The sequence below is a fragment of the Camellia sinensis genome, chromosome 2 (genome assembly GCF_055761805.1).
Source record: "Camellia sinensis isolate YWXY chromosome 2, ASM5576180v1, whole genome shotgun sequence".
In the NCBI taxonomy this organism is placed as follows: domain Eukaryota; kingdom Viridiplantae; phylum Streptophyta; class Magnoliopsida; order Ericales; family Theaceae; genus Camellia; species Camellia sinensis.
Window position 1 is genome coordinate 228,559,510 of NC_138962.1, and position 144,179 is coordinate 228,703,688.

Below are 144,179 nucleotides of genomic sequence, written 5' to 3' on the forward strand. Positions count from 1 at the left end.
GCCCAGAAATCGGGAACATAACAGAAAATGAAACCAGAAAATTATCCTGTTGGACGCACGTGTGGTGATTTCAGAAGGCAATTTTGAGCAAATGAAGGTTGGCCGCTCGAGCGGTGGGCCAGGCCGCTCGAGCAGTCTGGGTACATCTTTAGTCCAAAAATCTGCTTTGAAAGGAAGCATATTCTTTTGCAAAATCAACTTCAAGTTCATGAAAATCAAGCCCCAAAACTCATGAAAACAACTTGAATTTAACATGTCTTCTTAAAATAACAAAAATCATAGCTTCTATCAAAACTCATTTTCCATGTAAAAGCTCAACTTAAGAATTGAAGAATAAACTTAAGACCTATGCATGTGATGAGTTCCAAATCAAAATCCATGGAGATTTCCTCTTCAAAGCCCAAAGCTCATGCAAGAAACAAGGGTGTGAACATGATGTGTGCCAAAATTATGAAGGAATTTCTTTAAGTCTTCCATTTCAAGCCATGTAATTTCTATTCTTGCATTACATCAATAAAACTCCTAATTAACCATGTATTCATCCTATTCAAACTTAAATCATAGAGGATGATAGTGTGTAATCTCCAATGTCAAGAAATTTAAGTGAGGAACTTACCTTGAGTTGGAGAGTTGGGAAAATCAAGCCAATCATCTATGTTTTCCCCAAGTTCTCTCATTTCCCTCTTGAAGCTCTCTCTCTCTCTCTCTCTCTCTCTCCAGATATTTTGTTAGGTCTTAGTTAATAAGAATGGGCTCATATGAGCTCATATCTCATATATACATATATAAGTGTATAAATGATGAGCCAAACACAACTTAGCGAATCAAACAAAATCAATTTTCAATTAACCTTCCCAAATGGCTCTAAAAATTCCCATGAGCATATCCATGTACCCAATTTCGGTTTTTGAACCCATTAAAGTGAGTTTAGCTTAAATAAACCTGATTAATTCATTACGAATCAAATTTTTACAAAACTGTATATTATATTCTAAAAATCATTCTAATCATAATTGTAAAGTCTATTTCAGTTTATCGCACCTCTAAGGCTTTCAATTTCCAGTCTAAAGGTTGTAATTCCAATAGATTTTCTCATAACCGACATATACAATTCCATAAGCATGTAATTCATGCATTTAAACTTGGAATTTCACATCAAACACATAATCACACATATAATGTGGGAATTAAAGTATATGGAGCATATGAGAGAGTCAGGTTATTACAAGAGGAAAGCTACCTTGTCCAAATCTGTTTTGAAAGGGCATTGAACGAGTACAAGATGCTTCTTGTTAATCACAAGCTACCCACATTTTCGACACTAATTGAATCATCTCGGAACATCAACATACCTCAGTCTCAGGAGATCAGGTTCAAGACTAGTTATAACACTAGTTTCAAGTCATCCCGAGGACCTTTTGTCATTGTGGCTTCCGCGTCTTCTACCCGAAAGTCACAGGAGGAGGAATTCAGAGGGCAGAAGAGGAAGAGCTGTGAGGATGACATTTCTTTTCCATGTAGTATTGAGGAGGTGCAAGCCTTAGTTAAAGAATAAGTGGCAGATGGGAAAGTGAAGTTGCCTCGTATCGAAGAGCTTTTGCCGAAGAAGGACCATGAGGGACATAATTATTGTGTTTTCCACCGATCACTAGGACATCCTACAGAAAAGTATCGGACATTTAAGAAGATCTTTAGAAAGAAAGTTGAAGTAGATGAGCTAGAGTTCAAAGAACATTGGCCCCAGGATATCTTAGAAGATATGGCTATGATAGTGTATGACAGCCACAACCCGAGCAACTGGTGAAAGTTTTCCGAATGACCTCGCAACTCTAGGGGCAAGGGTTGACATTCTGTAGAAGAAGTCTATCTATGACATTTATAATTTGTATTTACGGCATTGTCCAAGAAGTTCTATCTTTCTTATGTTATGAAGAAATTTATTTCCTCCATATTGTGTATCCCCATTAGAAGTTATTTTCTTTATATTGTGTATCTTCATCGTGCTTTGTTGCTTGAGACAGTTTTCAATTTTTGTTGCCCTTCGAAGAAGAAAGAGGAATAGTAGACTCGGTTACCAACCTGAATGGACCTTTCTTAATGCAGTAGAAGTGTACTCCCACTCGGACTTCTGAGGGACAGCCTTTGCTTTCATTAGTTGCCGAAGTAGAGTGTACTCTCACTCGGACTTCCGAGAGACAACCTCCATTAGTTGTTGAAATAGTGTGTGCTGCCACTCGGACCTTCAAAGTGCAGCCATTGCTTTTATCAATGCAAGCTTCGAGGGTCTTTCTTGCTGAAGTAGAGTGTGTGCTCCCACTCGGACTTTCGAAGAACAACCCTTACTTTTATCAGTGCAAGCTTCGAGGGTCTTTTTTGTTGAAGTAGAGTGTGTGTTCCCACTCGGACTTCCGAACAATAGCCCTTGCTTCCATTAGTGCGAGCTTCGAGGATCTTTTTTTGTCAAAGTAGAGTGTACTCCTACTCGAACTTTTAAGGGATAGACTTTACTTCTATTGATTGCCGAAGAAGAGAGTGTACATTGACTCGAACTTCCGAGGGGCAGCTTTGCCTCCATTTGGACTTCCGAGGGACAATCTTTACTTTTGTTAATATGAGCTTGGTAGACTCAATTGCCTGCCAGAAGGGATTTTTTTCTTGCCAAAGTAGGGTGTATGCTACTTTCGGACTCCTGAGGGACAGTTTTGCTTCCATTTAGACTTCCGAGGGACAACTCTTGCTCTCATTGGTACGGATTCTGAGGTCCCCGAGGTTGTGGACTTTTGCACAAAAAAATTTCACTTTCCTGAAATAGTAAAACCGACAAACCAGATAAATAATATCGAGTTCACATTATGATTCATGCATTATCAAAATGGGGCAACATCAACAAATAATAATGATATATTTAAGTTACAACAATTCTATTCCTCCGAGCAAGTTCACGAGAATGCAACAATCAAGGTTTTGTCTATTCGGGTCGATGCCTCTAAAGCCAACGCAAAGTAGCAATGTTCAAATAAAATTTCAGCATCAACTATATTTCCCGAGCATCCACAAGATCAACAAAACAACAATCAAGATTAACACTCAATTTATGGTAGATTTCTCAACACAGGGCCAAATTCCAAAACATGAATTTGAAGACTACATTTCTCTTACAAATCAAGATTCACCAAGAGCTTTATTTCCCTCAATAACAAAGCACTAGCTATTTCAGAAGTGAAGAACACAAATCCCAAATATATATATATTTGCAAGCCCAAGTTCATGAACAACAAAATATATATATATATATATATATATATATATATATATATATATAAATTCAAGAATGGGGTTTCGACGAGCACTTCCTCACAAATCTAAAGAAGTAAGAAAAGAAAATGGGTCAGTAATGAGCAAGACCGACTCTTGCAATAAGCGGTGAGTAGATGGTTAGATAGAGACAGCGCAGGTCAGACGCGAAAAAGCAGCAAGCGGCATGGGTTGTAGGTTGCGAAACATGAAGGCCGTGCAGACAAGATTGTCCATGCATGGCAAGACCGTGATTGGTTCTCTTGAAAGCCGACGGCACACTGAATGGCGCTGGGCAGGCCGGTGTTGAGATAAAGTAGCGGCGTCGGTCGGTGGTGGCAAAATAGACGTCACTGGAGGGTAGAGACGCAGTAGTGAGCAAACGGCAAAGCAGAGCTCCGTTGAAGATGGAATCTGAGTCTCTCTGTTAGAGAGAGTGGCCTGAGAAAAGTGTTTTGGCAATGAAAAAAAAGGGGATAAGGACTAGAATTTGTCCTTTGTATAAAGCAAAATGTGTGTGATACTGATGGTTCCCTCAAATAGCTAAAGATATATATATATATATATATATATATGTATAATGCGTCTCCAAGTTATTGTTTTCTTTTGATTGGGAGAGAAAAAGGTTTCTTTTCAAACATTAATGAAATGATTTGGCATTATCATATGATGGAGGATTTAAGCAACAAGGCTTTAAAAAAATTTGAAAAAAAAAAATTTGTGTGGGCCCAAGCAAGATACATTTTAGATCGGAAAAAAAAAATCAAGTTTTGATTTTCTTTAAAAATAAAAATAAAAATAAAAATCAAAGGGCACAAAGGTGTGTTAGCCAAACATGGCATGAAAAAAATAAAAATAAAAATTTCATTTTATCTTTATTAGTTGTCAATCTTATCCAAAAAATATGATGAGGCATCAATCTTATCCAAAAGTCACATGAGGACAAAATATTCCTGAGGGTGTGATGCGAAGCATGGCCAAAGAAGTGAAAATATGCATGTCTGAAAAATTCAAATTTCCCATACATGTAAGGGGCAAAATGTAAGAGGGGTTAACTTGAGCCCACTAAAATAATTGGGCCCAATCGAAAGCCAATCAGAAAGCCCACAAATTGATGAGCTTGGAGAAATTATTTCCAAATGGGTCCAAGTGAATTCTATTAAACGGGCCCATAAGAAAGCCAACAAATTGGGCCGAGGAAGACCCATCAAATAGAAATCTCTAAAGAGAGTCCAACAAGCCCATCCAAGGAGGCCCAGATCATACGGGCGTCCGAGGAGGTGAACCATTGCTTTCAAAAGAGATGAAAACCTTAGAAGAGATCCATTCTCCGAGGGATTGGCTTAGTCTTGAAAGGGTTCGGAACCACGAACCTAGAGACCTATTTGAGCTTGGAGTCGAAAGGGTTTGGGTCCACGAACCTAGAGATCCAAAAGTGTTTGGCATTGAATGGATTTGAATGCAATCTAGAAGTCGCTTCGTTAATGAGTCCCAGAACACTGGTGGGCTTGGAGCTTTCCGGGATCTACGCACCAGAACCACAGGCATGACGGAGTCCGAACAAAGGACCCGATCTCGAGACGGTGAGTGAAGATAAATTCATTCTTCGATTAAACTAACCTATACCCAAGTCGACGTGGCATGACCTAGGGGTTCCTTGAGACTCAGCAATATTTGTGGCAGGGCGTTCTCTTGAACTACCCCTGACCCTTCTGTGGTAGGGTGTCCTTTGGGACTACCCCTGACCCTTTGGGATGATTGGAGATCATTGGTTAGGTGTGGCTAAGAAGAAGGGTTTGCCGAGAGGTTGATCTCCTCTTCGGGGTTTTCCTCATCCTCGGAGAGGTCACCTCCTCGAACAAGGTGGTTAGAGAGAATATTTTCCATTTGCCTTGCACATGGGCTTCATCCTACATCATAAGGTGCATATAAATAGCACCCACCCATAGCATTACATGGGAGGGATTTTGGAGAGACCATTCTTGGGAAAGAACTAATTTCCCTTCTCCATTATCTACCTTGAGAGTGAAAGTGGGAGATCCATGGGAGAGTATTGCCATTATTCTCTCTCTAACTGCTTTGCCTTCTTCTTGATCCAATCACTTATCTCCATTATCTCCTTGCTATTGTGTTCCTAGTTGTGACTATTAAAGAATCTAAATTTCTCATCATTTTTAGAGAATTCGAGTTTTCTTCAAAGATTTTCGAAGATCTTCAAATTTTTCGACAACATTCTTGAACCCTCTCATACAAAATATTATTTTTCTTATGTTATGCCTAATCAATTTTACGTATTCTTTCTATTCAAATTTCTTCATCTTCTTTCCTAAGTTTCAATTATTTTTCTTTTCTACTTCTTCACTCGAAAACTCCAATCCACCGCACCAAAACTCACCATTATCATCAACATCATTGTTTTTATTATATTTATTACTTGCAAAAAGAATAAAGTTTGAACAAAATCAAACAATGAATGAGAGTAATAATCAAAATAGTTTTTTGAGACAATCTGTCAACGATGAGGTAAGTATTGACATAAATATCAAAATCCAATTATTGGTTGTGTTTTTTTTTTCCTTTACATAAAAACGAATATTCAGCTTGTTTTTTTTCATTATTATTCGAACTTTCAGAATCGAACAAAGTGAATTTCTTCAATTTTGGAAGTCCGAATGCGAAGTTCACCCTCTCCTTCTCACTCTCTGTCCGTCTTTGCCAGTGCCACTTTCACCGATGTCGGGTTCCCTAGTCGTACTCCCTGTATATACGTGAACAAAAGAAAAAAATTTCAAAGGGTTTTTCAAAAGTAATTTGAATTTTTTAATTTTTCTTACTTAAGTGTACCTCAAAAGGGTAATTTGGGAAAAAAAATAGGATGTACTTATAATAAATTATAATCCAAAATAATTTAATAAGGTATACTGAAAAATTAAGCTCACTTAAATATTTTTTAGGTGTAAATAGAATTCCCTCACTTCCTCCCATACCATGCTTAGACCAGGTCATTCGCTTAATTTCATTTATAATTTTTTATTAAGCGGTAGTGCAATCAATTAGTTTTCTTGAATTGTTGACCCTCAATATGTGCCTTACGTGTGGTTAGATCTTTTTTCTTCTTCAACATAAATTTTTTCTTTTCATAACTGGTCAAATGCATGTAAACATCTATCTATTGTCTGCTCTGATATCATATTAAATTGTTCATCACTAATTCATCTAAAAGATTAAACTCTTATATATGTTTTTTGTTTTATTTTGATTGTTGATATTTTACGTGGTTGAGTGCAAATTTGAACAAAAATATCCCTTCCATTATAAAATTTGGACAAAAATAACGTTGTGGACCATTTTAATACAAGTTGGATAAGTGTGAACCATTTTGACAATTGAAATATGAGATTAAGAAACTGAAATAAGGATTAAAACAAAACTATTTTACAAAGATTTATATAGAATTATAATCCTTAATATGAATGATTTCAAATAAGTATTTCATACATAATTGTGGTTTCAAATCTATGACAGTCCTTTCAAATTCAATCTTGATATTCATATGTAAATGAATATTATTTAAATTTGAATTTGAGTTAATCCTTGAATGAACATTATCAAATTCCCTAGCTTAACTTAGTACAAACTCTTGCGTCCTTGTAAACTCTTCCCGGTCGACAATAGTAGCCTTTACTTGGTGCACAATGAACATCTTGAGAGCATACACACAACCCTTCTAGAGCACAACCCTCCTGGACCATTGTCACTCCGTTTTGCAATCCAAGTAATCGATCTGTCCAGTCGCTAGAGAAAATCCCTAATGGATCATACCTCGCCTTCACCTTCAAGAACTCTCCAACATTCTTGTATTTTTTGATTGCACCATCAAATGCAACGTTTCGATTCTTGCCCCAATGGGGCAACCCTCCGTATTTGAACAAGCCAAGTTGCTCCACCTCCTCAAGTATGTCTTCATAAAGTCTAGGGGTCATTGGGTCTTTGCTCCGATAATAAGTGATATCAAAGTCTACACCATCTTCTTGTTTGCCCAAGAAAGCACTTGAGGACTTAACATACCTCATGAGGACTCCATTGTACAAGTCTAGGACACACAATGCTTTAGGCTCCAAATCAACTAGTTTTTGCACATCTTGAATGAAGCTCTTGACATTGGATAAGCTAATACTGAATGCGGTTTGGTGGAAGAAGAGTCCCTTAACCCTATGGTCCCACGGGCACATTGTGATCTTTCTATTCTCATGGCTATCAAGGCAAGTTCCTGAGGATTGGAGGTGGTTGTGATACCCAACCACTGGGTACCCCGTAAATATAATACCTGTTAAAAATATGAAGGGTTAATATTAATTTTTATGCCCTAAATTATTCACTCATTTTTCAAAAAAAAATTTATTTCTAAACTATTTTCAACTATTTAGCCCTTAATTTTTTTTATTTCAATTCATATGATCTAATTGGATATTGTCCGTTCAAATTAGTAATGATAAAACCTAATGTGCTGATAAAACCTAATGTGCTTTGATCCTATATTAAATTGTGACATTAATCCATGGCCTTGTTACCTAATAAAATGGAGGAAGCACTTGGGTGTTTGTTTGGAAGAGATTGCGAGTTCAATCCTACAAGAGCTAATATAACAAAATTGATTTTCATCGATAAAAAAAATATTTGTTGCATTTAAAAGTTTAAATTAATTAGAGATGAGATAGTTTTACTCATTCATATCCTCGACAAACAATAACAAAAGCAAATGACACAACATCTTAAAGTGAGGAAAAAAGAACCAAAAAAATAAAAAAAATAAATAAAAAGAGAAAAAAAAGGATAAATTATGCAATGGTTCATATAGTTTATACAATGTATTAATTTGGTCTATGTTGTTTTAATTTTCTCGATTTTACCTCTTAATTTAACGGATTGTGTCATATTAGTCTAATAAATAACGATTATTAGATTTGGTGGACTGAAAGTCAAACGATGTGTCAATTTGGTCCCTATTGTTTTAATTTGATCGATTTTGACAGGGACCAAATTGTCACATTGTGTAAATTATAGGGTCTAAATTAACACATCGTATGACTTTCCGTCCAGCAAATCTAATAGCTATTATTTATTAGACTAATATGACATAATTCGCTAAATTAAGGAACAAAATTGAGCAAATTGAAACTGTTAGGTCCCTTGTTCTTGTCAATCCCGCGAACAATTTTGTTAATTGAGTTGTAATATTTCCTTACTGTTTTGTCTTCCTCGCTCGAGCGAAGGAGTCCTCGCTCAAGCGAAGGACTGCGTCTAGCTTAAAACCTGAAAGAGATGAATGTGCGCTCGAGCGAAGACTTTGTGGCTTGAGCGAAGAACTGCGTCTGCATAAAACCTGAAAGAGTTGATTTCTCGCTCGAGCGAAGGTTTTGTGGCTCGAGCGAAGGCACTTATGGAAATCACGTGAGTTAAGGTTCTCGCCTCGAGCGAGCTTCTAAATCCAGGATTTCTATAAGTAATGGTTTTACTCCAAAACTAGGATTACTTTTCAGATCTACTTTGAGGTTTTCTAAGGTTTTCTTCTAGAGAGTTTTTGTGAGTTTTCCTTGATAAAATTGAATGAGTATTAAACTCATGAATTGAGAAGCACATATCAAGGAGGTTGATTGAATACATACAAGAGTGTTATTCTTCGGTGGATTCCGAAGATTCAAACGTAGAGTTTCTAAGGCATTTGATTTTGTACATAGTCATTGATTCGACAAGTGAAGTTGTGGATTCAACTTCAGATTAATCAGTTCCGAGACAAAGGCTTGGTGAAAGGGTTACAGAAGGTGTGAAGACAAATTGACTGAGTTGGGTAATTTGTATATTATCTTTGTAATCTTTCTTTCTTCAATAGTGGATTGTTTAGTGGCGTTTCGCCCGTGATTTTTGATTACAATTGAAGGTTCTTCAATTGTGATTTTTTTCACATAAAAATCGCTTGTGTCTATTTATTGTTTATTCAAAAAAACAACAATCTAAATCACTTTCGTAAGTGCTTGATGATTTAGATTGCGTGTTTTGAATAATTGGGTTTTGGAATATTTTTATCTTGATCTAATCACGAATCACTTAGGATTTTCAATTGGTATCAGAGCGGGTCACTCTTTGTTTTTATCAAAACTATAGGAGTGTGATTTTGTGTGACTAGCGATATGGATTCTATCCGTGAAGGTAACTCGACCCATACACCTCCTTTACTCGATGGTACAAACTATTCTTATTGGAAAGCTCGCATGAGAGCATTTTTAAAATCCATCGATGAGAAAGTTTGGCACTGCGTGATCTATGGGTGGAGTGAACCTATTGTCACCATTGATGGTGTTGATATTCCTAAACCCCTTGATAAATGGGACACAACTGATTACCAAAACTCGAGTTGGAATAGTAAGGCTCTTAATTCCATGTTTTGCTCCGTCACACCTGAAGAGTTTCGTCGTATCTGCACGTGTGAGGTAGCAAAAGAGACCTGGGACATTCTTGAAACGATTCATGGAGGTACTACTTCTGTCAAAAGGTCAAAACTTCAACGTCTCACCTCTGCTTTTGAAACCCTTTTTATGCACAAAGATGAGATGTTTGATGATTTCTATGCAAAACTTAGTGATATCGTGAATTCCTGTTTCATACTCGGTGAAAAAATCCCTGAAGCTAAAGTTGTTGGGAAACTTTTGAGGTCTTTACCCGAGAGGTTCCAATCAATAGTGACAGCCATTGAGGAGGCTCAGAATGTTGATACCCTCAAGCTTGATCAGTTGGTTGGAAATTTGCAGACTTATGAAGCCCACCAGATTTCAAAGAAAAAACAAAAAGATAGTGTGCCTTTCACTAGTGCTCATGAGACTGCAAAAACTACGGAGACTGAATTTGATTTAGAGTCTGAGATGACGGCTATGTTTACTAAACAGTTTAAAAAAAAATTGAAGAAAAAGAAGCCTAATTTTAGAGATCCTATTTCAAAAGACAAGAGTAATGAAAAACCCAAAACTTTTCCACCAAAACTTGCTCCAAAAACTGAAAAGAAGAATGTAAAGGGGCAAGGGGTCAAGCGCTATGAATGTCAAAGGTTTGGTCATATTGCCCTTGAATGCCCTTCAAAAAGGAATCGAAAGAAAGTCTACACTGTGACTTGGGATGATGAAAGTGGATCGGAGCAAGAACCCGAAGAACCTGAATCTAGAGAAGACGGGGATAGTGCTTTCATGGCATTTTGGTCCACTTTCACTCAACCTCTTCCAAAGAAAGCGGAATTAGCTCGTGGTCAGAACCTGCATCATGCTCCCACTTTTGATGGGAGTAACTACCTGTATTGGAAGATCAGAATGAGGGCTTTTTTGAGAGCTTTTGATCTAGAAGGCTGGCAGGCCATTGAAGAAGATACAGAAAGTGCTGACAATTCGAGCAATCAGAGAGCCCTGATTACTATTCGTGGAGCAATTTTTGATGAAGAACAGCAACGGGTTGCTCACTGCATAAAGGCTAAAGATGCATGGGAAATTCTGAGCCAATTTCATGAAAGTCGAGATTCACCTTCACCACCATCCAGCAACTTTCCTGCCTTAGTTGCTAGATTGGATGAGGTCAAGGAGAATGAAGAGCAAAAAGAGGATGATGAAACATCAGAAGACAATGATGAGATTAATGGTGATGAACTACAACAAGCTTACGAAAAGCTTTAGGAGGAATCTCTAAATTTGTCCAAAATCAATGACAAACTCTCTCTGAAACTCAAAGCATGTGAAAGTGAGAATGTCAAGCTGAAAGGAGAACTTGTAGCGGCAAAGCAGAATATCATCAAGATCTCAAGTGATAGGCAAGACTTATGTGGAAAACTTCTGTCTTATGAAACTAAAAGGAATGAACTTCTGAAGGTGTATTCCACATATGAAGAGAAGCTTGAAAGCCTTGAGATGTCACAAGCTACATTGGAAGAGATAGTCTGTCAGAAAGATGAAGAACTCCGTATTGCTAGAGCCATTATTGCCATGTGGAACAAAGGTTCCAAATCTTTAGAAGACATCCTCGAGTCTCAACAAATGGGGTGTGACAAAAGTGGGCTAGGCTATGGTGCGACAGCTCACAAGGGACAGGCCTCTACTTCACATGACCCAAAGACTCAAGCAAAGGGAAAGCTGAAGGTAGACCAGGGTGATCCCTCTCTTCATCTACCTAAAGGGGGTAAGATCAGCAAAAGGGAGGTAAAACTTGTTTTTATTTGTCATCACTGTGGTAGGTATGGCCACATTCGTCCTTATTGCTATAAATTGTTTGGTAAGGTGTCTCAAAAGGATAGAAATTCGAATACTATTTGGGTTAGGAGACAACCTTACATGTCTAGGCAGAATACCAAGATTCATGAGGGTGCTCACAACGCCAAGACATTTACCAAGACCAAAAAGATTTGGGTGAGAAAAGATGATTTGACTTGTTTAGTTGTTCACACTGCCCTAAAAGCACGTGACTCGCACATATGGTATCTTGATAGTGGGTGCTCTCGTCACATGTCCGGTAACAAATCCTACTTCACCTCCCTTGAAAAATATGGAGGAATTGTTACCTTTGGAGATGGCGGCACTTCTAGAGTCATTGGTAAGGGCTCTATAAGTGTTGCTGGTCTTCCCAAGCTCGAAAATGCTCTTCTTGTTGATGGTCATAAAGAAAATCTTTTGAGCATTAAATGTGATTCCCACCATGAAGTATTGTTTTCAAAAAATAAATGTGAAATTTTGGATAAAAAGGGAAATACTGTCTTGCATAGGGTTCGCACATCTGATAACTGCTATGGATTGTTACTACTAATGATCTCACTTGTCACTCTGCCATCATAAGTAACATTGACTTGTGGCATCAAAGATTAGGTCATATGAATTTTAAAGATCTAACTAAGATAGCCAACAAAGAGCTTGTGAGAGGAGTACCTAAACTGGGTAAGAATCTGAACCATGTGTGTGGACCATGTCAACTTGGAAACCAGACCCGTGCCCCTCATAAAAAGGTTAACAGCTTTACAACCAAACGTCCTCTTGAATTGGTTCACATGGATTTAATGGGTCCTACTTGCACTGAAAGCATTAGAGGTAAAAGATATATTTTTTTAACTGTTGATGATTTTACTCGATTTTCATGGGTAAATTTTTTAAGGGGAAAATTTGATACGTTTGATGCTTTCCAGGCCTTAGTCCTTAAAATTCAAAATGAACAGGGTGTTTCCATTGGGCGTATCATAAGAATCCGAACTGATTATAGTCATGAATTTGAAAATAGTTCGTTTTCGGATTTTTGTGATATGCATGGAATTAAGCATGAATTTTTTGCACCTATTACTCCACAACAAAATGAAGTGGTTGAGAGGAAAATAGAGTTGTTCAAGAAATGGCTAGGGTCATGCTCCTTAGTAAGAAACTTCCTTCAAAGGTTTGGGCTGAAGCCCTAAATACTGTTGTTTATGTCATAAATCGCGTGTATTTAAGGCCCGACACTTTACAAACTCCATATGAATTGTGGAAGGGATTGAAACCTAATGTAAAATACTTCAAAACTTTTGGGAGTAAGTGTTACATTTTCAAAGATAGAGAGCCTTTGGGCAAATTTGACTCCTAAAGTGATAAATGTATTTTTTAGGGTATTTAACCACTAGTAGGGCTTTTCGAGTCTATAACTTGCGAACTTCTTCTTTAATGGAATCTATCAATGTGGTTATAGATGATACAGGTTCCCCTACTCCAGCAACAAATGAGGACGACAATGGTGAGTCTCTAATCTTGGATACTGAACCACAAAGTCAAAGAGAAGCTGAGGTCCAAGCACAAGAAGTTAAGACGGCACCATCGGCTCAGGTAAGTCAAAGTCCAAAGAGTGCACAAAGAAATATCACTCTTGATGCTTCTGTCACCGCAAGTCCTAAGTTCAAACCATCAGCAAGGGTGAAATTGAATCATCCAGCTCAACAGGTGATTGGAAGTGTATCGGATCGAATGAAAACCCGAAAACAGATTCGGGATGAGGTATCACATATGTGTTGTGTTTCATTAATTGAAACTAAGAATTTCAAAGAGGCCTTGCTAAATGATAGTTGGGTCAATGCTATGCATGAAGAATTAGGTCAATTTGAATGTAACAATGTTTGGACTCTAGTTCCCAGACCTAGAGATATGAATGTGATAGGTACCAAGTGGATCTTTAAAAATAAATCTGATGAGAATGGTATTGTGGTTAGGAATAAAGCCAGGTTGGTTGCTCAAGGTTACACTCAAGTAGAAGGTGTTGACTATGATGAGACGTTTGTCCCAGTTGCACGTCTCGAATCTATTTGTATTTTACTTGGTGTTGCTTGTTATCTTGGTTTCAAATTGTTTCAAATGGATGTGAAAAGTGCCTTTCTGAATGGGTACTTGAAAGAAGAGGCATATGTTGAGCAACCAAAAGGCTTTGAGGACCCTAAATATCAAATCATGTCTACAAGTTAGACAAGGCTTTGTATGTGTTGAAACAAGCCCCTCGGGCTTGGTATGATAGACTTACTACCTTTCTTTTTGATAATGACTTTCAAAGGGGTAGTGTGGATAAGACTCTATTTATGAAACATACTAAGTCTCATATTCTTGTTGCTCAGATTTATGTTGATGATATTGTGTTTGGATCCACTGTTGATCATCTTGTGAAATATTTTTCGGATTGCATGACACATAAGTTTGAGATGAGCATGATGGGAGAGTTGTCTTATTTCTTGGATCTTCAAATTAAACAGTCTCCTTCGAGTATGTTTGTTTCTCAGACTAAGTATGCTAAAAATCTTGTGTCAAAGTTTGGTCTTGAATCTACCAAACATGCACGCACTCCCATGAGCACCAGTCTTCACCTCTCCAAAGACTCTTCTGGTATCGATGTAGATCCTACCCTTTATAGGAGTATGATAGGGAGTCTTCTGTATTTCACAGCCAGTCGTCCTGATATTTCCTTTAGTGTCGGTGTTTGTCCTCGTTACCAAGCTAGTCCTAAAGAGTCTCACCTTCTTGTGGTCAAACGCATCATCAAATATGTTAATGGGACATTGGGGTATGGGGTTTGGTTTTCTACTGATTCTACAGCTAAAATTACTGATTTTTTTGATGCCGACTGGGCAGGGTGTGCTGATGATAGGAAGAGTACATCCGGGGGTTGTTTTTACCTTGGGAATAATTTGGCCTCCTGGCATAGTAAAAACCAAAATGCCATCTCTCTTTCAACTGTTGAGGCTGAGTACATTGCTGCAGGGAGTTGTTGTGCACAAATGTTGTGGATGAAGCAAATGCTTCATGACTATGGGATAGAACAGAACACTCTCACACTTTTCTGTGATAACACAAGTGCCATAAACATTTCAAAAAATCATGTCTAACACTCTCACACCAAACATATTGACATTTGTCATTATTTTATTCGAGAGTTAGTGGAAGAGGGCCTTGTTGTTCTTGAACATGTACCCACTGAGCATCAAAAAGCTGATATTTTTACAAAACCCCTTGATCTTCTTCGGTTTGAGTTCCTTAGAAAGACCTTGGGTGTCATGCTCGATCACTAGAGTGTTACTTGTTCCTTGAGTGGGTGTGAGTATTTGGCTTTATGTGTGCTTGGATGCTATAATCTGAGTGTCATTGATTTCTGTTTTACTTGCATACATCTTTATATGCACACTACTCATGCTGCTTACAAGATCTCATTGCTCTTTGTTCATAGCTCATTTTGAATGCCCATGCTCATTAACCTCATGATCTCATTCTGTACACATCCTTGAGATAAATTGTTGCAGGGGTTTCCGCACAAGTGATCAAAGTTCTCTATGGACCACTAACAGTGTTTCTTGTACTTTTACAGTGGAATTGACCGATACTAGTATATCATGGGTGATGTTGAGTCTCTTAACCATCTACCATCATTTTTCACTTCCACAGTTTCTCCCTCAGTTTCTTGAAGTCCGGGCATTAGGAAAAGGCTATCTCAGAGGCACCAACCAGGCCATCCTTTTTGATTTCATTCTTCTCTAGTTTGGTTTCCATACTCTTAAGTGTGAATGCCACCAGTGAGTGCCCACAAGAAAGAAAAGAAAAAAAAAATGGACTCGTTGATTGAGGGGGAGCCTCTGTTTTTACTCAACAAATACCCCGTGATTCCTAGTGGTTTGACTTTTCTCTGTGATGTTCAGTTACTCTTGGTGGAGGTCCAGCCATCCGATCATTACGAGGATTAACTCTAGCTCAGTGGCCTCTCAAGGATTGCACACACACACCTTCATTTTGTGAGCTCTCATGTTGATTTTTGAGCTGTACATTCTCATGTAACTTATGATCACTGATTATATTTTATCTACTTTGCTCATGATGTCAAGTGTCATTTTTTTTTAAATTGCAAGTTTACAGGTTTCATGATGTGCGGATTATTTCATCTTAGTATCAATTTTGGCTACACGTGATCATCTACTTGTGTTCCAGGTCTCACTTCATGATATTGAGTATCTTGTTTTTTTTTTTTTGTTTTTTTTTTTAAAAAAAAAATTGGTTTTATTTTTTTCCTTCTTGGCTCGAGCGACGGAGTCCTCACTCGAGCGTGCTTCTGCTCCTGCATTAGACCTGAGAGTGTGTGTTTTTGGCTCGAGCGACAAGTTCTTGGCTCGAGCGAACTCTTGCGCATTTTTGACCTCGCTCGAGCGAGAAAGTCTTCGCTCGAGCGAACTGTCAAGGTTCAAATTCTGCAACTGTGTCTCTTCAGTTCATTTTTTTTCCCACCTCTTTGTGTTTCCTCTCTCTCTCCCCTAGGGTTTTCGTGATCTCCATTGCTGGCCTCTTCTGTGGTTTCTCTCTGTTGTTTGTGGGCTTCATTCGTTCCTTCATCCTTATTCTCAGTTCTTTTGGTAAGTTGTTTTTTACTTTTTAGTTTCTTTTCATTTTTTTTTTTTGTATTTATGCATATGCTCTGTGTTACTGCTAGGGTTCTTCTTTATTGTTTTTTTTTTGGTTTTTCGTCTTGGATTAGTGTCTCTCTGGTGCATCTAGGGTTCCTGGTTAGCCACATTTTTCAATGCTTCTTTGCTAGGGTTTAATTCGGGATTTTGTTAAGGGTTTCAAATTGGGGATTTTTTTATTCAATTGCCATATGCCACTGTGATCTGTTTTCCCTTGATTTGCTACTTGAGTCTCTTCCTCTACTGCTCATAGCTTTCATATCTTGCTCCATACATTGATATTTTCATACATTACTGGATTTCTTACATTACTAATTTATGTTTTTGTTGGACCAATGGACTAATGGGTTTATGTTGGCTTCTTCTATTTTCTATGGTTGTCTTGCTCTGTTTGGGTTGTTTTAGACATGGCTGAATCATCCAAGCGCCGTAAAACTACTATTTCCCGTCTTTCTTTCAACACTGACAAATTCGAGTCTAATGAAAAGTCTAGGTTGTTTAGGGAGTCTTTTGCCACTTGGAAAGTCCATTTAGAAAGAATTGTACTTCCTAGTGCGTTTGAGGTTCTTACCATTCGGTCCTTATTTGATTCATTGGGCGATGATCAAGTGTTGTATTTTTCGGGGCCACAAAATTTGAGTCTTATCCGGGAATTTTATTGCAACATCTATTCCATTCAAAAAGCAATTCCAGCCTCCTTTACCACTTGGGTTTGGAAGAAATCTCTAGTTATCGCTGGTAATGTTTTTCAGGTTTTTCTTGATCTTCCTAAAGTTGGTGATTTTCATTTTTCATTTCTTACTCGGTCAGGTGTTGATTTTGATCGTGTTGCCTCTGAGTTATGTGGTATTGACCGGACTTGGCTCGCTGGGGCACTCATTCAGCAAAATGAGTTTCTTCCTAGATTCCATCTCATGAATATCATTGTGTGTGCGAATCTGCATGTCACTACCCATTCCTCGCACATTACCCAGGACTAGGGATATGTGTTGTATTGTATTCATCATAGACTTTCCATTGATCTTTTAGAGATGATTGTTTCCAAAATGATTGGGGTCTTTTAGGGTAGAAAGTCTTTGGGGCTTCCTTATGGGTGTTTGCTTACTTGTTTTCTCACTTCTCTTGATATTCCTGTTTATGATGATGATGAGTTTGCACATCCTATAAAACCCATCACAAAGCTCATTGTTTCTCTGGGTCAAGCCCATGTGAGGGGGAGTGTGTCGGGGGTTGGGAGTTCTGGTGTAGGTGATGATGATCCCCTTACAAAGGAGGAGGAGTTTGAGGCAGCCACTGCCGGTGTACCTGATCTACCTGAGATGCGGCCTCCCTCATTTCGTGGCCAGCTGCAGATGTTTGAGCAGCCTGTCACTCGTCACCTTGATCAGTTGGATGATAGGCTGGATTCCTTTGACGCCGCCTTGATGAGCAGAGTTCTATGCTTGAGCAAATTCTCTCCTTACTCCAGATACAACAGCCACCCCTACCAGAGTCTTAGTTCTTGACAGTTTTTTGTTCTTCTCTTGGACAGTTTCGGTTTATTTTCTTGGATAGTCTTGGTTTCTGTACTTGGATAGTCTTTCTGCAGGTGTATATGACTGTTTTTGGGTCACTCCCGGACAAAAAGGGGGAGTATTATGATTTTTGGGGGGTATATTGTGGTACTCATATGTTATATTGTGGTGCTCATATGTTTTTCCAGGCAGGTTTTATTTTTTTTTGGTGCTGTATATGCTGTATATGGGATACTCATTCTCATGATGTTTACATGTTTTTGGGATATATGTTTTTTCCTACTCATGAGTTGTCTTTGGAGATAGCACTGGCTTAGTTTTTTTTTATGGACTATATGATGATGTCTTGATGGTTTATTATGTTGCATAACAAATTCTCTCCAAGTTTATGTTGTGTAGATTGGTTATTTTGTGCAGATTGGTTGTTCCTCAAGATTGGTTTGCTAGTTTTTTTTTTTTTTTTTTGGTTTTAGTTAGTTTGTTTAGCTTGGTTGTTTGGTTAGGAAATTATGTTAGAAAGTTTTGTCCGGGTATTGACAAAGGGGGAGATTGTTAGGTTCCTTATTCTTGTCAATCTCGCGAACAACTTTGTTAATTGAGTTGTAATATTTCCTTACTGTTTTGTCTTCCTTGCTCGAGCGAAGGACTGCGTCTGGCTTAAAACCTGAAAGAGATGAATGTGCGCTCGAGCGAAGACTTTGTGGCTCGAGCGAAGAACTGCGTCTGCATAAAACCTGAAAGAGTTGATTTCTCGCTCGAGCGAAGGTTTCGTGGCACGAGCGAAGGCACTTATGGAAATCACGCAAGTTAAGGTTCTCGCTCGAGCGAGAGAAGCTTTGCTCGAGCGAGCTTCAAAATCCAGGATTTCTATAAGTAGTGGTTTTACTCCAAAACTAGGATTACTTTTTAGATCTACTTTGAGGTTTTCTAAGGTTTTCTTTTGGAGAGTTTTTGTGAGTTTTCCTTGATAAAATTGAATGAGTATTAAACTCATGAATTGAGAAGCACATATCAAGGAGGTTGATTGAATACATACAAGAGTGTTATTCTTCGGTGGATTCCGAAGATTCAAACATAGAGTTTCAAAGGCGTTTGATTCTGTACGTAGTCGTTGATTCAACAAGTGAAGTTGTGGATTTAACTTCAGATTAATCAGTTCCGAGACAAAGGCTTGGTGAAGAAGTTACAAAAGGTGTGAAGACAAATTGACTGAGTTGGGTAATTTGTGTATTATCTTTGTAATCTTTCTTTCTTCAGTAGTGGATTGTTTAGTGGCGTTTCGCCCGTGGTTTTTTATTACAATTGAAGGTTCTTCAATTGTTGTTTTTTCCACGTAAAAATTGTTTGTGTCGATTTATTATTTATTCAGAAAACAACAATCTAAATCACTTTCGCAAGTGCTCGATGATTTAGATTGTGTGTTTTGAATAATTAGGTTTTGGAATATTTTTATCTTGATCTAATCACGAATCACTTAGAATTTTCATAAACAATAGGGACCAAATTGACACATCGTGTAAACTATAAAAATCATTTGTATAATTTACCCAAAAGAGAAAAAAGAAAAGAAAAGAAAAGAAATGTTCAACTAATATATTTAGTGGTCTTTTGCCAAGTTGGGTTAAAAGTTGAGTTTGCAGCTTGGGGGCTAAAAAAGCTAGATGGTTTTTTTAGTTATGGAGTCATTTGGCAAGTCTAAAAACGCTACATATAAAATTACAATTATACCCATTATATTATTTAGGATTATATATGGGTGAAAATGTAAACTTTCTAAATTAGGTGGGTAGTTTGGTCATTTTATTGTGATGTGACATCATAAATAAATATTAACCAAAAAAAGTCAAAAACAGCTTTTAACCATCTTCCCAAATCATTTTCTAAAAAAGCTAAAAAGCTTAGTAAAAAGTCAAAAACTAACTTTTTATCATCTTTCCAAAACACCCCTTAATTCCAAACATATTTGTGAAATCTTATCAATCAGGAGGTTTGTCATGAGTTCGAGCTCTTTTTTGGGCCAGGAGTAGGAGATTTTGACACAATGTTACAGAATTATTGTTTATAAAATTAACACGAAACAGAAAATAAAACCTAAATTTATTAAATTATGAAGAAAAAAATGATTTATGGATGAATTTATTTTCATGTCACCAAGTTTTAGTATGATAAAGGAAATCTAAATAGATTTTATAAAGTCAAGTTGTTTAATATCTATATAACAAAACAACTCAGATTTTTCCTGATGGGACTTTTGTTCCTTTGTCAAAATTTGGACCATTAGATTGGTTCAATCCAAAGGCTAAAAATGTCTCACTCTCTATTTGGTCACACTCCTCTCATCTCTTTCAAATTTTGAACATACACCCACTCTCTCTCTCTCTATCTCTCTCTCTCTCTAAAGGCTAAAATTTTATTTTGAAGATATTGTTTTATTTTATTTTATTTTTTGTGGCTTTTTAATTATTTACGAAAAGACTTGTATAAAATAAATAGAGAGAATGCGTTGATTTTTTGTGTTACTTTTTCACTTTTTAGCTAATTTTCCTATTCACAAACAAATTTTTTGTGTTACTTTTTCGCTTTTTAGCTAATTTTCCTATTCACAAACAAATTTAACCAAAATAGATAGGAGTTAAATTAATATAAATTTAACAAATTTATTTTATGTTCATGGACTCACAATTCTATGTTTGATTGCAAATTTTATTAACAAATAAAATAAAATAAAATAAAATGGTTATGAATACATAATGGTTGGGGATCATAAATGGTTATGTCATGAATACATAATAAATGGTTATGTCACAAAATTTTCACTAATTCATGGGATTATTAATCATTTTATTATTAATCCTGTTAATCAAACAAGGCCTTATTACGTTATTAAAACTAGATTTTGGTAAGATTTATTAGTTTATATAGCATTTTTAACATTCGAATTTGATTTATAAATAGCCTCTACGATTTTTCGTATTTTGAAAATAATGCATGATAATTTCCTTTGGAATGCTATTAAATGTCATTCTCAATATACACAACCAACCAATCATTAATTACTATTTTACTCCACAAAGGAAGAATCTGGTAGAAATACTATTTAGGTGAGCAAACAATGGGGAAAATGGAAACCTGGGCTTTGATTTTTGTATCTTTGGATATCTTTTGTTTCAATAATGTTTCAATAATCCTTACTCTAATTTTTTGATGTCTTTTGTTTCAATAATCTTTAATTTCCAACATGTTTCAATAATTTTTAATTTCAATAATCTTTAATAATCTTTTGTTTCAGTAATATTGACAACATGTTTGCCCAATTTAATTGCTTTGTTGATGTTACAGTTTGTGATTGAAACATTGTGTCTGAAGCATTGTGGACTTCCTTAAGACCTTTCATATTGAAATAAGGTAGGAAATTTATAAGTCTAGTTTTTTTTTTTTTTAATTTTTTCTTACAATTATCATTATTTGGGTTTATTAAAATCAAATTGGGGTGGGTGGGGTAGGGGAGCAAGAAATCAAGTATATTATATGATTTTTTTTTTTTTTAAACATTTTGTCTTAGTTAAATTTAAACCACATTTCATTTTTCTATTTCAACGAATAGGCCCTTAACAGAACTATAGAATTCATGAGTTAATTTTTTAAATTAATTGATTTTTAAATTCATATTGTTTGATTTCTTAAATTCATACTTTGGTTTGAATTTGTGGTTCAATATACTGTTCAAGCTTTAATTAATCTCAAAGGAAAACGTCTTTGTATTTTCATTGTTCTCTGATTGGTTGTTGAGAGTTTCATTAGCAAAAGTCTTTGTGGAATTATAGAATTCTCTGATTGGTTGTTCAAAGTTTCATTTGTTTGTGTCAAAATGTGGATCATCAGATTGATTCAATCTAAGGGCTAAAAATATCTTACTCTCATTTGTTCTATTTGGACATTTCAATGGTTTAGATCAGTTTTACTAAAGTTTAAAAGGTCCAGATTTAGCTTGTGGTTCCTACCCTCATAGATTTCTTCTCACGCCTCACATCTCTTACAGACATTTTCTTTCTCTTTCTCTCTGATTTTGATTTCAAAATTTGAAACTCCATTCTCTCTCACACCTCTTCCTCTTCCTCTTCCCACCACACATCTTCTTCTTTCCACAAAGCTTTCTCTCTCTAGAAGTTTAAGTAATCTCCGGTGACGATTTTCTCTGACGTAATGTAGCCCCGTTGATAGGGGTGATTTGTACCATCTGGCTTAATGTTTGCCTCCTCTCTCTCTACACAACTCCAAGGTAGAAAGCTAAATCCTCACCTTTGTTTTACTCTCCCTTTTGTTATTGTTCCATTGGGTTTGTTATTGTTCAATCTTTGTCTCCTCTCTCTGTAATCTCGACAGCACTCTGTTGGTTTTTTTTTTTTTTAGAAGAGGGTGTGTGAATCTAGGGTTTTTATTTGGGTTTTAGATTTTGAATTTTGATATGATAATCAATCTTTGCCTCTTCTCTCTCCCTCTCACTTTTTTTCCTCTTTTATTTGGGTTTATTTTTCTTTTTTCTTTTTGTGTTACTAGCACAAAAACTAATCTTTTTATTAGATGTAGTTTCTACAAAAATATTTTTGTCCTATTTGGTTGCTGAGAAAGTGACGAAAAAAGTAAAGCAAGTTAAATTTTGGTTATTGTTATTTCTGGGTATTGCTGAAAAGTCTATTATGGTTGTATTTTGTCAAAATTAATATTTTTTTATTGGGTTTTGTTTTTGTACTCAAGAACAAGGGTGACGAGTGGTTTATTTCGATGACTAAAGTTGTTAAAGGAAGCATGGCAGACTGAGAACAGATTGAAATCCCAAGTCCCGATAACAGATGAGGTGGGTATTCCCCATCACAAACCCCTAATGTCTCTCTACATTTGTGTAAATAATTTTCTATTATTATTCTAAATTATTGAACTGAAATAAGTGAATCGCAATGGTAAATCATTTATTTGTATTATGTTCTTTTTTTTTAGAAAAAAAAATTGTGTTAATTTTTTCAATTGTTTTTAGTAGTGATTTAGTTATTTATTTATTTATCTATTTTATAGCTTTAATTGTGATTGATTCTTACAATTCGTATCTGGATCATTGCTTTCAATTGCTTTATAGGCTCACATTAGAGAGCTTGAGAAAAAAGTGAAACTTCTTAAGAATCTTTTGCATCCAAACATAGTGGTTGGTATTTGATTACATATATGTGTTCTCATTGCCTAAACATTTGGTAGGCTCACATTAATTTTATTTATTGTTTACATAGATTCATTTAACACTTTTTTTTTTATTATTGACAAATAGTAACATTTTATCAACAATCACATGACTCTTTGATTTTGAAGACCATTAAAGCCTTTGTAAAGCGTTTGTAGAGCTGATTGTATGTGTGTGTGTGCGTGTGTTTTTTTTTTTTTTTTTGTTGACTTAAATGTATTATCTAATTTCTTTCTTTTTGTATGTTATTTGAGAGAGAATTTGTACAACCATGACCATATTCATTTTGTAAATGGCTCAAAAAAAGGTAGAGATTGATTTTTTGGTTCCAACATTATCATCCAAATTCAAAAGAATATGTATAATTTAGGTCTATAATTTGTATATTTTTTAGTAGAGGGATAATTCTTCCACTTTCTCCACTTTTTTTTCCCTCATCTCATATGCAAAATCAACAACCACCTCAAACTGAAATCCTATTGTTGAAGCCTGTCATACAGTTCAATCCCCTTGATTCATGAACAATCCAATAATCACCTCCTATGGTGAGTTGGCTTTAAAATGAAGTGCTAACCACCCTTTTCCCAACTTGCTGATCTACTCTATCTTGGCTCAATCTCCCCCCATAAAGCTCCAACTCCCTCTTCCCAATCCCTAACTCATTCCCCCTTTTCTCTCAGGCACAATTTTTGTTCTTTGTAGTATCATTGTTTGTATAATTTTAAATATTTTTTACTTGGATCATGAAGTCTATCTGTATTTTTTTCAACCATTCCCATTGCTGATATAATTTTTTTATCTATTTTTTTTATTTTATTTTATTTTATTTGTATTACAAGAGAATTTGTAATGTCCCTTAGTTCTTCGGTTGTGGAATGGTGAAACTATATCAAATGTAGGGATGGCAATTTGAACCTGGCCCGACGGGGACTCGGATCGCCCCATCCCGATAAACCTAATTTTCCCCAAAAATAACCCCCATAGGGCTAGGGCTGGTATTGAAAAATTGATCCCCGATGATTTTCAGGCTGGGGATGAGGATAGGTTCTCCAGGCCTCGCCCTGAATCATCGCCGAATAGCCCCATATATATATATATATATATTCTCACATGGGACGGCTGATACAAACCCATCTTTCTCTCTCCTACGACTCTCTCTCTCTCTCTCTCACAAACCCACTTCTCTCATCTTCGTCTTCTCTCTTTCTCTCTAACGTCAAAGAGATGAACCACTGGTGATGTGCGTCATCTCTCTCTCTCTAATAGACAGAGTTCCTCCTCCTCTCTCTCTAACGGTGGAGATGATGATGTGCGTGGATCTATAGTGTGTACGATTAAGGTTTTCGGCGATCTCTCTCTCACGATCTATGGTATGGATCTATGGTGTGACTCGCTCTCTCTTTCTCTTCCTCATCCGAATTCGTCACATCCTCCGATGCCGTTGCCTCATCCGACGCCACTGCCACTGTGTTACCCCTCGCCACCGTGAGATCGCGCCGTTACTTCCTATCTCTAGTTTTGGATCTGTTGTATACTATAGACGCGCCCCGAGGGCCTCATGCTACAGTTCAGACTCAAATGTCACGGTTCTTAATCTGATCTCACAATGTGTGATGTAAGATTGATAAATCAGCAAAGAGTCCAAATCCGGCAAATCGTTTTGGAAAACTGATTTTTAAGAAAGAAATGCCAAACATGGACTGCTTTGCCAGATACAGAGTCGCCACCTAAATGTTTTATTTTGGGGAATTTAGGAAACCGTGACTCATGCCTAAGGCCACGTGTCCATCATCACCAAAGTTGCCTCGGCTCGGGAACTTGGGTACGATTGGGGAAGGTCATCTATGAGCACCCCTGCTCGCCCGATCAAAGATCGGCCTGTACTAAGCATGATATTTTGTTTTGAAAACACATGTGTTTTTATTCCGGTTAATTAGCTAGAATTACTATGTGATGCGCACAACACATAAGTATAGACTAGATCGCCTAATTTGGAACAAAGCATCGCATATCCGTTTTTTTTTGAAATGGTTTGAAGTTTGTTACTCGCAAGTAGGCTAAGACGTGGATTTGCCACCCTCGGGTGGGCTTAGGAAAACATGATTTTGCCACTCTCAAGTGGGCTTAAAAAAACTTGCATTTGATGAATTGTTCCAATTCAAGAAATCTAACCTTCACCCATAGGCATTCAGGCAGTTATATCACATAAGCAAATTGCCTCATGGCAAGCATGACATCATGGCAACACTCACACACATGCAAGATGCTAAAGCATAAAAACTTACCTAGTACTTTGAGCCAAGACAAAAACTAATTAGTAATCAATGCATGATCCTAGTTCATGTTAAGATGGCCAATGCAACACATGCAAAATGCAACTAGAATAGGCTCGGCTATCTAAGAATGGCATGTGAAATGCGATAACTCAATACACGTATTCAAGTTGGAATTGAAATGCTACGCAGTTAGTATGATGCGCCGAGCCCGGTGCATGCAATACAAATGAATGAATGATGCAAACATGCGAGCATAAGGATGATAATTAAAACATGACCTAAAACTAACCATTGAAAGCAGGTAAGTAAAAGGGAGAAAGACGTGGGGTTGGAAGACATTCGCACACTCACGCACACTTATTACAAAATTGGCCCTCTTGACGGAGGGTCCGAAAGAATAATACAAATCACCTAATTAACTAACTCGAAAGCTAACTAATTACAAAACCACTTAACTAATTAAATGAATCAATTAAGCTAATAAGGCAGTAAAAAGGCCTCGGGAAGAGGGACAAATGCATGCATGCTCGGCTTTGCTCGGAAATCTATCGCCATGCTTCTGTTGCCTCTGTTTGCACTACTCTGCACTTCTGAAGACTGCACAAGTCTCAAGGATGCTCCTGAACCACTCCCTGAGCACTGTGGGATGTCACCGGCCGAAAGGAAAGGGCACCGGCCAAGTGGAATTGGTCATCGACCATTCGTGGGGATCTCGGCCAACAATTCATAGTCGGCCGTCATTGAAGATGGCCGACCGACCATCTCTTCCTGCAGAATCCTGTTTTTGCTGCAACAGAGGACAGACAGAGCATGGCAATGCATTTTCAAGGCAATGTTTGCACCATCACCCTCCTTATCATGTTTAAGACTCAAAGGAGTATGGTTCTCGACCCTCGGGCCATCAATCACGCATTTCAACGCATGATAGCCAAAGGAGCCAAGTGTGCAAATTAATGTACAATGAATGCACAAAACACATGAATGCCTCACACTCTATCATGTTGGATCAAGAGCGTCGGCGACCAAGGATTGAGGCACGTTTTATCACTTCAAGTACGAAATGTCCCTCGATCCTTGTGTTTGGTTTGACACCCCAAACCAAACACAATGCTATGCAAGTGTACCAAATACAATGCAAAGCACGCAACCAATGTAATGCAACATGTGCAATGTGACCCAATGTAATCAACCTAAGCATGCAAAATGCAACCTAAATGTACAAACATGCAATGTAATAGGCATGCGGCAACAATACCAACAACAAGGATGCGACAACATGCAATGCGATAAGCATGCAACGACACACAAACCGCATGATCTATGGACTTACACTGAAAATGGGTAGGCCTCAGCCACACCAAAACAGTGGCCAAAATGATGAAGTGATAGAATAAAACGCACAATGAGCATGTACATGCAATGGTCCAAGAGTTAAGGCATAAGTTCACAACACCCAAACATGAATGAGGGGTGACAATCATGGTAGTATGGTGACACCATAAGCTCTGAAATTATGTTTAAGAGTGATGCCAAATCAAACACATAACACAAGCGAGGCATGCTAATGGACTTTAAGTTCAAAGCTAGCCAAGGTACTTGAACCATGGCCATATCAACCAAGCCCCAAAGGACCAAGGTGATCCAAAACAGTCCCAAGGCAGTCCAAAACAAGGCTAGAACATGCATGGGATGAGGCCAAAACATGCTAGAAAGGTGAGCACAAAACAAGACGCATACAAGGCCAAAAGGGGCAATTACACTACACCTATTACAACCAAACATGGCATGACTTAGGCCAATAAAATCAGAGTTATGGCATGTTAGAATGAGCCCAAAAACCCACTTAGATGGCATCCCAAAGACCTAAGTATGATGGCATGCACAATGACCTATTCTTAAGGCATGAAACACAAATTATCCAAAGCATGGAATATGTGATAAATGCAAGTGTGTGACCATGAAACATGGACTGAAATTACATTTCACATGATGCCAAATCATGAAAATACTTCAAGTAACACATGCTAATGAACTCAAGGCACAAAGCTTACAAGCTAGAATGAACCAAGGCTGTGCAAAACAATGCACGCATGACCAAGACAACACCGAACAAAGTTTAATCATGGTAAAACATGAGAGAAAGCTCCTTGGAGTCGAGCCAAAACATGCAAGAATAAGAGTCCAAACACAAGATGCATGTTATGCAAACATGCAAGATTACTCTACAAGTATGTGAAGCATGCAAGATGCCGTCAAACCAACATGGAATAGAGTTAAGGAAGGTCCTAAAAGCCACTAAAAAGTGCTAAAATAGAACCAAGACATGCTAAGTAAACATGCTACTCTTATAAGCCAACAGCACAAGCATATGAGACATAAGGAGAGAGGGGTGTCCCCCTCCTATACAAGACTCCAAAACCACGTCGCCACCACTGAACATCCTCTGGATTTCAGTGGTGGGAAGGTCAAAATAAGATGATCCCAAAGCTCAAAAGTAAAGGCACAAAACAAGGCCAAATAAGGCCTAAGAGGGGGTAGACAACCCCCAACCAAAAAGTGAACTTAAGCAACCATAACAAGCATACAAAATCAGAACTTTTTATAGTTTAGAGTTAAGCTTAAAAAAATATAGAAATATGTGTAAAAGCTTAAGCCAAAATGGGGTATCAAAAGCAAGTTGACTCACCCTTGAAGAACAACTTCAAAAACACAAGACCAACAACTCTCTCTGATCAAAACCAGCTCAAGAACCTTAAAACCAACCTCCTAGTACCTCAGCACACAAGGATGGTGTAGTGCTAGGTGTTTGTGTGCAATAGTAAGAACAAAACACACTTTTGAGCTCAAACACACACACATAAATCTAGAGAGAGGGAGATATAGAGAGAGAGATATATCTAACTTGTATATCAGATTTCTAGAACCCCTGGAAAGGGAGAGGAGGCTCTCTTTTTATAGAAAACAAATTTTGCAAAGCATCTTGGAGAAGCTAAGCAAGGCTCAAATCCCTCCATACACGTGTATAGAGGGGGGAATTGTGCGTGCCAGCTGGCACAAAATATTTGCCAAAAGCAGATGGAAATGGGCTGGCCAGAAAATATGGCCGATTGACCAAAAAAAGGTGGCCGACCGACCAAATACAGTGCCGATCGGCCAACACTCTTGGCACGGCAAGAAAAAGGGGCCGATGGCTTCGAGCCTTGGCCGATGGGTTGAGGGGATGACTAACAAGCCACCCTCTTCCCTCAAAAGCAAAAACACAAGTCTTTGGTCCACAACCAAGCACAAGACAGACAAGTTGAGAGATCTTGAGGCAAGGCGCGCGGCCGAGACCTTCGGGAACTCAAAACGAACACGAGCATGGATGATCATCGAGTGTTCAGACAATGACGTCCAAGTCTTGAGGACGGTCAAAAATGGGGTGTCTACATATACATACGTGCACTTTTTTGTATATAGGCATGCATATGTGTATGATCAGATTCTTTATATATATGTTTATGGTTTCTCTTATATTGGGTTCTTTCGTTTTTCATTTTTTTGATGAAGTTTGTATGTTTTTTTAGGGGAACCGATTTGTTTGGTTATTAGGGGTTTTGATTGTAAATGAAGAAATCATCCATAAAACATTCAGTTAATGATTTCTTGGGAGGATTTAAACTGAGTTTGTTTGAATTTTTTAGTTTTTGAACTGGGTTTGGTTGAATTTGATGTTTTTGAAGTGGAATTGAGCTTCTTAAGATGGGGAATTTTCGGGGTTAGGAAAACTCGATCCCCGTTAGGGGGCGGGGGTGGGGACGGTGATAGATTCCCTGTCGAGGATCGAGGTCGGGGATGGGAAAATTTTCACCATCGGGTATTGGAGATTGGGAGTGTGAAGTCGGCTTGGGAAAATGGGATTTCAAAATCTGTTGTTCATGGTTTTCTAGAATGAAATCCCCTTTAGATGATCTTTTGCGTTATTTTGCAAGAAATAATTGAAGTAATTCTGATTATGCTTTTACGAGATCATCCAAATAATTGAATGTATTCATTGACATTTACTTTTCATATTATGCTTAATCAATCATTATTTCTGTTGGTTGTTGATTTTGATGTTTTTGATTTTTTATTAGTTGATGCGCTTTTAAATTTCTTTAGCACATTAGCTGGTTTTGTTGGAATACAGAATATTATATACTTAGGAGATCCTGTGATTTCTATAAATTACGGTTATTTAGGGATTAGATTTTTAGAATTTGATTGTGTAATTATTTAATTCCTTTGTCCTGTTTATCTTATATTGATTATAAATAGACATGGTCTCCCCAAATTAGGATAAGCCAATATTATACAACTATCTTCTTGGTATCAGAGCCAAAGAAACCCTAGCGGTACCTACCCATCATCATCACCAGCCTCTCCTCTCTTTCCTAGTAGCCGATTCGCCTACCCAACCCCTTTCAACCACCTTACACCACCCGAAACCCTTTCTCTCTCCCTTGGTAGTCTTTTCCAATCACTGTCGAGGTTCCTACAACAGCTGACCAGGCTTTGTCCTGGTTCTGTGCAGTTTGGCATCCTTCTAGGGTGGTCTGGGTTGGTTTTTAACCCTTCTAGGGTAGTGTGTTGCTGATGTGGTAAGCAACCTATGTGTGTTCCTTATTACTTGGGCTATCGGTTTGTTCGGTTGCATCTCTTTTGTGTGACATCGCTACTTCGGCTTTGTGGTGTTTAAGAATGTCTGACTTTGTTACACAAACCCAGAGCATTATGCCTCGTTCAGATGTTTCCCTCGCCTCTCATGTTCTGGTTCATCGGATTACTAGTGTGTTGCTTAATGGTCGTAACTTTGCTGCTTATAGTTGGTCTATACGTCTCTACCTTGGGGGTAGAGGCAAGTCTGGATGGCTTCTGGAAACTGAGACACAACCTCCCGTTGATGATCCTAAGCGGGTTCAATGGGATATTGACAATTGTACCTTACTTGGTTAGATGTTTAACTCTATGGAAGAACGCATCTACAACATATTCATGTACTATGATACAATTCCTCGGTTGTGGAGTGCTCTTACCCAGATGTACACACATGCCCACTATGATGCTAGGATTTTCGAACTCTATCAGGATATTTCTCATGCTTCTCAGGAAGCTTTGGGTTTTACCATTGCCGAACTTTTTGGGTACCTTCAGTCTCCCTGGGAGGAGTTAGCACAGTATGAGCCATTGAGTGATTTTCCAGCTGTTGCCGCTTCTATTGTGTCTGCTCGTCTTACTCGCCAGCACACCTATCAATTTCTGATGGGTTTAAAACCTGAATTTGAGTCTCTTCTTATTTAGATTTTGAACACATCACCTATGCCATCCTTATAGAAGCATCGTCGTCGATTGATTCAACTGGTGGCTCTGCTTCCTTCCTCCGTTCCTGCCTCATCTTCAATTTCAGATTAGATGGCTCTTACTGCAAAGTTTAGTTCTTGTGTTTCTTGTAACGCCCCAACTTCCAGCCCGTTAATAAATCAAATCAACCTTAAATTTAAAATTCTAACTAATTAATAACCTCAAAAATACAAAATGACTCTAAAATAATCACACAAATGTCCCTAAAATATAAGTTATACAAATCTCCAAAAATAATATATAGTTGTGGGCTCAAAAATCTTCAACTCAAATAATCTCTTTAGAACTTCAAATCTGGTCTCCACTAAATTCCTCCGCACCTGAAAAATATATTAATTCGGGAAGTATACAATACAATAGGAATAACAAGGCTCGGACAGAGAATAAATCAACAGGGATCCAATAATTACACAATTGATTAGATTCGATAATCAAGTAATTTACCAAATTGCACAGACAAGTCAACTCGACATATGATAATTTATCCAGGACCAAATACTCGGTCCTACTCGATACATGACCAGTGACCGGCCTCACCCACCTTACCCAAGCACAACCGTTTATCCGGGCTATTGGTCCAAGCTATTGGCAAGGTCCACTCGATCCATATACGGAGCAACTTTACGTCATTTAGCCAGACAAATAACACTAACTACACAGAACAACTTCACAGAATTTATCAAATGACTAGAATAATCAAGCGTATCAACGAGAATGATTTCACAGGATTTATCAAATGATCACAATAATCAAGATGATTACAAATTGGAAGTAATTAAAATAAACTCCTTGCAAAGTGATTTAAAGGAATCATATTGTATACTACCCGAATTACCTCAAATCAATCTCCTTGATCACCAACACTCGAATCTCGATATTTCTCCATGGATCTCCAAATTCTAAGCCACAATGTATGCAAGGTTTCACAAAATCTATAACTCTCCTCCTATATGAAAATGCTTACTCTCACTCTAAACACTTTTAATGTAAACTCTAAATCTATATAACAAATGAAGAGAGATATGGGAAGAACCATAGAAACAAGTTGAGAGGTGAGCTCAATTTATAGGCAAGGATACTTGGGACAAAAGAAAAGGAAGACTTGGGGCAAAAGAAAAGGAACCTTACTTGGTGGGCAAGAAAAAAGGGTTTCCTTGGAGAGGAAGGAAGAGCAAAGAAATTAAAAATAAAATGAAATTTACTTGGTGCCCAAGAATAATAAAAACTATTAGAAAACAAAGGAGATGAATAATAATGATGTGGTGATAAAAAGAGATAAAACAAATAGAGAAAATCTTACCACCAAACTACCACCAAATAATATTAATACCTCAAAAATACGGGGTTTCACACTTCTAGTAACAAGGTTATTTGCCACCATTGTGGTGCAGCTGGTCATGTCCAAGCACGGTGCTTCAAGCTTCATCCCGAGTTAAAGCAACGCTTTGCAAGGACACGCCCTTCAAGCTCTCCCCATACTGCTGTTATTACTGACACATCTATTACTCCTCAGCCGACTCATTATGTTGATCTTCGTCAACTTTAATCTCAGGTTGGTCGCCTTCAAGAGCAACCTGGTTCATTCACTACCATGTCTCCAAGTGTCCCTTCCACTACCACACTCGCTATAGGTACTCCTACAGCCTTTCATGTTCGCACTACATCTACTTGGGTATTGGATTCTAGGGCCAATGATCATATGATTGGTAAGTTTTCTTGTTTATCTTTTCCTGTCTCTACTACCGTTCAGACTGTATGTCTTGCTGATGGGTCTATTTCACATGTCCAACATAAGGGTGATATGTCCTTGTCATCTAATATTACACTTATTGTTGTCTTACATGTGCCCCGTTTTGCTTATAATCTTCTCTCTGTTAGTCACCTTGCTAAAAACCTTCATTGTGTTGTTATTTTCTTATATACTCATTGCTTATTACAGGAGCAAACTTCGAAGAAACTTTTTGGCAGGGGGTTTGAGCGCAACGGGCTATACTACTTCGGGGACCCAACACCTTTCCATCCTGCCACTTCTGGCCTGCAAGTGTTGTGTTACCTGAGTCATCTTCCTATGTGTTTTCTTTTTAGACTTTAGCCTTACGGCATACTCGTTTAGGACAGGCAAACTTTAATTATTTATTTTTACTTTTTCCATCACTTAATAAAGCTAGCAAGGATCATCCGTTTCATTGCGTTGTTTGTGAACTATCTAAACGTACTTGTACTTCTTATATTCCTCGTATGTATTGCACCTCCTGTATGTTTGACCTTATTCACTCTGATATCTAGGGTCCTTCTCATCTTTTGGCTTTTTACGGGTATCTCTATTATGTGACTTTTATAGATGACTATTCTAGGTGTACTTGGGTTTATTTGCTTAAAAAGAAGTCTGATGTGCTTCCCCTTTTTATTCAATTTCTACAAATGGTCAAAACCCAATTACACACCGTTGCACGGAATATTCGTTTTGATAATGGACGGGGGGAGTACATCTCTGATGCATTTCGCTCCTAACTTAATAGGAAAAGAATTTTGCTGCAACTCACTTGTACTTATGTAACAATCCTCACTCTGTCTTAGTCATGTTCATATGCATTTATATGATTTTGCCTAGTTAAGTTTGTACCTGCAGACTTTGATTCATTTTGCCTAGGTAAAGGTTCTTGTCTTGTTTTGTGCTAACATGTTTTGCCTAAGTATTATATGCATGCTTTGTTCCTTACTTGGTGTGTTAAGCCTAGGTCACGCCTTTGAACCTCTTACACCTAGGTTGTTGTTTGTCAACACCTAGGACCATCTCGGAACCACTTTGGTTGACCACCACCTTCACCCTGACATATTGGCCGAGATGTCATCATTTAAGCCGAGGTGTGCATCACCTAAGCCAAGATATGCATCATCTAGGCCGAGATGTTATCATCTAGGCGTCCTAGATCTTTGATCCATGCACCTAGTGATCTTGTTCCTGGACTGGTATGACCTGGACCGAGGTGTGGCACATCTAGGCCGAGGTGTGGCACAGCTAGTTCAAGTGTTATCCTTCCTAGCCGAAATCATTGAGACCTTACTTGCCGAAGCCTATGTCCTAATCCAAGATCATTACCTTGTTAGAATGCCCATGCCACCTTACTTCTTATACACACTTTGTCATACTCTTGTCTTGTCATTTTGTCACCTTTTTGAGGAGATCCAATCCGGCGTTCCCACGTGTCCCAGCAGAGGGTTAAGTCAGGTACTAGCTGAGTACCTATGTCATTTTGTGTCATACCTTTTGCATTGTAGAGAGAGAGGCTCCAGGAAGAGGAAGAGAAGTTTAGAGTGAGAGAGCTAGATTCCAAGCTTGATCTTCACACATTGAACCGTTAGATCCGTGTTTTGAGGTTAGATTCTTGATCTACTTTGTCGTTCTTTATGTTGATCTGATCACATTGCATGATCTAGCATGATTCATAAGCCATGCATTGATTTAAAGTTTGATTTTAGAAAGAGAAAATGATGTTCTTGTGTTCTTGAAGAAAAACTATGTTTTGATTCGAAAGTTTGTATCGAGTTCCATGTTTTTGTGTTTGTTTTCATGAAATCTCCATGTATGGGTACCCAGGTCCATGTTTTTGAACTCATCTCACAAAATCTCAGATTTTGGAATAAAAGTTATGAATCTAGCATTCATGTTCTTCATGTTCTTCAAGGAAGGAAGCCTAGATTTCCAGACTTCACCTTTCCGTAGGTGTGGTCACCGAGACCACTCTTGCCTAGATCTCACACTTAAGCCAAGCATCGTATCTCACCTTGGCCTACCTTGCATGATCACTTGCACCATTAGTCTATCTTGCATGCACACCTCGGCAGGCAGCTGCACACCGAAGCCCAGGTAACCACACCTCGGCCAAGAGGTGTGAGACCTCAGCCAAGACCTGGTTGGTACCCAGAATGTTTTCCCGAGATGAAAAATAGTGTTTTAACTCCCAGCATGTTTTGCTTTGTCTTGACTTGGTTTTGGAAAAAAATGTCGGCATCATTTTCATTCATGTAGAGCCTGTTTTAAGGATGCATTGCACATCCATCTTTGAGCACTCTTTCTTGTCTTCTTGAAATGCATTTAGTGGACTTTGACATGTATTTGTAGGTCTTAGATCCTTGCCTTAATCCCTACACCCGAAGAGCTATGTGAGTGGTATTTTTAATAAAGCTATGTTATAATGTTTTGATAAAAGCTTTGCTTTGCTTTGTTTTGGAAAAGTATTTGATCAAGCATGAATGACTATCTCTAGTTTTTGTATCAAATATTATGTTTGTTTTGATGACATTCTTGGAACGTCCTTTCGTGCTAGGGGACGTTAAGTTTATGTAGCACCTTTGTTGAGATATCTCTTTTGCCACCGACGGTCTTGTACGGGTGGGTTTGTCTAATCGATCTCGGGTCGGCCACCGACGATCGTGAATGGGTGTGCTTTGATTCCGAGATGATTATTCCTTTGTTTTGCCACTGACGGTTTTCTGCGTGGGTTGTCTAACCGATTCTGGGTTGGCCATCGACGGTTGTGAACGGGTGTGCTTCGATTCCGGGATGGTTATTCCTTTGTTTTGTCCGGAATGTCATCCTTTGGTATTATGTAGATGTTATTAACATCCAAGAAGCTTTGAAAGACTTTGATTGGTAAACTTGATTCATCCCATGTTTTGTACAAGTTATTATATGTATTGTTTTGATAAAGATCTCGGATATCATTCATTCAAACCTTTATTAATTATATCATTCACTGAGTATCCAAGCTCACCCTCCCCTTTATATATATGTAGGTGGCAAGCAAGAAGACGGTGACGTCTAAGATGTTATTTTTAGGATGCTTTGATTCATGTTTTGTATCATCTTGAAGATTATGCTTCTTAGTTTGTAATTCATTTCTTTTGTGTATGTCGGCTTGAGAAGCCTTTTAATCAAGATGTAATATGTACTTCATTTTATTTTGTATTCAAGTTGTAAAACCATGTTAAGATGTATGTCACTTCATTTGATCTATGCATAGCTCTTGTTGACTACTTAGATTTAAATTTATGCTTCCGCACATGTAAGCCCCATATGTATACTCTAAATGTGCGAGAATTTTTGTAAGTTGGCCTTTGGTAATCTCGAATTACTGGCCATCATGGCACTATTCTACTAGGGGCGGAATGGGGTCTGTAGACACCCCATTTTTGACCGACCTTGAGACTCAGACGTCACCAGTTGAGCGCTTAGTGATATTGCATATTGTGCTCATTCAGAAGTTTCAGAGTCTCGGCTGCGAGCCTTGCCTCCGGACTTTCGGACTCTTTTGTGCTTTGCCTCGGTTTGCGAACCAGGCTCCGTTTTCTCCATTTTCTCTTCTCGAAGGGAGGGAGAGGTCTCGTAGATCATCTCTCAGTGGCCGTAGGCTACGTTTCGTGGTCGTAGGCCGTTTTGCCCGTTTGGAGTCCGGTTTCCGATTTTTCGGAGCCGTTGGCCGTGTGCCTCGGTTCGGGACCGCTTAACCACCTCCGTTTGCTCCAGTTTTTGGCATGCATCTTATTTACTCCCTTTTGAGGGACACTGCGGTCCGAGAGACCAACTTCGTGGTCGGACACCACTTCCGATGCCTAACAGCCCACTTTCGGGGCCCCGAACTGCGTGTTTTGGCTCCCGAACCTTCATTCTGCATTTTTGGGCTCCGACCTGAACTTGAGTTAGTCATATTTTGAGGTCCTTTTCATGTTTGATTAAGGACCTTTTGCTGTTTGAGATCTTCTACTACCACTTGCTTCTTTACCCCTCTTTTAGACCTTTTCTTGCATGATAGTTTAGGCCTACTTGTATTTATTTTCGTGGCTTGTTATAAACTACGAAGTGTTTTATTTTGAGCCCCTCTTCAACTTTATTGAAGGGCTCTCTTTGGTTTGAGATCTCCTACTATCACTTGCCCCTTTATCTCCCTTTTAGGCCAATTTTGGGGAGAAATTTGAATTTCATTTCCCCCCCATTTTCCCCCCTCTTTTCCACCCTCTTGTGTCCCCAACTATGTTTTAGGGGTTACAAAAAATTGTTTGAAGCTACACACAACCTCCCTCTCCCTCTCTTCCAAGCTCCAAAACCCTTTGTTCTTGGACCATTTTTACACTACAACCCCTAGCCTATCACCTCCATTACTCATTTCAGTACCTTGGAGGACATTTGAAGAGGTTGAAAGCTTAGATTCTCGGACTAAAAGCTGCTGGAAAGTTGTTCTTTAAGGGTGAGTCCCTATTCCCTTAAACTTGCACTTTTTTGCATGATTGTTTAGCTTTACTTGCAAGTATTTTTGGACTCCAATCCAAACTGAAAAAGATCATATTTTGAGGTCATCTTCATGTTTTATTAAGAACTTTTTGCTGTTTGAAGTCTTCTTCTCCGCCTTTGTTCTTTACCTCTCTTTTAGGGCCTATTCTTGCATGATATGTTAGCCCTGTTTTTAAGCATTTCTGGCCTCCGAGCTAAACTGTGAAGTGGCTTATTTTGAGCCCTTCTTCAACATTGTTGAAGGTCTCTCCACTGTTTGAGGCTTCCATCTGTCACTTGCCTCTTTATCTCTCTTTTGGCCATATTTTTGCATGATTTGTTATCCCCTTGTGCTTGTGTTTTTGGACTCTGGTCCGAACTGTAAATGGCCTTATTTTGACCCCCTCTTCATGTTTTATCAAGGGACTTTTTCTTTTTCAGGCTCCCCTTTTACACTTTGTGTTTAAACCTCTTTTTAGGCCTTATTTTGCATAATGTTTTAGGCTTGCATGTGCACTGTTTTGGGTGTGGTCATTAACTGTAAAATACCATGTTTTTGGCCCCTCTTCAACTTTGTTGAAGGGACCTCCTATGTTTAAGGCCAGTAACCACCACTTGCTTCTTTGTCTCCCTTTTGCCCCATTTCTTGCACAATGTTTTAGGCCTGTTTGTGTTTGGATCCGTGGCTTGTTGTAAACTATGAAGTGCTTCATTTTGAGACTCTATTCAACTTTGTTGAAGGGCTCTTGGCCATTTAGGGCCAGCAGCTGCTATTTGCTTCATTATCTCTCTTACGGGGCCATTTTTGCATGCTAGCTTAGTCCTATTTGTGTTCATTGTTTGGTCTTGCTTAAAACTATAAATATGCTTTTTTTGGGACTGCCTTGAATCTGTCTTCACACTTCATGTTCAAATAATGCATGCTTTGTATAGCTATAGGCCATTGCGTGTGTCTAGTTTTGCATTCCGGGTCTCATTCCATGTATCGGGTGCCATGTTTCCATATTTCGGGGCTGTTTTGCATCGTATTTCAGCACTGAAATTTGCATGTTTGCATACCATGTTTCATGCCTTGCCATGCCTTGTTAGAGTGGCATTTGTGCCTTAGGTTCAGTCCTCGGTTTGCGTGCATGTGTGCATACATTTCGAGAGTCTCATTTTCATCTCATGGCCTCTTATGTGAGTGTGGCTGAGGTCCACTCATGTTGGTGTAAGCCCATATTGCATTGTATATGCCATTTCATTTCATAGCATTGTGTATGCTAGGCCGTATGTTAGCACATTGTGTATGCCATGTTACCTCGTGCATCGTGTATGCCATTTCATAGCATTGTGTATGTTAGGTTGTATCTTAGTTGCATTTCATGCATATCATGCATATTGCATTGTGCTTGGGATAGAAGTTAGCCCGAGCACGGGAAACGAGGGACGTTTCGTACTTCGAGTGACGGAACGTGTCTCAATTCCCGATCATCGACGCTCCAGATTATCCATGATGGAGTTAGGTCTTGTTGTGTTTATATGTGCATTCATTCTATATTGAGTTGCATAATTCGACTCCTCGGCCATCATGCATCGAGATGCATGATTGGTGGCACGAGGATCGAAGCATGCATACATTTGTGAAAATACATTGCCATGCCCCTTTTCTGCTCTCTGTTGCAGCAAATCAAGAATCAGCAGTCTTCCGGGACTTGGCACGCTTTCCAAGAACCATTGCAAAACAGAGGCTAATTGGGGCATCACAGTGGATTTCCGCGCAAAGGCGACCCGAACATGCATCATTCATCATCCGGAGAAGAGTCAAGACAGTCCCTGGCTTGCATGCCAGTTTATTATTTTTCTTAGTTAATTTGTAAATTAATTAGGGACTTGTACATATTTGGGCTGTATTATTTGGACTGTATTATTTGGACTGTACTATTTATTTGGACCCTCTGTGCGAGGGCAATGTTGTAATAAGTGTGCGTGTGTGATGTATGTCTTCCAACCCCACGTTATTCTCCCTTTTATTTACCAGCTTATAATGGTTAGATTAGGGCATGTTTCAATTAGTATACAGTATGATAGCATGTTTGCATTCATTCATCTGTTTTGCATGCACCGGGCTCGGCACATCATACTAACTGCATTGTATTTTCAATTCCAAGTTGAATACATGTTAGCTGTAGCATTTCATATGCCATGTCTAGAATAGCCGAGCTTGCTATAGTTGCATTTTTGCATGTGTTGCATTAGGCATTTCTGCATAATTAGGATCATGCATGGATTTCTAATTAGCTTCTGTTTTGGCTTGGAGTACTCGGTAAGTTTTATGCTCTAGCATCCTTGCATACGTGTGAGTGACTGCCATGAATAGCATGCTTACCATGAGGCTATGTGCTTATATGATATAACCGCCTGAATGCTTGTGGGTGAAGGTTGGGTTATTTGGATTGGAACAATTCATCAAATGTGTGTTTTAAGCCCACTAGATAGTGGCAAAATCATATTTTCTAAGCCCACCCAAGGGTGGCAAATCCACGTCTTAGCCTACTTGCGGGCAGCACCATCAAACCATTTTCAAACAAACAAACATGAAATGTTTTGTTCCAATTCAGGCGATCCAGCCTATACTTGTATGCTGTGTGCATCACATAGTAAATCTAGGCTAATAACAGGAATAAGAACGCATAATGTTTTCAAAAATAGATATCATGGTTAGTAGAGGCCGGTCTTTGATCGGGCGAGCGGGGGGTGCTCACGAAGTGACCTTCCCCAATCGTACCCAAGTTCCCGAGCCGAGGCAACTTTGGTGATGACGAACACGTGGCCTTAGGCAAACGAGTCAAGGTTTCCTAAATTTCTCCAAAATAAAACATTTAGGTGGCGACTCTGTATCTGGCAAAGCAGTCCATGTTTGGCACTTCTTTCAAAAATCTGTTTTCTCAAAACGATTTACCGGATTTGGACTCCTTGGTTCAGATTTAGAACCGTGACAAATTGAGAGTCCGAACTGTAGTGAACCCCAAATGAACAGAACGGGACCTCGTTCCTCCCGGGGCGTTCGGGGACGTCCACAAGGTCGTGACAACTTACACCCTTGAACAAAATGGGATTGCTGAACGTAAAAACCATCATGTTATGTCTATTTTCCGGTGTCTTCTTTGTGGGATGAATGTTCCTAAATCCTACTGGCATATGGCTGTGCTTACTGCTGTTTACCTCATTAATCAGACACTGTAGACACCCCATTTTTGACCGACCTTAAGACTCTGACGTCATCGATTGAGCGCTCGGTGATCGTGCATGTTTGTGCTCGTTTCGAGTTTCTAGAGTTTTCGGCTGAGTGCCTTGCCTCCGGGCCTTTGAACTTTTTGTGTTTTGGCTCGGTTTGTGGACCAAGCCTTGTTTCCCTTCCCTGGAGGGAGAGAGAGGTCAGTTGACCACTTTTTGTGGTTGTAGACCACTTTTCTCTCTTGTAGACCAGTTTCCAGTTTTCGAAGTCTTCGGCCGCGCGTCTTGTCTCGGGACCGCTTAACGTTCTCCTCTTGGCTTGGATTTTGAACCATGCCTTGTTGCCTTGGTCTAAAGGGACACAGAGGTCTTGTAGACCACTTTTTGTAGTCATAGACTACTTTTCCCTCTTGTAGACCACTTTTGGTGCCCGTAGACTAGTTTTCGAGGCTTCTGGCTGCGTGCCTTGACCCGCGGGCTTTCGTCTTTCTTCCTTTTTGGTTTGTTTTTGGCACAAACCTTGTTTTCCTTGATTGGAGGGTGGAATAAGGGTTGAAGACCAGTTTCTCTCCCTGAAAACCACTTTTCTTTCCTACCAGCCATTTTTCTGGTCGGCCAACTGGTCTTGGTGGTCTTTGGACCACCAAAAGTGGTCAGCAGCCATGCCACCACTTTACTTTCTTGGTGCAAACCACCTCTCCCCCCTGCCGACCACTTTTTATTCTTGCAGACCACTTGTGCTGGTCAGCCGACCAGTGCAAGTAGCTAGCCGACCACTTCAACTGGTCGGCAGCTTTCCTGCAGTTTCCTGCAGATATTTTCTTGCCAGCTGTGACAGTTGGTGAGCACAGAAACCATCCTTTATACACGTGTATGGAGGAATTGTATCTAGCTTCAAGCTTGAGGCTTGGTTTTCTATAAAAGGGAGGCCCTCTCTCCCTTCTCCAGGTTCAGATTTTTGCTTAGAGCTATAGATATACACCTTTATCTCTTTATTGTTTCTTCTTCTCATATTTGTGCTTAACAGTGCCTATTCTTTACACTTTTGCACACAAACACATAGTGAAACACCATACTCTTGGAGCTGAGGCACCTTAAAGCTAGTTTTGGTGTTTTTGGATTGGTTTGAGCTCAGAAAAGCTACTGGAGTTGCAGCTTTGAAGTTGTTCTACAAGGGTGAGTTTCTAACCCCTAAACCCTTGGTTTTTGTTTAAGCTTTTGGCCCTATTTACATGCTGATTTAGGCCTAACTTTCTACTGCAAAAAAACTCTGATTTTAAGTATTTAAGATGTTGGTTTGAGACCTCTTTGGTGTTGGGGGTGGTCTACCCCCTCTTGTGCCTTGTTAGGCTTTGTTTTGTACCATCCTTTTAAGCTATTGGGACCACCTCTTTTTGACCTTCTCACCATAAAACTCAAAGGAATTTCAGTGGTGGAAAGGGTGTTTTGAGGTCCCAAATAGGAGAGGGTCATCCCCTCTCCTTGTATCTTAGTTGCTTGCCTTGTTAGCCTCATGTTTGAGCATGTTCATCTAGCATATGTTGGCCCCATCTCAGCATATTTTTGGCCTTATTTCAGTATGGCATACCTCTGTTTTGGCTTAGTTTAGGCCACCCTTGCATGCTTTATACACTTGTAGTGTAATTCTTGCAAACTAGCCTTGTATGCCTCATGTTTTAGCATGTCTTTCTAGCCCATTTTGGCTTTATCTCAGCATGTTTTTGGTGTTGTTTTAGCATACCTTAGCTCTATTTTATGTTGGTGTGATAGCATCTTGCATGCTCCTTGCACTTGTAGTGCATTTCCATTCACTAGCCTAACATGCATCATGCTTTGGACCATCATTCTAGCATGCTTTTGGCTCTACTCAAAGAAGCTTTTGTTCATGTTTTACCATGCTTGAGCTCTGATTTATGTTGTTTTGGTCATGCATGCCTTGGTTTGTATAGCCATAGTGCATTCTAGCTCACTAGCCTTGAGTTTCCAAGTCACTAGCATGCATTGCTTGGGCTATTCACATGATTTGGCATCATTTAATATGTGATTTCAGAGCATGTTTCACTGCCATGCCTTCACACCTTTCACTCTTTCAATGTTTTGGAGGGTTGGTGCTTTATGCCTTAAAAATGAGCCACTGTGTATGCCATCTTGCCTAGGCTTTTGGGCCACAATTTTAGTGTGTTTTTGGTCTTGTTTTGCCATAATACAACTCTAATTTTTGTTGGTGAAGTCATCTCATGCTTGGTTTTGGTAGGTGTAGTGTACTCCTCCTTATTGGCCTTGCATGCTTCATGCTTCATGCCCTTCATGCTAGCATGTGTTAGCTCTAGTCCATACATGTTTTAACATCATTTTGACATGCTCTAGGACTGTTTTGGGTTGCCTTGGCCATATGGTTCATGTATTGCATAGTTGTAGTGCAATTGGCCTTGCTAGCTTTGAGTTTTGAGCACTATAGCATGCTTCATTTGTGACATGTGCATGATTTGGCATTATCTACCATGTTATTTCAGAGCATATAGCATTGTTATGTTCCCACTTTTTCACTCTTTGAATGCTTTCAAGGGTTGTGCATTATTGCCTTGTTTGGGGACCAATGCGTATGCATGCTTGTCTAGACTTGTGAACTCCCATCTCAGCATGTTTTGGTCCTTGTTTTGACCTATTTGAGCTCTGTCCATGATTGGTTCAATCATTTGTGCCATGTATTGCATGCCTCTTGTGTAGTCTCCTTGAGTAGCCTTGTGCCTTAGGCCCTCTTGCATGACATACTTGGGTTGTTTGAATGGTTTGGCATCATTTCATACATGATTTCAGAGCTTGTAGTGTTGTCACACTTCCATATTTGTCACTCATTGCTCATGTTTGAGAGTTGTGCTCTTATGCTTAATTCGTGGGCCAATGCATGAGCATGCATTACCTTGCATTTCATACCATCCTTTCATAGCATTATGGCCACTGTTTTGGCAAGACTGAGGTCTGTCCATATTCGGTTTAAGTTCATTGAGCATGTTATTTGAATGTTGTTGTTTGCATTGTGTTTGTATGCTTGTTGCATTGCATCATATTTGCATGCTTGTTGTTTGCATTGTGTTTGGCATACTTGAGTTGCATTGTGTTTGGATAGGGTGTTAGTCCAAACACGAGAAACGAGGGGCGTTTCATACTTGAAGTAATGAAACGTGCCTCATTTCTCGGATGCCGACCCTCTTGATCATGCATGATAGAGGTTAAGGCTTTATGTGTTATTTGTGCATTCATTTACATTGATTCATGCAATCTTGGCTTCTTGGCCATCGTGCATTGCGATGCTCGGTTGGTGGCTCGAGAGTCGAGAACTACACTCCCTTGAGCCTAAGAAATGATAGGGAGAGTGGTTGTGCACACATACCTTGCAAATACATTGTCGTACCCCTTCTTGTTCTCTGTTGTAGCAAACTAGAAGTGTGGCAGAATTTCTGGTCGGCAGACTAGTAAAAGTGGCTGGCCGACCACTTTTTCTGGTCTGCAGCAAATGTAAGTGGTCGGCAGGTGGTCTACAATACCAATAAGTGGTCGGCAGCCTTCTTGGAGGTCTCCATGATGGTGTAGAAGCTACCTAGAGCCTTGTATAGTATTCTGAGAACAAATGCAAACAGAGGCAAGTTGGGGCATCGCGATGGATTTCCGAACGAGGCGACCGAGCATGTATGCGCTTCTCGCCCTGAGGACCTCTTCTTTTACTGCTTTACTTAACTAGTTAATGCTTTGGTTTTGTACTTAATTAGTTACTGCACTTAACTATTCAATTTATGTTGTAATAACTAATTAGTTAGCTTGTTAGTTAATTAGTTCTGTTTTGTAATAATTAGTTTAATTAGCTTAGATTGGCTAGTTAGCTTATTATTCGGACCCTCCGTCGAGGGGGCACAACTGTTGTATTAAGTGTGCGTGTATGTGATGCATGTCTTCCAACCCCCATTTCTTTCTCCCTTTTACTTAACCGTTTTCGATGGTTAGTTTTAGGGCATATTTCAATTAGCATCCTTATGCTTTGCATGCGTGCATCCATTCATCTGTCTTGCATGCATCGGGCTCGGCACATCATTCAAACTGCATTGTATTTCAATTCCAATTTGAATACATGTTATCAAGTTGCATTCACATGCTATCTTAGAATAGCCGAGCCTACTTTAGTCGCATTTTGCGTGTGTTGCATTAGGTATTTTTTTAACATAGCTAGGATCATGCATGATTACTAACTAGCTTCTGTTTTGGCTCAGAGTACACTGTGAGTGTTTATGCTTTAGCATCCTTGCATGCGTGTAAGTGACTGCCATGATAGCATGCTTGCCATGAGGCTATGTGCTTATGTGTATAACTGCATGAATGCCTGTGGATGAAAGTTGAATTGCTTGAATTGGAACAATTCATCAAAATGCGAGTTTTAAGCCCACTTGAAGTGGCAAAATCATGTTGTTTTCTAAGCCCACTTGAGGGTGGGAAATTTGCGACTTAGCCTACTTGCGAGTAGCACTTTCAAACCATTTTCAAATAAACAAACATGAGATGTTTTGTTCCAATTTGAGTGATTTAGTCTATACTTGTGTGTTGTGCGCATCACATAGTAAGCTAGCTAATAAACCAGAATAAGAACACATGTGTTTTAAAAAATAACATATCATGTTAGTAAAGGCCGATCTTTGATCGGGCGAGAGGGGGTGCTCATTGCATGACCTTCCACTCTCGTACCCAAGTTCCCGAGCTGAGGCAACTTTGGTGATGACAGACACATGGCCTTAGGCACGAGTAAGGGTTTCCTAAATTTCCCCCAAAATAAAATATTTAGGTGGTGATTCTGAAATTTGGCAAAACAGTCTATATTTGGCGCTTTTTGATTAAAATCGATTTTCCAAAACGATTTGCTGGATTTGGACTCTTTGGTGATTTATCAGCGTTACATTGCACTTTGTGATATTAGATTCAGAACCGTGACAGGAGTCCGAACTGTAGTAGCTAGAACCATAATTCGCGCCCTCGCCCGCAGAGCGGAGTTCGGGGCGTTCTACAGACACCTAGTCGGATTCTTCATGGGGTTGGCCCTTTTTCAATTACTTCGTCCAGATATCGTGTTATTTCCTTTCGTGCCTCTTGTGTTTGTTTGTACTTGTTTTGTTCAGGATCATAGGCCTACTCGGATAAAGTTAGATAACAAGTCTCTTAAATGCATCTTCTTAGGCTATTTAGCTCTCTCTAAAGGCTATAGGTGCTATGATTTGTTGTCTCATTGTTTTTATCATTCTATGGATATCACATTTTGCAAAGATATGTCATTTTTTTTTGTTTTAACCTTGTGTTTCAGGATTCCGCCTCGAGTGCACCGCCTCCTGCAGTGTCGCCGAGTGCTCGCCCTGCTCCTATCATTAATTCATTTGCTCCTTCACCATCGCATGTATCTACACCTTTCAATCCTCCGCCATTACAAACATATTCTCGTATCCCTCGTGCTCTACCCTCTCCAGCATATTTTTCGCCCTCAAGCCCAGGTACTCCCTCTACTATTCACTCCCCAGCTCTTTCCTGTTATCCAACCCATGAACACCGTCCCCCTAATCGGTTTGGTTGGTTTAGTAGTACTAATCACCCTATTTCCTAGTTTTTATGTTATGATGCCCTTTCAGATTCTCGTCCGTCTTTTCTTGGCAAGCTTGAGTCGGTTTCTATCCTGCGGTCTGTGTCTGAGGCTCTCCAGAATTCCCAATGGGTTGCAGCTCTGCAAACTGAAATGGCTGCTTTGGAGCATAATCATACTTGGGATCTTGTCTCTTTACCTTCTAGTGAGACGATTGTTGGGTGCAAATGGGTTTTTACTATTAAATACTTGGCTGATGGTACAGTGAACCGATATAAGGCTCATCTTGTTGCTAAGGGCTTTACCCGGGTTCCTGGCAAGGATTTTGGGGCTACGTTTGCACCAGTTGCTAAATTGATCACTGTTCGTTTGCTTATTTCCTTGGTTGCCTCTTCTTCTTGGCCCCTTCATTAACTTGATGTCAAGAATGCTTTTCTTCATGGGGACTTACTTGAGACGATCTACATATATCCTCTACCCGATTTCGGGCTGAGGTGGAGTATGTTGGCAAGGTCTGTTGTCTGCATTAGTCTCTCTATGGCTTGAAGCAATCTCCTCGTGCATGGTTCTACTGTTTCAGCTCTGTTATCCTATCCATGGATTTTATTCATTGTCACTCCGACCATATATGCTTCATTCGTCGTCAGCCCAATGGTTGATGTATTATTTTGTTGGTCTATGTGGATGATGTCATCCTTACAGGAGATGACTCCATTGGTATTGCTAAGGTACACTAGGATCTTAGTCGAGTATTTGACATCAAGGACTTGGGTCCTCTCAAATATTTCTTGGGGATTGAAGTAGCTTGTTCTCGTAGTGGGATATCATTGTCCCAACGAAAGTATACTTTGGATTTTCTTTGGGACACCGGTATAATGGGGTGCAAGCCTGCATCTACTCCTATGGATCTAAATTTGAAACTTTCGGCCGAGTCTAGTGAGTTTCTTTCTGATCCATCTCGCTACCAGAGATTGGTAGGACGTTTGATCTATTTGACTAATACACGAACAGATTTGACATTTGCTGTGAGTGTGGTTAGTCAATTTATGCATTCACCTCGTACTGCTTACCTTGATATTGTTCACCACATCTTGAGATATCTTAAGTCATTTCCAGGTTTGGGTTTATTTTTCAATGGTGGGATTTAGACAGGATTGTCCTGTTTTTCTGATGCAGACTATGCAGGTTCATTGACTGACAAACATTCCACTTCTGGGGTATGCACTTTCCTTGGTACCCATCTCCTGTCATGGAAAAGAAAAAAACAAGCGGTTGTTTGTCGATCATTTGCTGAAGCTGAGTATCGAGCCATGGCTCATGGGACATGTGAGTTACTATGGCTTCGGTCTATTCTTACTGAGTTAGGATTTGAGGAGAATAATTCCTCCAAACTATTTTGTGACAATAAGTCTGCCATCTCACTTGCCTCTGACTCTGTGCTTCATGAGCGTACTAAGCATATTGAAGTTGATATTCATTTCATCTAGGAAAAGATTCGAGCTGGCATTGTATGTCCCTCATTTGTTTCATCTTCTGATCAGACTGCTAACATCTTTACCAAATCTGTCGCACCATCCCTACTTCGATCTTCCATTGACAAGCTAGGTTTGGTTGACATCTTTGATCCACCTTGAGGGAAAGTGTTGGAATACAGAATATTGTATATTTAGGAGATCCCGTGATTTCTATAAATTACGGTTATTTAGGGATTTGATTTTTAGGATTTGATTATGTAATTATTTAATTCCTTTTTCCTGTGTATCTTATATTGATTATAAATAGACATAGTCTCACCCAAATTAGGGTAAACTAATATTGTACAACTCTCTTCTGGTTTACTTTGATTTTATTGAATTTCTATCTTTATGGATTTGGTAAGTTGTTGGTGAGGCAGAGAGGGTGCATAGTAGGGGAGGAAAAGACACCCAAATTAGGGTAAACTAATATTGTACAACTCTCTTCTGGTTTACTTTGATTTTATTGAATTTCTATCTTTATGGATTTGGTAAGTTGTTGGTGAGGCAGAGAGGGTGTATAGTAGGGGAGGAAAAGACAAAGAATGTGGTGGCAATGCGATGGGGGAATAAATTTGAAAAAAACAAAATATTTAGTTTTGGAGATTGCTTCTCTCTTTCATCAACTGTCCATTTCCAAGACTGATTTTGAAAATGTATTTGTCCTATGTGGCAATTTGGATAGTCTAAATTAACTTAATCCAATGGTCTATTTTTTAACACTTCACCCATCTCAGATTCTAGATATCTCTCAACCCCTCCTCAGCTTTGCCCCTTCGTCCTAGCCACCACTTCATCAAAGCCTAATTTTTGTTGTCTTGGTTTTCTAATTTTTGCTTTCACTATTTTTGTGCCTCTTTCATTACATAATGAGCTTTTCTTTTTTGGGTTTTTTCATTTTCCCATTATGCCAACTAATAGATCTCTAACAACATTGCTATCTTTAACTCAAGCTGTGATGAGATCCTTAGGTGCCTTTGTTTTCTAATTTGATTTTGATTTTGATTTGATGTTTGTTTACAATTCTATTTTGGGTTTTTTTTTAAACATATGTATTTCTAGCATTGTTGTTTAGATCATATGAGAGCTCCTTTATTCAGATTTGTATTTTTCTGCTTGCTTTTCTTTTCTTTTTTTCTTTCTTTTATTTATTTATTTATTTATTTATTATTTTGGACTTTGTTGTTAACCATTTAGAGTGAACTTGTTTTTGGGTGAATATTTAGAGTGAACTTTGTTGCATTAATATCCTTAATTTGATTTTCTTGGGAAAATTGAATCTTTGAGGACTGTTTAAGGATTAAAAATGCAGTGTGAGGCTAACAGTGAGTTTAAGGACATATTAAATGTTGATAATTTACGCTTCATTTTGGTTCGGGAGTGCCTTTAGGCACAAGTCATTCATTAGATTATTTTGATATATTCTTCTTTTGGTAATGCATTTTTCTCACAAAAATGATTATTTTTCTTTCTTTCTTATTTTTTCTTTTTTGGTGAGATGTTGAATTTTTTATTTGTCACAAAAGTTTTTTTATTTTTATTATTGTTTTTTTAAATTTTAAAAAAGGTTCAGCAACCTTCAAAGTGTTGAAATCGGAGTTTTTTTTAGTTCCATGATGGTTCTTGAATAAAATTTTTATCAATTAGTATGGTTCTTGAAGTATTTTTATTTATTGTTTATTTATTTAACAATTAAAATATTAGTATGTTTCAAGACTACAAAGCACTTGATGCTTCATAATATTAGTATTGTTGTTAAAATTTTATTTGATGTTACTGGTAGGTTGTGTTGTGTCAAGTTTCTATTGTTATGCTTCTAATTATGTCGAAAGCTCCTCTTGTTTGAATAATTGAATGCAACATTGTGGTCTTTTCTTAATTCCGACATTGATAAATACTTAAGAATGTAGTAATAGGTGCAATATCAGTTTTGCCATGGACTACTAGATTTGTTATGTTCATCAAAAACAAAGAATTTAAATTTAGTGAGATGTCAAATTTGTTACTGCATGCAGAATTTTTTTTTTTTTTTTGGTTTGTGTATTCAGGATTTTTCTTCTAATGAACAATTGGATAAGTGAATATTGACCCAAGGGCACAACAAGATGGTGGATTTGATGGCCATAGATCTCATGGATTTTGTTTTATTAGTTTAAATACATAATTTCTAAGCTTAGCTTATTTCTCTTAATGGGATTAAGTGAGAAATAGCGAATAATGTACTATTAATGATTGTGTAAGATCTTAGATTTTAAAAATTCAAGCAGTCTCATCACTGTCTAATGAAATCATATATGATATAGTCAATAATTTTTTTCGATTAACTTTTTCTTCAATGCGTATTTATTTAACATGCTTAATTATATGATTTCTTATATGGCTTTATGTGAACAAACTGCAAAGGTTTTTTAGAGGGAAGTCGAAGGAATTGAACCAATCTTTTATAATACAAATTCACAGATTGTAGTAATGGATGCATTTGGTAATTCTCAAAGGTATTTGGAAGCATTGTCCTTTTTTTTTAACACTACATCAAAGGAAGTGCAGGACTTCATATTGCTCTTCCTATTTAGTTCTATGATACTCCATTACAACTCAAGGCAATTTTTTTGAAGGAAGTAAACTGGTTATCTACAGTACACCTTCATACTTATAAAGGTGAGAAACCTTGACTAGGTGTCCTATATTTTTAGTTTAATAGTTTGTTTTGCCTCTTAGCTTTTATTGGGAATAGCAGTTTGGATTTTCTCAAGTATTACATTTTTTTAATGATAATTTTTTTTAAATGATTTTTTTTAAGCCTTTAAAACAATAGTTTGTTTTGCCTCTTAGCTTTTGTCGGCAATAGTCAGTTTGGATTGTTTGGATTTTTTCAAGTGTTATATTTTTTTTAATGGTAATTTTTTTAAATGATTTTTTTAAGCCTTCTATGAGGAATCATGTATTTTGATCACGAAAAAATTGTTCAAGTGTGAATGTGATAATTGCTGGTATTTAGTTTGATAATTGTAGGTAAATTGGGAAAGACACTGGTGTTTTTATTAAGAAGAGTTATGTTAGAAATTTTTTTATGTTCAATTCCTCTTAATCCATAATTATTGGGTTTCTTGTTTTTCATAAATATTTTGAATGAGTTTTCCTGTTATGATTTTTTTTAGCTAATTTTTTAAAGTCGAATTCAAGGGTTTGAATGATTTTGTTACAGGTGATTAATCAGCATTAGAAACATTGTGGTTGTGTTGCTTTTTTCTGTGTGTGTTAATGGTTGGTCTTTCATTCTTGACTAGATGATTAGTTTTTTTGTTTTTAATAAGCTATAATGATTATTCTTTTGTATTAAAATGTTCATTCACCATTCCTCTTATGCGTGAAGTATGTCATTTTGAATTAATTTTTTTAATAATTGAGTTCTATAGCGCAACGAAATTGTTGTCATTCTGAATTGATTTATTTTAATTGAATTTTCTACGGTGAGGTATCAAAAAAATTGTTGAGAGTGCTTTTAGGCACGAGTTATAGATTTATATTTTTTTTACTTTACACTTTACTATTTTCATTTGCAATATTACTGAACATTATAAATTTTATATGTTTATTCTTTAATTTGCATTAAGGTTAGGGGGAGTTAATATTTTTAATTGAGTTATATAGAGTGTGTCATACAAGTAAAATTATTAAAAATTTATTAAGAAGAATATAAATTATAATTATGTTTTAATTCCAAAATTATTCACAGGGCATACACTAGTTTTCTGATAAAACAGCATTGAAAAACCTAGCAACAGAGATGACACGCAATGGTTTCCAAAGTCAAAAAGTATGATAAAGGATACAATAATGATTCATCCCCCTTTTCCTCTCCACCAAGGATCCTCTAGAGTGAAATTTCTCTAAAGTTTCTTAGAGTGCTACATTGTGTGGTTGAGATTTGTGGCAAGTCACATCAAAAAAATTGATGTGACTTGCCACAAATCTCAACCACACAATGTAACACTTTAGGAAACTTTAGGAAAAAATTACTCTAGAGGATCCTTGCTCTTTCCTCTCACCCCCTTTGACCCCCTCTCTCTCTCATTGGTTACATTTTCTTTTTCTTTTTCTTTTTTTTCCTGCTCCTCCAATCACCACCCGCCACGTGACAAATGGGGTGAGGGGGTGATCCCCAAAAGAAGATCCCAAGTATTATTCTAAAGGATACTAGATAGATTTTATAAAGTCAAGTCGTATAATATTTTCTGATAAAACCGAGTTGAAAAACCTAGTAACAGGGTGACACGCAATGGTTTGCAAAGTCAAAAAGGAGATAACAAGAGCGATACAGCTGTGTTTGTGCTTAGTTAGTGAACGTGGCATGCCAGCTAATTAACCTAAGCATATACCACGAGTTTTTTTAAAGTATGAGACCACACTCTTTGCGTCAATTTTTCATGTTTGTGTCTTGCAGACCATGTTTTTTTTCACGAGTATTGATGTAATTTATCTAAGTTATTTATAATTTTTTTTTATTTTTATTTAATTTATTTGTTTTAAGAGTCTGTGTCAAGTTGATTGGTATAATTTTTACGTATAATTTATTAGATAAAAAATAGTTTAAATAAACTAAAATAATTAATTATCTGAAAATTGAGAGAGATATTTTGACTTCTACTTTCTTACTATCAGATTTTAATTTATATGATGAAGAGGGGTGTTGGAAGAAGATTTGGTCACCTACAAAGCTACAAGTACATCAATTCTACATACTCATTAAAAAAGACTCACCGGTTAATAATGCACATAAAAAATCAAAAAAAGCGAAACATACTTCAAAATACATGAGAGTAGAAATTAAAATTTAAGGCCAAGACTCATAATGTAACCACACAACAAAAATTTTGAAACTACACTTTTAATTTGAAATTTTAAATAATTTTTTTGATAATTTTTCTAATTGCATAAACTTTTCCCTTAAGTTGTGTTTGATTTAAGGACTTGGGAAGAAATTTAAAAAAAGAAAAGAAAAAAAAGTAAGTGAAATGTGAATAAAATATACTTACATTTTACATAATTTCATACACACACACACATACACACACACATATATATATATATATATATATATATATATATATATATATATGTATTTTTTTTTTTCCAAATTTCTTCACAAATTTTTAAACAAAACATAGCCTTAGTGATGATTCCCATGTTTAGGAAATCGGTAGAATATATAGCTCCATGTTGTCTTTTAAAGTTGTTAGGTTTTATTCTTAACAATCTCGTTTGACAAAATCCCTTTCAGTTGTAATTTTATTTGTTCTTTTATTTCAGTGAGGTTATGAGTTTTTAGATGCAAATCCAACCCGAATTGTGTCTTGCAGAGAAGTTAGTGATATTAATTCTTTCATGTCTGCCACTTCGCTGACTATGTCAGGGATCGAGCTGCCCGCTAAGCTCACGGGGGTCCAGAGAACAGCACCCCTTGGCGGCTCCGGTGCAGCACCCAGGCGAGGTTGAGGGGCAGCGCCCTCGAAGTAAACAGCAAAAATGCAATATTCGAAGTTGTTTGTCTACTCGAGTGGCCATTTGTGCGCTCGAGTGGAGAATTTTTGGTTCCAGAAGTTTGATTGCTTGCAAAAGTATTGGAAGCTGTATTTTTCTACTCAAGCAGCCTTTCCTGCGCTGGAGCGTCAGTCCGCTCGAGCGGTCATTCTTGCGCTCAAGCGGAGATCGCGGATTAGCTTTTGTGTGGGTAAAAATCTGACCACACTGCCCGTTTAGTGATCAGCAGCAAAGCACCGGCAGAATAGATGGCTCCAACAACCTGTAACAGAAAGGAAAAGCTCCGGCGGTGGTTCTTCCACCCGGAGGCACTCCGACGATCAAGTCAGTATGTTTCTCAAGGATAATCAAGTATTAAACTGAATACTCAAGGTATGAATTACATACCTTAGACCCACGGGGGTGCCTCTCTTTTATAATATACTTAATCCAAGTCCAACTAGAAATATGACTTCTGTGTACCCCAATCTTAGTACTTACTCTGGACTCTTTAGGAGATAGAGATAAACTCCCTAAGAGGTTTATCCTTATCTTAATTAAGTCCCCTCTTTGCTTCAGGACTCTTGTCCCTTATCTTCGGATTCCGACATCTTCGGAGATGACCTCGGCTTATCCGAGATTACCTCGGCTTAACTACCAGGGCACGTGGCACCTCGGCTGACACGTCGGCGTCACCATGCCACGTGTTGGTATTCAGAAAATATGTCCCCACAACTGCCCCCTAGGTTCCATTACCTCGGCATTCTGAGGTGATGGAACCTACACTGTTCGAAATTTTGTCACTTCTTTTCTGAGCAATGGTTCAAAAAAACTGTTTTGCCAAGATTATCTTCTTTCAGCCGACGTGTTCTCTTCGGAGAACGAGGCTTCGGTCGTACTCCCCTACGCGCATGAGCTGTCATGCATATCCAACTGTTTCTTTTACGTGTTTCGTCTTTATTGGAGCGTGTCAGTGACGCGCCTGAAGCTGTCTGTTCGTTCGTCTGCGCCGTCTGACGCATGCGTTGCTCTAGGCGCAATAATTGCCCTATTTTTGCCGCCGTTTCAAATTTTTGACAAAACTCTTTTTTGCCTCTTCTTTTCCTTCACTTTTTTCATTCTGTCTTCTCGTTCTCTCTCTTTCTGAAAGCTTTTTCTTCTTCGAATCCGCCATTGCTTCAAACTTTCTCCTGGAACTGCTTTTGATCCTTCATTCTTGCAAAAGCCCTCTTTGTTGTTGCAACTGGTTTCTGGGTTTGGTGAGCACTGCCTTGGCTTCATTTGTTCTGGTAAGACCCTTTCTTTTAATTCTTCAATTCTCTTTATGTGCTTTTGTCTGTCTACTGCCATTACTGATTTTGTTCGAGGTCTGGGATTTATTTGTCTCTTGAATTTGTGGCTATACTTTGAGCTTCTATGCTTTTCCATCATTCTCTTTGCTGCTGTTTCTTGATTTGTTTCTGTATCTCCACTGCTTCTGAGAACTATACCTCTGTTCTTGAATCTGAAACTTCGTCTTTGTTTTCTTCTTTTTTGTATCTGTCCCAGATCTGTGCCCTCGATCTTTATCTTCATAGTTCATAGATTTGGGATTTGTCTGTAGAACCCTTAATCTTTAGGGAAACTTGAAAAACGCCCATCTTTTCAGACAGATTCCTCTTAGTTTAAGCCAACATAATGGGTATGTGGAGGCATAGGGTGAATACCCCAACAAAACTTGAATACTTTAGACAAGAATTCTCTATCCCAGCCGATGTTCATCTTAAATTGGCTGGGGATAATGATACCATCGTGCCCACAGATCATACAATGCCCTTTCCAATAGTTGCTTTTACCGAATGTGGACTTCGGCTTCCACTCGATCCCCTCTTTCGTCAAGTTCTCCATTTCTATAGGCTGAACCCTATGCAACTCACTATCAACTCCTATAGGGTAATTAACGGTATTATTGCCTTAGCTAGGCAAGAAAACCTTAGAATCACCCTAGCCGACCTTCAATATTGTTATACCATGTGTCCTCTCGATCTGAAGGATAGGGGTTTTGTCTATTACCTTAAGCCGAGATCCACTCAGTACAAGATTATAGCCGACCTTCCAGACTCCAACAAGGGGGCTGGAGATGACTTTCTTATTGCCTCTGGAAATTGGGAATTTGGCCCAGATGAAGATGTCCACCTCTACCCTCTTCCTCGAACACTTACAGAGGGCAAGAGTAAGAGCCCTGAGTCAACACTTAGTTGTTTTTACTTAAGATTTTAATACTTTATTTCTGACGTCTGATTCTTTGCAGATCTTCATCAACCACCGAAAAATTTTCGTCAATCCTTCTTCCTAGGAACAGATCTGAAAACACTTCTTGGCCTCCCAATCCATAAACGAAAAGCCCCAGTATTACTAAACTTCATCCCTACATACAAATCCACCTTACCCGACGTCCCAAGAAAAAGGAAAAAGAGCCTTTCTCCACCTACAGCCACAACCTTAACTGCTTCTACATCCCGAACGGATCAAGAATCCACATCTGCCCCAGCCGATCTTCCATCAACTTCGGCCCCCTACTTAATTCCAATTCCCGAACGTAGACGCCGAAGAAAGCTTGTAAAAACAGCCGAAATGGTTCGTTCAAAGCCTGTCATCCAAGATCTTCTTGCCGACATTCCAACTGACGCCGAAGCCGCACCAGCGCAAACAATGCTCCCACCCAAACAAAAGAGAGTAAAAAGGGCTCAGCCTAAGGCCAAGGCTACAGATGCCGAAGCTGAAGATACTGTGCCTATTTCAAAGCTGGCAGAAAGCAAGAAATCAGCCTCTGTCTCCACCAAGAGATCTGCTGAGGGTCAACCCTCAGGGTCTACACAAACAAAGCGGCCAAGGTCATCGTCTGCGACGACCTCGGCTTCAAAGAAGCCCGACGTCCCATGGGCCCCTGATCTATCTCTGGAGGACAGGCCCATTATGGCTAGCGAGAGTGCTGACGACATTAATGTTGCTGTCGCTCTTAGCACTGCTCTCCTCCTACCGAATGACTTGGAGCGAAATGCCAGTTTTAGTGAGTATGAAAATTATGCTCTTATGCTCCAACACTCTGCTCAAGTAAGTATTTCTGTTTGTATTTATGTTTCTTCCTTCTTTTTCTTTCTGAGAAAATTTGCTGATACTTCTGTTTTCATTCAGGCTATCCAACATGCCCATTCATTTTCAATGCAATCCTTTGAGAATCGTCAAAGATTGGTTGATATGAAGAGGGAAGCAACTTCAATGAAGAGAGAATTAAGGGCCCTTGAAGTAAAAATGAAAAAACTAGAAGATCAAGCCGAGGCTGCAACGAAGAACCAAACCTTAGCTCTTGAAAAGGCCGAAGCTGCTGAAGCCGTTAAAAAAGTAGCTGAAGCCGAGAAAAGGGAGGCCGAGGCTCAGAAGGTCCAAGCGCAAAAAGAACTTCAACAAGCGCTGGCCACCAAGGAGGCCGAAATCAAAGAGGCCGATGAAAAGGCCTATGCTCAAGGTATGGCCGACGTTGCAGAAGACTACAAACTTCAAGTCAGGCAGGCATGCAACAGGGGATTTTCCCTTGGTTGGATGTCCTTGATAAAGAAGCTTGACCTTCCTGCTGACTCGCCATTGCGTCAGGCCGATGCTATTCCGTTACCATTTCCTCCACCTCCTCCTGCTGGTGAGTCAGAGTCCAAGGCCGAGGAGGAAGATGAAGAAAATGATGATGGTGAGGCCTTGGTGAGAAAACCCAAGAATGCTGCCGAAGTCAAGTCCCCTCCTCCCGCTGAACTGGTTATGGACTTAACTCAAGATGAGGGGGGTGATGATGCTGAGGAAGTGTCCAAGGAGTCTGTTCCAGGGTGTCTATCATCTGACCTCCTTCTGACTGAAAGAAGTCTTGACACAACTTTGGCAGAGATAGATGCCGAAATACAAGCGGAGAAGGTGGCCGAGGAGATTCCGGCTGAATCATCCGAGGTTCCAGTTCCTGCTGCTGCTGATGTTCAAGAGTCTTGATTTTCCCTTCTTTCTTCTCTGGATTTTGGACTTTGTTTTTTCTTTCAATTCCCGGACAATGTATATTCCTTCTTATGGCCGATGTGCCTTTTTCAGTATGTATTTGCAATTGTTCTTGCTATGGATATGTCAATCTTATGATGTTCTGTTGTTTGCTTCTGCGTAGTTCTATACTTAGAAATTTTTGCTTGCTTTCTGCTTTCTTTGTGCAATCTTCTCGGGGTTACATACCTCGGGTATAACTGCAAAGCTTTTACTTCGGCAAGATACTGACCTGCAAACCTTGTATAAATTTTGATAAGCACAAAACATATACTACTCAATGTATACTTTTGCCATCTTTTTTTTTTTTTCAAGTTTTCAACAAGTATTTAAATAATGATTTCGTTCTAATCTACTTGTAAATTGCTACAAATTTCAACAAGCGTCTAAACAATATACTTAACCTTTGCTTCAACCCGTTAATTTTCTGTATACCTTAGTGGGTGATCATACGTCGGCTTAACATAAACTTGTAAATTGCTACAAATTTCAACAAGTGTTAAGCATCTTCTCTAGGGTTTAAACAACCCACATATTGCTATGAAAACTTAAGCAATAACCTCGGCCTATCTTCGACTTGTAAATTGCTACAAATTTCAACAAGTGAAGATAAGGAATCAGCTTAATTCCAACTTGTAAATTGCTACAAATTTCAACAAGTGAATTAAGTAATAACATCGGCTTATCTTCAACTTGTAAATTGCTACAAATTTCAACAAGTGAAGATAAGGAATCAGCTTGATTCCAACTTGTAAATTGCTACAAATTTCAACAAGTGGATCAAGGAATAACATCGGCTTATCTTCAACTTGTAAATTGCTACAAATTTCAACAAGTGAAGATAAGGAATCAGCTTGATTCCAACTTGTAAATTGCTACAAATTTCAACAAGTGGATCAAGGAATAACATCGGCTTATCTTCAACTTGTAAATTGCTACAAATTTCAACAAGTGAAGATAAGGAATCAGCTTGATTCCAACTTGTAAATTGCTACAAATTTCAACAAGTGGATCAAGGAATAACATCGGCTTAACTTTGAGTTTGATATGCCTTCAAAAACATCCATGCATAACTTTATCAATCGATCATATTGAAAGGATTCTGAAAAGATTTTATTGATAGCATTGGCCAAACAATGATGTTTTTCTAATGATAGAAAAATTTCAAATTACAAGTATTCCAAGGTCTGGGCAATGCTTTGCCCTCGTTGTCTTCAAGCCGATATGCTCCATTGCCTAATACTGAAGTAACTCTGTAGGGTCCTTCCCAGTTTGGGCCAAGCTTGCCCTCCCTGGGATCCTTCTTGTTCCCGACGACTTTTCTTAGGACTAAGTCGCCGACTTGAAAATCCCTTGGATTAACTTTCTTGTTGTAAGCTCTGGCAAGCTGTTGCTGGTATACTGCAAGCTGAATTGCAGCCTTCTCTCTTCGTTCTTCTAGTAGATCCAGGTCTCGGGCTAAGAGTATGTCATTGGTGCCATTCTCTACTCCCTGGGTTCTGATCCCTGGGATGCCGATCTCTAATGGGATGACTGCTTCTGTGCCATAGGCCATGGCAAAGGGGGATTCTCCTGTTGATCTTCTCGGCGTAGTCCGATATGCCCAAAGTACGTTGGGTAGCTCGTCCACCCACTTTCCTTTTGCTGCCTGGAGCCTCTTCTTTATTCCATCCAGGATTACTTTGTTGGACGCCTCTGCTTGCCCATTACTTTGAGGAAAACTTGGTGTTGAGAAATAATTCTTGATCTTGAATTTTGCACAAAAGTTTTTGATGAGTTTGCTGTCGAATTGTGTTCCGTTGTCGGCAACTATAGCTCTTGGAATCCCAAATCTGGTGATTATGTTTTTCCAAATAAAATTCTTGACATCCACATCTCGGATTTTGGCAAGAGGTTCTGCCTCTATCCATTTTGTGAAGTAGTCTGTTGCTACCAACAAGTATTTTCTCTGCCCAGTTGCCTGGGGGAGTTGTCCAACCAGATCCATGCCCCATTGGGCAAACGGCCAAGGGCTGGATACTGGGTTTAGGTCGGCAGCTGGCTGATGTATCAGAGGTGCAAACTTTTGACATTGCTCACACTTCTTTACATAGGCTTCGGCATCCTTTTGCATGTAGGGCCACCAATACCCTTGGGTAATGGCCCTATGGGCTAACGATCTGCCCCCAGTATGGCTTCCGCAAATTCCTTCATGAATCTCATAAAGAAAATCTTCAACCTGTAAAGGGTGTACGCACCTTAAAAGTGGTCCAGTGAAGGACCTCCTGTAGAGATGGCCTTCCGCTGTTAGACTGAATCTGGCCGATTTCAGCCTAATTTTATGTGCTTCTTTATGGTCTGCTGGCAGCTTCCCCTCTTTTAGGAATGCAATGATTGCATCCATCCAACTTGGTCCAAAGCCCACGCACATTGCTTCTTGTTCGATGTTCTGTTTATCTATGCTCGGGGCCGACATGTAGTCGATCATAATTGTCCTTGTTTTTCCAGTTTGAATTGAGCTGGCCAGGTTGGCTAACGCGTCGGCGTGGGTGTTGTCATCTCGGCTTACTTGGAGTAATCTGCAGTTCTGGAATAGGGCCGCCAGTCGGATGACTTCCTTTGCATATGCCAACATTCTTTCGTATCTGGCTGCAAATTCTCCTGTTGACTGGTTAACAATTAATTGTGAATCACAAAAAACAATTACCTCGTCTGCCTCTGCTGCTGCTGCTGCTAGCTTTAGTCCTGCAATTAATGCCTCATATTCCGCTTCATTATTGGAGGCTTTGAACCCCAGCCGGATGGACTGTTCTACAATTTCTCCATCTGGAGATATCAGCAGTACTCCTGCTCCTGCTCCCTGGCGGTTTGAACTTCCATCGACAAATAGTCTGAATGAATCGCCGATGTAGATGCTGCATGGTCTGAATTTTTCTTTCTCTTGCTGTTTTGTCTTTGACTGGGTTTCTTTTTGTTTGTCGGGGTGATGCTTATCTCGGCTCGACGGAGCCTGAGGTGTGATGGCTTCAGGTGTGAGTTCTGCGACGAAGTCGGCCAAAACTTGGCCTTTTATTGCTGTTCTTGGCCTGAATTCCAGGTCAAACTGGCCCAGTGTTACTGCCCATTTTGCTATCCTTCCTGTTAAGTCTCCTTGATGTAATAAGGACTTCAATGGGTGCTCTGTTAGAATCACAATCTTGTGTGCCTGAAAGTAATGGCTCAATTTCTTTGAGGCCATTACCAAGGCTAGCATTAATTTTTCCAGTGGAAGGTACCTTGTTTCCGCGTTAGCCAAAGTCTTGCTTACATAATAGACAGCCTTCTGCTCCCATTTTTCCTCTCGGATTAGCACTGCACTGACTGCGTGCTCAGAGACTGCTAAGTATAAAAATAATTCCTCCCCTGGGACTGGGTTAGAAAGGACTGGGGTTGTGGTCAGGTACTTTTTCAGGTCGGCTAAGGCAGCTTCACATTCTTCCGTCCACAGGAAGTCTGTGGCTTTTTTCACCAGGTTAAAGAAGGGTCTGCACTTGTCTGAGCTTCTGCTGATGAATCGGTTCAGGGCTGCGGCCCTTCCAGTGAGCACTTGAACTTGCTTTGCCGATGTTGGACTCTGTAGTTCCAGGATGGCCTTGATTTGGTCTGGGCTGGCTTCAATGCCCTTTCTTGTTACCAGGTACCCTAGAAATTTACCTGACCCAACTCCGAAGGCACACTTCGAGGCGTTGAGTCGGAGCCGATATCGTTTGAGTATGTCAAAGACTTCTTTTAGGTCGGCAAGATGACCTTCTGATTTCTTGCTCTTTACGACCATGTCATCGATGTAAACTTCCACCGTTTTGCCAATCAGGTGTTTAAACATCTTTGTCACTAACCTCTGATAGGTTGCTCCTGCGTTTTTCAGCCCGAAAGGCATTACCCTGTAACAGTACAGGCCTTTCGGGGTGATGAACGCGGTTTTCTCCTCATCTGGAGGGTACATAGCAATCTGGTGGTACCCTCTGTACGCATCTAAAAAACTCATCCTTTCATGTCCCGAGGTGGCGTCTACCAGTTGGTCGATTTTGGGTAGAGGAAAGCTGTCTTTTGGGCAAGCCTTGTTGAGGCTGGTGAAATCTACACAAACCCTCCACTTGCCATTCTTCTTTTTTACTACTACTGTGTTGGACAGCCATGTCGGGTACTGAACTTCTCGGATGGCCCTGGCTTCGAGGAGTCTGTCTACCTCCTCTTCCACTGCTTCGACGTGCAATAACGTCGGCCTTCTGGCTCGTTGAATCACTGGTTTTGCCGATCTGTCGACGTTCAGACTGTGGCAAGTGACCTCGGGGTCAATGCCAGGCATTTCATAGGGTGTCCAGGCGAACGCCTCTATGTTTGCCCTTAAAAAATCTTCCAGTTCCTTTTCCTCTTCTCTGGCTAAGCCGGAGCCGAGAAGAAAAAATCGTTCTTCGTCGCCCTCCTGGATGAGGATTTTCTTTAGCGCCTCTTCGCTTTTCTCGGCTGGTTCTTTCCCAACATCTTCCAGGACTTCTACGTCCTCATCTTCAACTTCTGCTTTCTTTGGCTCCCGTATACTACAGGTGGACTTTATTGCTGCCATGGAGCAATTTTTGGCTTGTAGTTGGTCCCCTCTGACTTCTTCAATCCCATGCTCTGTTGGGAACCGGAGTAGTTGATGCAACGTCGAGGGAACTGCCCCCATTGCATGCAACCACGGTCTTCCAAGGATGATGTTGTATGGTGAAGGTGTGTCAATGACCAGGAATTCTGTCCTGATCTTCTTAGTGCCGGCTTGTACCTCCAAGCTTGTTGCACCCAGTGGCCATGTCGGCGTTCCATTAAAGCCGACCATCGGGCCGCTGGATTGCTCTAGGTCATCGGGGTGAAGGCCTAGCTCTTTGTAACATCTGACGTACATGATATCACAGGAGCTGCCTTGGTCTATTAGGATGCGTTTTACTTGGCACTCCCCAACCTGGAGGGATACTACCAAGGCATCATTATGCGGATGTTGGACCAATTCTAGGTCGGCTTCGGTAAAGGCTATCATTGGCCCTTGGCATTCTTCTGGCCGATGTCTCTTGTCCCCCACTTGGTAGATATGCTGTAGATGTCTTACCCTCTGGGTTTCTCCTCTGACTTCGTTTTCGTTGACCCTTGAGTGGATCACATTGACCACCCTTGGTTCTCCTGCCTGTGGTAGCTATGCTGGGGGAGGGGGTGCTGCTGGTGCTTGAGGCAACCTTGCCTGTTATTCCCTTGTTCTGGCCTCATCGACCAGGTCCCTCAGGAGGCCTTGCCTTACTAGGTCCTCCAAGTGTGCTTTTAAGGCTCTGCAACCTTGAGTTGGATGCCCTTCTTCATTGTGGTAGGCGCAACGTCTGCCGACGTTTCTTCCCATGTATTCCCCTGGTGCTCTTTCCGGAACCTTGAAATATGGTTGATTTCGAATCCGATCCAAGATTTTATGGATTGGGATCCGGAATACCGTGGTTACCGCCTGTTTATTTCTTAATTCTATTTCTTGCCTGGTGGGTCCATTGTTGACTCGGCCTCGCTTTGGCGAGCCGTTTCCCTTTTCTTGCTTCACCTCTTTGTTTCCCGACGTATCTTCCTCGGCCCTGGCGTATTTCTCAATTCTTGCCATGAGTTCTTCCATGCTTTTTGGCAATGTTTTTGCCAAAGACTTCCGTAGTGGGCAGTCATCTTTCAGGCCGTTCTTGAAGGATACGACTGCTACTTCCTGGTTGCATTCAGGTATTCGGTTGAACACCTCATAGTACCTCTTCGCATAGGCCCTGAGGCCTTCTTCTTTGGTGATTCGTAGAGCCATCAAAGCATCAACCCTCAGGGGTTGCAGCTTGTTGGTCACGAATCTGGCCACAAACATCTCGGCCAAGCCTTCCCATGTCTTTATACTTCCTTTTGGTAACTTGTGGAACCAATCAGATGCAATTTCCCCAAAGGACGAGGGGAATACTTTGCAGAGCAACGGCTCGTTTCCGCTATATAGTGCCATTGAATTTAGGTACAACCCAACATGAAAGTTCGGATCTGATTTACCGTCATAGATTTGAAACCTCGGCATACTGAATCTTTTGGGTGGTTCAAATTTGTCCAGTTCCGCCGAGAAGGCTGTCTTTGGTTTCACTGGGGAGTTTACCTCGGCTTCTCCATTCTGTTGCCTCCTCTTGAGGTAGTCCCTTAGGTCTTCCTTGCTCCTCCCTGGAGCTCGGCTGTCTCTGGATTTTAATCTTTTTGGCACACTGCTTTCGGCCTCGAGGTGGGTCCGTTTGGGTCTTTCTTCATGGGTTGTGTCAAAGTGGAGTATTTGCCCCTGAACATGTCGATGTTCTTTGGGGTCTGGATTCTTTATGTGTTGCGTCCTTCGGGACTCTTCTTGCCTCGGCTTTTCTCGCCCGACTTCCCCGGAAGGCCGGTGAGAGTGCCTTCCGCTCCTGGTATGCTGAGGAACCTCGGGGATTGTTTTTCTTCCGCCCTTTTGGGTGTTGGTCGCTGGTATCGGCGTATCTTGCAGTGGGTATGGTGGCTGCATTACATTGTTTTGCATCATGAAGTTGACGACTGACTGAAGGTCTGCCAACTTGTCCGCCAACTCTTTTACTTCCTCATCCCTCCGTAGGCACCTGTCCCTCCATATCTGGAGGTTATCTTCATTGTAGTACGTTCCTTGGTTTGTTCTTTTTGACGTGTCGCCTTCCAGGTTTACGTCGTTTTCCCTGTGGTCCTGGCCACGGGCTTCTGAATTGTGGTTGTCTCCTTCAATGTCGAGGCCAATTGGTCTGCCACTCCCAGTGGGAGCGTCATCCCCAATATTTTCCTGTTGTCCGTTAGTGGCCATCTATTCTTCCTTCGTTCCCACAGACGGCGCCAAATTGTGTGGGTAAAAATCTGACCACACTGCCCGTTTAGTGATCAACAGCAAAGCACCGGCAGAATAGATGGCTCCAACAACCTGTAACAGAAAGGAAAAGCTCCGGCGGTGGTTCTTCCACCCGGGGGCACTCCGACGATCAAGTCAGTATGTTTCTCAAGGATAATCAAGTATTAAACTGAATACTCAAGGTATGAATTACATACCTTAGACCCACGGGGGTGCCTCTCTTTTATAATATACTTAATCCAAGTCCAACTAGAAATATGACTTCTGTGTACCCCAATCTTAGTACTTACTCTGGACTCTTTAGGAGATAGAGATAAACTCCCTAAGAGGTTTATCCTTATCTTAATTAAGTCCCCTCTTTGCTTCAGGACTCTTGTCCCTTATCTTCGGATTCCGACATCTTCGGAGATGACCTCGGCTTATCCGAGATTACCTCGGCTTAACTACCAGGGCACGTGGCACCTCGGCTGACACGTCGGCGTCACCATGCCACGTGTTGGTATTCAGAAAATATGTCCCCACAGCTTTCTATAAATATATGGTTTCATCTGTTTTTAGGATTACGGCTTTCAGACCTTCTTCTTGGATATTAGAGTTTATATCTGGAGCTACTTTGCTGTTTCTTTGATGTTTGTTTGAGTTTAAATTTGGTTTGAAAAGTAAACATCAAAGGATTGTTTGTTCGTTCAATACAAAAGAGAGTGTTGTTCTTCGGTGAATTTCGTAGAATTTGGGCCTGAAGCTTTGGTGAATTCCGAAGTGGCTCATCGTCGTGATTCGACATCGGCGTTGTGGATTCAACGTTGGGCAAGACAATTCCGAGGTGAAGACGGGGCTGGAAGAGGCATATAGGAGTCGGTTCAATTCGGGTGTGGATTCGATAGGTAATTGAGAGTGCACTTGTGTAATTCCTTTTGTCTTCTTAGTGGATTGTTTTGTGACTTTTGCTTGTGGTTTTTTATCACAATTGGAGACACTCCAATTGTGATATTTTCACATTAAAATCGTTGTGTCGATATGTCTTGATTGTTTGATTGGAATTGTTATTTACTGTTTAAAATTGATACATAATCACAAATCAATATATAGGGGATTTCTAGATTTTTCAAAAGTAAAGAAAAATGTGAAAGCAAGCCCATCATATCCGTCATTCTACTGCATATCAAACATAAAGAAAGCTGAATCCCCATCACATTCTACTGGTCACAGTTGTAATTTTCTGTAATAACATTCGTAAAAAATTGATTGTATAAATGAATAAGTGATGGTTTGATCTACTGGTCACAATTGTAATTTTCTGTAATAACATTCATAAAAAATCGATTGTATAACTGAATAAGTGATGGTTTGATAAATGACTGATTGGTTATATATATCGATAAAATTTTGTTAGATAACATAAATATGAGGTTATCATATAGTAATTTTAAAAAATAAAACTTGCCATAGACAGTTGTAAAAAAGAATAAATATTTGCTTGATGTTTGTTTTTTGTTTTTTGTCCAGCAAAAAGAAGATTTACTGATGAAAAACATACAAAGTATGCTACAGAACATCAATAAAGCGGAGGGTACAAAAAGCATCACAAAAAAATATCAAGATTCCAACCAGGTTGATGTTCGTTGAAATGATAATATTAAATTATTTTTCTCAATTTAATTGGGAATATATAAATTACATTGTATCATGTAGAAGTTGATTTTTATAGGTTGGGTAGAACTATATTAATGATATCTTGTCGAATGACTCATAATTTCTGACTATTCTAGTTTAATCATATGAGATTTAATCTTTCAACTTGTTTTTGCTTTTTTCAAGTTCCTGAATGCAATTTTTATTTATTTATTATTATTTATTATTGCTTCATCTTTTCTTGTGCATGGCATAGTAAGAAACATGGGATTGAGAGATGAATCAATTACCATTGTTGGTGTAGCCATAGGCAGTGAGCTTCAGAGTTGATGTGGCAAGTTTTCCATCTATGCACTTCCCATTAGCGTCTCCTCTCAATTCTTGTACCTCCTCTGTGTAACAACAAACCATATCCATATATATATAAAGAGAGAGAGAGAGAGAGAGAGAGAGAGAGAGAGAGAGAGAGAGAGAACAAAATTGAGATCATTATTAGTCGTACGTGTGTATCTAAGCTAATCTAACCTGCAGTTCTTAATGCTGCCAGTACAGCTGAAAGAGTGGAGCGGAATGGGGTGAAATTATTGAGGCCATTGCCGGAGACATTCGAGGAGACTCGGTCATCAATCCGGTAGATCACCTTTCTCTGGCTTGGATACCATGTCATGTCTGCAAACTCATGTTGATTGCCGAAGCTACCCACTTGATCTCCCAAGTCTGAATCATCCTTCTCTAAGAAGGTGATAGATCGCTTGAAGATGGGTTGCAGTCTGAGAGTCACCTACATACAAGTTGGGTTTTCTTTTTTTTAGTTCCATTGTTCAATGATCATGTTAGCTGTACAGCATAATACATTTGAAAAAAAAAAAAAAAAAAAAAAAAAAAAAAGTTAGGGATCATGAAATTTTTTTCATGAAAGTGATTATGAAAGAGTTATGATCTTTGGATTACGTTGATTAGTGTGTGTTGTTTTATTCTAAATGTAATCTAAGGGTCACAAAGTTTTCATGATTATTTTCATGAAAGATTTTTCATGATACATAGCATTGTTGATATATTTTCTATACTCTTTCTGTGTTTTAATTCTATGCACTTAATATTACTGTTTTCTTTGTTCACAAATTTATTATCAACAATGTTAGGTATCATGAAAAGTATTTCATGAAAATGATCATGAAATATTTGTGATTTTTAGATTACACTTACAATAAAGTATCACACACTAATCAAGGTAATCTAAGAGTCACAAATTTTTCATAATCATTTTTATAAAAAAAATTTCATGATCCCTAACCTTTCTCATTTATTACTAGGCTTGGCCAAGTTTGAGTAAATCTATTATTTATTTAAGTTGATCGGCTGAACAGAAGGGTCAGACTAAAATTAAAAAAACAAAAAAAAAAAAAAAACTAGATTTTGCGTATTAATTACTTGATTATTTAGCAAAAGGTTTTATACATACGAATGACAAATTTATATTTTTTTAAACCTATGCGTGACTTCTTGTAATTATGTGTTCACAAACATAATCATTATTTTTCCTTTTATCTTGTTTGTTTCATACTTAAACTAATGATGATTGTCTTTGATGTATGTTGAGGATGCAGTTCGTCCTGGGTGGATGGGTCGGACTGGTCCAAGCTCTTCAAGTTCCGATTTAGGCGGATGATTCCACCAGATGATCTGCAAACAAGTCCAAAGGGGAACGGGGTAGTCCCCCAGTGAACCCTCCGGCGAGTAAATCAGTAGAGGAAGAAGGAAATATATAGAGAGAGAGAGAGATAGAAAAGCTTAACCTTCCTCTTGTCTTCGATTCTTACTTATATCCTTTGGTAATCATTTCACTGTCCCTTGCGACGTGCCCTCTTCCGCCGAAAGCCTGTGCCGTAGCTTACCTTGTTCAGGGTAAGGGGTCTCTGTTCTGACGGGGAAGTGTTGTCGTAATAAATGCTGTGATGGGTTACATTAATGGTGATGTGTTGTGGCAATAACTCTGCAGATCTTTGTCTGCTGATGTGGCCTGTGTTTCACCTGCCATGTGCCTGAATGTCATTGGCCCTCCATGCCCAGATGGCCTCCAGCTGTCCTGGGTTTTGCCAACCGGGTTATGCTATGGGTCCCAAGCGATGGGTTTGGGGTTGTTTGCTGTGGGCTGTAAGCCTTATGGGCTTATCCATGTCAGTAGTCCCCCATTTCCGAGTGCAGCTTTAGTCCAACGAAGGGAATAGTAATAAAGAAGAGAAGTGCGAACCGAGTGGAGAGGCCGACCGTTAGGTGTGCCAACCGCGAGGCGTACCGACCGCAAGGGTGGCCGAGCGGGAGGGGTCGACCGTTAGGCGTGCCGACCGCAAGGGTGGCCGAGCGGGGGGAGCTGACCGTAAGGGTGGCCGAGCGGGAAGGGTCGACCGTGAGGCGTGCCGACCAGGACGGCCTGGGGCTCAAAAAAGGGGGGGCGTGCCATGTGATGATGTGAAATGGAAAGGACAGGGTAAGGGGAGGGGACAGTGCATCGTGGCCATACACGTGGCAATATCGTGGGGGAAGTGAAGCGTTGGAGCATAAATGAAACGATAGGTCACGATGGGGGGTTTTGAAAAGGCGGTTTTAACGGTTTGAGTTGAAAATTTTTTAAACGGGCGAAAATTAATGTGGATCCATGGAATACGGGTAAACCGTGAGTTTTTGGTATAATTCGTTTCACCTACCTTTTTACAAAAACTCGAAATACCCAAGTGCTAATTCCTTCATTGCACATGACACACTTGTGCAACATTTTCTCAACTTCCTTGCTCCTGCGTCAGAAGTGATTCGTAAGCAAACCCTAGAAATGGCACAAGAAGAAGTGGTGAATGTGAGGGTGGACCCTCTGAGAGACGATGATGCAGAGGAGTTAGCAGCGCGATATAGGACGGAGACACGAATGGTGGGGGTGGGGGAACCGGTGGTACAATCGCAGGCGTCGGACTTGATATTGGCTCCAAGGCCAATAAGCCAGGTAGAGCCGGATCAGTGGCACACTAAGGCTGACAAATCCACAATTACTGCGGCAGATTTGGAGGCTATCAGGGAAAAATACCAAATTCCAGCTGAGGTGGAGTTATTGCTGCCAACATCAAGGGAAAGGCCGTCTGATACCAGGCCAGGGGAGTTTTCCCTTTACGAGGAGGCGCTAAAAGGTGGGCTGAGGTTGCCACTGCCCCAAGTGGTGGTTGACGTACTGAACCGTCTGGAGGTAGCGCCGGGCCAATTGATGCCCAATGCATGGAAGATTCTGCTGGCCTATGCTAGCGCGTGGCCCAAGGCGAATGGAGGAGAAGCCATGGCGGTAGACGAGTTCTTTTCTTGTTATAAGGCTTCGGGGCAGCAAGAGACGTGGGTCACCCTACAGGCAGTGATGGGGAGGGGATTGGTGGCGGGGCTGCCGACATCGATCAAAGGGTGGCGGCCACAGTGGCTCTACGTGTCTGCCAATGGGGGATTGGGAGTGCGCACCATCTGGAAGGTGCCCATTAGGTCGATGGAGTCAAGACTGGGGGCGGCAGCGGAAGAGAGGGTGAGAAGGGTAAAGGAGTGGAGAGAGAGAGAGAAGACCAAATGGGACGAGCTTGTTCAACCGTCCGCATTGTTTGAGGCAGGGTTGGGATCGCAGCCGAGGGGTGGGGACCTCGACCGAGAAGAATTGGAGGCGAGAAGAGAAGTTCAGGAAGCAGAGGATCAGGCCATACTTGCCAAAGCCACGAAGTTGAAGGAAACGCGAGGAGACTGACCGCCTCAACCGATCACGCGGGAGAGGATCCGACCGCGCCCAAGGCCGCTAAGGGGGAAGGACTTAAGCAGTTTTGAGCCACGACCGCCCCCAGTAGATCCTGTAAAAGAACAGGCCAGAAAGGAGGGGGAGGCTCTGAAGAAGAAAAAGAAAAAGAAGATTAGTGCCCCAGAGGGAGCTGCAGATGAGTCTGGGGCCAAGAGGGCTAAGGTGGCCCCAACTGAGGTGGAGGCCCCTGTGGCCAAGGATACCCCAGAGGTGGTGGGGGTCACCCCCACATTGGAGGTTGTGGAGACTGCCCCAACGATGCAAGTAGGAGTTGGGTTGACTGAGGCTGAGCCGAGCGAGAGGGATCAGACCCAAAGGGGCCCTGCACCTCAGGAATAAGGGGTCCGTCTGGCCACGGCAATCTATCACGCTCGCGCGGTAGCGGGAAGGTTGGAGGGAGAAGAAGGGCCAGCCAGGGCGGGGGCAGACCGCTTGGTGAAGATTGTGGAGGAGACAGCTCTACGCTCAGCCTCCGGTTTCAATGAGGCTGACCTGCTGAGGGGGTTATGCTCCGCCCAAATGGAGGTAACCACCTTGGCAGGGGCCCTGCTAAGGAAGGCAGGGGCTGCCAAGCTAAGAGTAGAGGAGGCTAAGGCCTAGTGGGCCAAGTTGAAGAAGGAGAGTGCCGACTGGAAGACTGCCCATGCTGAGTTGCAAACAGTCAAGTTGGAGCTGGAGGACACACGCCGTAAGGTCGTGTCACTCGAGTTCCAACTGGCTGGCAAACAGAAAAAGTTAGAGGAGTCTGAAAGAGCCTGCGCCGTTGCGGTCGAGCGGCATGAAGAGGCCATGAGCAGCAATGAAGAGCTGGTCAGGCAAAAAGATGAGGCAGATGCCAGATTTGGAGATCTGTTGAAGGAGTTGGAGGATGGGCACGCTAAAGCAGAGGAGGAGAAGGGGAGGCTCGTGAGGGGGTTGGAAGCAGAGAAGGCGAGAGCGATAGCGGAGATGGAGGGTCTAAGGAAGGGGATGGAAGAGGAAAGGGCAATGGCGGTTGCTGAAAGGGGGGCCCTGCAGAGAGAGCTAGACGAGGAGAAGGCGAAGGCGGCTTCTGAGAGGGCGGCCTACCCCGATCTGTGCGTCGCAGCAATGGAGCAATACAAAGGGTCGTCCGAGTTTCAGATGGCAGTAGATGCCGCAGTCGCCAGGAATCTGGCTGGTCAAGAATCTGGGGGGGTGGGCCCATCAAGGACGACTGCTGGAGGTAGGAAGGAGGCAGAGGTTATTGAGAGCTTCCAGCAGTCAGACTTCTACAAGCACGAAATGGCTGAGTTCTGGGACAACGGTTGGAAGATGTTCAAACGTAGAGCTGAAGAGCTGTTCCCAGACTTGGACCTGAGTAGTGTAACGATTAGTGAAGATGATGTGGCCCAGACCCCCTTGGACGAGGGCATTGAAGAAGAAGAGCTTGTATCCAGCGAGGAGGAATAACCAAGGGAGATGAAGAGCGCCCCTCTCTGTGCCTGCTTTTTGTTTTTTTTTTTTTTTTTTTGTTTTATTGTAATGAACTTGTGTACACATTGTAAATGAATAAAATTTCGTTTATGTTTTCAATTGACTGTGTTGGCCTGTATTGTCTAAAATGAATGAGGTCTTGTCATAAAAACTGGTCATAAAAATTGTGTAATAAAAATTTCATACAAAGTTGAGTTAAAAGTTCCTTCCTGTAGAGTGAGATTGGATTTGTATGAAAATTGAAAGGATGATAGTGGTTTATTGAAAAATTGGATTATGAAATTGTAGAACATGATATTCGAATGGGGTTAGTGCTTCCAGTTTAATAGGTACGGATGAAGAATCCATGGATGATGACAGAAAAGTAGGTTGCAAATCATAACTAAACAGTTAATTGTAAACTTGTAGAGAAGAGATTGGAGAAACAAACTGGGTGGGGTGGGAGATAATCTGATTAGTAAATGAAATACATGAGAGCATCTTTGGAATCTAACTAAGTAAAAACGTGGTCTTGGAATTGTGAATAAGCTTCAAAATGTGACTAAGTGTTCAGACTGGCTGAGGCTTTGAAGTGCTCAGTCTGGCTGAGACTTTTAAGTGCTCAGTCTGGCTGAGGCTTCGAAGTGCTCAGTCTGGTCGAGGCTTTGAGTGCTCAGTCTGGTCGAGGCTTTGAGTGCTCGGTCTGGCTGAGGCTTTGAAGTGCTCAGTCTGGCGGAGGCTTTGAGTGCTCGGTCTGGCCGAGGCTTTGAAGTGCTCAGACTGGCTAAGGCTTTGAAGTGCTCAGTCTGGTTGAGGCTTTGAGTGCTCGGTCTGGCCGAGGCTTTGAAGTGCTCAGTCTGGCTGAGGCTTTGAGTGCTCGGTCTGGCCGAGGCTTTGAAGTGCTCGGTCTGGCCGAGGCTTTGAGTGCTCGGTCTGGCCGAGGCTTTGAAGTGCTCAGTCTGGCTGGGGCTTTGAAGTGCTGCAAGTGAAAGTGTCAGGGGAGCGACATACAGACAGTTGAATTATAAAAGCTGAGAACTTCAGTCGGAATTTGCATTATGTATTAAAGAGGGAAATACAATAATGTTGGCAATACAAAAGTGTGAACTCATTGATAATAACGCTTCAAATGTTCCGCATTCCAGGGATGGGGAAGGTCTCGGCCTTCCATGTCTTGAAGTCGGTAAGTGCCTGGTCGTGGTCGGGCTCTCACAACCTAGGGTCCCTCCCATTTGGCTGCCAGTTTGCCCTCAGTTGGATTCTTTGTGGCAAGAGTCGCTTCTCTCAAGACAAGGTTGCCTATAGAGAACTCTCGTGGTCGAACTCTGCGGTTGTAGTGTGTTCTCATTTTCTACTGGTACGAAGCCAATCTGACGGCAGCAGTCTCTCTGAGCTCTTCGATGAGGTCTAGGTCTATTCGATGGAGCTCTTCGGTTGAGGCGATATCCGGATGTAAAACCCTGGGGGTGGGCAGACCGACTTCTACAGAAATAACCGCCTCCGCGCCATATGTTAAGCGAAAGGGGGTTTCCCCAGTGGGAGTGCGAGCAGTGGTTCGGTAAGCCCAGAGTACACTTGGTAGTTCCTCAGCCCAAAGGCCTTTAGCAGCTTCGAGCTTAGTTTTGATGATTTTTAGAAGAGAACGATTGGTGACCTCAACTTGGCCATTTGCTTGGGGATGACCGGAGGAAGAGAAGCATGGTTGAATCTGGAGATCTGCACAAAATTTTCTGTACTTCGCGTTGTCGAATTGTTTGCCGTTGTCGGAGATGATGGCTTGAGGGATGCCAAATCGGCAAATGATCGATTGCCAGATAAACCTGGTGGTGTTCCGCTCGGTGATTGTGGCAAGGGGTTCGGCATCGACCCACTTGGTGAAGTAATCAATGGCGACAATCGCGAACTTGGTCTGGCCTCGACCGGTGGGAAGTGGACCAACCAAGTCGATCCCCATTTGGCAAACGGATAAGGGCTGCAGAGTGTGATTAACTCTGTAGGAGGAGCATGGGGGATGTTGGCGAAACGTTGACATTTATCGCATTTGAGCACGAAATCGGTCGCATCCTGATTAAGAGTTGGCCAAAAATACCCAGTACGGAGTATCTTGTGGGCAAGGGATCTGCCGCCTGAATGATTACCACAAATTCCCTTATGGATCTCCTGCATTACATAAGTTGCTTGAGCTGGATTGAGGCACCGTAGATATGGCAGGGAAAAACCGCGCTTGTACAATATACCGTCGACAATGATGTAATTGGATGCTCGGGATCAGACTTTGGCTGCCTGCTATTGGTCATCTGGGAGTGTCCCTGTGGTCAAGAATAGGAGAATGTCGGATGCCCAAGGGATGGGTTCGTTTTGGATGAACTGTACAGCTTGCAGGTCGGGTGAAATGGCCGGGTGGTGTAGCTATTCGAGACGGACATCATGGCTGAGATTAGGATGGTCAGCAAAGGCCAGTTGAGCCATCTCATCTGCTCTGGAGTTTTCCGCCCGAGGTATGTGCCTGATGTGGAAGGTATTGAAGAGGCGAGCGAGAGGGAGTGCCATATCCCTGTAAGCTCGCATTATGTCTTCCTTAGCGTCGAAGTCCCCCGTCATCTGACCGACGACGAGCTGGGAGTCGCTGAATACTCGAAGGTGGCTGACCCCAATGTCCTTGGGAAGTCAGAGTCCTGTTATCAATGCCTCATACTCGGCCCCATTGTTTACGTCAAACAAGAAACGGAGGGCACATTTGAAATAGCCGCCCTCGGGAGAGGTGAGGATGAGGTCGGCCCCACTTCCTTCTTTGCGAGACGAACCGTCGACATTAAGAGTCCAAGAATGGGGATCTTCTGGCTCTGTTGGAGTTGGTGGGAGTGGTGGGGTAGTGGTCGAGGCCGGATTGGTGAACTCCAGGATGAAGTCAGCTACAGCTTGCCCCTTGATTGCTGTCCGAGAGCGGTAGGAGATGTCGAACTGGTTGAGTTCTACTGACCACTGCATTAGTCTGCCTGAGAGTTCTGGTTGCTGCATGACCTTTTTGAGGGGCTGGTCGGTGAGGACCACTATGGAGTGGGCTTCAAAGTATGGGCGGAGTCGTCTGGAGGCGATAACCAAGGCCAAGGACAGTTTTTCTAATAAGGGGTAGTTCTGCTCCGCTCCCCTGAGGGCCCGACTGATGTAATAGACCGGCCATTGGATTGAGCCATCTTCTCTGAGGAGAGCTGCACTGACTGCGGTGCTCGACACTGCTAAGTAGAGGAAAAGGGGCTCGCCCGTGATTGCCTGTGAAAGAATGGGAGGATTGGCCATGCATTGCTTTAACTGTTGGAAGGCCTCTTCGGATTCGGCTGTCCATTTAAAAGTCTGCCGAAGAACTTTGAAGAATGGTAGGCACTTATCTGTTGCGCGGGAAATGAAGCGGTTGAGGGCCGCCACTCGGCCGGTGAGTCTTTGAACTTCTTTGACCGTCCTAGGGGACTGCATCTCAACCAAGGCCTTGATCTTCTCAGGGTTAGCTTCAATGCCGTGCTGATTGACCAAAAAACCCAAAAACTTCCCAGATCCTACGCCGAAGGCGCACTTCTCTGGGTTGAGCTTCATCTGGTACTTGCGCAAGGTGGCGAAGGTCTCTCGTAGGTCAGTGAGGTGATCGGAGGAATATTTGCTTTTGACTAGCATGTTGTCGACGTAGACTTCCATATTCCGGCCTATTTGGTGATGGAAAACGGTATTAACCAGCCGTTGATAGGTGGCCCTAGTATTTTTCAATCCGAACGGCATTACACAATAGTGGTAGGTACCTCGGTCGGTAATGAATGATGTGTGTTCCCGATCAGATGTGTGCATCAGGATTTGGTTGTACCCAGAGAAGGCATCCATGAAGTTGAGTATTTGATGACCGGCCGTGGCGTCGACCAGCAGATCTATGCGAGGAAGGAGGTAGCTGTCTTTGGGGCAAGCTCGGTTCAGGTCAGAGTAATCGACACAGAGTCGCCATTTGCCATTGTGTTTGCGGACGAGGACCACGTTGGACAACCATCGAGGGTAGTCCACATTTTTGATGAATTGGGCCTCGAGGAGCTTGTCAACTTCTGCGGCTATAAGAGTGTTGCGCTCCGGATGGAAAATGCGTTGCTTCTAGCGGTGGGGTCGAAAGTGGGGTTCGATGCTGAGGCGATGGGTTATGAAGAAGGGGTCAATGCCTGATATGTCTGAATGGGTCCAGGCGAAAACATCTCTGTGCTCGGTCAGGAGAGCAGTAAGGTCGGCCTTGGCTTGGAAAGGTAGTTGGCTGTCGATTTTGGCAGTTTTGGTGGGGTTAGTGGGATCAATGTTAACTTTAACAAGTTCCTCCACAGGTTCTCCTCTGACCAGCTCGTCCTCGTCTCGGACGTCAAGCCCTTCGATGATCATGGCCTCTTTCAGCTTGACTTCTTTGAGGGAGGCGACACAACACTCCCTAGCCACGGTCTGTTCTCCTCTGACAATTCCGACGCCGAGATCGGTAGAAAATTTGATGGCAAGGTGATATGTGGATGTGATGGCTTGGAAGGCGTTTAGGGCCGTGCGGCCAAGGATGATGTTATAAGCAGAGGGGCAGTCGACCACAAGGAAGGTGAGCAACTTAGTGGTCTGCCTCGGGTGTTCGCCAATGGTTATAGGTAGATCGATGGATCCGATGGAGGTCACACGGTCGCTAGTGAAACTGACCAGAGGGGTTTGGAGAGGAGACAAGCTTTCTTCCCCAATCTTGAGCTGGCGAAAGTAATTGAGGAAGATGATGTCTGAAGAGCTGCCGTTGTCTATGAGAACTCGTCTGACCTTGTAGTTGGAGAGGATGGCGGAAATGATAAGGGGGTCATCATATGGGTAACGGACTTCTGCACAGTCGGTGTCCGTGAAGGTGATGGGTTCGATCCACTGTTTTGACTGTTTGGAAGGTCGGTCCACCGTCGCCACTGCTTTGTCTGAGCCCTGCCTTATTTTTCTGAGCGCACTGCCTTCTGAGCCGAGCGGGATGGTCCCTCGCAAGCAAGGCCGCCTGAAATGACTCTGATTTCTCTGACTGGTGGAGGGGGATTGCCTGGAGGTCAAGGCTGTGGCGGTGGGCGATCATGGCCTTGGTTAGGTGGGGCTGGGTTCCGGGGTGGTGTATGCCGGCGATTGTTCCTGGGAAGGTTGGTTCTTTGCCTTTGCTGAGGGTGGGTGTCTGTGAATCGGCTGAGGCGGCCCTGACGTATAAAGGTCTCGATCTGATCTTTGAGGTTAATACGCTCGTCGATGGTATGGCCATGGCCTTGGTGGAAACGGCAGTATTTGGACTGATCTTTCTGATTGGAAGGGTTTCGTGAAGGCAGGGGCCACTTGAGGGGGTAGTCCTGCTGGATCTGATTGAGGACGTGTTCCATGGGAGAGTTGAGTGGTGTGTACCGCTCGAACCGACCGGTCGGCTCGGTGGGGTCGGTCATTATAGTGGGGTGTTTGGCTATTATACTGGGCGGTCCTGGGTTCCGAGTTTTTCCTCTTGTCTCTGGGGGTCGGATTTTTAGTGATTAGGTCCTGCCGAGCGGCTAGGGAATCTTCAGCATTCATGTACTTCTGGGCTTTGGATAGTAGGGCTGCCATGGTGGTTGGAGGGTTTTTGGAGAGGGAGAAAAGAAAATCGGACGACCATAGGCCGGCCATGAAAGCCGTGAGGATGACCTTGTCGTCATTCTCCGCTACTTGAAGGGCTTCGGTGTTGAAGCGAGTGACGAAGCTCCGGAGCGACTCCCCCTCGGTCTGACGAATGTTAAGGAGTTGGGTGGCTGGGCGTCTTTGACGCTGGGCTCCGATAAAATGGCTCAGGAAAGAGTCATTGAGGTGTTGAAAAGTGGAGACGGAGTCCGCCGGTAATTGGCTAAACCACAACCGAGCTGATCCCTTCAGTGTCACCGGGAAAGCTCGGCACATGATCTCGTCAGGGAAAGCATGGAGGATCATGAGGGTGCGGTAGGTTTCCAGATGGTCAACTGGATCCGTCGTGCCATCGAAAGAGTCAATGGTGGGCATTTTGAACTTGGCGGGCAATGGTTTGTCCCGGATGGAGGCAACAAAAGGCGAGTTGGCGGTAACCGAGGGCTTGTGCTGAATGTTCTGCATGACCCCTTGTAGTTGGAGCTTCATAGCTTGGAGTTCAGCGTCCCAGAGGGGAATGTTATCGCCATGGTCGGTCAATGGAGGCTGGACGCTGCTGGCTTCCCCCTCAGGGGCTAGTGCCACGACTGACGGGCGTGGGGGTGGAGGTGGTAGGCTCATATGTGGAGGAGGAGGAGGTTGTACACCTTCTGGGTTGAGCGGAGGGGGTTGTGGAGCAGTGTGGACCGGGGTTCTTTCTTGGTTGGGTGGAATATCTGGAGGTCGAGCGGGGAGGTTTCTTTGCAGTAAGGCACTGATCAGGGCCTGGTTTTGCTCGACCATGCGGTTAATGCTGTTAGTAAGTTCGATGATTTATTGTGGTGGGTTGTTTGGATGGGAAGGGTCTGTTTGATGATCAGTGGTATTATGGTGAGAAGCCATGGACCTAGTCGTGACCATACACCTGGACGGGTGAGAGGAAAAGGTAACGATGAGAAAGGGGGGCTCCGGCGATAGTGGACACAACTAGCGCACGAATAAACCACAAGTTCCCACAGACGGCGCCAACTGATGATGCTGTTCGTCCTGGGTGGATGGGTCGGGCTGGTCCAAGCTCTTCAAGTTCCGATTCAGGCGGATGATTCCACCAGATGACCTGCAAGCAAGTCCAAAGAGGAACGGGGTAGTCCCCCAGTGAACCCTCCGGCGAGTAAATCAGTAGAGGAAGAAGGAAATATATATATATATATAGAGAGAGAGATAGAAAAGCTTAACCTTCCTCTTGTCTTCGATTCTTCCTTATATCCTTTGGTAATCATTTCACTGTCCCTTGCGACGTGCCCCCTTCCGCCGAAAGCCTGTGCCGTAGCTTACCTTGTTCAGGGTGAGGGGGCTCTGTTCCGACGGAGAGGTGTTGTCGTAATAAATGCTGTGATGGGCTGCATTAATGGTGATGTGTTGTGGCAATAACTCTGCAGATCTTTGTCTGCTGATGTGGCCTGTGTTTCACCTGCCATGTGCCTGAATGTCATTGGACCTTCATGCCCAGATGGCCTCCAGCTGTCCTGGGCTTTGCCAACCGGGTTATGCTATGGGCCCCAAGCGATGGGTTTGGGGTTGTTTGCTGTGGGCTATAAGCCTTATGGGCCTATCCATGTCATATGTATTTATTTATTTATATGTTATATCAATATTTGTACTTTTCATTGTTGTCATCCCTTTTGTAAACATGTTCTTGTATTCTTACGTATTGAGCATCTTTCCAATTATTATTATTTATTTTTGTCTCAAATGTGTTGAGTATCAAGAGTGTTTGGTACATTCAAGAAGAAAAAAATAATTTAAATAAATTAAAAAATAAATAATAAAATAATTATTAATTTTTAACTTGTAAAAAATTGTAGTAAACAAAACTTGAGGCTTGGGGGTGTGTTCTTTCCAAGTCTCAGATTCAATACTCACTAATAGCAATAAATTTTTTGGAGTCATTTTCATACACGACATTTGTCCTGGTTTCAAATGGAACCCTCGTAAGTAGACGATGAGATTAATTTCTTGAAATTAGTCAAGGTGTGCTTAAATTCACTCAAACACTCAATTATAAAAATAAAATAAAAATAATAAAATAAAATTGTAGTAAACAAATCTGATATGATTGACCACTTCCAAGCGACCACGTTAGTAGGCCAAATTGATTGCCGACCAGGCCAACTAAATCAATTGAACACAAAATTTAAGTTGTTTTGTTTTCCAAACCTTTCTCTATGTTGTGTCGCTCAGTTCCGCGATGTAGTGAGTGCTTCTTTCTTTTTTTCATACATTAAACTAATACTTGTACATGGCTAAAAAACATTCAATGCAACCGTTCATTATCTAACAATTTTGTAGTATTTACCTTTTCATGTAGCAAGGTAGTTATATTGGAAAATTGGTATAAATTTATTGTTGAGTGTTATCATATTATTGATACCTTCGTGACACTCACTCATGTGTGTCAGAAATGTAAGTGGGTGTGTTACTGTGTATGTATATGTTAGGCTCATATTTTTTTTTTAATTAAAAATTTAAGTGTTTCTAATAATTTATGACTTGAAATAGTATAAAATTTCATTTCTAGATAATTCTAGATTCTAGGTTTGTCATTCTGTTGTCTTTGTCATTGGGCAACATGTCTGCTTTAATGCACTCTTGTTTTTCAGTTTGTTTATCTTGCAAGACGGGTACACATTAAAAAAGATCATTTTATATTATTGAGACAGATTCCACCTGAAGTGAAGTTTTATTTTGATATATATATATATATATATATATATTATTAAGTTGGTTTCGTAATCTTATTTCTCGATTTGTTTGTCTTTTCACATGTGAGATTAGATTACAAATGAGAGGGAATGTTAACTTGCTATACATTGTTGAGTTTATTTACTAATAATTTCAATTTTTGAAATTTTATTCAGTCACTTTTTATTGAAAAAATTGAAATTATTAAAAAATTGAACTCAACAATGTATAACAAGTTGATACTGGAGAAACAAACAAATCAAAAAATAAGTTTACAAAACCAAATTAACAATACGTATATATACATATATATATATTAATAATAATAAGAAAAAAAAAATTATTGAGTAGAGAAAATGGTTTGACCCTTATCAAATAGTACCTGTGAAATAACTCCAAGGACTCCTAGAGAGACTCTAGCTGCATTCAGGTCAGGGTCACCATTGCTGAGGGTCCAGACCTTGGCATAGCCATCTTCAGGTCCAGCCGGAGTGATGATTCGGAGCCCAACCACATAGTCATGAACAGCACTCCCAACACCCCAGAGGCTGCTTCCATGAGCTCCTGTTCCAATCATGCCACCCACAGTCACACCCCACCAATACGGGGCATAAGGCAGTGCCAAACCAGCCTTGGCAGCCTCACTAATCAAGTCTCTCAATGTCACACCGGTCTCAAAACTCATGGTCATGCTCAGATGGTCTGTCTCCAAAGTCCTGTTGAGAAATTTGGTACTGATGACAAGCCCATCTTCCCCGTCAGGACAGACCAACTTTGGCAAACTGTGAGAGAAGCGAGTGGATACTTTGATATTTCTCTTGTTTTTGCTAGCCAATGCAACGAGTGAGATGAGGTCTTGTTCTGTTGTCGGGTAGGCAACGTCGGATGCGCGACACAGGGCTCGGTCAGGGAAAGCACCGTAGGAGTTTGTGATGGTGCACTTCTTTGTTGGTGATGATGAACACTTGATGGGATCATCTGGAGGATTACTATCCACCTTACAAATCAATATTAAAAACAAAAATAGGCGAAACATGGTTTTCTTGGATGGTAAATCGATCAATGATGAGAGATTTGGTTGAGGTTTTTATGTTTTTTTTCTTGCTGATAAAATTGCTTAGATTAGTGTATAGAGTTTATGTATATATATGGAAGTAGTTAAATTAAATTAATCCACCGTATCTCTATGGGCTTTGTTTGGTTTGTTGATGGGATATAAGGTGGGAAAAGGATCTTTGACAACTTATTTCAGGAATAATAATTTTGAGCAAAAGTACTTTTTTAGTAAACTTTATACTGTAGATAAATTATATCACTCCTCTTCACACAAAATAATCTCATACTATGTTAAAAAAAAAATATTCATATCGAATTTAAATATGAAAATAATGTGATAATAACATTTTTACAATTATAAAACATAATGATGGGCTTATAAATAAGACTTGTTTTTTATTTTTTATTTTTTTATAACTTAGGCCTCGTTTGGGAACAGACTATTTTAATAACTTTTTGGCTTTTTGATTAAAATATAAGGTAAAAAAAACTAGTATGTTTGGGATGACTTTTTAACTTTTTACGAACAGATGTGCAAAAAGTAGAGAGAAAATAAAATTTTTGACTTTTTAGTATAAGTTATAGGCATTTTGACTTTTTTAATAACTTCTTGACTTTTTGGCTAAAATGTTAACTTGCCAAATGAGGCCTTATTGTTCAAAACAACTTGCACTGATCTGGATTAGAGTGTTTATATACAAATTCTATTTGTACAACATTACCTACGATAATGAAAATGGTTTGGGAATAAGTTATTCCTAATCAATTGTTAATTAAACCATCATATTATGATGGGCTTATAAATTTGTATTAGGCTTTGTTTCACTCGTGGACGAAAGCTTATATATTATTTGTTAGCGTGCACGGTAGTCTTATAAATTATCACATCTTATTCCAATCAATAGTTGATTAACTCACCATATCTATTAGGCTTTGTTTGGCTCATAGATGAAAGGACACTTACGACATGTATTAGTTGTATGTAGTTAATATATTTATACTGGTAGCATGATATTGGCCCTGTTTGGTAGAGCTGTGGGAAAGTGTTTATAGCTTATGTCTTAACAGCTTATAGCTTATAACTATGAACATAAGCTGATTTTTGACTTATAAATTAAGCTTCTCCTGCCCCACTCAAAGAATAAGCTGATTTCTGACTTACAAAGAGTTATAAGCTGCATTGTTAAGCTAAACCAAACACATCAAAATAGCTTAAATTAAGCTGAAAGCTGAAATAAGCTGAAAAAAAGCTGTACCAAACAGGGCCATTATTATAAGGAGGAGAATCCTCTTCGGTCACTGTTTTGGATTGGACGAGACTATTTTACTTCGTGGAGTCTACCGCGGGTTCTATTTTGATAATTCAAACCGTTCATTTTGTCGAGTGTTTCATATATTTCATCTATAAAAAAATTAGGTCGATCTGATAAGTATAATTAGTTCAATTTATCGTATTTTTCACCCCAAAAAAAAAAGACAAAAATAAAATAAATAAACTACACATTTTTTTGGGGAGGGTGAAAAATGCGATAAAGTGAGCTAGTTAAAATTATTAGATTTACCTAATTTTTTTTAGGAATGAAATATACGAAAAACTTGACAAACTAAATAGTTTAAATTATCAAAACAGGTTTGTGTTGAGTCTCATGGGCCGAAACAATTCCCTCCGGTCCAAAACAGTGACCGGAGGGATCCTCTCCTTATTATAAATTGTGACATCTTATTGCCAATTGATAGTTAATTAATTCACTATATCTATTAGACTTTGTTTGGCTTATAGATGAAATAAGGACACCAATAAATACACCAGAATTATTTGTATATAGTCAATATATAATTCAATATCATTATAAATTGTCACATCTTTTCTTCAAATAAAATATTCTCACATATGTGAATAAATTGCCTCCATGATAAATTATTCTACTCTGAAGTTATAATATGTGAATCAAACATGAAATAATTTTACACTGGAATAGTATAGACTTATTATCTCACTCCTTATCAACGTTGCTGGCGGTGTGCCGTAATAGAATGTTAGATTAGGAAAATTATTAAATATTTTTGAAATATTATATAATTAGTAGTTGACCTGTGCATCACATGTGGTATTTTTTTTTTTTTTTTTAAAAAAAAAATTTGATAGTACAATATGCACTATGAAAGAGTAATTTTAATTTTCATTTTAATTTTAAATTAAAATTAAAATTAAAGTATGATTTTAATTATTTATTTTAATAATATTGACACTATCTTTCTATAAAATTGTTACTTGATTACTTAGGTATATTAATTTTAGTTAAATTATTTGTGTATTTTGATAATTTTAATTCTATCGTATTATAAAGTGTAATTATCGTATAATAATTTTGTATGAAATATATTAAATTATAAAATAATAAAATAAATACTCATTTTGATATTAAAAATAATAGTTAAATTAGTAATATAAAGTTAAAAGTTATTCTAACTATTTAATTTTTTATATATTTATTTGAAAAATAAAAATATGTAGAAATAGAAATTATATAAAATTTATCAAAAAAAATTAAATATAAATATGTTATAGTTGGATTATCATATAATGATTTTATATGATATACATATATGTATAAATTAAATTATAAGATTGTAAAATAAGCTGCCCCATTTGATGGGAGTTAAGGCTTGATTTGGTTTATAAGATTGTAAAATAAACACTCTTAATTAAATTAAAATATCAACTATATAAAGAAATTCAACAATGATTAACCAAGAAAGAATTACATAACATTTAAACCCAAAAAGAAAAAATAATGAAAACATCCAAATAATAGATAGATCTCAATGTGTAAACGGATTAATCATCTGTAATATGGTGTCAAGCAGTAAATCTAAACCTTAGAGGTTTCTCGAGAGTATCATTGTTGTTCATGTTTTTTCTCCAGTGAGTTGTGATTATACAAAATAATATAAAAAAATGAAGTATAATTTCATATATAGAATTACTATAAAATTTAAATAATAAATCCATAATATAGAATAATATAGAATTAATATTGGGTATAGAATAATGCACCGGAAAATAAAAAAAAAAAGGCAATTTAGCATTAATAAAAAGTCCTAATAGCCTTGAAAGAATCTCAATTTATCATGAAAAATATATGAAAAAGAAATATTTGTTAAATAGAGTCCATATAAAATAGGTAAAGTTAGTATAATTTAAATTAGATTTGGGTTTATGTAGAACTCTATATGTAATTAAAAAAATATATACTGACGTGACTCCTTCAGAAAAAAATAAGCCCTTATAATGTATCACAAAGTATGAAAAAAAATACTACTTTTAATATATATATATATATATATATATATATATAATAGTACCTATGAAGGGAATTGGAAAGGTTGTTGTGCTTTATACAACACATTGCTGTGAGGATTTATGGGACCTTATGTTTTAGAGTTCATTGAGTAGATCATTAATGAAAAAAATTAGAGTAATTGGATATCTGTAACTTGGAGACAACATTTGTTTTTTTCAAAAAAAATAAAGGTTAGAATAATTTTAATAATTTATTTTAAAACAATTAGGACTTGATCATGGGGTTATATATGTCCGATTAACTTGATTTTTTTATGAATATGTTCGACAAATTTTATAATATAAACAGTTTTAAATTATCAAAATAAGTCTGAGACAAGTCTCCATTTGACCTCATAGCATGCATGATGTGCCTTACGGCATAGCAAACTCCTATGTCCACCTAAGAAGTGTTCTTTGCAAATAAAAAATAATATAAGTGAGTTATTATTTGTTTCTCAATTACTTAACAAAAGTGAGTTTCTTATTCGTAAAATTTGTTAATTCATAGGTATTGCTATTTACTATTCCAAAATTATTAAATAATTACCTATTACATTAATGAGTAATGTTATAGTGACCATATTTATATACCATATTGAATTTGACATCTCATTTGTCATAATTCAAACTAGCCCATCACCCGTGCTATGCATGGGATAATTGTAGATATTTATATTTATTTTAGATTTTTTTAATATATAAATTATGTTTTTTAAGATTTTTTATAAAAATAATTTAACAATTTTATCACTAACCATAGTGTATGGGAGAAATTGAAAAGGGTACTACAGTAACTATACACAGATTGTATCTATAATTATTTGTATAGGGGAATTTTAAATGTTGATCATGTGATTTTGACCAAATCAATAAATGCAGGCATGTAGAAAGACATGTGGATTGGAAAAAGTTAATAAATACTGATCAGGAAATTTTGACCAAATCAATAAATGCTGAGATTTTTTTTTTAAAATAAAAAATTTAGAAAATTCAGATTGGGATATTGAAACTCCCACAGGCCTTGGAAGTTAAAAACCCCCTTTTGGTTAATATATAGTATAGATATAGACTAGCATATCACCCGTGCTATGCACGGGTTGTGTTTCACCACTTTGTCTTCTTATTTTTATCATTTTTTTTCTTTTTTTATATTATATTAAAATTTAATATTTTGATAATAATCATATGTGTTGGACTTTTCAAAGAATTCATATATGTTGGACTTTTCAAGTAATTTTTTTATGCTTATTCTTAATGCATTAAAATGTTATTATGAGGGATAATAATCATATGTGTTTGATTTTCAAGAAATTCATATATACTTCACAATTATTTTTATATATGTGAATTGTGATTTTTAAATGTCTTTTTTTTTTTTTACTACAATCACATTTTTTTCTTTGTGAGTGTTTGTGTTTATCTAACTTCAATCATATTAAAAATAAAATTAAAATAGTAAATAAAAAGATTAAATAACATTAAAAAAAAAACCACTGAACTAACTACAACAATCATATTAAAAGAAAAGAGCCATTAAATAAACCACAATCACATCACATAATTTTAAATGAAAAAAAAAAGAACTATTAAACTAACTACAATCACATTAAAAAAAAAAAAAGAATCATTTAACTAATTATAATCACATTTTTCTCTTTGTGAGGGTTTATATTTATCTAACTTCAATCATATTAAAAAATCAAAAATAAAATTAAAATAGTAAATAAAAAGATTAAATAACATTAAAAAAAATCATTGAACTAACTGCAACAATCATATTAAAAAAAAGAGCCATTGAATAAATTATAATCACATCACATTTTTCCCATAATAAAATAAATAAATAAATGAAAAAAAAAGACCTATTAAACTAACTACAATCACATTAAAAAAAAATCATTCAATTAATTATAATCATTTTTTTTTTCTTTGTGAGTGTTTATATTTATCTAATTTCAATCATATTAAAAAATAAAATTATAATTTTTTATTCGCTAGACAAATCACAAATATTTTTATGCGCTATCTAACTACAATATTAAAACAGTAAACAAAAGGAAAAGTCAAGAAGGAGAAAACAAAAAGAAGACTTACTGTTTGCATATGTAGTCACTGAAGTTGAAAGTGTAGAAGTGAGAAGTCAAGAAGGAAAAAACAAAAAAGAGACTCACTGTTTGCAATAGGTATGTGAAAAGTTAAAAAGAGTGTGTATTGGAGAAGTTAAAAAGATTTGGAAGAATTTAATAAGTGCTAAGTTTTTTTTTTTTTTCAAAAAAAATCAAAAACAATTAAGGAATTAAGGTTCAGATATTGGAACCCTCACAAAATTTGTGGGTTAGAGATAGATATAAATAAATAGATAGATATAGATATAGATATTTATATTTGTTTTAAATTTTTTTTAATATACAAATTATTTGTTTTGGAAAATATACTGCAGTAATTATGAGAGAAGTCAAAAAGTCTTGTGGGTTGAGAGAAGTTAATAAATGCTGAGGTTATTTTAAAAAAAAAAAACAAAAAATTAGAAAATTAGGATTGGCAAATTGAAGCCCCCACAGCCTTTGGGGGTTAAAAACCCCCTTTTGCTTAATATATAGCATAGATGTCTTATTTTTTTTCTTTTTTATATTATATTAAAATGCAATATTTTGATAATAATCATATGTGTTGAACTTTTGAATGAATTTTTTTTTATGATTGTTCTTAATGTATTAAAGTGTTATTATGAGAGATAATAATCATATATGTTGGGACTTTTCAAGGAATTCATGTGTGTTGGACTTTTTGAGGAATTTTTTTTATACTTGTTCTTAATGCATTAAAGTGTTATTGTGAAGGTAAGCTTGGGGGTTGAGAGAAGTTAATAAATGCTAAGTTTTTTTTAAAAAAAAAAAATCAAAAAATTTAGATTGGGATATTAGAGCTCTCACAAGACTTGGGGGTTAGAAACCCCATTCATAGTTATGTCAAACATATTTTTAAATTGTTAGCATAAAATATATGTAATTTTAAAAGAAAATATTGACATTGCATAATTAAAGTAATAAAAATAAGAATTTATTACATTTGTTCAAAATTCACTGGATAAATAAAACAAAAAATAACTAAAATCTAAATTGTTGTGGGCCTTCTATTAGCATTCCTGCATTGTCAACATGATAGTTAGTATTATAATTAATGAACAACACATATATTATGTATTTATAAAATGTTATAAAGTAAAAATGTTATACTTACATGTTTTTTTCTTTACTTTCTGAAAGATATAGACAAAATGAGATAACTTCAATCATAATAAAAAATCAAATTATAAAGAAAATGAGATAACTTCAATCATATAAATCACAATTTTTTTAATCCTATCTAACTATAATCATATTTTTCTCATAATAAAAAAAATAATTGAAAAAAAGAACCATTAAAATAGTAAATAAAAATATTATTTAAAGCCGTTGAACAAATTACAATCACATTTTTCTTTTTGTGAGTTAATTTCAATCATATTAAAAATTCAAATTATAAACAAAATGAGATAACTTTAATTATACAAATCACAATTTTTTTAATGCTATCTAATTACAATCATATTTTTCTCATAATAAAAAAAAATAATTGAAAAAATAACCGTTAAAATAGTAAATAAAAAAGATTATTTAGAACCATTGAACAAACTATAATCACATTTTTCTTTTTGTGAGTGTTTATGTTTATCTAACTTCAATCATATTAAAAAATAAAATTATAAACAAAAGAATATAATTTCAATCATACAAATCACAATTTTTTTTAATGCTATCTAATCATCATCAATAATTAAAAAAATCAATCACAAATTAAGTCAATTGATAATTAAAAAACACAATAATTTATTTTTCAAAAAACATAGTGAGTTAAAAAGATCAATTACAATTTTTTTTTTTTGTCAAAATACAATCTAATCATCATCAATAATTGGTACATTATGTGACCCTAATGAGTATAATCCATTTTGTTTTTCAAAAAACACAGTGAGTTAAAAATCAAATCATAAATTCAGTGAATTGATAGTTAAAAAAACACAATAAATTTTTTTCAAAAAACACAGTGAGTTAAAAAAATCAATTAAAAATCAATTACAATTTTTTTTTTCAAAATACAATCTGATCATTATCAATAATTGGTACTTTAAAAATCAAATCAAATCACAAATATTTTTATACTATCTAACTACAATCATATTTTTTTCATAAATAATTGTAAAGAAAAATCATTAAAATAGTAAATAAAAGATTAAATCACATTAAAAAAAAGAACTATTGAACAAACTACAATCACATCACATTTTTCCCATAATAAAAAAAATAAATAAATAAAAAAAGAACCATTGACTAACTACAATCACATTTTTTTCTTTGTGAGTGTTTATGTTTATCTAATTTCAATCATATTAAAAATAAAATTAAAATAGTAAATAAAAAGATTAAATAACTTTAAAAAAAAACATTGAACTAACTACAATAATCATATTAAAAAAAAGAGTCATTGAACAAACTACAATCACATCACATTTTTCCCATAATAAAATAAATAAATGAAAAAAAGAACTATTAAACTAACTACAATCACATTAAAAAAAAAAAAGAATCTTTCAACTAATTATAATCAGATTTTTCTCTTTATGAGGGTTTATATTTATCTAACTTTAATCATATTAAAAAATTAAATTATAATTTTTTATTCGTTAGACAAATCACAAATATTTTTATGTGCTATCTAACTACAATATTAAAACAGTAAACAAAAGGAAAAGTCAAGAAGGAGAAAACAAAAAGAAGACTTACTGTTTGCATACGTGGTCACTGAAGTTGAAAATGTACAAGTGAGAAGTTAAGAAGGAGAAAACAAAAAGGAGACACACTGTTTGCAATAGGTATGTGAAAAGTTAAAAAGAGTGTGTGTATTGGAGAAGTTAAAAAGACTTGAAAGAATTTAATAAGTGCTAAATTTTTTTTTAAATAAAAAAAATTAAGAAATTAAGGTTCAGATATTGGAACTCCCACAAAACTTGTGGGTTAGAGATAGATATAAATAAATAGATAGATATAGATATAGATATAGATATAGATATAGATATAGATATAGATATAGATATTTGTTTTAAATTTTTTTTAATATACAAATTATTTGTTTTGGAAAATGTACTGCAGTTATTATGAGAGAAGTCAAAAAGTCTTGTGGGTTGAGAAAAGTTAATAAATGCTATTTTTTTTAATGTGAAAAGTTAAAAAGAGTGTGTGTATTGGAGAAGTTAAAAAGACTTGGAAGAATTTAATAAGTGTTAAGTTTTTTTAAAAAAAAATCAAAAAAAATTAAGAAATTAAGGTTCAGATATTGGAACTCTCACAAAACTTGTGGGTTAGAGATAGATATAAATAAATAGACAGATATAGATATAGATATTTATATTTGTTTTAATTTTTTTTTAATATGTAAATTATTTGTTTTGAAAAAGTTACTGTAGTAATTATGAGAGAAATAAAAAAGTCTTGTGAGTTAAGAAAAGTTAATAAATGCTGAAGTTAATTTGCTTTATAAAAAAAAAATTAAAAAATTAGGATTGACATATTGAAGCTCCCACAGGCCTTGGGAGTTAAAAACCCCTTTTGCTTAATATATAGTATAGATAGATTATCTATATATGTTAATTGCGATTTTTAAATGTCTTTTTTTTTTAAATGTCTTTTTTTTTTCCTTTTTTTTATATTATTTTAAAGTTTAATATTTTGATAATAATCATATATGTTGGACTTTTCAAGGAATTAAATGTCTTCTTTTTTTTATTATAGTATATTAAAGTTTAATATTTTGATAATAATCATATGTGTTGGACTTTTTAAGAAATTTTTTTTATGCTTGTTCTTAATGTATTAAAATGTTATTATGAGGGATAATAATCATATGTGTTGGGTCTTTTCAAAGAATTCATATGTGTTGGATTTAAAAAAAAAAAATTATGCTTGTTTTTAATGCATTAAAGTGTTATTATGAGGGTAAGACTTGAGAGTTGGGAGAAATTAATAAATGCTAAGGGTTCTTTTTTTTTCAAATCAAAAAATCAAGAAATTTAGATTGAGAGATTGGAACTCCCACAAGACTTGGGATTAAAAATCCCCTTTTACTTAATATATAATATAGATGTTTGAATGAATCCTATTATTTAAATATGGTATCAATATATTAACACACATCATATAATAAACTAAATGTGATATATAAATATAGTCATTTAGGAGTTGTTTGGGATATTTTAAATAAGTGCACTTTTTGACTTTTTATAAAAAGATATGTAAAAAAGTAGAGAGGAGATATTAACTGATGTAACCTAAAAAAGATAAAAAGATAAAAAATATAGACTTATTTAATTTTCCCAAACTTAAACTTAGTCATTACTCTAAATTAATAAATAGCTAGTTGGGGCCAAACAGTGAGCCCACCAACTAGATAGAGGGGTGAGAGTGGTTCAAAATCAATGCCTTTGCTATATTCTCATATAACATGTATAAAATTAAAGTATAAAAAAATGTACAAAGAGTTATTATATAATTTTTTTTAAGTACGATCTATATAATATTTAAGATAGATTTATATAGTATTTAAGATACATATCAATTATATATTATACTTTCTGTATATATATAATTTGTATTTTAATTCTATATAATTATCATTTCTCAATAAAGTTCATGGAAAGCTATTAATTAGGATTATTTGTTGTTGGGTATATCATATATGGGACAAATGGTATTGTTCTTTTTGGCCATTGGCTCTGAGGAAATACATACATGGAATGTAAATACGGGGCTCGTGTTGTCCTTGTGACACGTGTTCATGATGCATATTATCCCTGTATATCTTGAAAAAATTACCAGTAAAATCTTATTTGAAAGAATTGTGATCCATTTAGTCCAATGAAATTTCTTATGATTCGATTAGTCCCATTCATTTTAGTAAGGTGGGTTTAATATCTTGTATTAGGTGTGATTTTACGTTCATAGGCTTGGTCTATGCTGATTTCATTTTGAGTTTCCTATTGAGGAAGGAAATTTAGGGCTAGGAAAGAGTATTTCGTGGGATTTGATACCATACACATTTGCGTGTTGCATAAACATCACAATTTGCTTTTATCATTGTCATATTTGGGAACATACCAACCAAACAATATGTAAAGGACTAGTAGTGCTGTTAACCAATGCTCCATTCTTTATAATTCTGAAAAACACAATGTGAAAAACACATTACCCCCAAACATTGGGTTTCCATTTTTCAAATTCTAGCACCCGATTAGCTAAATTGTCTCCATGTGTCGGGGTGGGGGTGTGGAGTTCAACTCGGTGTCACATTTTGGATTTTTTCAATAAACATCTCAGGCCAATGTACTATTTTCACACTTGGGAACATACCAATCAAACAACGCTTATAGAACCATTGGCACCACTAACAAATGATACATTGCTCATATGTCAGTGACACACCGAAAATAACACATCAAACCAAAGTTACCATAATCATTTAAAAAATTACGAATTTCAATACATTGTATAAATGACCGATTACATCTCAGTCTAATGATGTTACAGTGCCATTTCATTGAGATGTAACATTTTCTATGTGTCTAACAAGATACCTACCGGTGCTATTAACTAACATTCACATCATGCCAAATGTATGATAGAGTCACATAGTGCATAATTCGACAATGTACACATATCGTCAATGTTGAGGATGCCATTTACGACAAGACGGGTCATAAGATTTTACGTCAACTCAATTCACAATGTAACAATCATCACTATTTGTCCAATACACCCAACAATCACATTACATTGACGTGACACTAATCGCATTATGATGACATGACACTAATTACACTAATTGTGTGACACTACTCACATGTCACATGTTGTTGAACTTACAAAATCACACAAATGCAACAAACAATTATTTCCAAACTTTTGAAGATGTTAAACAAATATGCAAAGGTTTGCATGGTACCCATTTACCATCCTCCAAATGGGACTTACTAATAGTCAAGACAATTATTGATGGTCCAATATAAAATGTAGATTATCGTATATGCACTATAAAATCCAAACGTATCACGCATACCAACAAAACCAAAGTCATTATACATTATAACCCAAAAACCTACATCAACAAAAATTGTTGTTTCTAACGCTATAAATCTAAGATTGAAATTTCAATAATCACCACGGATGTGACCATGTCAAAAAAAATATAACATGTTTTATTCAAAAAGTAATCAAATTCTCGGTGCACCATTTTGTATTCATCATGGGTGTGATGATCCAGCTTTGCTGCAAAGCCCTCTACTTAGTTCATTGACGAACATTTTCAACATTGCCACCCATGCTACAGTGCATCTAGCTCCATCCATTGTGGGTCAATATCATTATGACGGACATACTGCCTCATGATATGGAACACAATGAAACCTCAGTGTAGAGTTTTGAGTTCCCAAATTCAAATGGAACAATAAGGATACACACGACATGTCACGACCCAAACCCGCCCCTATAGGTTTGGCATCGTAACTGGCCAGTAATCTCGGGATTATCGAAGGCCTCTGAACAAATTAACAAAATAAAAGGCTAGCAAAAGCAATTATACAAACATATGATGTCCATAGAGCTGTGCAGACATATATGAGACAATAAAATTGAAAACTTAAATTCACATATAAGTGACGCCATAATTACATCAGCCTTGCGTCACCCAAAAGCTGATAGAATAAAACGGAACTTAGCCCTTTATACAGTCTAAACAAAGTCTTGTCCCAAAAAGGAAAAAGATGAAGCAAACACCACATTGTAGACGTCCCCGAACGCCCCGGGAGGGTGAGTCCCGTTCTGTTCATTTGTGGGGTCACTACAGCTCGGACTCTCAAATTGTCGCGGTTCTTAATCTGAACCAAACAGTCCAAATCCGACAAATCGTTTTGAGAAACAGATTTTTGAAAAGTAGTGCCAAACATGGACTGCTTTGCCAGATACAGAGTCGCCACCTAAATATTTTTTAATAGGGAAATTTAGGAAACCCTGACTCGGTGCCGAAGGCCACATCTCCATCATTACCGGAGTTGTCTCGGCTCGGGAGTTTGGGTACGATCGGGGAAGGTCAGCTATGAGCACCCCCTTTCGTCCGGTCCGAAGACCGGCCTCTACTAACCATGATATCCGATTTTGAAGACGTTATGTGTTCTTATTCCATTTATTAGCCTAGAATTACTATGTTATGTGTGCAGCAAACAAGTATAGACTAGATTGTCTAATTTGGAAATAAGCATTGCATATCCGTTTGTTTTGAAAAGCGCTTTGGAATTTGCTACTCGCAAGTAGGCTAAAATACGGATTTCAACGAGTTTTTCCAACTCAAACAATCCCACCTCCACCCACGGGCATTCAAAACAGTTTATCTCATATAAGCACTTAGCCACATGGCAAGCATACTGTCATGGCAACACTCACACGCATGCGGGATGCTAAAACAAAAAATACTTACATCGTACTCCGTGCCAAAACAAAGAACTTGTTAGCAAACATGCATGATCCAAGTCCATGTTAAGTGCCTAATGCATCGCATACAACATGTTACTAGAATAGGCTCGGCTAGTCTATGAATGACATGTGAAAATGCAATCAATTTGATGCACGTATTCAATTTGGAATTGAAATACAAATGCAGTTAGCGTGATGTACCGAGCCTAATGCGTGTAATACAAATGCATGAATGCACGCATGCATAGCATAAGGTATGCTAAATTAAACGTGCCCTAATACTAACCATCAAAGCAAGTAAGTAAAAGGGAAGTGTAGACGTCCCCCGAACGCCCCGGGAGGGTTAGCTCCCGTTCTGTTCATTTGGGGTCACTACAGCTCGGACTCTTGAATGTCACGGTTCCTAATCTGAACCAAAGAGTCCAAATCCGACAAATCATTTTGAGAAACTGATTTTTGAAAAAGTAGTGCCAAACATGGACTGCTTTGCCAGATACAGAGTCGCCACCTAAATATTTTATTTTGAGAAATTTAGGAAACCCTGACTCGGTGCCAAAAGGCCACGTGTTCGTCATCACCAAAGTTGCCTCGGCTCGGGAACTTGGGTACGATTGGGGAAGGTCACTTCGTGAGCACCCCCGCTCGCCCGGTCATAGACCGGCCTCTACTAACCATGATATCAATTTTTGAAAACATTGTGAGTTCTTATTCTGGTTATTAGCCTAGGTTACTATGTGATGCTCACAGCATATAAGTATAGACCGGGTCGCCCAGATTGGAACAAAACATTTCATGCTTGTTTTTGAAAATGGTTTGCTACCCGCAGGTAGGCTTGAAACATTTAATGATTTATTCCAATTCAGATAACCCAACCTTCACCCACAGGCATTCAGGCAGATATATCAGATAAGCACATAGCCTCATGGTAAGCATGCTATCATGGCATTCACTCACACGCATGCAAGGATGCTAAAGCATAAAACTCACCGAGTACTCCAAGCCGAAATAGAAACTCATTAGAAATCATGCATGATCCTAATTATACAAAAATGCTTAGTGCAACACATACAAAATGCAACTATAACAGGCTCGGCTATTCTAAGATGGTATATGAAATGCTACAACTATCATGTATTCAACTTTGAAATTGAAATACAAATGCAGTTAGTATGATGCGCCAAGCCCGATGCATGCAATACAGATGAATGATGCAAACATGCTGTCATACTGTATGCTAATTGAAATATGCCCTAATCTAACCATCATAAGCGGATAAATAAAAGGGAGAAAGACGTGGGGTTGGAAGACATACAACACACTTACGCACACTTATTACATTTATGCCCTCGCGCAGAGGGTCCGAATAAATATACAGTCCCAAATAAAAGAATATTACAGTCCAAAATATTACTCCCTCCGTCCCAAAATATTAGTCCCTTATTCCATTTTTCATTGTCCCAAAATATTAGTCCCTCTTCAAAAATCAAGTACAAAAATAATATAAATTTCCTATTTTACCCTTCTTTTAAATTAATAAACAACATAAAAAGTACAATTATGCATTGATATTCTCAAAAAATGTACTATCAAAAGGATAATTTTGGAAAATCAACTTTTTTTCAAATGCAATAATTGTACTACCAAAAAAAGTTGGATTCCCCAAAAGGGACCATTATTTTGGGACGGAGGGAGTACAAAATTTTAATTAATTAAAGAATTAACTAAGAAAGCTGTAAAACTGGCATGCAAGCCAGGGACTGCCTTGCTTCTGATGGATGATGCATGTCCGGGTTGTCTTGCGCGGAAATCCACCGGAATGCCCCAATTAGCCTTTGTTTACGCTTGTTCTGGAAATGCGTGCCAAGCCCCAAAAGTTGCTGATTTCGCGTTTTGCTGCAACAGAGAGCAGGAAAGGGGCATAGCAATGTATTTGCACAGATATATGCATGTCTCGATCCTCGTGCCACCAATCACGCATACCGAGGCATGATGGCCGAGGAGTCGAAATGCACAACTCAATATAAAATGAATGCACATGAAACTTACAGCTAAAACCTAACTCCATCAGGGATAATCCGGAGTGTCGGTGACTGGAGGAATTGAGACACATTCCGTCACTCGGAGTATGAAATGTACCTCGTTTCCCGTGCCCGGGCTAACTCCTATTCTGGACACGATGCAATATGCATGATATGCGTGAAATGCAACTAAGATACAATCCTAACATACACAAATGCTATGAAAATGAGATGCCTCGAAATGCGTGCACACGGGCACGCAAATCGAGAAAATGACAGAATGCTGTGAAAGTGAGGTGCCTCGAAGTGCGTGCACACGGGCACGCAAACCGAGAAAATGACAGAATGCTGTGAAAGTGAGGTGCCTCGAAGTGCGTGCACATGAGCACGCAAACTGAGGCAATGACAGAATGCTGTGAAAGTGAGGTGCCTCGAAGTGCGTGCACACGGGCATGCAAACCGAGAAAATGACAGAATGCTGTGAAAGTGAGGTGCTTCGAAGTGTGTGCACACAGGCACGCAAACCGAGGCAATGGTAAATGCAATGAAAATGGGATGCCTCGAAATGCATGTATACGGGCACGCAAACCGAGGCAATGGTAAATGCAATGAAAATGAGATGCCTTGAAATGCGTACACACGGGCACGCAAACCGAGGCAATGGTAAATGCAATGAAAATGAGATGCCTTGAAATGCGTGCACACGGGCACGCAAACCGAGGCAATGGTAAATGCAATGAAAATGAGATGCCTTGAAATGCGTGCACACGGGCACGCAAATCGAGGCAATGGTAAATGCAATGAAAATGGGATGGAAAACATAACATGGACTTATACTAACATGAGGGAACCTCAACCACACTCACATAAGAAGCCGGTTGATGAAAATGAAGTGCCTCGAAATGCGTGCACACGGGCACGCAAACCGAGGCAATGGCATACGCAATGCAAATGACATGGAAACATGATATGGGCTTACACCAACATGAGTGAGCCTCAGCCACACTCACATGGGATGCCGTCGGATAAAAATGAAGTGCCTCAAAATGCGTGCACACGGGTACGCAAATCGAGGCGGTGGCAAAATGCGATGAAATGACATGGAAATGACAAATGGGCTTATACCAACATGAGTGAGCCTCAGCCACACTCACATGGGATGCCGTCAGATAAAAATGGGGTGCCTCGAAATGCGTGCACACGGGCACGCAAACCGAGGCAGTGGCAAAATGCGATGAAATGACATGGAAATGACAAATGGGCTTATACCAACATGAGTGAGCCTCAGCCACACTCACATGGGATGCCGTCGGATAAAAATGGGGTGCCTCGAAATGCGTGCACACGGGCACGCAAACCGAGGCGATGGCGGAATGTGATGAAACGACATGGAAACATGATATGGGCTTATACCAACATGAGTGAGCCTCATCCACACTCACATAGGATGCCGGCGGATAAAAATGAAGTGCCTCGAAATGCGTGCACACGGGCACGCAAACCGAGGCGATGGCGGAATGCAATGAAATGACATGAAATGGATGGCAATCATTCTAACAGAATTTCAGCAACAAAATATGGGGGAAAACATTCCCGAAATGAAGCGAAATGATACCAAATGCAAGGAATTGTCCCGAAATGCAACATTAGGCACCCGAAATGGCCTATAGCTATGCCAAACATGCACAATATGGACATGCAATGCAAAGACAGAAGCTAGACAGTCCCAAAAAAGGCACTTTCACAGTTATAAACATGGCCAAACAGCAAGCATAGGTATGGCAAAAATGGCATGCAAGAATAGGGGCCAAAAGAGGGGTAATGAAGCAAGTGATATAAGCAAAACCCAAACTGAAAAATTTCCTTCTACAACACTTAAGAGGGACCAAAAATATGAATATTTACAGTATATGGAAGACCTCAAATCAGTATACAAATATGATAGAAATGTGATGCAAAATAAGGCTCAAAAATGGCTATAACATGAAGTATACAAAATAATCATCAAACAGAAAAAAAATGTTAATGAAACATGAAGTATAGGCCAAATTAAGGCCACTTTCAGTTCGGACCAAGGTCCAAAAACAGAAGCAAAGAGGGCTTCCAATTTATGCAAAAACAGGGCCAAATAAGGGATATAACTACAAGTGACACATGGAGGTACCAAAAAATGTTGAGCCCTTCTCCAATGTTGAAGAGGGGCTCAAAATAAGCCTAATGTCAGTTTACAACATGCTCGAAAATAAATTTCTCATGGACCAAAAATAGCATGCAAAATTATGACATATAAGAGGATCAATGAAGCAAGTGTGTCATGGAGGGCTCAAACAGGGTTGAGCCCTTAATGAAAAGTGAAGATGAGCTCAAAAGAGGGCCCTTTTCAGTTAGGGCCGGAGCTTTAAACAAAAAGAAAGTGGGGCTTAGAAATAGATCAAGAAAAAGGGTCAAAAGGGTAAAAGTATTACTTACCCTTGAAGACTCAAACTTTTGTTACTTCTTGGATGAATTTGCAGCTTCTTTGGCCTTTGAGAAACCTTCCTTGTTGCTGGAAATGAGGTGGTGGTGGTAGAGCTTGGTGGTGTAGAAGGAATGATGGTTAGGGACTTAGGGTTTTTCAAAGAATTGAGAAGGATGAAGATGGAGTTGTGTATGGAGGCTTGAAGGAGAGTTTTTCTAACCCTTGTAAGTGAAGCCACCAGCTGGTTATATGGGTTCAAAAGGGGGTGTAAAGGTGGGGGAAAAGGAGAGCAAAATTCCCCCACAAAATATCCCCCGGGTAAAGATCTTTTCTGGGGGATATTGCCCCACAGCTGTAAAGTGCACAGTGTAAGGAACACGGCCGGCCTATTACTTTTGCTCCAGGTGGCCGGCCGGCCGGCTAGGGGTCAAAAGGTTCAATCATATTTTCTGGCCGGCCAGCAACTGGTAAGGTACTCCTATGTGTGTACAACACAACCATGTGGTTAAAAGTCCAAGAAAGTGGGTCCAAGGGGTTCAACATTAGCTCGGAAAGAGGGGTTCAAAAGGGTCAATTTGAATTACTAGCCGGCCATAAACTTTTAGGGTCCTCTCATGTGTGTACATCACAAATATGTGGTTCAAAGTTCGAGAAAAAGGGTCCAAGGGGTTCAACATTAGCCCGGAAGGAGGGGGTCAAAAGGGTCAAGTTGAATTAATGGCCGGCCATGAACTTTTAGGGTCCTCTCATGTGTGTACATCACAAATATGTGGCTCAAAGTTCGAGAAAATGGGCCCAAGGTGTTCAACATTAGCCCGGAAGTACGAAAAACGGGCGCCGGAGGGCGTCGGAGGATGTATAACTGGTTGCTGCAACAATTGCTAGCCTCCCACCCTTCAGTGACCTCCCCGGTGATAAAACAAAGGTGCCTGCCAAAAATGAACGAAAACCGTTGCAAAACGAATGCTCGGGGACCAAAACACGCAGTTCGGGGTCCCGAAAATGGGCTGTTAAACACCGAAAGTGGTGTTCGGCCACGAAGTGGGTTTCTCAGACCCCAGTGTCCCTCAAAAGGGATTAAATAAGATGTATTCCAAAAACCGGAGCAATAGGAGATGGTTAAGCGGTCCCGAACCGAGGCACACGGCCAACGGTCCCAAAAACCGGGAACCGGACTCCGAAATGGGCAAAATGGCCTACGGCCACCAAATGTAGCCTACGGACATTGAGAGATGGTCTACGGGACCTCTCCCTCCCCTCAGGAAAAGAAACAGAGAAAACCGAGTCTGGTTCGCAAACCGAGACAAGGCACGGAAGAAGGTTCGGAAGTCCGGAGGTAGGGCTCACGGCCGCGACTCTAAAACTTCTGAACGAGCACATTATGCAACATCACCAAGCACTCAATCGGTGACGTCTGAGTCTTAAGGTCGGTCAAAAATGGGGTGTCTACAGGAAGAAAGAAGTGGGGATTGGAAGACATACACTCCACTCACACACACTTGTTACAGATTTACCCTCGCAACAAAATAGTGCTGACCGGCACTAAATAGTGCTGACCGGCAACAAATAGTGCCGGCCGGCAATGTACATTGCCGGCGGCAGCAAAAACCAGCCGGTGGCCTCTAGCCACTGCCGGTGGTGTATGGGGATGCCTCACAAGGCATTCCCTGCCCCTCCAAGGCAAAACACAAGTGTTTGGTGTAAAACCAGACACTAAACAGTCAAGTTCGGAGATCTTGAGGCAAGGCGCGCGAGCCGAGACCTCCGGGAACTCCAAACGAACACAAACATGGATAATCACTGAGTGTTCAAACGGTGACGTCCAAGTCTTGAGGATGGTAAAAAATGAGGTGTCTACACACATGCACTTGACATGGACGCTTGAAACACTTGGGAACCTCTTCGGAAGGCACTGTGGTTAGCTTGACAAAACAGAATTCTAGGCAACAGCTTAAGCCTGGTCCCACACCTGATCACCTACATACATAAATAATACAGTGAGTTGAAGCCTAGTGAATAATTAACAAAGTAAAGGGTTTATGATTGATGTCCAAAACAAATTGAGATTCAGATTAACATGCTCATATAGATTTTATAAACAGTTATATGTGGCATATCCATTAGCTAACAAATCGGATTAGTTATAAAGACCCATGTGCATAGTCAGTACCGACAACCATAAGGTCAACATTTATGTGCACATATAGCCATGGTATTGTCACCCCCAGGCGAGGGCCACATAAACATAAGTCTTGGTATTGTTACCCCTAGGAAAGGGCCATATGAACATAGACCACGATGTTGTTACCCCCGGGCAAGGGCCACGTGTATATTGGCCACGGTATTGTTATGCTCGGGCGAGGGTCACATGAACATAAGCCACGGTATTGTTACCCTTGGACGAGGGCCACATGAACTAAGGATGTCACAAATACATTTTAGAAAAATGGACATTCATTCATGATTTATAAATTAATATTTCAGAAAACAAATCACATCATTTCAGTTAGAAAATACTTATAATCAAACATAGCTTTACAGAGTTATTACTCACAGATAGCTCCGGTAACAGAATAGATCACTTGGACAGAACAGATCGATCAAGCGGGTGGTAACACGTGACCTACACAAACACGTGACAGATACACTTGAACATTTGTCCCATAAGTGCTTAAACTATCATTCTTCTCTCTTGGCATATACTGCCAACTCTTATCCTCATTATTTTTACTTAATCATGGCCAAAGAATGCCTTAGATATAATGAAGATGCAAGGATACACTTACAAAACACTTAGTAAAATTTCTAAAATAGGGCAGTTCACTCAAGCGCCACTTTGGTTGCTCAAGTGGACCCCTTACTCTACAAAACTCTGGGAGCTCTCATTTTATGCTCGAACATAACTTTGGTCGCTTAAGCCAAGGCTCAAAAATAATAGTGGTCACTTGAGCGCAGGTTCTGCTGCTCAAGCCAACCCTCAACTCTGCAAAAAGTACTGGGAGCTCGCATTCTTTGCTCGAGCGTAGACTTTACTACTGGAGCGAAGAGTGCGAATTCTGAAATTTCTAGATTGCTCTCTAAGTTCCAAACTTCAATTTCAAAACACCAAAACACATTATTTTGGGCCAGAACTTAAGAAAACACTTGTAAACTTGTAAAATATTATAAATTAGAGATAATTTCTCAAAATCAAGGCCCAAAAGCAAGTGAATTGTTTTAAGTCAAACTTGAAATTGTGAAAACATAACATTCATGACTTGTTATGAACTCAAACCTTCCAAAACATGATCAATTGAGATGTCTAGCACAAAAACATGTTGAATTCCTAAAACATAGCCAAGATTAGAAAATGCATGTGAGAATTCTTTGAAATCAAACTCAAATTGTAATGAAATGGACATACATACATGTTATGGCCTTCTTTCCTACTTCATTAACTCAATTCTTGCATTAATCAACTTACTTCTCTTGAATTCATGTGTTAAGTGTCTCAATGACTCAACTAAAAGCTTGAATCCTTACCTAAACTCCTCAATTAGGCTCTAGACCACTATGTCTTTGAGTTAGCAAGCCAATTCTCCAACTATGCTTCCAAATTCTCCTATCTTCCTTGGATTTTACCCTCTCTCCTCTCTCTCTCTCTCTCTCTCTCTCTCTCTCCTACGGTTGTGTGCTCAAAATGATGAAAAAGATGTGCATAAAGCATTAGAAGTGGCCTTATATAGGCTCAATTAGCATTAGTTAATTAAGTTGAGTTAAGGGTAAACCACTATTATTATTTTATTCTAATTATTTGGTTCCGAATCAAAATCCAATTAAATTTACCATAAAATTCTAAATAACACACATACGGAGTCAATTTCGCATTTGGACGTTGATAAGGCTTTCAATTTGCACAATGAAACAGAAATATAGATAGATATCTCTACGGCCGACAGATACAATAACATATAACACACAATTAACACATGTTTCCATCATAATTACTTATTAAGCATTCTTAAGTAAGGTTTATAAGCTAATCACAAGTTGGGGTTGTTACACGATAACATCGCATTTCCATTTCCATAATCGTGGTGTATCTTTTTGATTTGGAATTTTTTTTTTATGGTTTAACAATTCTTCAAATGTGGGATTCTAGAAACATACCAAACAGGACCACAAAAATCCTTCGTGTGCTTTAGCTAAATGTGTAATTTCATGAAATGGCAAAATCCCCATTTTGTCCCTAATTGGTAGTACACGTGTGTATCATTTGGGTTAGTTAGGTAATTCACAAACACAGGGACATTTTAGAGCATAAGAAAACCCAAGGACTAAACAGATTATAAGTTAAGGAAATGTGATTTATTGGTGTTTCACCCTAATTGTCTCACGCCAATTTTAAATCTGTATTTTGAATTATATTAATTTAATATTTAATATTTTATCAATTTAATCCAATTGATACTATTCACTATGAAATTAATTAGACATATATCAATGAAAATTCAAAAGGGAATAACACTTTGGACGACAATACCTGAAATACTTTGAAAATAGTGAATGAATTATTTTATTTCTTAATTTCAATTAATTTAAAAACTGATGTTATCAATTAGACTGAATAGATATAATATGAAAATTTTAAAGATAAAATTAATATAATTAAAATTAAAAAGATAAAATTAAGTCAAACAAATAAATGATGAGTAGTTGTGTAATTTGTCCAAATTTGTATGGTAATACTCTTCTATTCTTTTTCATAAACCTTTTTCGCAAAAGGGGTTGAATAGATAGAGATAGGTTATGTTGTTGAAGCAATAATGAAGCTATGAGGGGAGAAAGGGGAGAGAGAGAGAGAGAGAGAGTCACTATAAGAAAAACGACGTATTGCAACGTTTTGTTTATGGCATTTATGAAAACACCATTATAGATTAATTAAACCCAACATTTTGAAGCATTGTCTCTGATCTCAGTTAAATGGCGTCGTGTTGGGTCAATTTATTGACCGTCCAAAACTCCATCTCTGTAACAACCCACATTAATGGTTTAGTCATGTTTGCATGCAATTATATGTTTTGCCATGTTAAGTTGCTGTAACAACCCATATTCATGTTGTAGTCATGGTCATGTTCATTTATATAGCTTTGCCTTGTTAAGTTTGCATTCATGAATCTTGTCTTGTTTTGTGTTTATGTGATTTGTCTAAGTGTTGTGTGCCTGCTTTGATCCTCCCTTGGTGTCTCAAGCCTAAGTTACGTTAAGCCTAGGTCATGCCAAGCCTAGGTTATGTTACACCTAGATCATTCCAAGCCGAGGTCACCTTCAGTCTAGGATTCATCTTGGAACCACTTTGTTTGACCTCCACCTTCGCCTTGACATATTGGCCGAGATGTCATTATCTAGGCCGAGGTGTTCATCACCAAGGCCGAGATGTGTACTATCTAGGCTGAGATGTTACCTTTGCACCTAAGTGATCTTGTCCTGGAGTGGTATGACCTAGACCGAGGTGTGGCGCATCTAGGCCAAGGTGTGGCACAGCTTAGTCAAGTGTTGTCCTTCCTAGCCGAGGTCATTGTCACCTTAGTTGCCGAAGCTTTGTCCTTAGCCGATGTCATCGCTTGCCGGAGTGCCTTATCGAGTAGCTTGTTAGATACGCTTTGTCATAGTCTTGTCTTGTCAATCTATCACCTTTTTGAGGAGAACCAACCAGCCGTTGCCACATGTCCGAGCTGAGTGTTAAGTCAGCCGGCAGAGAGAGAAACCTATCATTTGTTGTATCTTTGTTTTGAAGAGGAGAGAGAAGCTCTAGGAGAGGAAGAAGAGTTCTTGAGGGAGAGTAGATTTCTAAGCTTGATTCCTAGAGATCGAATCGTTAGATCCATGTTCTAAGGTTAGATTCTTGATCTGCTCTTGTCGTTCTTTATGTTTATGTTATTGCATTGCATGATTGAATATGATTTGTAAGCCATGCATTGCTTTGAAGTTCGGTTTTAGAAAGAGAAAATAACATTCATGTGTTCTTCAAGAAAAGTCATGTTTTGATCCGAAAGCTCTTGCCTAGATTCATGTTTTTGTGTTTGTTTTCATATGATTTTCAAGTATGGGTACCCAGGTCCATGTTTTCGAACTCATAGCATGAAATCCCAGATTTTTGTAATAAAGAAGTTATAATTTTAGCATTCATGTTCTTCATGATCTCCATGTTCACGTTCTTCCTGTTCCTTATGGGTGGAAACCCAAATCTCCAGACCTCACTTCCCGAGGTGTAGTCACCGAGATCACTCTCACCTAGACCTTACACTTAGGCCAAGCATCGTATCTCACCTTGGCCTACCTTGCATGATCACTTACACCTTTAGTTTGTCTTGTGCGTACCTCGGCATGCAGCCGCATGCCGAAGCCTAGGTAGCCACACCTCAGCCAGGAGGTGTGGGACCTCGGCAAAGACCTGGTTGGTACCCAACATGTCTTTCTGACATGTAAAACAGTGTTTTGACTTTCAGCATGTTTTTCCGAGATCATTGCATGCATGTGAGACATGTTTTGAGAAGTATGTTCAGTATGCTTTGCCATGTGTTTGTAGGACTTGGACCTTTGCCTTGATCCCGACGTCCAAAGAACTATGTGAGTGGTATTTTTAATAAAGCTATGTTATACATTTTGATAAAGGCTTTGCTTTGCTTTGTTTTGAAAGTATTTGTTAAGCATGAATGATATCCCTATTTTATGTATCAAGTATAAGCTTTGTTTTGGATAACATTCTTGGAACCGTCCTTTCGTGTTAGGAGACGTTAAGCCTAAGTAACACCGTCCTTTCGTGTTAGGGGACGTTAAGCCTATGTGACATAGTCCTTCCGTGCTAGGAGACTTTAAGCCTATGTAGCATAGTCCTTTCGTGTTAGGGGACGTTAAGCCTAAGTAACACCGTCCTTTTGTGTTAGGGGACGTTAAGCCTATGTAACATAGTCCTTTCGTGCTAGGGGACTTTAAGCTTATGTAGCATAGTCCTTCCGTGCTAGGGGACTTTAAGCCTAGGTAGGACCGTCCTTTCGTGTTAGGGGACGTTAAGCCTAAGTAGCACCCTTGTTAAGATATCGGCCACCGATGTACTATGAACGGGTGTGCTTGATGCCGAGGTTATGCTTTTGTTTTGCCCGGAATGTCATCACCCCATGTTTTAAGATTTGACGTATGTTAAGTATGTAAGCAAGTTTTGAAAGACCAAGGTTCGATTGATGTTTTGTTTCTAGCCAAGCTAAGTTATGTTATGTATGATTTTGACAATGATATAATATGTATTGTTTTGAAAAGATCTCGGGTATCATTCATTTAACCCCTTTATTACTTGTACCATTCACTGAGTATCCAAGCTCACCCTCCCTATGTATATATGTAGGTAACAAGCAAGAAGTCGGCTACGCCGAGATGTGTGTTTTGTATGCATGTTATGTCGGCAGTGAGGATGTCGGCAATCCTGAAGATTATGCTTATAGTTGTATTTCATGTATTTTGTTCATGTCGGCTTGTGAAGCCCTTTTGTTAAAATGTAATATGTATTTTGGTACTTTATTTTATTTGTATTCAAGTTGTAAAGCTATGTAAAGATGTATGCCATTCCATTTGACTTATGCACTGCTCTTATGGACCACTTGTATTTTAAATTATTGCTTCCGCACTTGTGAGCCCTATATATTTATACTCTGATTGTGTGTGAATTTTGAAAGTTGGCCTTCGGTAATCTCGGATTACTAGCCATCACGGCACCAAACTACTAGGGGCGGTTTGGGGTCGTGACAATCTCTTTCAAAATGTCTCTCACTTTCTCTGTCTCTTCCACAACTCGAGTCTCTCTCTCTTCCAAATCCCTCAATTTGAAGCTCTAGTTGATTTGCGAGGCTCTCACTGTGACTTTCACTCTTATTCTCAAACAAACTCACACTCTCTCGCTCAATTTCAAACAAACACACACACACACACACACACACACACACACACACACACACACACTTTCTCTCAATCGGTTTCAAACAATCTCGCTCGCTTGATTACAGATTTTGCATTGTATGTTTATCACGCATTCTCACAGATCTCCCTCTCACACACCACTCTTCTCTCTCGCAATCAAACTCTCTAGCTGTTCTTCATCGATCTCTGTCGCTCGAGGGTTTCGCTCTAGCTGTTCTTCATTGAACTTGAACTCGAAATCGATCTGTTCTTCGTCAAATCGCAGATCCAAAATCGATATCATTCTTGAACCAGATCGATCTCTCTTGCTCTTATCTTAGGTACATTTTTCATTCTCTTAATCGGTGTTCGAGTGTGAATTGTCATCTTCTCTACTTTCTCATTGTCAAATCTGCTGATTAACTCTCTAATTTTTCATTCTCGGATTAGATCAAATTAGACCGTTATCATTCTTGAACCAGATCGATCTCTCTTGCTTTTCATCTCAAGTACATTTTTCAAATCAATTAATTCTTGCATTTCATTTGCTAATAAATTCATGTCCACATGTTGGGAGAATCATTCTATCCTCTTTGTCTTGACACTATTTAAGTGGAAACTAGTTTATATAATTTAGTTTTAAAAAAAAAAAAAAGTAGTTTATATAATTTGTGATGATCTTGTTGTTCTAGCTCTTTAGATTATTTATGATTTAGCATTGCAATCTGTTTAGGGGGAAAACTAGTTAATATTCACTTGATCCCTGTCTTGAATTGGATTTTGTGTTTCATTGCTTGCTCAATGACTTCTCTTCTGAACCATTACTGGTAATTTTCTTCTTCTATTTTGCTCTGTCGCTATTTGAGAGAACTAATTCATGATGTGTTTGATTTCTTACTCAAGTAGTTGATCTCTGTTTCTGTTTCACATAAATAACTGAAACCCACTCGACAATATGCTTTGGTTGTTTTTATAGTTTTTTCTTTTGATTTCCTTTAAATAGTTTAAAATGATGGTTTTATTCACTGTATTGAATTAATGCTCTGCTCACGTAATGGAAGATGAAATAGGATTTTAATATCCAAGATGAAAATCACCAACTTGGCTGTTCTTTTGGAACAAGTCAAAAGAAAGTTGTCTTTAATGTTGTTTTTGAACATAGAAATGATGTAATACATAAAACAAATAAATTGTTACTATTACATTTCAATGACTTAGTTTTAATAATTGTAACTTAGATGGAAAGAGATATTTTGGATGATTCTCCTCTTAAATCTGAATGGTCTTATTTTTGAAATGAATGTGAACGTGTTGAAAATAGTATTGATGATAGAGTAATTTTTATTTTTGTTTTTTGGGTCTAATGAATACGGTAATTTGAGTTAGCCATGAATCAATCTGTCCTAGAACAACGCATTTGTATATTTCCTTGAGTTGCTTTTTGTATTCAATTGCTTAGAACAATTGTTAGTTTGTTCATTCATTTATCACTACTGTCATCGTTGTTGGAGCGGAGGGTGTTAGAATATGGATTTATAAAATGATGCAAAACATATTTAACTGTGACACTAGTTGTTGGGTTGGTATCAAAGACAAGGAGACTGAGGAAAAAGTTATTGAAAAAGAAAAATAGGACACCTCTATTAATAAGAAAATGAATTAGAAACAAATTAAAATATGATTGGATGAAGTAGAACATTTGCTTGGAACGTGTGTCTCAATGTGTGCTTTGTTATGTGTATTGTGTAGGTAGACGCCCGAGACTTAATATTGGTACAACCCATTGTGAGTAATGCCTTTATAAAAGCTATGTTCGAAAAGTACTTTGAACTGGTTAAGAATGATATTTTGGATCTTATTTTATTATCTATGAATGAATGTTTTGTTTAAAATTGTAATCATGGCATCTTTTAGTGAGACCCTCTGGGAAAAATAATACCATGACCCTTTAATTCATAGACCCTCGCTTAAGGGAAACAATACAATGGCCCATTGGATTAATTGAAACACAGAGATCTTTAATGTTAGACCTTAATGGTCCACATTGAATTATGGATTATTGCTTGACCCGTTGTGCTCTCATTGGATTGACCCTTGCGGTCCTATTGGCTTCGGCATATTATTACATTGCTACTTTATTGGATATACCATGTATAATGATTGAATGATTATTGTTATCGTATGGTATTGTTATAATTGGACATATGATTGTCAATCGAAATATTTTGATTATTGAAATGAATTGTTTTGGGAAAATGAAAGATATGTTTCGAATCAAGTTGAACTTCATTCATATAAATCCTTTATATCGATATTACTCACTGGACTCCAATTCACCCATTTCCCTTATATGTAGGTGAGCAAGTGAAATGTCAAGTCTAAGGAAACCTTAGAGTCTATCCTTATGAAGCTATTTTTGAAGTGTCTCCGTGATGGGACGTGCTTGGTCTCGAGTGGAGCCAAGCTTTGTCAAACCTTTTTTTCATTTAACTTTGCTCTTGTTACTTTGGAACTTGTTTTGGATGGATGTTATGTAATAGATGTTTAAATTTATTTTGATGTATTTATCTAAGAAGAATGGGAGTTTATTTATCATAAGAGGTCTTTCATATGTGCACTGCTCAATGGACTATATTTTGTAAATGATATTTCTTCCACCAAGCCCCGTTTACTATCTTATGATCGATTTTGTCTTTAAGGCTATAGGTAATCTACGATTACTGACTGATCATGACCTAAACCTACAAGGAGGGTTCGAGTCGTGAGAGTAACACTTCAATATAACACTCGAAAAACGTAATACTCCAATATAACTCATTAAAAAAATTTCTTAGTGTAGTTTTTCAAAATATAACACACTACAAAATTCCTTAGTGTACTTTTCTCAAATATTACACTATAATGTAACATTCCCAAAAAAACTTCTTAGTATATTTTTCTCAAACGTAACACTCCAATCAATGTAACACACAAAAACTTCTTAGTATACTTTTTTTTCCAAACATAACACTCTAATGTAACACTTCAATATAACACCATAAAATCACACTAACAAAAATATTCGATAACCAACACTTCAGTCACCAATCCTCCCAAAAAGATTCTTCCACGTCTCATCTTTCCATTTCCATCTCACAAACAAATCAAAAAATTAAAAAAATAAATAATAAAAGAATATTCACTTAAACTCAAATGTCACCAAATCAAATAAATATAACTTTTCAAAATAAAAAATAAAAAATAAAAAAACTAATTGATTCATAAAAAAAATTCTTAAGACTAAATGGATTAACATTCTCCCCTATAGAATTCGTGGATAATTTTCCATTAAAGGATTAAGGTTTCTAAACTTCTGAACTATTCAGTTTGTTTGGTTTGAGTTTTCTGAATTCACTTTTCAGAAAATTAAAATTTTTTATCTTCTGCATTTTTTGTTTGTTTTCATTGAATTTTTTTAACATTTTAAGCAATTTTTTTTTTTAAAATTTAAAATACATCTAACATAAATACACACAAAAAGTATAATATTTATAAATTTTTTTTTAAAAATATTCACTAAATACCAAAAATATAAAAAGATACTAAAATTCAGTACATTTTTTATATTCTTTTGTATTTATTAATTTTTTTTAAATATTTTTTTTACAAATAATTTGCTTTTTAGATATATATAAGTACAAAAGTAAAAAAATTACTTAAAATTTAAAAAATATTTATTAAAAATAAAAAATACAAAAAATAAAAGCCTCTATTTTTTAAAAAATAAAACCAAATACAGTAATTGTTTTTTTTGAGTTTTGACAAAAAAAGAAAAAGAAAAAGGAAAAAAGAAATGAGAACTTTCGTCCACGCAAAAGCAAAAGCAAGAGCAAGAGCAAGAGCAAATGCACAGCCAAACTTCCAACTGAAAAATAATTAGGAGATTGATTGATGAAAGCTCACACAAACAACGTGCTATGCATCCCTCACAACTTGCCAACTGTCTTGTCATCCATTATTTTGATTATTACATTATGCTGCTATAAAAAATTGTTTCATTTAGGAGAATTTGTGTGTGGATGTAACACTACTAATTAATAATAATTCTATATTTTTCATACTTTTATACAATATATTTAGTCCATTCTATGAGTTGTCACTGATACATTTGAAACATAGTAGATAAATGATGAAATTTATCAAATTAATATAATAATAATAACCCAGATGATAAATTATATTGTCCAAAATAATAAGATGATTGTAACCTTACTAGACAGACTAAACCTTAATTATTTGCTACTACTACAACTTTAACTTATCTATTCCAGCTAGAAAGAAAACCAAGTAGAAAAATATCATTAAATTGATGTAAAAACACCTACTATTGCTTTGACAATAAGATAATATATTTATACATGCATGCATGCAGAAATTGGAAAACTAAAGATAGAAAGACACGAAAAATGATTTTAATTTATTATAGATATATAAAAAGATCGATCAATTTAAATTTGTTCACACTCTCTTTGAAAGTGTGTAACAAAATATATAATTTAATTAATTGAGTTAGTTTAGTTGACTACTTCAACACACTTCTTTTATATGAAAGGCTAGGGGATCAATCCAACCCCAATACACTTACATATGAGAGGCTAAGAGGTCTATCCTACACTTGAAATAGTACACTTCACACTTAATGTAACTTTTTTAAATTTATTTTTAATTTCTAATTTTACATAATTTAAGTCTTGCCACTTATAAATTGTTATCCATAATAAGCCTATCATCTTTTATTTTATTAGTATCGTCATTCTTAATATCATAAAATTAACTAATCCTTGTGCCTCCCCCCTCCACCACCTCGATTTGCTCTGCCTTCAATATGTTTATGAGCAAGGATGAAACTCTACAAATTTGTCCTTTTCCATTACCATCCCTCTATGGGGAGTAATTATCTTATCTTCTACGTTGGCTATGTGCCCAATCAATAGTAATGAGCTAAATGAATACATAACTCTAATAATAAGGAGATGGTGGACAAATTATCATATTTCATTGGTCAGACACATGAACATATAGTCTTCTTGACCTACTGTATAATTTATGCTCTATGGGGCTCTTTATTGGGTTGAATGTTGGGTTTTTTCAGTTATTGAACTATGATTATTCCAATGTAATTCTTTTTATATTGTAAGCCTCTTACCAATTGACAAAAAAAAAAAAAAAAAAAAAAAAAAACACAAAATTTAGTTAATTCAAAATTATAGGCGCCATATTATTGATCCTACCTAAACTTATGAATTTCATTATTTTGAACCAATTAAAACTTGTATTTTATTTATTTATTTTGATAGTGTATGAATAAATCTGACTCGAAAAAAATTGCGTGATTAAATTAATTTGATTTAGAGTCAGCACATAAATGGACTTAATATATTTTCCAAGAAAATGCATTATTGTTAATGATTCTTACTAAAAGAGCAAATTACTTGACCCCTTTAAATTAGTCAAGAAAGTTAGGACTTTTGATGATGTGAGGGTAAGTAGGAAGACAAATGTGAAAGAGGTTTGATTCAATAAACCAGTTAAAAGTTTGTTGAAATTTAAAATAATAAAAAAATGCCAAATGCAACTCTATTAGTAATTTCAATCATGTAATCAATCAATTCAAAATCCGGACTTGTAATTTTCTAAACCCTTTTTTTTAGACTTGTTAGTCAATCCACTCAAATTCAAGTCCAAATAAGCTAACGTGTTCGATTTAAATTGATTAAAAAATTTAGTGTGAAAGGCACACGGCAATGGAGTATATAGCATATGTGAAGTGAAGTGAAGTGAAGTGGTGCAGTAAGACTATCCGTTTGGTAGAGTTGTGAGAGAATTGGGGATTGTGCAGTAGTATTTGTTATGTGGTGAAATGGATCTATTTTGGAGTCTATTTTGATAATTTGAACTGTTCACATTTTAGAAAACATCAAGTAGAATATGCTTGCAAAAAATCAAGATAATTGGATATCTTTTAACTATTCATCCACTCACATTTGTATTCATTTTAATATTTTAAATCACAATTATTATTTATTTTTGTAGATACAAATGTGAGTAGATGAATAGGTAAACGATAACTGATTAACTTGATTTTTTGCAAGCACGTTGTACTTGATGTATTCTAAAATGTGAATGGTTCACATTATCAAAATGAGCCCATTTCGCCGCACAACAGATGCTGCTGCGCGGCAGCATCCCCAATTCCAGTTGTAGGAAAGTGATTATAGATTATAACTTACAGTTGTGAATATAAGCTAATAACCTGTTTGGTATAACTGTGAGATTATATATTTAAGCAACAAAGTAGTGTTTGGTAAATGAAGTATAAAATAATTTTTTGCTGTGTAATTGTCATTTTTGCCCTTATGAACATAAAAATTGTAATTTTATCATTTTTTTCACTTTAAATTTTGAAAAAGGTATTTTATTAATGGAAGTTAATATAATTAGTACCTATATTGGTACATTTTTACATTACCTCATTTTTTTTTTTTTTTTTAATTGACTTCACAATGGAACAAGAAAATGTCATTACGATAAAAATAAAACTTCATACATATTAGATAACTCCTAATTTCGTCTGCAAATTGACATACAAATATTATGTCACCTCGCTTCCATCTCGTTGTCATCACCTTCAACATGATTGCTATGGCGTGCTTGTTGAGACCTTGATCCTTCCTCTTCATTATCGCGGAACTGACTTCGTCAGATGAAACTATGAATTGTCATTGTTACACAAACAAGTTTGACTTGGGTTGGCCACTTGTAGTTTTGGTGGGATATCCTTTATCATCGGCCATCTTACTTTCCAAACCCCAAATGTTCTTTCTATTACACTTAAAAGTGATGAATGTGTTTGGTTGAATTTTTCTTGTGCATTTTTTTTGGAGGGGGAGGGGGGAGGAAGGGTTGACCATGTTCAAATTTAGTTAGATGGTATCTCTCTCCTTTGTAAGGTGCAAGATATCCTTTCATGTTTGGATACCCAACATCCACCAAGTAAAACTCATCTATTTTAAAATTCCAAAATGAAATTAAAGTAAGCAATTATAAATGTAAAAATAAATATGAAGATGTGAGTGTGGTGCATCTACTGTAACAATCAAATATAAAACAGTTACCTTCTTGTGGTTTTGGAAAATTATAATTAGGATTCCTAATTGTATCTAAGAATATTCGAGTATTGTGTGCGTTTCCTTCCTATCCTGGCAAGCAAAATGTGAAACACATATCAAAGTTACATGCAGCCATTATGTTTTGAGTCACATACCCCTTCCTACCTATTAAATGAGGTTGCTTATCTGGATATATATGCTTTAATGTGTGTTCCGTTAATTGCTCCAATACAATCTTAATACAAAATTTAGAATGAAAATATATTTATTTATTATTAGAAATATCCTACCAACATTAATTATATGTAACACCCAAGTTCCACTTGTAGTTAATTATTTACCTTGAAATAAGGATAATATCTGCGGTTGCTTCTAATATATGAATGCACACCATTTCTCGGTTGAGGCCTTACCCAATCAATAGACATCATTGTAACAACTTTTAACACATTCTTGAAGTATTTTGAAATTCTCTCCGGAATGTTAAAATCTTTCTTGGACGTTTCTGTTTCGAATGTCACCACTAACAATATACAAAAATATTGCAACCTGCTCATGAATCGAGACTTTTCGTCCAGTTTGAAAGCTATAGTTTTTCTGTAAAAAATTACACAATTGATAAAAACCTCTCTTTCCATTTGAAAATTTTCAAATATTATTGTCTGATTCCCTTATTGTAATTCTACCATCCACTTTCACCCTGTTAGAGAAGATGTTCTACATGGTTCTTTTATCAAATAATTTGTCGCATATGTCACTACAACTGTTGCCACCGTAGCTAAGAGCATATTATTATTTTGTTGGGTTTGCAATGTGCTACCTTCATCTTCAGTATCTTCATCATCATGATCATCATTCCATTCATCGTCATCACTGTCACTAATTTCCAAAATACCTACTCATTTAAAAGGTTCTTATTTACTAGTACAATAATGAAATGAACACACAATAATATTCATTAAAAACACAACCAATTATTGAAAACGCAATAAGATTTGTTTACCAAAATACCTGGGGGCCAAAATTATTGAAAACACAACTATTGTCTCAGCAAAAGACTTGCTTAAAGAGAGATGAAACACCAAAATTGAAGGATACCTGAGGCCAACACATCTACACACACACACACACACACACACACACACACATATATATATACTTAAAGCCACCTACCATTCATCTTCAAGATTCAAATAAATGCCACTTACCATTCAAATGACAGCCACCTAATAACAATTGCATCTGAGAATAGTAACAATGAAATCTTACTAATAAAAATGAATGCCACCTACTAACTACTCAACCATTTAACTAACAATGACACCCACCTACTAAAAATTGCGACATCCAGCACAACTATTCAAATAAATGCCACATACTACTCAACCATTCAACTAACAAAGTCCAACATACTCATACATACTATTAATAAAAGTCCAAATAATGAGTCCAACATAACAGTCCACCATTAATAATAAAAGTCCTAATAAAAGTCTTAAACATGAAATAATAATAAAATTCAGTATGAATAATAAGACTGCCATACATCCAGAAATAATTAGTCGCGATAACTTGTGTTGGTCTTCTCCATCTCAATCTCCAACTTCAGAAACCTTAGTCGAACTTCATCTGTAGGAAGTGTTATGAAGCACTTACGACGCTTGTCTCTTAAGAACAATTTGGCAGCCAATACATACAACTCATCATCTGGGGATACACCAAGGATGCTTTCCAACTTCGCCAAACATTTTGCAATTAAAGGATATCTTGATGAGGTTTGTGTTGAAGTTGCTGAAGATAACTCAACCACATTGACTATACAATCAAGTGTCTTATTAAGTAGAGCTGCACCAAAAAGTTTCTTCTTTGCCTTGCCCTTGTTTGATGAACCATTAGTGTTTGATAGACATTTTTTGTTTAAATTAAAAGGACGAACCACCTCCAAATTAGCATCATCATGAAATTCGACATCATATGGGGTATAAAATTCCTCCGGAGTCTCATCAATGTGTCACGCTTCGAAAATGATACAATAATTCAACAATAAAGACTAATACAAAATAACATAAACAGAGTATTAGACTTTCACTAATCAAAGTCTATTTACAAAAAGGCACATGCATTATACATTCATAAGCTCTACCCTGAATCTATAGCATATGGCACGAAACTAAGTGATCCACGAAATAAATGCCCTACGGGCTTACATCTTTCCAAGACAGTTTGCTTATAACAAAAGTAAGCCTAGGTCAACACAATTTAAAGCCCTGGTCTATACAAAAATAGATATAACAACATAGAAGCTCTTGCTTCCAATCCCTCCAAGCTATTGCCTTGACGGAGGCATATCACCGGCACCTGAAAATGATTTTTCCCAAATAGGGTGAGCCAAAACCCAGTATAAACAATCTAGCATAATATATGAACTTTAACAAAGTTATAAACATGATGCACATGGCCAATGCTCAAAATAAAATCATTACAACTCTTCTTCCCAAATCCATATTATGCCAAGTATGATATCCCAATTCATTTTATATCAATTTGTTTCATGTCGTTTTATATCTCCTCAATTCATGAGTCACATCCATTGTTATCCAGGAAACCCTACTTAGATTATAACTCTGTGGTTTTCTCACCACACAACCATTACACACACACACACACACACACACACACACACTTCAATTTGCCATTTTACGAAAATTTCGTCTGTGGGAATTGGCACCCATGTATACACAATGTTTTCGGGACTTTCACCCTGGACGCACAGGCCAACTTAATTCAATAGAGTCTATCCCTTTTCTCTTCTCAAACTTGGAGTACATCATCTTTCTCTTCCCAAACATCATACATGTACAATGTATTAAACACATTCATATTCAATGACAATCAATAAGAGATTAGTTTCAATTTACCTAATCCTCATGTAATTTCTATAGCAATCATAGTTGTCCTCTACTGATAGCCCAAAACAGATATTTCTAAACAGATATACAATCTTCTCAACAGATAAACTACTCAAATTTCCATAGGTGGGGAGGTGATACACATCAAACTTCACCATTTATATAAAAATTCATATAATTTCATATTCTCATTTCCAATTTCATTATTTATGCAAAATAATTACTTAAACATGTTAGGGCCAAACTCTCATTTTTCCCAATCTCATCCCAATCACCAAAAATCAACCATTTTAATATAACCCATGGTCATATCCATTTGCATAACCATTTCCAAAACATCCATTATAAAACCCATCTTTGGAATTTAAACCCCAAACCCTAGGCTTGTTAAAATTACTACAAAACCCAAAAAAAAAACCGTACCGTACCCCTGCCTCCTCTGTTTGTACTGCCTCGTCTTTCTGAAAATTGCCAAAGTACTGGAGCAAGTTCCTTGCGTCCTGCAGAGCACCACCGGCCGGACAGAATTACCACCGGCACTTCACAGTTCCCATCGGCATTTTATTGGATTCACCGGCACTCCAGATAGTGCCGGTCGGCACTAAATTCTGCCGGTCGACAGAAACTTCCTGCAGAAGACAATTTGACAGCAAACAGAGAACAGACAGTGCATGGCATGGAGTTTTGGACACATGTAAGCATGGTCATACTTCTTATCATATTTTGAACTCAAAGAAGCATGACCTTCGATCTTTGAGCCATCAATGGTGCATTATGGCTCAAGGGATCAAATTTGCCACTTAATGTAAGGATGTATGCAACAAACAAAATGAAAACCGAGGCCTTATCAAGTTGGAGTCAAAGGTCCCGATGACCGGGAATCGAGGCACATTACATCACTTGAAGTATGAATGGTCCTTGATTCCCACACTTGGTTTGACACCCCAAACCGAGTAAATGCAATGCATGTTATGCTCATAAGGCTCAAATGCACTATGCCACCAAGATGTAAAGCACAACAAGCATTATGCAACCAACATGACAAAATGTATGATGCCAAGCATACAAGGTACAAACATGATGCAAACATGGACCAATTTGACCATGGGATTGATATGCTACAAGGCTTAATGGAATAACCATGCAACAAACATGAAGCAAGCATGCAAGAGGGCCTAAAAGTGATAAAGGTGCAGACCTTTATTCTCCTCGAAACAGCACCAAAAATGCTCAAAATGATAGACAATCAACTCATGTGAACAAGCAAACTTGTGGTCCCAAAGTTAAGGCACAAAAAGGGACAACTTTCCCCCACCAACATGACCTCTCATGGCATGATCAAAGTAAGTAAAAAAAGAATTTTTGCATGCAAAATAGGACCCCAAAAACTCCTAATATGGCAGCTAAAGTATCTCCCATGAAGCATATGCACTAAGGCTCATTCCTAGGCATAAGAGGACACACCCTCAAGGCATGAAAGAGGCCATGCATGCACACATACAAGCATGATTCTTGGACTAAAATGTGGTCCTTAGATGATGTTAAATCATGAGGGTAATCACAAACATACATGCTAGAAGTCAATATGCTCAAAGCTTTCAAGCCAAAATACAAGGCAACCCTAACAAGCATGTCAAGCATGATCAAATGGATAACCACCAAACTTTAAACATGGGAAAACAATACTAAAGCTTCATGGGACCAAGCCAACATACACAAGAATCATGGCCTAATCATGATATGTACTTCTAAGCAAAGTAGAGCAATACAAAGCAAGTATTACAAGCATGCAAGGAGGCATAAATCCGACCAAAAACAGAGTTTGCATATGACCTAAAATGCCTAAAAAAATTCTGAAATGAGGCCAAGGATCATCAAGCACACATGCTACCCTTTTGAGCTCAATAAGCAAGGAAACAAACCATGAAGGGAGAGGGGTGTCCCTCCCCTATGCAAGACTTCAAACCATCCTTTTTTGACACTAAAATACACTAATTTTCAGTGGTCAAAAGACCAAAACACTGAAGTGAACAAAACCTTATGAAAGGAGCAACAAAATGGATCAAACAAGGCCTATAAGGGTGAGTTTGCACTCAAACCACAAAGTGACCTTAATGAAAGTGCTAGAGCAGGAAAATATGAGCCTTTTTCATGTTATACATAAGAGCTAAAATAGCAAGCAAGATAGGTAGAAAACTATTGCAAGTTTGGGGAAAAAAAAGCAAGATGCTCACCCTTGAAGAACCCTTGAAGAACAAATGGTCTAGCCCTCCTCTTTTGATCAAAACCAGTCCAAAAACTCAAGAAACAACCCCCCAAGTCCCTCAATCTCGAAATAAGGTGTAATGGTGTGTGTAATGGTGCAAAAGTAAGGTAAAAACCACCTTTTGGGCTAAGAAACACACACAAGAAGGGAGAGAGAGAGAGAGAGGTATAGAGATAATATGTATCTATATCTCTAAAGGCTGGTTTTTGCTTCTAACTTTCTAACCTAGAACCAAGAGGAAAGCCCCTCTCTTATAGGACTCCCTCTTGCAAAGCTTATACAACAAGCTTGGCTAGAGGGAAATCCCTCCATACACGTGTATGGAGGGGGGAAGAGTTGGTGCCAGCTATCACAGCTGGCACAAAATATCTCCATAAAGTGGATGAACAGTGGTCGGCTGCCCAAAAATGCTATTTCGGCAAAAAACAGTGCCGACCGGCAACATATTATGCCGACCGGCAAACAAAAGTGCCGATGGAAGAGAAAGACCATCCGGTGGCCTCCAGCCACTGCCGGTGGTGTGTGGGGATGCCTCATAAGGCATTCCCTGCCCTTTCAAGGCAAAACACATGTGTTCGGTGCAAAACCGGACACTAAACGGTCAAGTTCGGAGATCCTGAGGCAGGGCGCGCGAGCCGAGACCTCCGGAAACTCTGAACGAATACGATCATGGATAATCACCGTGTGTTCAAACAGTGACGTCCAAGTCTTGAGGACGGTCAAAAATGGGGTGTCTATAGTTGCCCCTCTTTGACAGAGCTCGAGAGTCATAACAATGACGGGAGCGAATGTCAAAGTCCCGAGATGACCCATTTTTGACGAGGCCGAAGACTAAGACAAACATGCAAGACAAACAAGATATGCGCCCGAAGGCAGGGGCAAAATGCAAGACAATGCAGAGAGCCGGACATAACTTATGATCATTCAAAGAAAGCTGTAACGAAGCATACATGCGACAGTTTTAAGCTAGTATACACCAAACTATACTACAATGCAGAAAGGATGCAAGAGAATTATGCAATTCTCGATACGTCTCACTCGGGAGATACAATACCTGTGCGGCTCGTCCGGTTACACCAGCCTTAAGCGAACCGTACATACAATATCGTGCCTGAAAAGAAAACAAACTTAACAGGTACAATATCGTTAGCAACATGCAAAGTAGTGTACTCGAAATGCGTGACAGTGCAAAGCAAGTGGGGAGCATGACAATGCATATTGAAATTCAACTAGGCAAGTGGAGCAAGCGGTCTACGCAGGCGACGAAATTGATCATAAGCATGCGGTCTACGCAGGTAACGAAACAAACAAGCGGTCTACGCAATTAAAACATGCGGTCTACGCAGGTGACGAAACTAAGCATGCGGTCTACGCAATCAAAATATGCGGTCTACGCAGATAATGGAATTGAGTATGCGGTCTACGTAATCAAAATATGCGGTCTACGCAATCAAGACATGCGGTCCACGCGGGTAATGAAATCGATAAATCATGCGGTCTACGCAAGGAAAACATGCGGTCTATGCAATCAAAACATGCGGTCTACGCAGGTAATGGAATTAAACATGCGGTCTACGCAATCAAAACATGCGGTCTACGCAGGTAATGGAATTAAACATGCGGTCTACGCAATCAAAACATGCGGTCTACGCAGGTAATGGAATTAAACATGCGGTCTACGCAATCAAAACATGCGGTCTACGCAGGTAATGGAATTAAACATGCGGTCTACGCAATCAAAACATGCGGTCTACGCAGGTAATGGAATTAAACATGCGGTCTACGCAATCAAAATATGCGGTCTACGCAGGTAATGGAATTAAACATGCGGTCTACGCAATCAAAACATGCGGTCTACGCAGGTAATGAAATCAAACATGCGGTCTACGCAATCAAAACATGCGGTCTACGCAGGTAATGAAATTAAGATGCGCAGTCAAAATATGCGGTCTACGCAATCAAAACATGCGGTCCACGCAGGTAATGAAATTAAACATGCGGTCTACGCAAGGAAAGAAATAACATGCGGTCTACGCAAGTAATGAAATGAGTACAAACATGCGGTCTACGCAAGTAATGAAATTTACATGCGGTCTACGCAAGTAAAGAATGATTACAAACATGCGGTCTACGCAGGTAATGTAGTTAACATGCGGTCTACGCAAGTAAAGAAACGATTACAAACATGCGGTCTACGCAGGTAATGTAATTAACATGCGGTCTACGCAAGTAATGAAACGATTACAAACATGCGGTCTACGCAGGTAATGTAATTAACATGCGGTCTACGCAAGTAATGAAACGATTACAAACATGCGGTCTACGCAGGTAATGTAATTAACATGCGGTCTACGCAAGTAATGAAACGATTACAAACATGCGGTCTACGCAGGTAATGTAATTAACATGCGGTCTACGCAAGTAAAGAATGAGTACAAACATGCGGTCTACGCAAGTAAAGAAATAATTAACATGCGGTCTACGCAAGTAAAGAATGAGTACAAACATGCGGTCTACGCAGGTAATGTAATGAGATGCTCAAAACCGCGCAACGGAATGCAATGCACAAAACAGCGTGACGGTTTGAAATGCACAAAACAGTGCGACGGTTTGAAATGCACAAAACAGTGCGACGATTTGAAATGCACAAAACAGTGCGACGGTTTGAAATGCACAAAACAGTGCGATTGATATGCGATACACATGGGGCAACGTTTGGATCTTGTAAAAGTCAAAAGGATACGAAAAGGATACACCTTGTATGAATTGGAGTGCCACGCACAGAAGACACGATCCGAAGTCAAAACGGAGGCCGGTTGAGCATCGGGGATGCACTTTCTTGCACTTTCTTGAGCTATGAAGACCAAAAACTCTTCATATGGCCTAAACAAGGCTGTGGGAACCCCACCGGCCGAAAGAGGAGGCCACCGGCTGGCCATCGGCATAAAAATAATTATATCGGCACAAAAAAGTGCCGGCCGGCACAAAACATTGCCGACCGGCAAACATTTGCTGATGCGGGGCAGTTTTGACTTTTCACCTTGGGTGTTATAAAATAGGGTTTCAAAACCCTATTCCTCACTTTTCCACCGCCGAAAACTCTTACCCTCTCTCTCTAGAGTATTTCTCTCTCATTTTTCGCCCGTTTCTTCGCGTTCTACGCTCGTTTCGTCGTCGGATTCGCGATTCTCTTCGCATTTCGGACATTTTCCACTGATCACATTTTCGTTTCGGTGCCTCGTTTGGCGTTCTAGCCTTTTCGGGGTTTGTTCCCGTCACTTCCTCTTCATTTCCGTGCCTTTTCACATTTCGGCCTTCCCGGCCATTTCCGACCCTCTCAGGAGTTGACTTTCCGGTTGACTCTTCGTATTCCGATCCGATTTTCCTTTTTTCGGCCATTTTCACACCATTCTCTACATGGCGGACGACATTCCACGCGGCGGGACTCCCCCGGACCACGAGATGGATCCCGGGGTCGAGCTCTTACCACTGAGCGAGCGGCCGTTCGACCCGGCGACCTACCAGCCAGCGATCCATGTTCTGCCCCCCGACGGCCTGCGTCAGTTCCGGAGCTTCGAGAGGCATGTGGCGCCTGAGCTACTACTGCGTGAGCCTACCTCCCACCTTTCATTCGGCACTTCCGAGGTAACTCTTTGTCTTCTGCTTTACTTTCCGCAATGTAGGATACAAAACTGTCATAGTTAGTTGTACCCTTTAACTGCTGAAAACTGATATGCCGTAGACCGTAGTTGACTGTAAACATACATACAACTGATATTTGTTTGAGACTAACACATGCACACACACTGCACTAGCCCTGAATCATTCAAACACACTGCGCTCACTGTATTTCACTGCATACACACTGGCACCCAATATTTGTCTGAATCTGTCAAACTTGCACACATGCCACATCTGTTCTGAAACACCCAAACACGCTGACACAGCACACGTATTTCACTGCAAGCACACTGGCACCCGGTATTTGCCTGAATCTGACAAACTTGCATACATGCTATATCTGTCCTTTCAAAACTGCATGTTGAATGTTGTCTTGCAATTGTTATTTTCTGTTTACAGGAGGGTTCCCATACCATTCGCGGGTATGGGAATACTGGTGCACGGGAGTGGTATGATGAGCTCCCTGACGCAGTCCGACGCATCGTAGACCGAGCGGGCTTCGGGACCTTCTGCCGAGGGCTCTCCAGATTGTCCACATGCAGACCTCTCCTTGCCGCTCTGGCGGAGAGATGGTGGGACACCACCGATTCTTTTCATTTCTCTGCTGCAGGGGATATGACGATGACCCCTCATGATTTCTCGATGCTCACTGGCATCGGGGTAGGGGGGGATCCGATCCCTTTCGACACAGACATGGATGAGTGGACCGCCGCTCAGGTCCATCTACTGGGGGAGGCGCCACCCCTAGCTCGTCCAGGTTTTGTGCGGTATTCCTGGTTCGAGGTACAGTTTCGGGTCCAGCCCGCATTGGAGGAGGAGGCGCAGATGACCCCGGAGGACGAGGAGAGGTATGCTCGCGGCTTCCTCATGTTCCTGTTCGGGACTACCATTTTCGCCGACCGGGCGAACATTGTGCCTCTCTGTCTTCTCAGCGCACTGGTGGACGTCCGGGACATCTTGCACTATGACTGGGGTGGCGCTGCTCTGGCCACTCTCTATGGGTACATGAGCTCGGCTTCTCGCGGCAGCGGCCAGCTACTCGGAGGCTACTGGCAGGCTTGGGAGGTATACTTCTTCTCCGCTTTTCATTTCTGTCTGATATTCTCTGTACTCCGTACACTGCACACACTGTAGCCTGCTCTATACTTGCTGCATACTGTACACACGGTTCATACATACATTCTGCTTTACACTGACTGTACACTGCTCACACTGTACACTGCACACAATACACTGCACAACACACGGCTCTGCCCTTTCTGCTTTATTCTGTCGGTCATACTGACATCTGTTTTGCAGTTGTGGGTTTACGCCTACTTCCCTAGGCTTGCCCCCGTGCCAGTTGCGGAGACTCCCCTGGCCGTCCCCTTTTCGAGTCGCTTCGACGGGAGATGCACCCGGCGACCACGAGAGACTTTCGGCTTCTTCCGCCGATACTTCGATACCATTACCCCTGCCGAGGTATGTTTTACTTACAGTTTATTTAAGCTTCGCTTTCCAACTGTATATTTCAATAACAGTAGATAACAAACTGTCTGCCATTTTCAGATCACTTGGCGGCCGTGGGCTCCTATGCCGGCGGCGATGCGGGGTCGGTTCCCTGGTGCGGAGGAGACCTCGCGTTTTCGGATTCTGCTTGAGGGCCCGGTCTGTCGGGCTTGGTACCTGGGGGAGCGTTTTCTACGCCAGACCCTAGGGTTACGTGAGCAGATAGTCCCGGTTCCCCCTCCTGCAGACATGAGGGAGACCGAGGGGCTCACCACTGAGCAGCTAGATGATTACTCCATCGGCTGGGAGGAGGCCGGCTTCCGAGGCACTGGCGACTATCAGGAGTACGTGCGGACGTACCTGATGCGCCCCCTGAGCGGTCGTCGAGCAGAGGGGGCCAGGCCTGTAGCATCGGCGGCTGAGGCCGGAGCGGGAGTTGGAGCTGGATCTTCGAGGAGGGCCCGAGTCCGTGGCAGGGGCGGAGCTCAGGGAGACGAGGAGCTGGCTGGCCTGCCCTGCCTGCTGTACTGACTTTCCAGGGGCAGGGTGGGTCGACCTATCAGATCCCCTTCGCCCCTCCACTAGCTGGTCACGAGTTCATCGATGTCCTCGATTTACCGCCGGTATGTTCTACTGCATTTGTACAGTTATTCATCTCAGTTTACTTGATATTCCACAGAATATTGATGCATCTGATACTTTTGCAGGCTTCTTCTGGGTACACCCGTCAGTCGTTGGCGATGAATGCCTCGATGATGGGGATGCTCCAGCAGACTTTTGACCACCTAGCCGTCTACAGCATACCGGTATGTCCTTCTGACACTGGCCTGAAACCATTCATATACTGACTTGCATAATCTGATGCACGGCACAACACCCGATACACTGATCTCACAGTATCTGACACACTGTATACACTGTATTCTGCACCGTACTCTGTACTGATAAACTGCTCACGGCATTCCTACACTGTACTCATATACTGTATTCTGCATTGATAGACTGCTCACGGCATTCATACACTGTATTCTGCATTGCATTCTGCACTGATAAACTGCTCACGGCATTCATACACTGTACTCGACATTGCATTCTGCACTGATAAATTGTCTACAGTATACTGATGCATTTCACTTTTGTGTACTTTTTTCAGCCTCCTTTCCATATTCCCATGGCGGGAGGTGCTGCAGCGAGACCTTCTGTCCCTGCTCGGGGGAGAGATGAGGAGGGCAGGATATTTCCCCGTACCAGGGGAGGGCGTACTCACGTCGGGAGCAGCTCGCGAGCTCCAGTCCCGGACGATGATGATGACGAGGAGTCAGAGGCGGAGTCCGAGTCATCGGAGGAGGAGACCGGAGACGGTTCTAGCTCGGGCTCTGACGACGATGCTGATGATGCTCCTGGACCCTCGTCCGGGAAGAGGACTAGGACGGACTGACGGCCCCCCAGAGTGCTTGACATGGATGCGGATTTTTGTTATCTTTCTCTTTCTTGTACTTTTCTTTTTGTTGGTAGATAGATTACCTTGTACTGCCGCAGGCAGATTTTTGTTTCCAAAACTTGTACATTCGAAAAGATAGTTAAATGAAACGGACTTTTTATCTGAAAAAGTGTTTACATTTACACATTTCATGCATTGCATCGCATCTCATCATGTTACACCTCAATGTAAATGAAATTGATTGGTTGTCTAAAAGTTAAACACTTGCACTGTAATAATCAGATAACTTAAACAGCCAACAACAAAATACACCCAAGCAACCCACTGCCTGATTCTGGACACACAGCCCTTACTCTACTGGGGATTAATCTGCATACAGCTCATAACACAACATTCGATTCATTCTGCACACGGTGATTCTCAAACAAACAGCCCAATTCGACAGGACGGACCTCAAAGATGGAACCGGTTGGAGTCGAAACGCGTTCAAATGTAGAGAATGGCACAGCATTCTGAGCATAAATGATTTTTGAAATCGAATGAGGGTTTTTCAAACCGGGATGTCCAGCCTACAACTGAACACAGCGGGGAGGACTCAAATATAGGTACACAACCTAAACACAACGAGACATGCTCGGAAAAGACTAAAAACAAAAGTGGAGATATACAAAACAAAAGACACGACATACAGACGCGTTAGCGAAGATGGGGGACCTCGGACCACGAGGAGCCAGTTTCTCTAGGCAGTGTTTCCCGCCCTGTCTGATTTGTGATTCTCACATCACTCGGCTCTCGAGCTCGGATTTTTTTCTCAAAACCCTTTTCCTCACTTTTCTCTCAACTTACACCTCTCTATTCTTCATTCTCTCATTTTTCATCCCTCCCCGGGGTGATTGATGGATAAATAGAAAGGTGTGGGTTCATGCTCAACACCGTTAGCTCACGGCTATTTCTTCCGGCGGGTAGAGCGCTCTTCTGGCAAGTACGTCGATGACGGGGGAAAGACAGAACGCCTGGCTCAACTGTGCCCCTAGTTCATCATTTTAACCATTCCTTGTTTTTGCTTTTTACTAAAACAGTTTTGATCAAAATGAGAGTCGGATTAACATACTTGTTCGATTTTTGACTTGAAAACCGTGCAAGTCAGGCAGCAAGCACTGAAAATTTTCCTTTTTTGGGTCCAAGACAATGGTCCGATTTTGGAAAATGGAATAGTTTTCGAGAAAATAGTCAACTTCAGTAAAAATTTTCAAAAACTATTTTTCAAACAGCTGATGCTCAACAAGCATAGAACTTACCCTTCGAGATGCGCAACCTCGGATCGGAGGCAATGGAAAATTGCCCCTGGTTTAAAGGGGGTGGGAGGCAACGGAAAGTTGCCCCTAGTTTAGGATGGTGCCGCAGGAATCTGCAGACAGTCTTCATTGGCGGTGGTCGAGCTCTTGGACACAGCGATGACGAAGGCGGTCACAACATATATATGGACACAATCACCTTGAAGGGTGTTGGCCACTGGACTTTGGGGATGAAATCGAAACCATTGCATGGACTGAGACGCTATGAAAGCGTTGGGGGCTGGACTTCATGATGAAGTTGCCTATGTATCCCAAACATGGGAATCAAGCCTTACGTAGTTCCGGTTAAGGTACACTCGGGTATTTTAACCTTCACTTTTTTTTTTAGGCTCTCACTTTTGCCAAGGCGCCCAATGCGGGTTTTCGACCTTGCGAGCTTTTTTTCATCTTCTATTTCTTTTTTCTTGCATTTTTCTTTTTCTTTTCTTTTTTGCATCTTTTGTCTTTTTCTTTTCTTTTCTTCTTTTTTGTATTTTTACTTTTTTTGTATTTTTCTCTTGCTCTAACTTTTGCCTGGGTCGCCCTTCTGGGTTTTCGACCTAGCGAGCCTCTCAAAGGGTAATAAAAGTGTAGCAAGTCCATGCCAAATGGTTTTTTGGAATTGAAGCCTCTCTGTGTCTAGGAGAACGGCTGTTGCACTGATTTGCAGAAGAATCCATCAAGGTTGCTGCACGAGCTTCTTCCGGCGAGATCTACTCCTTCTGATTCGGCTTTTGGTGCCTCTTGCTCGAGGGCTACTTCAAAACTGGCCACACGGGCCTTTCATGGCGTTTGTCCGTTGAACTTTCTGAACGTTCTGAACGGGTTCAAACTTGGAAAACAAATAGGTTGAATCTTGAGGCTGAGAGCGATCCTAGGCTGCGCAATCTCGAGAGCAATTCCACACAGGTCTTCACAGGGCCGCGTAAAACATTTGTTTTTGAAAGTTTTTAAGAAAGCGACGAATCGCTCGCGCCGAAGATAGTGTGGAACCAATCTGGATCAGGCCAGGGTCCTTCTCAGTACTCACGCCGACAAGCATGATTTTATTCATTAAAAGGCTTAGCACGCCTTTCTTTCTCTCAAAATGGTCAAAATTTTACAAAACCCGAGGAATTCCTTCCTCTTCGTTTTCATCACCGCAGTGTTCAAAAGGTTTGTTTTTGGAAAACTTAGGTTAATGCAATGAGTTTGGCGCGCAGGAGAGCAGGCGAGATGTACTGTCAGCCCGATCAAATTCTCTGGTACTTATGCTGAAAGCAAGCATGAAGTTGAGATAGCAACAGCCGTTTCAATCGGCTCTGTTGGTGCAACTGGCTCCTCGGCAGAAACAGACTCACGACAAAAACAGATAATAATTACAAAACAAAAACGGTGTTCGGGACAATAACCCCAGAATCGCCTGGTATTATATACAACGGGGACTGACTCGATACAACCAGACAAACCCTTAAGCAAAAAAGACTGACTCAAGACAAAGTGACAGACTCAAAACGAAAGACTGACTCGATATCCAAGCCAGGATTTACAAAACTCGGTCTCACCGATGCTCAAAAAAAAAAAAAAAATGCGTGCCAGACGCTTCACCCAAAATGTACCAAATGTTGCCCGCAGGCGGTTCACTTTACATACTCGCAGTATCTGAGCCCTCGAAATCCAACAACTGAGTGGTGACGGGCTTGCCTGAGGTAGGTGGTAGGATAACCTTGTTATCAATCAAATCCTGCACTTCATGACGAAGGCGGGAACATCCATCGGTACTGTGACCGGACTGTTGATGGTACGCGCAGTACAAAGTAGCATCATGAGTGGTGGGGAGATTCTTCGGGAGTGGCCGGGGCTCTAAAGGCTTAAGGTGCCCATTCTTCGCCAATATTAGCAATGCCCTAGACAAAGGCATGTGGAGGTCGTGAAAGACCCTGCGCCCTCGGGGCAGGTACTTTGCAGTTTGAGGATTCTTGCCAGATGCGCTGGCGAAAGGATCAGCTGGCTTTTTGAACCTTTCCCGGTGCAGGGTTGGGAACTACAGGGATTGTCTGGGCATGACGGGGCCCATCCCGGTTTTCTGCCTGGCTTGAACTGCCTTTGATTGGAGCGGGGAAAGCGTCATCTACAGCTTTGGTCACTATTGCAGATGTTTGTTGCTTGCTCATTCCTCTGACTTTCAGAGCCTCGACTGCCCACAGCAGTTGTTCAATAGGGTCGGCGTCTACCTTTGCCTTGTCCTTTCCCCTGGCCTCAGCCTGATCAAGGGTCTGGGTTGGTGCTGGCATGTCGTGGCTATAGCCGGAAGCCACCTCTGGCTGGCTGAGCTCTATCACAATTCGCCCCAGTAGCGGGGGCTCCTGTGGTACGAAATTCCCGGCATACGGCGCCGCTGGCGGTGAAGTCGACATTCCATAGGCCAGATCGGCCACGGACCTCTGGAGATCGCCTATCATCCCCATCAATTCGAAGGTGGTGGGCTCATGAGCCTGGTATAACTGGGGAGCCCAGACTGGGTGCACAACGGGCATCCTGGGCGGGTGTGACATATTGATGTTGGCCTCACTCCGCAGAGCGGTTCCCTGCTCCAATACAGCCGTCATAACCACAATTTCTTCTGAACTTTGTGTCGCCATAAATCTTGCCTCAGTAAAGGGGAGACACTGGCTATTCTGTATCAACTCTGCAACTCTCTGAACTGAAAGAAAAACAGACAGCATTTCAGCCCAAACTGATCAAATACGGGTGTAGCCAAACAACTGTACCCTACTGCTGATCACTGTTCCCAGATTTCTGTTCCCAAAATACTGAATCTGATACCCGCGGATAACTGATTCTTGATAACTGATTCTCAACAATACTGATTCTGGCGCCTTCGGGCCCGATACTCAAACTCGCAAACTGGTATATGCGTTCCTGTAGAGATACACTCTAAAAGCACATAGCAAGTAAAAGAGAGCTCAAAACACCCCTATGTTGGGGTAGGGTTTCCCTGTCCTATTTTGTCAGGAACCAGGGTTTCACTACGCACGCAGCGGTTTTCAAACAACCTAACATCGGGTAAGCAACCTGTCCTAACTTGGAATGGTCACTATGGATTCCGAATATGCACTAGGTCGAATGGTCAAAAGGGTGCCCCGGTAAACCGGGGTTTGTGTTCCCATGCTGTCAGAGCCCATAGCCGGTCAGCCTTATGGACATGTCTTGACAAGACAAGCCTCCGGCAAACCGTTCAGGAATGGCAGATGGCAAACACTGTGTTCCTAGGCGCACCAATGCACATGCAATGCAAAGAAACACATAAGCGAAATCAAAACAGGATATCACGAGTTTGAGTCAAGCTCTCTAAACTCCCCAGCGAAGTCGCTAGAAACTGTAGACGTCCCCGAACGCCCCGGGAGGATGAGTCCCGTTCTGTTCATTTGGGGTTACTACAGTTCGGACTCGACTTGTGTCACGGTTCTTAATCTGAACCAAAGAGTCCAAATCTGGCAAATCGTTTTGAGAAACAGATTTTTGAAAAAGTAGTGCCAAACATGGACTGCTTTGCCAGATACAGAGTCGCCACCTAAATATTTTTAAAATGGGGAAATTTAGGAAACCCTGACTCGGTGCCGAAGGCCACATATCCGTCATCACCGGAGTTGTCTCGGCTCGGGAGCTTGGGTACGATCGGGGAAGGTCAGCTATGAGCACCCCCTTTCGCCCGGTCCGAAGACCGGCCTCTACTAACCGTGATATCCGTTTTTGAAAACTTTATGTGTTCTTAAACCAATTGTTAGCCTAGAATTACTATGTTATGCGCGCAGCAAACAAGTATAGACCAAATCGCCCAAATTGGAACAAAACATTTCATGTTTATTTTGAAAATGGTTTGCTACTCGCAAGTAGGCTAAAATACAGATTTTGCAACCCTCAAGTGGTTTTTTGGAAAAGACGGTTTTGCCACTATCTAGTGGGCTTAAAACAAATATAGTTTTAACGCATTATCCCAATTTAAGCAATTTGACCTCCACCCACAGGCATTCAAGCAATTTATCTCATGTAAACACTTAGCCGCATGGCAAGCATACTTATTATGGCAACATTCACACACATGTTGGATGCTAAAGCATAACCACTTACATTGTACTCCGTGCCAAAACAATAAACTAGTTAGCAAATGTGCATGTCCTAGTTCATGTTATTTTGCCTAATGCAACACATACAAGATGCAATTTTAGTTAGGCTCGGTTAACCTAAATATGGCATACGATATGCAACCAACTGATTCATGTATTCAATTTTGAAATTTGAAAATACGAATGCGGTTAGTATGATGTACCGAGCCCGGTGCATGTCAACAAATGCAGGAATGCACGCATGCATATCATAAGGTATGCTAATTTCAAAAATGCCCTAATCTACCATCATAAGCAGGTAAATAAAAGGGAAGAAAGAAATGGGGATTGGAAGACATACACACACTCACCCACACTTATTACATGTTTACCCTCGCTTGGAGGGACCAAATATATATTACAGTCCCAAACTAATAAACAAATAAAATTATTACAAAATTTCCTAATTAATTAAAAGAAAGGAAGCAAAAGAAAGAAGAGGGTGGCCACAGCCTCTGCCTCGGGGTGCGCAGATGATGCATGCTCGGGACTTGGCTCGCCTGAAAAAAAAACCGTACCGTACCCCTGCCTCCTCTGTTTGTACTGCCTCGTCTTTCTGAAAATTGCCAAAGTACTGGAGCAAGTTCCTTGCGTCCTGCAGAGCACCACCGGCCGGACAGAATTACCACCGGCACTTCACAGTTCCCATCGACATTTTATTGGATTCACCGGCACTCCAGATAGTGCCGGTCGGCACTAAATTCTGCCGGTCGGCAGAAACTTCCTGCAGAAGACAATTTGACAGCAAACAGAGAACAGACAGTGCATGGCATGGAGTTTTGGACACATGTAAGCATGGTCATACTTCTTATCATATTTTGAACTCAAAGAAGCATGACCTTCGATCTTTGAGCCATCAATGGTGCATGATGGCTCAAGGGATCAAATTTGCCACTTAATGTAAGGATGTATGCAACAAACAAAATGAAAACCGAGGCCTTATCAAGTTGGAGTCAAAGGTCCCGATGACCGGGAATCGAGGCACATTACATCACTTGAAGTATGAATGGTCCTTGATTCCCACACTTGGTTTGACACCCCAAACCGAGTAAATGCAATGCATGTTATGCTCATAAGGCTCAAATGCACTATGCCACCAAGATGTAAAGCACAACAAGCATTATGCAACCAACATGACAAAATGTATGATGCCAAGCATACAAGGTACAAACATGATGCAAACATGGACCAATTTGACCATGGGATTGATATGCTACAAGGCTTAATGGAATAACCATGCAACAAACATGAAGCAAGCATGCAAGAGGGCCTAAAAGTGATAAAGGTGCAGACCTTTATTCTCCTCGAAACAGCACCAAAAATGCTCAAAATGATAGACAATCAACTCATGTGAACAAGCAAACTTGTGGTCCCAAAGTTAAGGCACAAAAAGGGACAACTTTCCCCCACCAACATGACCTCTCATGGCATGATCAAAGTAAGTAAAAAAAGAATTTTTGCATGCAAAATAGGACCCCAAAAACTCCTAATATGGCAGCTAAAGTATCTCCCATGAAGCATATGCACTAAGGCTCATTCCTAGGCATAAGAGGACACACCCTCAAGGCATGAAAGAGGCCATGCATGCACACATACAAGCATGATTCTTGGACTAAAATGTGGTCCTTAGATGATGTTAAATCATGAGGGTAATCACAAACATACATGCTAGAAGTCAATATGCTCAAAGCTTTCAAGCCAAAATACAAGGCAACCCTAACAAGCATGTCAAGCATGATCAAATGGATAACCACCAAACTTTAAGCATGGGAAAACAATACTAAAGCTTCATGGGACCAAGCCAACATACACAAGAATCATGGCCTAATCATGATATGTACTTCTAAGCAAAGTAGAGCAATACAAAGCAAGTATTACAAGCATGCAAGGAGGCATAAATCCGACCAAAAACAGAGTTTGCATATGACCTAAAATGCCTAAAAAAATTCTGAAATGAGGCCAAGGATCATCAAGCACACATGCTACCCTTTTGAGCTCAATAAGCAAGGAAACAAACCATGAAGGGAGAGGGGTGTCCCTCCCCTATGCAAGACTTCAAACCATCCTTTTTTGACACTAAAATACACTAATTTTCAGTGGTCAAAAGACCAAAACACTGAAGTGAACAAAACCTTATGAAAGGAGCAACAAAATGGATCAAACAAGGCCTATAAGGGTGAGTTTGCACTCAAACCACAAAGTGACCTTAATGAAAGTGCTAGAGCAGGAAAATATGAGCCTTTTTCATGTTATACATAAGAGCTAAAATAGCAAGCAAGATAGGTAGAAAACTATTGCAAGTTTGGGAAAAAAAAAGCAAGATGCTCACCCTTGAAGAACCCTTGAAGAACAAATGGTCTAGCCCTCCTCTTTTGATCAAAACCAGTCCAAAAACTCAAGAAACAACCCCCCAAGTCCCTCAATCTCGAAATAAGGTGTAATGGTGTGTGTAATGGTGCAAAAGTAAGGTAAAAACCACCTTTTGGGCTAAGAAACACACACAAGAAGGGAGAGAGAGAGAGAGAGGTATAGAGATAATATGTATCTATATCTCTAAAGGCTGGTTTTTGCTTCTAACTTTCTAACCTAGAACCAAGAGGAAAGCCCCTCTCTTATAGGACTCCCTCTTGCAAAGCTTATACAACAAGCTTGGCTAGAGGGAAATCCCTCCATACACGTGTATGGAGGGGGGAAGAGTTGGTGCCAGCTATCACAGCTGGCACAAAATATCTCCATAAAGTGGATGAACAGTGGTCGGCTGCCCAAAAATGCTATTTCGGCAAAAAACAGTGCCGACCGGCAACATATTATGCCGATCGGCAATAAAGTGTGCCGACCGGCAAACAAAAGTGCCGATGGAATAGAAAGACCATCCGGTGGCCTCCAGCCACTGCCGGTGGTGTGTGGGGATGCCTCATAAGGCATTCCCTGCCCTTTCAAGGCAAAACACATGTGTTCGGTGCAAAACCGGACACTAAACGGTCAAGTTCGGAGATCCTGAGGCAGGGCGCGCGAGCCGAGACCTCCGGGAACTCTGAACGAATACGATCATGGATAATCACCGTGTGTTCGAACAGTGACGTCCAAGTCTTGAGGACGGTCAAAAATGGGGTGTCTACACCTATTTAAAATTTGGTCTGCTTTTGAAAAAAAAAAAAAAAACCCCCAGAATATGTACATTAAGCAATTAACTTACCTCCAATTTCTTGATCCACCACTCATCAAATGTAGATATAGCTCCAGTCAATGTATCACGGCCTAAGCCTGTCTCACCCCTTAAAAGATTATTCCATGAAAGCCAATATTTTTTCAAAACATCCCAATGATTTTTCATTTGTATTTGTTGGTATGCTTTTCTAGTCATAATTTTAAACTTACTTATCACATTTTTCCACCCGACCCTATCTAAGGGTGTACCAGGTCTGTGTCCAGCCTTCAGTTGCTCAACACAACTTAATAAAAATTTCATTTGATTTTGCATCCTAGTGAGATTTAATGGATGGTACTTGAGAGGATTTTCCCTTATTTTTCTTATTTTCAAATTTTGTTTTCTCTTGGGTACTCATTCTATGAAAGAAAAACATTATTCAAAACAAACTCATGCATAATTGCTTGCATTACAACATAAGATTAGTACAAAATAACCATACATGGCAACTAGGACAGACATTTCAACATTCATTGGGTACATACCTTAGTACAATGATTTATGGTAAACTACATAGCACAAAAACACCTGATCTGAAAGCCACCTACAATCATTTGAAGAGTAATGCAACTGACATAACAATACAAATTGTGAGCAGACCCACAACAAGCTGCTTAAGGATTGCTCAAGCGTTTGGTTCTTGACTTTTGGTTCTACAATCTTGATATTTTAATTTTGATAAAGCATTCTCTCGTTCCTTTGCCTCTCTACCATCGTCATAGATTTTGGGGTACACCACCTCCAAAATTGACAATTTCTCTTCTCACAAATGAAATACAATCTCCATTTAGTTCGCTTGTTAGACTCAGTAACCCTTATGGCAGCTTCTAGACCACAATCACATTTCAAAGCCTCATACCTCAAGTCTAAGGTCTTAGCACTAGAAGAATAGTTACTAGAAGATGACATGCCTCTGCATTAATTAGGAAGAATTGAATCCAAATCCTCTACAATTGATTGGGAAGTTAATTGTATAATACATTTCATTTGGTCATTTTCTCATTCAAGTTTTATGAAAGATGGTTGAGACAATACTTCTGACACGAATCTAAGCACACACCTTACATATGAACCAAGAAAAGACCAAAACAATAACACCCATTATCAGAAATGAAGTTAAGTAAAAGTTCATCTTTCTCCATTTTCCTATCTTAAATGAAGCAAAAAATTAATAAGGGAACAAGACGACGTCCTCCATTATCCAAAAAAACATCTTCACTATAACATATAAAAGTTATAGAGATCAAATGTTTTGGTCTCTAAAAGCAAAACTTTTGTTGCAAAAGACATTTGAGGATAATCGTTAAAAGGTCATCCTGAAAAGTCAAAAATAAGGCTTTTAGCGATAAAATTTTGAAAATGTCACTAATAAATAGATTTTTAGGAGCAAAATAATTTGGTCTCAAAATAGTTTATTTTTTAAGACAAAAAATTTGGTCCCAAAAGAATAATAATTCATCACCAATGTCCAATTTTTGTTGCTAAAAATATAATAACGACACTTTTCACAACAAAATTATTTGGTCCCTAAAAAATAATTTTGTCCCTAAATTTTGGTTTCTAAAACCTTAACTTTTTGTAGTGCTTGGTCCTCCACTAAAAGAATTACAAGTGTACCCATCTCTCGAATAGATTAATTCCTACACCCATCATCACCCTTCACAACATCTAAATTAGTGCAGATGACCGAATATAATTTGTTACAAAATTTACCATATTCGAATGAAGTACCCATTTGAACTCAATAGAAACGATAGACAAGTCTGCAGCACTCTATCACATTTTCTAGACATAGAGCAACTTCCCCTTTTCTCAGCGAGTATGTTCAACTCAAGCTTTCATCATAACATAAATGCTGAAGTCTAATGCAGCAAATATGAAAATTTTAGAAAAGTACCAGATTTGTTCAAAATATAAACATTAATTCATTATCACCAATGAACTAAGTAAGTCCATAGTTTGAAGTGAGACCGAATTCAATAAAAATACAGAAATAATCAATAACTAGCATATGCGAAGCACTTGGTTTTAAATTCCCAACAAGATAACCATAACAACAAGTTTAGTTGCAAAGAAAGTCAAACAAAAACAAACCCAATTATCACAATAATATTTAGCACACCCATAATTTTTAAGCATTTGGTTGGCACCCAAAAACAAAGAACCCCAACTTGACTCAAACAATTGAAATGAAAGAAGCAAACTTTCTGCTAATTAACTTCTCATAAAAAAAATCAAAAACAAAACATTGAACTACCCACTTAGTTCCTGAAAAAATTAAGACAATTGAAGTCCAAAATTCTCAAGATTTCCTTCAAATTCTCGACAACCAAATAGAAAATAAACAAATTGAAAGAGAGACAAGAAGAAATACCAAATAAAGAAAAGAAAAGAAACCTGAATTCCTAGAGAAGAATAGGGTTTCTGAGAAGGGAAAGCAAAAACCCTAGAATTATTTTTCTTGAATTATTTTGTTTTATTTAAATTCTTGCAAAATATGGAGGAGTATTTGGGGGGTCGGTAAGACTAGGAAGAGAAGGTAACAAAACACGACGGAGAGCCCTTCGCAAGCCTTGTTTGGTAGAGTTTCACACCATTTCACAGTAATCGAATGCACCATTTCATAGTAATCAGAGAAAGAAGGGAAAGAGAGCGAGAATAGAGAGCTCAGTAACAACTCGCACACCATTTCACAGAGCAACCAAAAATAAAAACCCTAAATCGATGTGTATATATATATATCTCTATATATAACAAACAAAGGGCATGTAATCTTATCTTTTTGGTGGAGATCAATGGAAAACAGGGGGCCAAACTAAATGATTGGCTGCGATCTTGGAGATGTAGAGGAGTTCTTCATCGGTCGCCAGAAAGGAAAGGAGAAGATAATAGTGCTATGTGAGAGGAGAGGAGAGTGTTAGGTCAAGAGAAAAGAGGGTTTATACAATGGCATTTTCATAATTTTTAAAGTTTTGGAGGGGCATTTAAGCATTTATGCCCCCACCAATTGTGCGCATAAGCTGTTTTGCAAAAGCACCCTCCGAGCTGCTTAGAAATTTAAGCTAAAAATGGCTTAAATTAAGCTATAATGTGATTAGTTAAGCTGCACAAAGCACAATATTTTAACTTAAATTAAGTTAAAAGTTCAAATAAGCAGCTTTTAAACTGTACCAAATAGGCACTATGACTATGACCCAAAACAAACAATTGTCACACGTAGGAATGACAATTTGAACCTAACCCAACGGGAATTTGGACTAGCCCGCTTCGATAAGTCAAGTTTTTCTCAAAAATTACCCCTATAGAATCGGGGCTAGTATTGAAAAATGGATCTCCGACGATTTTTGGATCGGGGATGGTGATTGGTTCTCTCGCTCCGGCCTCACCCCAAGTCATCTCCGAACCATCCCCATATATATATATATATATATATATTTATATTTAGGGTTTTTCTATTCACTCACTTCTCTTCTCTTAGTCGTTTTTGTCACACCCCTAACCCGCCCCTAAAAGTTTTGGGCATGACCTAATCCGAAACAGACATTTAACCTGCGATATAAAATATCCGGGGCCTGAATGGAAGCGTTAATATAAAAGTTTAACATATAGACACAACCATTGAGCTGCTACACAAATGCCAGGATCATGACTCGGAATTAAACTTATAGTAGACATGTGTCTGATATGACGTTATATACACATTTACAAGTCCAGCCCAGAGGTTGGGCATACAACAAAATATTAGATACAACAAGTTTGGTCTACAAAACATTAGCACAAAATGACATGGTCTGACAAAACTGCCCTAGCATGAAAAAGGCTTCTCCAAGTGCCTGGTTGTCCTTAGGTTGACAAAAGATAGATGATAACGATGCTAGGACTGACCCCCGAGTTGGTTTCCTACAGAATTAGACAAAATTACAAAGTGAGACAAGCTCAGTGAATAATAATACTTAAGCAGTTTAATAGCCAGCTTTAGTAACAATGCGTAACAATGCATTCACAAAATGAGATTCAAAAGTGAGTCTGACATGGTTTTACTTGCAGAATGGCTGTTGGCCCAGAGTAATCAGAACGGCCTTTCAGCCCAGAACAACCTTTCGGCCCAGAACGTACAAATATGTACGTATATCTTTTCAGTGTTTCATTTTCATTAAGTTCCAATCAATACATATGCTAAAATCATAACTGACGGAAAACAGAATGTTATTAACCGATATAGCGGAAAATAAATGTACATTCAATGTACTATTACTCACAGCATTGTGATGGCGTGCTAGTTCCTTCCGGAGTGTGCCCTGCATACAACCATAACTTATAAATTAGTTCTCTTTCTTCTTAACTCATTGAGGAATTATTCCCTATGTTATTACCCTTCAAATGAATTATAGCCATCTTAAATCATCAGAAAAATATTCTAAAAATACCAGAGAGCCAAGCACGCAAAACTGAACCAATACAGTTTCTTTCTGAAAATAAGTCCCCCGCTCGAGCGCGTACTGTATAATTTTAACAAAAATGCTGAAAGGTCAATTTTTGCGCTCGAGCGGAAATTTCTCCGCTCGAGCGGACAGGGTAATTTCGGAAAACTGCTGAGAGGGTCATTTTCCCGCTCGAGCGGCCATGGCCTCCGCTCGAGCGGCCGTAGCCCTGAATTGGGGCAGCTCAATTCCATACCGAAAATCCATCTTTTACAAACACAAAACAAAGCCTCAAAATGGTTCGAACATCAAATTAAGGTGCTAAATCACACAACAAATTAATCACAACCCTCCTTACACTTTCAATCACTAAATTCATACTCAACCAACCAAAATCTTTCCAAAGTTCCCTTATTTTTGGGTTTACATGAACAGATGCATAGAAAGCTACCTAAGCTTCTAATTCAAAAACATAATTGAATAATCTCATGAAATTTCAAGGAAATAAGGGATAGATTTCCCTTCATAACTCAAGTTGATTATCAACATAAATCATCTCCTAAAACCCTCACATCTACCATAACCTTCCAAAACAAAAGAAGAATCCCCAACCAAGATTAAGAGAGAGAGACTAGATCAAGAAATTTTCCATACCTTGAGTTCAATCTAAACAATCCTCACAAATTTCCCCAAATTCTTCACTTGGAGAGTTTCTCTCTAACACTCACGTTTTCCCCTCTTCTTGGTTGCACACAAGAGATGCTCTCAAGTCAAAGACATCTTAGAGCTTAAAATAGATATTTATGTTTATAATAAGACAAAATTTAATCGTTTAAGCATCCTAAATTGCAATTTCACAGAAAATCCCATAAGAGCTTAAAAATTATGCAGATTCCAAATATCAAATCAATTTTTGAAAATTAAGCCTCTAAGTTGCCCAATTTCAGATTCAAATAGTTTATTGTGACAGATAATTTCCTTATTCAACAGACAGGAATCCATATTTCTAAGTTTCATGTAATTCAATGTACTTTCACACAGAATTTCACAATAAGCATTCAAAAACACAGAATAGAGGACCGAAGAGATACCAGAATCATGTACGAGGGTCGGGTTATTACAGTTTTTGTGTCTCTCCCTCTTTCTCTGTTGCAAGTGCTCACGGTGGCGGCTCCTCCTCTCTTTCTCATCGGCGTCACTTCTCCCTCATAGCGTCACAGCGGCGTCTCCTCTCTCTCTCTCTCACTATCTTCGTTCTCATTCTTCACCGACGTCATTCACTCTCGCTTACGGTCACGATGTGGTATCTTCTCTTCTCTCTCACGGCGACTCCTCTCTCTCTCACCTGCGTCATTCTCTTCCCTCACGCGGCTGTTGTTGTTACTGTTGTTCTTGTTTTATTTTGTTGTGTTTTTTTTGAACTCACTGTTACTGTAGTTGTTTTTTTTTTTTGGTCAAGAGAGAAGATGGAGATGATCCGAACTTCCCCTTGTATGCACAAAGAGAGAGAGAGAGAGAGAGAGAGAGAGGCTGTTGATTTTGGAGGTGAAATCATCAGCTCTAATGATCTCGATCTGTTGTTGTTGCTACTTTTTTGTTTTTTTGTTTTGTTTTGTTTTGTTTCTTTTTTTGGTCCTAAGAATGTTTGGGGTCGGGGAAACCCAACCCCTATTAGGGGGCGGGGGCGGGGGCGGGGGAGGGGGTAGGGACGGTGATAGGTTTCTCGTCAAGGATCAAGGTCGAGAAAGGGGGAATTTCCACCATCAAGGATCGGGGACGGGGAGTGTGATCCCCGACCCCTCCTCGGCCTGTTGCTATCCCTAACGTAGGGTGATCATCACAAAAACCAACTTGAATGTCTACTACTAATGGCGATGTTTGGGAAGTTAAATTTAGGTTTTTTTTTTTATTTATTAAAATTTACAAAAAGATAAAATATGTTAAAATAGTTAATAAGATAAAATAGCACATCAAATCTATAATTATTTCACTTTTTCTATCACAAACATTACATCCAATTATTAAAAAAAAAAAATTAACATTCTTCTCAAAACACAAAAATTTTAGCCTACTAAAACAACTAAGTTCCCGAACAAGGCCAATATATCAACAATTTGGATAATAATAATGCTATATAAATATATATATAATTTTACACTATTAACTAGATATGACAATTTTCATTTCATATATTATTATAATGATTCTCTTTTAATTTTTAAAATTTCATTACTATATATAAAATCACCTCTGTCTGCTAAGTTAAATTAACAATTTGCCTTGTTGAAATAGCAGCACATTCAGGTGTAGATATTGATCGGGTGGAGATGGTAAATCATCGCACCTACGGTCCAACCAATTGGAAGAGAATCACACGAAGTAGTCTTGTGCACCTACGTGACTCGGCTTGCACTACCCCACCTCATTATGTGATGGAAGAATTGAGATTCTTGATGGGCTGGTTATTCAAAGCCAACAATTTGTTGTCAAATTTCATCCGGCAATTAGAAGAAGTTTAAAAAAAAAAAAACACAGGATTGTCTTCAACTGTGATTTTTGGAAAGTATTGTTAGAGTTTGTGAGACATGTCATGATCTCACTTTGACAATCTAATCTATTATTTTGTGTAAGGTATGATAAAATTATATAATCATGAATGTTACTATATGTATTTTTAATAGATGATCTATATAATTTAAAATAAATAATTTAAATCGTGCACAAGTTACAATAGTAGATTGAATACAACTCTCTTTAAAAAATAAATAAATAAGTTTGTAAATTTTTTTAGTTTGTGTAATACTTCTTTTTTTCAAATTATCACTGTTTTTCTTCTATTAAATACATTCACACTAATCTAAAAAATAATAGCATTATAGTGTCTTGTCTATTCAAAATTGACAATCATTAAAAGATGGTTGAAATAATTATGTCATGATGATAACATTTATGTATTATGTTTTATTTATTAAGTGATATATCATCACTACAATAGTAACGAAAATGAGTACTAAAATTCACAAAATTAATGCAATAGTAATATATGAAATGATAAATAAAATAGAACATATAAATATGATCCCATAGCATTATTGATTGAAGACGAGGTCTGTTAATTTAACTTTGAAACTTAATTTATTAGGATAATGTTAGGGATATCAATTTTTCTATAAAATAAATGATCAAATATCTCACATGAGTGTGAGGTTTGTAATTTTGTAGACTTCACATTTATGTGAGACATTTAATCATTTGTTTAGTAGAAAATTAAGGACGTATAGCATTTTCTAATTTACTGTGGTCATACTTGGATGTAGGGGTATTAATTTTTTTTTTTTTTTTGGGAGGGGAGGGGACGAAGTGCATTAATTGAGAACGGAAGTAGATTAGAAACATCTATATAATAAAGGAGAAAGGTTTTTGAATTTATGTCAAAAATGTATCAGAGATACATTTTAATTAAACGGCTGAGATGATTCCTAATAAATTTCTAACGGTTGAGATCAATTTCTTTCCCTCCCAAACACTCTCTGCTCTCTCTCTCCCACGTCTACCTAAACCCATTCTCTTTAACTCTCTCTCTCTAACGTTCTCTCTTTAACACCCATAATCTTCTTCAAGATTAGGGTTTCAAAATTCTTTCTCTTCTGAAACTGGCGACCAGAGGTAGCAGATCAGAGAAACCTAAGATAATCTTTCAACAATTTGATTCAAACAGAGATGGACCAGCTCACCACCACCGCCGTTGCTCATCATCACTGTCGCCATTGATCACCATCAGTTTTCGAAATCGCAAGGTATTTTGCATTTAGTTCTTCAATTCTTTGTCTGTCTTGATCGCTATTTTAGGTTGAATTTCCATGGGTTCCCTGCAATCCAAACCTCAAAAATAGAGGTATTTTACATTGAGAATCCTGAGGCTTCAAGTTTAGGGCAAATTTTTTTCTTTAATTCTTTGAGAATCCTGAGGCTTCAGTTTTAGGGCTAAATTTTGAATTAATCATAGTTGTCTGTCATCACATTCCTTTCAATTTCAACAAACAAAAAGAAACAACATTTAGCAACCAAGGGTTAATTTCACTTTTATCCCCCTTACAATATCACTATTTTTCTACTTCATCTCTAAACTATCAATCTCATCTAAAGATTTCATCACATTCATTTCAATTTCAACAAACAAAAAAATTCTGATCTTTGTTCATATGGTCCAAACACCCATTAAATTTGTTGTGGGTGTAATTTGTTCAAAATAGTAGGAAAATTGAGTGTATCCCCACTCCCATATTAGTATTTCAAGAGTATTTAGCAAACTCAAAAGTATTTAGGACCCATTTCATGAATTAGCACCCATTTCCCATTAAAGAATCAAACATTTCATAAATCAAACCCATTTAAACTAAAATAAACACAGATTGGGGCATCTAAATAAACACAGACTGTTTAAACTGAAATAAACATAAACCAAACTGAAATAAACAGATTCCTGAATCTAAATTGGGGCATCTTCAGATTTAACTAATGAAATCCATGGAAACCCATTTAAAAAATGAAACCCATTAAAACCCATAACATCGCAGATTTCAATTTCAACAAACAAAAAGAAACAACATTTAGCAACCAAGGGTTAATTTCACTTTTATCCCCCTTACAATTAATTGGTTTGTCTATATGGTTGCGAAGATCATCATTGAGTGCATGAACTGGTTGTTTATCTTTGCTATTTATTGCTGTTGTTGGTTGATTATTAAATCGCAAACCTGATTGAACAAAAAGGGCAAGACTTGGTGTATATTATATATATGTATGATATATATAATTAAATCAATTTGAATGCTTGGAAGCTTGAAGCTATCTCCTATGATCAAGCAATCCTTATTCTCACCTTCACTATATATTTTTTCTCTACTCTATGAGTCCTTGATATTGGTTTGGAATTCGAAGGGACTCAATAAACAATTTATTCCTTTATTTATTATGAATAGCATTTAGATAGCCAAATAACAGAGGACAAAACATTTTTCCAAACGAGTTCACTGAGCCATGTCCATTTTCTCTATCTAGAAAATAAATATTTTAAAATAATACAAAACAGTCTCTAGATTTTGAATAAAATATACTTGATCATAAGAGGATTGCAGTTATGAATATAATTATTCCCTTTGCCTACAGAAAACAAATGCAAATAATTAAGCCCAAAAAAAATATAATATACAGATGCCACTGTCAATTAGGACAATGAAAAGAAAAAAAATTAAACAAAGATGAATGCCTCCTTCATCATTTTGATGAGACAAGAAGATGTGCATAGGGGAGGAAAAACACCATATGGGTCATTTTCCATACTATTATTAATTTATGGGTCATTTAGTTTCCATTCTCTCTCAGCTTTTGTAGTTTCCTTCTTTACCCCATCAAAGCTCACTTTGGTAGGTTATTTCTCTCAAATTTTGTTGTTTCACTCCTCTCCTTTTTCATCTCTCAGCTTTTGCTGTTTTAGCTTTTAATGTTATGGTCTGGTGTGTTATTGTTATTGTTCTGTATTTTTTTCTTCAGTTCTTTGTGGGTTATGTACATATTGTTTTTAGGCTTTGAGAGCATCCCCTCCCGTGAAATTTATATTTTAGAGTTTCCTTTTTCCCTTCCCTTTCTGCCTCTGTTACATTAATTTTGTTTCCTACCAATTGACTAAATGAAGAATTATGTTCGAAATCAAAATTTCATTAATTTTTTAGATAACTAAATGAATAATTCCGTTCTTCCTTGCTGATAGAAAATTTACCAATTGGAATATAGGAAGAATTTCCCTTGCTGCAGTTCAAACGACGCTGCTCTCCGTCGGCTCCCATCGAACTCGCACTCTCAAGGTAAGATTCAAACTCGCTACCTTTCTTTGCTCTTCATCGCTGTGTTGCGTTGTTTGAATTGTTTGAATTCTGTTTGATGTGAATCCTTGATATTGGTTTGGAATTTTAGCAAAAATCTGATTGCAGTGGCGTTTATTAATATTTCGGTTATATAAATTGTTATTAAGTCCCTCTTTTCTGTTATTAAGTCCCTTCGCACTCGCACTCGCACTCGCACTCGCACTCGCACTCGCAAGGTAATTTCAGAATTTTTTTTTGCGGATTATGTTGATTACTCTCCTCTGTTATTGAGTTTATTTATCCCATTGTGAATAGCATTTAGATAGCCAAATTTTATTTAATGCAGTTGGATTCCCATATAAATCTGTATATGATCTCATTTGTCCATGTTGTGTTTTAATAACAAAACATTCTGCCAAACGAGTTCACTAAACAAAACAGTCTCTAGACTTTGGATAAAATATTAGATACCTTATCTTATATATATACTTGATCATAGGAGGATTGCGGTTATGAAGATAATTCATTCCCTTTGCCTATAGAAAACAAATGCAAATAATGAAGCCCAAAAAAATATGATATACAGATGCCACTGTCAATTAAGACAATGAAAAGAATTTATTTCCTTTCTCTTTCTTAGATGTAAGATTGTTTAGTTTAGTGTGTGCCAACACCAATAAATAGAATCTATTTATTACTTCTTTTAATTAAATTATTAATTTCTTGATTATTAATTTCTTTTCCCATTTTTGATTATTAAATTGGTGTATTTTAATAAATTTCTTGATTTCTAATTTATCTCATTTGAAATATTGCATTCCAGTATAAAAATTGTTAATTTCTATGTTTGATATTAAAATATTGCATTCCAGTATAAAAATTGTTAATTTCTGTTTTCGATATTAAAGATTTAG

At 38.9% G+C, this 144,179-nt stretch overlaps 2 protein-coding genes across 2 annotated transcripts; one reads left to right on the forward strand and one right to left on the reverse strand.

Moving 5' to 3' along the window:
* Positions 1-6,738: 6,738 nt before the first annotated feature.
* LOC114276226 (putative L-gulonolactone oxidase 6) lies at positions 6,739-80,138 on the reverse strand. Its single transcript, XM_028218006.2, has 4 exons — positions 79,379-80,138; positions 65,889-66,144; positions 65,654-65,755; positions 6,739-7,621 (listed from the first exon to the last, which is right to left on the reverse strand). Exons 1-4 carry the CDS (start codon positions 80,030-80,032, stop codon positions 6,912-6,914), a joined length of 1,722 nt encoding a protein of 573 aa, XP_028073807.2. The 5' UTR covers positions 80,033-80,138; the 3' UTR covers positions 6,739-6,911.
* Positions 55,406-56,944, forward strand: LOC145820742 (uncharacterized). The gene is made up of 3 exons (XM_082917342.1): positions 55,406-55,885; positions 55,967-56,341; positions 56,900-56,944. Exons 1-3 carry the CDS (start codon positions 55,406-55,408, stop codon positions 56,942-56,944), a joined length of 900 nt encoding a protein of 299 aa, XP_082773468.1.
* Positions 80,139-144,179: the final 64,041 nt, after the last annotated feature.

Bases quoted from the DNA above. Each gene is read 5' to 3' on its own strand.
- LOC114276226 (XM_028218006.2), bottom strand. From the start codon at position 80,032: ATGTTTCGCCTATTTTTGTTTTTAATATTGATTTGTAAGGTGGATAGT. The intron at 66,145-79,378 runs GTACTATTTGAT...ACTTGTATGTAG, and splicing joins TCCTTGGAGTTATTTCACAG to GTGACTCTCAGACTGCAACC. The intron at 7,622-65,653 runs GTAATTGATTCA...TATTTTTAACAG, and splicing joins CTATGGCTACACCAACAATG to GTATTATATTTACGGGGTAC.
- LOC145820742 (XM_082917342.1), top strand. From the start codon at position 55,406: ATGGTTCGTTCAAAGCCTGTCATCCAAGATCTTCTTGCCGACATTCCA. The intron at 55,886-55,966 runs GTAAGTATTTCT...GTTTTCATTCAG, and splicing joins TGCTCCAACACTCTGCTCAA to GCTATCCAACATGCCCATTC. The intron at 56,342-56,899 runs GCATGCAACAGG...TGCCTTTTTCAG, and splicing joins ACAAACTTCAAGTCAGGCAG to TATGTATTTGCAATTGTTCT.